The 144,179-nt window shown below is 31.1% G+C and overlaps 9 protein-coding genes and 1 non-coding gene across 12 annotated transcripts; 5 read left to right on the top strand and 5 right to left on the bottom strand.

Moving 5' to 3' along the window:
* Window positions 1-15,412: 15,412 nt before the first annotated feature.
* LOC129913387 (uncharacterized) lies at window positions 15,413-17,339 on the bottom strand. Its single transcript, XM_055992013.1, has 2 exons — window positions 17,017-17,339; window positions 15,413-16,867 (listed from the first exon to the last, which is right to left on the bottom strand). Exon 2 carries the CDS (start codon window positions 16,777-16,779, stop codon window positions 15,454-15,456), a length of 1,326 nt encoding a protein of 441 aa, XP_055847988.1. The 5' UTR covers window positions 16,780-16,867; window positions 17,017-17,339; the 3' UTR covers window positions 15,413-15,453.
* A 21,646-nt stretch (window positions 17,340-38,985) lies between these two features.
* Window positions 38,986-49,109, top strand: LOC129913385 (endochitinase). The gene is made up of 7 exons (XM_055992011.1): window positions 38,986-39,065; window positions 46,718-47,336; window positions 47,399-47,522; window positions 47,582-48,073; window positions 48,130-48,363; window positions 48,655-48,816; window positions 48,880-49,109. The coding sequence occupies exons 1-7, from the start codon at window positions 39,062-39,064 to the stop codon at window positions 49,036-49,038; spliced, it is 1,794 nt and encodes a 597-aa protein (XP_055847986.1). The 5' UTR covers window positions 38,986-39,061; the 3' UTR covers window positions 49,039-49,109.
* Window positions 49,110-51,058: 1,949 nt separating this feature from the next.
* LOC129913408 (endochitinase-like) lies at window positions 51,059-52,466 on the bottom strand. Its single transcript, XM_055992047.1, has 3 exons — window positions 52,448-52,466; window positions 51,275-51,405; window positions 51,059-51,216 (listed from the first exon to the last, which is right to left on the bottom strand). The coding sequence occupies exons 1-3, from the start codon at window positions 52,449-52,451 to the stop codon at window positions 51,094-51,096; spliced, it is 258 nt and encodes an 85-aa protein (XP_055848022.1). The 5' UTR covers window positions 52,452-52,466; the 3' UTR covers window positions 51,059-51,093.
* Window positions 52,467-60,487: 8,021 nt separating this feature from the next.
* LOC129916513 (endochitinase-like) lies at window positions 60,488-68,679 on the bottom strand. Its single transcript, XM_055996511.1, has 5 exons — window positions 68,545-68,679; window positions 61,678-62,296; window positions 61,010-61,610; window positions 60,794-60,943; window positions 60,488-60,736 (listed from the first exon to the last, which is right to left on the bottom strand). The coding sequence occupies exons 1-5, from the start codon at window positions 68,552-68,554 to the stop codon at window positions 60,614-60,616; spliced, it is 1,503 nt and encodes a 500-aa protein (XP_055852486.1). The 5' UTR covers window positions 68,555-68,679; the 3' UTR covers window positions 60,488-60,613.
* A 7,498-nt stretch (window positions 68,680-76,177) lies between these two features.
* On the top strand, window positions 76,178-93,786 carry LOC129914867 (histone acetyltransferase KAT6A). The gene is made up of 8 exons (XM_055994287.1): window positions 76,178-76,305; window positions 76,683-76,886; window positions 84,013-84,114; window positions 87,147-88,333; window positions 88,416-88,737; window positions 88,806-88,978; window positions 91,763-92,218; window positions 92,285-93,786. The coding sequence occupies exons 2-8, from the start codon at window positions 76,826-76,828 to the stop codon at window positions 92,666-92,668; spliced, it is 2,685 nt and encodes an 894-aa protein (XP_055850262.1). The 5' UTR covers window positions 76,178-76,305; window positions 76,683-76,825; the 3' UTR covers window positions 92,669-93,786.
* Window positions 93,787-101,002: 7,216 nt separating this feature from the next.
* On the bottom strand, window positions 101,003-102,208 carry LOC129914606 (protein BCCIP homolog). The gene is made up of 3 exons (XM_055993936.1): window positions 102,008-102,208; window positions 101,812-101,938; window positions 101,003-101,757 (listed from the first exon to the last, which is right to left on the bottom strand). The coding sequence occupies exons 1-3, from the start codon at window positions 102,119-102,121 to the stop codon at window positions 101,114-101,116; spliced, it is 885 nt and encodes a 294-aa protein (XP_055849911.1). The 5' UTR covers window positions 102,122-102,208; the 3' UTR covers window positions 101,003-101,113.
* A 3,398-nt stretch (window positions 102,209-105,606) lies between these two features.
* LOC129914205 (COX assembly mitochondrial protein 2 homolog) lies at window positions 105,607-106,000 on the top strand. Its single transcript, XM_055993339.1, has 2 exons — window positions 105,607-105,726; window positions 105,782-106,000. The coding sequence occupies exons 1-2, from the start codon at window positions 105,646-105,648 to the stop codon at window positions 105,947-105,949; spliced, it is 249 nt and encodes an 82-aa protein (XP_055849314.1). The 5' UTR covers window positions 105,607-105,645; the 3' UTR covers window positions 105,950-106,000.
* On the top strand, window positions 105,996-106,598 carry LOC129914204 (protein Abitram). The gene has a single exon (XM_055993338.1). It carries the CDS (start codon window positions 105,996-105,998, stop codon window positions 106,581-106,583), a length of 588 nt encoding a protein of 195 aa, XP_055849313.1. The 3' UTR covers window positions 106,584-106,598.
* Window positions 106,599-108,866: 2,268 nt separating this feature from the next.
* On the top strand, window positions 108,867-121,471 carry LOC129914316 (putative aminopeptidase W07G4.4). Of its 3 annotated transcripts, XM_055993504.1 has the most exons (9): window positions 108,867-109,137; window positions 109,205-109,400; window positions 117,721-117,865; window positions 117,927-118,055; window positions 118,115-118,213; window positions 118,274-118,415; window positions 118,479-118,819; window positions 120,480-120,962; window positions 121,106-121,471. In XM_055993504.1, the coding sequence occupies exons 2-9, from the start codon at window positions 109,384-109,386 to the stop codon at window positions 121,268-121,270; spliced, it is 1,521 nt and encodes a 506-aa protein (XP_055849479.1). In that variant the 5' UTR covers window positions 108,867-109,137; window positions 109,205-109,383; the 3' UTR covers window positions 121,271-121,471. The 3 variants fall into 3 exon arrangements, with proteins under 3 accessions (XP_055849479.1, XP_055849478.1, XP_055849480.1); XM_055993503.1 differs by having other exon boundaries at window positions 108,894-109,400; XM_055993505.1 differs by lacking the exons at window positions 108,867-109,137; window positions 109,205-109,400 and adding an exon at window positions 115,648-115,807.
* An 18,574-nt stretch (window positions 121,472-140,045) lies between these two features.
* Trnal-aag (transfer RNA leucine (anticodon AAG)) lies at window positions 140,046-140,127 on the bottom strand. Its single transcript has one exon. It is a non-coding gene; the product is annotated as a tRNA-Leu (tRNA).
* Window positions 140,128-144,179: the final 4,052 nt, after the last annotated feature.

Here is a 144,179-nt window from a genome sequence, read left to right as displayed (position 1 = left end):
TGGAAAAAAGAAAAGCTTCGAATTCAGCCCTATCCACGAGCAAAATTAAAGAAAAAACTGGGATAACGGAAAGAACATCAACTTTTTGGGAAATTATTTTGAGTGAAAAACATCCTTAATTAAAAGAGAACTTAAAAATAGTCTCCAAAAAACGTTGTTTGAAAAGAACAGCGGTTTGAAACGAAAACCAAATCGAATGTAGTATTAAATGGCTCCCAAAACCATTACACCTCCTTGTATTGATTGGTGGAGTGTCAAAAACTTTTCCTCCTTGTGAAAATCGTGAAAGTAGTTGTAATACCCATGAGAACAATTCAAATTAAACTTTTTTTCATTACAAAAAAACACATTTGGCCAATTTAGAAAACTTCAGAAGCTTGTTTCATACGTTATGTAAAGACGTGTGATCTCCAACCACTATTCTCTTCAAACAGCGTTTTTTTAGAGACTATTTTTAAGTTCTCTTTTAATTAAGGATGTTTGTCACTCAAAATAATTTCCCAAAAAGTTGATGTTCTTTCCGTTATCCCAGTTTTTTCTTTAATTTTGCTCGTGGATAGGGCTGAATTCGAAGCTTTTCTTATAAATTTTCTTTTTTCCAAAGTTGTTAAAGCTTCTATTGTTCCTCCCTTGATGTTTTTACCGTAGGATGCACTGTCTAAAAAATAATTCCTCTCGAAATGCTGACTTCATCCTATTTTTTTGGCAATGGTGCTCATGGAAACACCTTTGGAATCCAACGCGTCATTTTTCCCTTTTTCTTTCGCGCTCAGAACTTTTTTTTACAGATTTTGAATGAAAATCACTAAAACATTACTCCTTGATGCTCAATGTTCCAAAATTAATCAAATCAGCGCATTAGATCTCGCCAAACTAACTAATTTAAGGTGTGCGTCTAATCATGTGAACCAAAAAAAGTGCCCTTTTTTCTTACATCAGAGACAAGAAGTAGTAAAAAGTACCGTTAACTTCCACTCACCCACCATTTCTTTTTGTTTTTCTATTAAGAACTAAATAACCATTCTAATGAATACAATTTTTTTGGTTTTTCTTGTACACACCTTCAAAAAAATGAAATTTATGTAAATGAAAATTGGTGCGTCTAACCATGTGAATCGCACTGTATGTGTAAATGTGTACTGATTTGTTTTTTTTTTTTTTGCGCGCGTGGGATCTTTATGGTTTTGACTGAGATGAGAACAACTCTTTAATTGACAGCTTCAGCCTTATGTGGTGCTACACTGCAGTGTTGATGACGTCACGTGTATTATCAATCGAGTGTGAACACCGCCTTACAGAGGTATACTGGAATGTTTTATCTAAGCAACTAATACAACCACTGATATTTTTTATAAAACACTTAATAGTGGATGCATATAAAAATGTTGATTCCAATTCAAGAACTATTAGCCCTGTTCCATTGGAGGTGTTGGAGTTTACTCGTGAGTAGAAATCTAGTACAACAACTACACATCCCTATCTCCTCGAGTGGAAGATCGTGTGTTAATTGTAGTACTAGATCTACTCATGAGTAAACTACCACCTCCAATGGAACGGGACTATTAGAATATTGCATGCCCTTAAAGCAAACGAGTTCGACCTCGCTCCGAATACGCTCCGCCTCAGGCGGAGCTGATTCCGACTTCGGCTCAGAAACGGGTCCGAAGGAGGCTCAAATTAGTATGGAAATTATAATCACCGCGGAGCCGACTTTATATGTATTGGTTTTTTCAAAACGATTTCTCCTTCGACTTTGTGTTCATACACAAAAAGTTGCAAGTGTGTGAGTGCAACCCCGTTTTTCTCGGTCGGAGTGTCTTTTCTGAACTCCGTTTTCTTGCTTGAGCCTAGTACGCAGATCGCGCTAAAATTTATCTTTCATACAAATTTCCTCCAAAGATAAATTTTAGCGAGGATTTTTAGCCAGGTAGTACGCAGTTCACGCGCTAAATTCGAATTCTCATCTACTACTTTTGCAAAAAGTCTCCACTCAATTTAGCTCGCGAAATAATGCTCAGCGCATTTTTTCACAGATAAATTTTGACATTTTTGTGGTTGTTGTTGTTGCTGCAAGGAATAAGAGGCAAAAAAAAAACGTGTGTGTACACATGTACACGCGACTGAAGTTTTACTTCTCACTTTTTTTTTTTGCAAAACTACAAATTTTATTTCTAATAACATTCATTAATTTCTAATAACATAGGGTAGAGTTGCCTATTTTCTGCCGTCTCCAGTTTCCGGCCACCTTTCGAAAAATCGTTATAACTAGTGATTTCGAAGGCGTTTATTCCAAATTTTCCCTCGTATGCTGTTCTAACAAATAAGAAAACAGCATAAGAACAAAATTTTGGAATAAACCCTATGAAATCCCTAGCTATAACGATTTTCCAAAAGGTGGCCGGAAACTGGAGACGGCCGAAAATAGGCAACTCTACCCTACCTAATAAGTTCAGGACTAATGATATTGCAATAGAAAACAATACCATTCTGATTAAAGAAAGCCGACTAGGCTCTTCAAAAATTTCACATCTTATTTCACATAATTATGTAGATTAAAAAAGAATCGATTTTTTGTTCAGTACAACAGACTTCGCGAATTATTTACGACAAGTAAAACGCAATGAGATCGATTTTAATTCGATTTTAGAAGAAGTTTGTGTATGGCAATTCCATGGTAACTCACGTTACATTCACAAAAATTTCCAACACATAAATAATTTTTTTTTCAATTTTAATGTAAATTGATACGAAATTACTATCCATGAATGGAGCATAACTATTACTTTCATAATTCACTAAAAAAATTGTCTTTATTTTTAACATTTACTTGGGAAAAATAAAAGTTTGATGGTAACTCACGTTACAAAAATCGGACACGAATTTTAAGGGTCCGACAGTATGAAGTTTTTATGTGAAATTAAGTATCTTAATTTGTTTTCAATGAAGATTCCATACATACAAAATTACAAGCTTTTAATATGAGTGACAAAACCAAACATTTTTTCAATATTTCAAGGAAAAATTTTTAAATATTTAGGTAACTCACGTTACATTATTTTGGTAACTCATGTTACCTGTGATTTGTGGTTCCAAAAGTAAAAAAAAGATGCATTTTCACTCAAGTTTTGTTTTAATCGAATAGTGTGTAACGAAGCTTGCTTAAATGTTAACTTATTTTAGCACTCACCAGGGGATATTGTCATCGTCACTATTAGACTCATCATATTTTCAGTTTGCTTGTTTTTCCGTCATTTTCATGTGAAATTCTTCTGTTGCTGGCAAGCTTATGCTATAAAAATGCTTTAAGATTATTAAACTCCCCGAATTTTTATGTTGCTATTTATAAATAGTAATTTTCTAATAAAAAAAGTAAAAATGACTGCATAATTTGTTCAAAATTCGTGTCCACTTTTTCATGGAATTACCCGTATGGCTTTTCATTCTTGCAGGGAAGCTGCCTATGTAATCAATTTATATTGAAGGTTTGGAGTGAACAACAACAACTTGTGTGTACTTTCAAATAAACTACAAGAAACAAGAATCTTATGTCAAAATTCAAATAAAAAAAAACACTACTGGAAAAGTCAAAATGACATTTTCCTATAGCGTAGATAACTCAGCAGCTACATGTGCATTATTTTTGTGTGCATTATTGTGCCTGTTCACACGTGAAGAACGTCTAGGGTTATCATACGTGAAGAATTACTTCTGCGTATTTTGTTTTTCATTTTATGTTTAAAGAAAAATATAAAAAACGGGTACATAGTTGTATGAAAAAATTCCAAACCAGAAAGTCAAAGTTCAAGTGTGGAAAAGTTTCTCATGTAAACGTCGGTCGTCGCCGTTCCAGCTTGGAATTTTTCCACACGTGAACGTTGACGTAAATCACCGGTTTGGAATTTTTTTTCATACAATTTCCCGTGTGGAACTGTTCCGGCTTGGAATTTTTCCCTACCGTAGTGCCACCGTATTCACTTTTTCGATTTTGGTTTACAGCTGTGGTGAGTTAAAAAATTTATTTTTCCAAAAAAATCTTAAAAAATTGGGTAATTTGCCTACGGCCTCTAATGGCCCTATTCTGGCAAACCTCACAAGTTATGAGGACCTCACAAGGTGAGCTGATTTTGATTTTGTGAGGTTTTCGCGTCACAAAAACTTTCGAATTTGTGATCTGCTCTGAAGGAGGTCACAACTCACAAGTTGGATTTTTGCTAGTAAGAAGTTTGTGAGAAATAAATTCTTACAAAATCCAGTTATGATCACCTTGTGAGGTTTTTGTGACTTGTGAGGTTTGCCAGAATAGGGGGGTAAATCACTTGATTTACCATACAAATATAAAGGCTTGGCCACACCGGAGGGTACATGCGGTAGCGGTACGGGTATTTGTATGAACAAAATTCCAAACTGACACATCAACGTTCAGATGTGGAATTTCTTTCATACAAATACCCGTACCGCTACCGCATGTACCCTTCGGTGTGGCCAAGCCTTAAAGGCTTGGCCACACTGGAGGGTATGCGGTAGCGGTACGGGTAGCGGTGAGGGTACTTGTATGAAAAAATTTCCAAACTGACACATCAACGTTCAGGTGTGGAATTTTTTTAGTACAAATATCGTTACCGCTATACCGCATACCCTCCGGTGTGGCCAAGCCTTTAAATCTCCCCAAAACAAGATTTAGGCCGTTTTTGAATTGGGTTAAATACTTAACCTCTGTTAAATTTTTGACACTATTGTGGTGAATAAAAATGTTAAGTTGTTAAAAATTTAATGGGCTCTGGGACCAGGTTAAATTTTGTTGGCAGATGTTTTTTTTTTATTGAAAAGGAGTAGTATCATGGTAGAAAGAGGCAGAGAAAAATATTAAACAATAAGCTATACAACTGAAAATTTTTTTATTCACCTCAATAGTGTCAAAAATTTAACAGAGGTTAAATATTTAACCCAATTCACACACGGCCTTATAATCGAAATCGAAAATGAGGAAATCAAACATACCCAAACACACAGATTTTGATGTGCTGAACGCACTCATTTTCTTTTTTGACAACTTATGAAAAAAATGTCATAATAGGGGGGTTCACATTGACCAACTTACCGGACAGACTAGCTGCCATTTGGTCTGATCGGATAGTATTTTGATAATGGGAACACACATCCGACGGCCACCCAACTAACTATTTCGATGTTATAACGATGGTGAGAAGCTTCTCGTCATGACTAATTTCACACCTAAAAGACTCATATAACCCTGTTTATCATCAAAAAGGCCCCCTTTTTCACTCCTATTAAACTTATGAGAAGTGCAATGAAATACTCCTGTAAAGTTTCTCATCAGTAGCCGAAAGTGGTATTCGATCCTATAAGTGTGGGAAGAAGTACACTGTAAGACTACTGTAAAGTTTGTCATCAACAAACGCAAGTGGAGGAGAAATAAAAGGTGAGTGAGGATATAAAAGGAGTGGAAATAAAACGAGGAGAAATAAAAAGAAATTAAATTGTGTTGCATTTATGTTGATTTTTATTTAAGTATTAATTTATTTTTATAAAGTTTATCTGAGGAGCTAGGCCCAACTAGCACAACAGCTTCTATAAATTGAGATCTCTACTACTAATACTACTTTTTATACAGCTTGTATTGAGCTTGCTTCAGAATTTAATTTCTTATAGAAGTTCGAACTTGTTTAACAACTTCTAATAAGTTGTTTAAATACTGTTAAAGAAACTTAAACGAAAAAAAAAATTGTTGTCGGAAAAGCCTGCTTAATGAATTTATACAAGCTTTACAGAAATTACCAAGTTTAGTAATTGATTTTTGGTTTTGATATTGAATAATCTAGCTCGGACACTTTTTGGTTTTGACATTGAATAACTTAGCTCAGACATTTTTTTTTGACATTTCTGATATTTGAACTGATTAAGTTTTTGATTTCATTAATGAATATACTAGGATGGCCGAAAGTAAAAAAGAATTCTTTTTTGTTTTTGTAGTTGTTTTTTTTTTTTTTAATTTCGATAAGACATGTATTAAAGAGCTATACAAGTTCTTCCGAAGCTATCTGTCAAATCTCACAGCTTCGGTAAAGCTTCATTTAAACTTCTTAAAGAGTTTCAAACTTGTATAACGTTCTCCTTTTTCCATGCCCAACAACCTTACTAAAGTTTAAAAGAAGCTGAAATGTAGCTTTTGTAATATCTTAACCGAAGCTGAAATTTTAGTTGGGTATTGTGTAACAAAAAATAAAGTATCTTGGCACTACTGTTTTCATCGAGATAATAGTAAAATCTGGATAATGATCTGGATTTTTCAAATATTTATACAATTAAAGTTGTTGTTGTTGTTGTTGTTTTTAATGCGTAAATTGTCTTGATTTCAAATGTCTCGATTTCGTTTTTTTGAGCAAAACTCTATATAGAAAAACAAAAAAGCACACCAAATAGCACAAACTTAAACAAATTTTGAATTCATTTAAAAAATAAAGAAATATCTAATTGTTAAATATAATTGAGAAAATTGAACGAAATTATCATCTTTAAATTGTTTGCATTTCCGATTTACAATTGTAGAGATAAAATTTAGTAAAGCGCGATTTGTATACTGGACTTTTGGCCAGAAATTCACTTTCTACCGTGTGAACATTAATTATTATAATGTGCGCAATAATTATGCCCATGTAGCTGCTAAGTTATTTAAGATTGGTACTTGTAATAGAGCTAGGTGGCGCTACTTGCTAATCCTTTTGACAGTTCTTGTCAAAAAGTAAAATTTTCACAGTCCACCGCCGGAAAAGAAGTAAAACTTCAAAAACCTTGGAATATATAAAAGAAGAGGAATAAAACAAAATGAGAACGTAAAAAAGGTATTCTGCAGGTAAAAAAAAATATGTAATGTAATATTGAATGTAAGCTGGGATAAGTAAATGAAACTGTGATTCAGCCGTTATTTTTAAATTTAAATTTATCTTGGCTTTTAGCTAACACGTGTAGAGATAAAAATTGTCGAGATAAAATTTAGTTTAGCGCGATCTGCGTACTGGGCTTTGAAGGGTGAGTACTATTTCAGTACAACATCTTTTGTGATATTTGTCTGTGGCAATAAAAATCAGTGACTCTGTCTCACTTTTTTCAGTTTAAATAGAAAGAGATGGCCATAAACAAAAAATACCAAGACTGGAAACTCGGCGGTCAACTGACGTTTGCCTACAAGCTGCGAGGTGTGGTGAATGTCGTGAATCTATAAATGTGTGCGTGTTAACGTCATTTATCAACGTGGTGGCTTTCACATATATTCACAGACAACACTGTACACAAAAGGGTTTTGGGGGGAAAGACGTACGAAAGTTTCCAGTCTTGGTATTTTTTGTTTATGGAGATGGCCAGTTGTTAAAGTATCACGTCAAAAAATCAATCCAGAGGTGCGTTCTTTTTCTAACAATAGTTAACTATAATTGTTAACTATCGTTAACTTTTTTCGTTCCTAAACTACAAAATAGTTACGATTTTTAACTATTTGACAGATGAACATCGTTCCTACACTCGTTTTGAAGTGTCAAATAGTTACAAATCGTAACTATTTCCAACTCACCTCCATGATGTGAGTTGAACATAAGATTGTTTTTGTTTTGTAAATAAGAGGAAAACATGAAATTAAAAAGAGAGTTTTGTATTTATGTGATGCGAGAGAATTTATTTTGAATACAAAAAATGATTTTTTGTTATAATAATGGAAATAAAAGTATTCTCCAAAAAAATTTTGCTGATGGTTTGACAGTTTAACAATATTTAACAATAAATCGTTCCTAAATGATTTGTAAAAAACCCAACAATTTCTAACAATAACACATCAACAATATTTTTCGACATAACAACCATAGTTGACTTTTGTTATTGACACTTGGCATCACGGCACCTGGTGGATAGCGACGAAAACCCGAAAGTTATATATATATTTTCCGATTTGCCGCTCAATGTAATTTCCATAAGAAAAAAATAAAAAAGACCTCGAAAAACATTTATTTTACGAATTAATTTTATATGTACGATATGTATCAATGTTATGATTGTAAAATGATAATAATATGTGTTTATATCTAAATCAGGTTTAAAATATATCAAAAAGTATAATAATACCTGTGTAATTTGTATTTAAAAAGTGCAAGCGAATCGCCTGAAAACAACAAAAAATACTATAAAAAATATAGAAATAATTAAATTATTCTTTTATTTGTTTTGCTTTTTCACAAATAATATTAGTAGCCCAGGGAAATTAGTAAATTAAATCGCATTTTTCGCGGGACAAATTTTTTTTCATGGAATGTGTTCGGGTGGTTGTCCTTATCATAAAAGTCAATTTGTTGGGAGAATTGGAGGTTGGGAACAGCCGCCATCTTGGAAAAGAGATTGGTACCGTTTTTATTGAATAGCTCCATTGTTATTCATTTTAACAAAAAATGACAAAGGTAAGACTTATTAACAATAAAATTATCTAAAAAATGATATACAAAACAATTCCGTGAGTTGATTAAATAAAATTTTATAGTTGGTCAAAGTGCGGGTTAGTATCGCAAGGTTGGGGCAAAATGACATTTGTTCATATATCTGACGAACTTTTGATTTGTTTGGATAATTCTTCCAGAATGAACTATAGTACTTATAATTATCTATGAAATGAGCCCTTAATCGTTATTGTAACCATCGTATTGTAGAAGTTATCTAACTCCGAAACTCTCCATGTACTAGTAAAAAGTGAGAAAGAAGCTAGTTTTTTGCTAGTAGGCCGAGCTAATTTTGGGAGTAGAGGTATAATCAAAATATAAGTACGCAGTTTTGCAGCCATACGCGTCTTAATATCGATTTCAAAGGTTTGACAACTCTAATTTTGTGCTTTATACGGTTTTCGGGGGGTTAAATAACGTACGTTTTCCAGTTAATGTGAATGGGCTAAATTTATACTATTTGAAATTAAAAAAAAAACAAGATGATGCTCTATTATTTTTCCTAAATCTAGACGCCCCGAAAACCGTATAAAGCACAAAATTAGAGTTGTCAGACCTTTGAAATCGATATTAAGACGCGTATGGCTGCAAAACTGCGTACTTATATTTTGATTATACCTCTACTCCCAAAATTAGCTCGGCCTACTAGCAAAAAACTAGCTTCTTTCTCACTTTTTACTATTACATGGAGAGTTTCGGAGTTAGATTACTTCTACAATACGATGGTTACAATAACGATTGTGGGCTTATTTCATAGATAATTATAAGTACTATAGTTCATTCTCGAAGAATTATCCAAACAAATCAAAAGTTCGTCAGATATATGAACAAATGTCATTTTGCCCCAACCTTGCGATACTAACCCGCACTTTGACCAACTATAAAATTTTATTTATTCAACTCACGGAATTGTTTTGTATATCATTTTTTAGATAATTTTATTGTTAATAAGTCTTACCTTTGTCATTTTTTGTTAAAATGAATAACAATGGAGCTATTCAATAAAAACGGTACCAATCTCTTTTCCAAGATGGCGGCTGTTCCCAACCTCCAATTCTCCCAACAAATTGACTTTTATGATAAGGACAACCACCCGAACACATTCCATGAAAAAATTTTTGTCCCGCGAAAAATGCGATTTCATGCCTATATTTTGACTAATTTCCCTGAGCTATAGGTAAGCATTTTTTTTTATTTTCAACAATTTTGAAAGAAAATTAAACCAAAATAGTTTTTATATTTTTTGTAGTATTTGTTGTTGTTTTCCTGCGATTTGCTTCCCTTTTTGGAGACAAATTAAATATGAATTATTATTCTTTTTGATATATTTTAAACCTGATTTAGATATAAACACATATTATCAAGGGGCACGGTAGTGCCCAGCCAAGTTCTATAGCAACTTTGGCACTACACCCTTATTTACAGGAAACAACTCAGGCCATTTTCGACGCCCCTCTTACTTCCACACCAAAGATACTAGAAATTTCAAACTCGCTTCATTTGTTAAGCTGGTCAAAACAAAACTCCTCACAAAATTTCAGCTTGCTACGATGAGTAGTTTCTGAGATATAGGGCTTCGAAAATCTCAAAAACCGTAACTGACTGACTGACTGACTGACTGACTGACTGATTCACTCACTGACAGATCATCAAAATTATGGAGAACTTCCCGTTATCGTAGAAACTTGAAATTTTACACGCTGATAGGACTTGTGGTGTATACAAAGGAAAAAATCGAAAATTTGAGATTTTCAATTCAGGGGGCGTGGCATCCGCCCATTTCCGCTGAATTTTCATCAAATATTATATAGCACTTCTGATTATCTTAGAATCTTGAAATTTGGTAGAATGGTAGAGTTGGTAGTTTATACAAAGGAAAAAATTTAAAATTTGAGAATTTCAGTCAGGGGGCGTGGCAACCGCCCATTTCCGCTAAATTTTCATCAAATATTATATAGCACTTCTGATTATCTTAGAATTTTGAAATTTGGTAGAATGGTAGAGTTGGTAGTTTATACAAAGGAAAAAATTTAAAATTTGAGAATTTCAGCCAGGGGGCGTGGCAACCGCCCATTTTCACTGAATTTTCATCAAATATAGAGATTTTCAATTCTACAGCCTTACCTTGCAAAAAGTAGTGAAATCACAACAAAAACATTACTGTTAAAAAAAGAGCCAAGTTCTCCTATGTTGAAATTATGCTGGCACAAAAAGTACTGAGATGTAAAAGTGTACCAAGTTCTAAAGTTTAGGTTCAAATTCGTATCAATAAAATTTTGATTGTTTACTTGGCAATTTTTGAAATAACTTTAAAAATCGGAAATTAAAAGAAAAATTGTCAAGAGAACAATCAAAATTTTATTGATACGAATTTGAACCCAAACTTTAGAACTTGGTATACTTTTACATCTCAGTACTTTTTGTGCCAGCATAATTTCAACATAGGAGAACTTGGCTCTTTTTTTAACAGTAATGTTTTTGTTGTGATTATCATTTTACAATCATAAAATTGATACTCGTTCATATAAAATTAATTCGTAAAATAAATGTCTTTCGAGGTCTTTTTTGTTTTTTTCTTATGGAAACTACATTGAACTTCTAATCAAAAAAAAATCTATATCATTTTCGGGTTGTCGCTACAAGTGGTAGATGGCGTGGAAAGCTATTTCCCAAGTCACAATAGAGCATGGTATAAAAAGACAAGGTATGATCATTAGAGCCGCCATCTTACAAAATGGGGTAGTAAGGTTTTGACGTTTGGCATTTGGCAAAGTCAAAAGCAACAACAATTTCCAAGACAAATTTGTTTACAACAACAATTTCAATGGGCTGGGCTGTCAAAACCTTAAGTAGCCATAAGTTTTGACAGTTCTCGATACTGAGTTTTTTCTAATGATCATACCTTCTCTTTTTATACCATGACAATAGAGATCAGTAAATACAACACGTAACCATAAAGAAGCAACTACCAAGATCGTAAACATTCACATGTTAAATCCATAAACAAAAAATACCAAGACTGGAAACTTTCGTACGTCTTTCCCCATAAAACCCTTTTGTGTACAGCGTTGTCTGTGAATATATGTGAAAGCCACCACGTTGGTAAATGACGTTAACACGCACACATTTATAGATTGACGACATTCGCCACAAATCGGACACGAAAAAAAAAAAATAATTCATTCAATAAATTGCTTTTAAAAATCCTTTCCTAAAAGTATACAATGCTTTGGCAGTTCACAGTAGCCTCACAATTGACTGAGTTATTATGTGGTTTTGTATCCATTTAATCTATTGTGAACAGTCACAATTAATAAAAAGAATTGTATACTTTTAGGAATTTAAATTCGATAGTTTTTTTCAAGATCATATTCGTTTTTTTTTTTTTTGTTAATTCAAGTTGCAATTTAAAAAAAGAAAACCATAAATAGGAAGAGACATTTGATTAAGAATAATGGTTGAATGTACGTTAGTAGCTACGTTTTTGAAGTGCTAGACTATTTATGAGTAGATGATTAGTAGATCTATTACCTATAATCTACACATGATCTTCTGCTCGAAGATATAGGAATGTGTAGTTGGTACTAGATTTACCTTTTTGAGTTTTCTGCTACCTCCAAAAAGAATGGATCTAGTTTTATTCACTGGTTTTATGCACTAAAGTGACAATCCATCTATTTTATGACAGCTAAATGTAATGGATTATTATCGCTTTTTGATCCTTTTTTGACATAATCTCATAATAACTATAAATGGATGATCGAAACACTTTTTCTTTGAAAAGGACTTTATGCAGTGCTCCTGCTCACCGTTTAGTAGATTCGAATGAATAAGGCTGTAATTTTGTTGGTCTCATTAGTGCTATGTATTGTAGTTTGCTGTACACAAGTAAAAACAGGTACAAATAGAGATTTATAGTTGATCAAAAGAAAAAAAATATTTTATTTGGATTATTAATGATACCTATCTAACAGTTAAACAAATAGGGGAAAAGTTTACTGTAAAAGAAAGAGGTATCCAAGCTAAAGTAAAACGTATCGAATCGAGAGTGAACGAAGCTCCGAAAAAATGTTTAAAAAAAACTTGTAATAATACAAATTTGTTAACGATTTAATTGCCTAAGGGCCAGTTGTACAAATATTTAAATATTTAAACAGTAAACAACGAGTTTGGCTCTTGGAAACGGAGCTAAAGAACATTCCTAGAGTATAACTGAAAATAAGATTAGGAGATAGATTATAAGTTATTTAGTTGCCGGGGTGACTGAGCTTTACTCTGGGTCTTTACTCATGAGTAGATCAAGTACTAGAATTAACACATGGTCTTCTACTCGAGAAGATAGGAATGTGTAGTTGTTGTACTAGATTTCTACTCACGAGTAAACTACCACCTCCAATGGAACAGGGCTATTGATTCCATATTGATGTTCAATGAACATTGTTCATCTGTTCCATTATAGCTTCTTAACTACTTTTCATAATTTCAATGAGATATCGTTGGAAAGGCCTTGCTTGCCCAGTTGTAATAGGCTATATGTGCTATATGTACGGTGACCATATTTCTGGAAGCGAAACCCGGGACAGATAAAAAATTCGTTGGATCGTTTTAAAAATATTGATTTGTCAAAAAAAATTAAATTTTTTAAATGAGTTTTCATAATTTTTCCTTATTTTGATATCAAGATTTCCTAAACGATTTTATGGGAGCATTTTTGTTGAAATCATTTGAGTCATTTATGAAAACAGAAATCAAGAAAATGGTTTAATAATAATGTCTGTTAATAATTACTAAAGAAATATTTTTTTAATCGGGAGAGCTGTTTTTAACATTTTAATTTTATTTTAAATGATTTTGAAATTGTATGATCTTTAACACAACTTTTAACATGTCCTTAAAAGTTTTGAAAGTTTTCTAAGTTCTTTAGTCTTCCATATGTTGTTCTTTATTCGAAAAAATTTTACCTGGTGTAGCAACCTTACAAACAGAAGCTAGAACTACATATAATTGACGAATATTAAAAAAAAAAACTAAAGCCTATTCTAGAGGCGAAACGAAAATTTTTATACAAAACCAGCACAACATTTTGTTTTTCGTTGCACAATAGGCAGCTTATGTAACGAAATTCTTACCTGTGCTAGAATATATGGAGATTTTTCAATCGTTTGTCACTCCCTTTTATTTATCCAGGCAACTTTTCGTGCAGCTAAAGTTTTTTGACTTTGGAGACTTTTCATTTTGCTTCAGCAGCCTAGTACCTTAATGCTTTATCCGAAAAATTAGAAAAATTTTAATTTCCAGCCACTGTTTTCTTGTTTTCCGTACGAAGTAATTAAAATATTGAATTCAAAAATCAGAGAATGTCCAAATACGGGACAATCACGGGACAAATTACAAAATACGGGACACTTATACGTCCCGGGACAAGCTGTAGAAATACGGGACAGTTCCGGGTAAACCGGGACGGATGGTCACCGTAGCTATATGTGAAAGTAAAATAAGTCACTTTTTTTTTTTTTTTTTTTTTTTTTTTTTTTTTATTAAACTTCTTAAAATTATTAATACATAGTTAATACCTTACATACAATAATAATATTATATAGTAATTGTAACAAGATTAATAATTTTTAGAAGAAGGTATCATTCTGTAGCACTTGTGTGACTAGAGGCGAATGATCCGTCATTTTAAAATTTCATTTTTTTTTGTATTATGTGTTTATGGGGTAATATGTATTATGAAATTACAAAATTACAAAAAAAGAAATTAATTCAAATTGCAAAAGAAAGACAATTTTAAGTATGAAAGCTAGTTGAAAAATAATTTGTTTTGATATCAAACTCAGTTTAAAAATAATTTGACCATAGAACTATCCACAGTGAAAAGCCAATTCCTTACTTTATTTATGAACAAATTTGGTTGCTTTTCTATTCGTATTTCAAATGGTAGTTTATTAAAAAACCTAGGTGCCGCCGCAGTGTAAAATTTATAAAAGTGTGTCCTATTAGATAAAAGAATATTTACCATTACCATGTTATTCACTCTTAATCCATAAATGTTTGAACTTCTCAAGGTAGCACTATATTTGCATTGTTTGAAGTTAAAATGTACATAATAGTTTTCTTATAACGATTTCTTTTATGAAATCACTGAAGGAGCAATAAAGAAGATTATTTACTGCAATTTCGCTTTCAAATAAATTTTACCCCTTAAATAATAAATATTTTTAGGCTAGATTTGATCGTGCTTAAGTGCTTAAAAATAAATATTAGATAGTTTTTTGTTTGAATTATAGACATAAATAAATTATTTAAACTTATTTTTTTACTCCCGTAAATTTCGAAATAACTAAGTGAAATAATGAAGATATTGGATTTTTAAAAAATACTTAATTTATTATATTTAAAGGCAAGTCCATTGACATTATTAATATTTTAAAATTCACAATCTTAGGGTACAAGGGGTTAATTTGGCGCCCTGTAGAGGTGAAATTAATTAAAAAAATATTTGTTTAATGTACAATTACTCTGGAAATACTTTATCCCAAGAACAAGAAGTAAGAAACAAAATCGGTATAGGTAAACGATTTTGTGATTCGACGAGCTCCAAACGAGCTGTCTCAATGCTTCCATCCAGCAAGTCACACTATGGTAACCTAAAACCTACACATAAAAAAAAACTCACTATTTCTTTGATCCGATCTAGTTTATTTAGTGGAAAATCATCAAAAAAAAGGATATGCTAGATCTATTTAAAAAAAAAAAAAATTCACAAACTTTATTTCGTTCCAAAGAAAAAACTCTGAAACACATTCTCTTTTAGAATTCTATATTGTACTAAAAAAATAAAAACCAGAAAAACAAATCGCATCTAATCAAAATCAATGCAATGCATTTTTTCTAATTATTTTTTTATTTGCAAAAATTCATTAAAGAAATCAAAAATATTAAAAAAAAAATATTCTTAGGCTGCAAGAATTGCATCGAATGCAACATTGGCACTTTGTACAGCATAAGAATATCCAGAGAAACCAGCTGTGGCAATAGCATCGTATGCAGCTCTAAGACCAATATCTTTCAAATCAGTTCTAATTGCCATTGTTCCCAATATCGCAGCATTATCAATTCCATTAAGAAGATCAGTTCGAGCCTTTTCTAAAAGTATCATAGCGTTGATTAGGGGCATGACGGCCTTTTCTCCAGCAAGATGAGCAGCAGCTCCCAAATTTTGTTGACCAGTTGAAACTGCAACAAAACAAATCTTCCTGCTCTCTTCGCAACCATCTTTAATTGTCTTAGTGGCAGCATCCTTATCATCAATATTCCTTGCTTGAAGAGCTGCATTGTAGCCAGGTTGTCCAGCAGATGCAATAATTTTACATAATGTAATAAGTCCATTACGTGTATACAAGATAGCTTGACGTGCAGCTGGATTTATAACTGCTGCTAAAGCTTTGTCAGCTGCTTCTTCGATAGCCTTGATGGCATTTTGGCATTTGGGACTTCCTTCAGCGGCAGATTCTCTGTCGGCTAAAAGTTTAGCATCTTCTACAGCTGGTGCTGATTCGTTGGCAAGAGCTGCGTATGCGGTTTGCACAGCCTGAGCGATTAATTGGTAAGCTAATTTTTCAACCATTTGAATTGCTTTGACAGCTGCTACTAGAGCTTGTTCATCAGCATCTCCTTGAGCTTGTAATCCCTGCATTGCAAGACTCCTGGCACTACCATAACCAACAAATGATTGATCTCCGGCGTATTGAATATAGAGAGTAGCTAGATTCAAGCCTTTGGTAGCACCGGGTTTGGATTCAACTGTTGCTGCTCCAAGAACATTGAATGCCCTAGCTCCAGCACTAACAATCAATTCATTTGCTGCATCAAAAGCAGCTCCAAGTTTCTTTTCGATCTCATCTGGTGCCACTCTGTTGTTGCTCTCTTGTGCTTCTTTCAAGGCATCGTAGAGAGTGTCTACAGATGCTGCCACATCATCGATAACAGGAATGAATCCCTTGGCAATAATTACGTCAGCAGTGTTGCCATTTGACTTAGAAAATTCAGCCTCAAGATTTTCCTTGGCCTTAATTGTATTTCGGTGTTGTCTTCCTTCGGCAAGAGCTTCTTCAAATGATTGTACGAATGCAGATAGTCCAGTATCTACAATATTAACGGCAGCACTGCCAATAGTTGCGAGTGCTCCACCAACAGTGCTGAGAATACCAGCTTGCGATTGTCTAGCAAATACTACTAGAACAGCGGCAGCTACAAAGACAAAGTATTTGGAAAAATTCATTGTGCTTACTTTTTATCGGAACCAGTGCTGAGGCAGTGTCGAACTGTCGATCCAGATAAACTGATGATTTAGGTAATTTTTTCCGCACCTTTTATACGATTTTAATTGCGAGAAAAAGAAATAGCAAAAATTAAGTTTACGTAATTGTTATTCGAAAATTTCTGCAGTTTGTTTTTCTTTATTAAACAATGTTATATAAGAAAATTATTTAAAGAAAATGTTTGGAAATACCAGTACCGAGTATTGAAAGTAAATATAAAAAGTTTAGACAACTGTTTATCCAAAATGGTATAGATATTGAATTTTTGCTTTGAAAAATATATCGGATAATTTGAGTGGCAATATGGATTGACGTTAAGCAGAGTTTTTTTTTAAACTTAAATGCTAAAGCTGAAGATTGGAAATGTGTGGAAATGAGGTTAATCTAGGTATCCCAGTTTTTTGCAGGTTGGTCACTTTTCTAAGAAATTGATTCAGAATAAACAGCAATATCGAGGTATCCGTTCGGAGAAAATTTTTTTCCAATTTTTCGAAATCGGATCCGTACCGATTGGCATATCGGAGAATCTTCCGATGAAACATGGCGCCCATCAACGCATTGCGATGAAGTGTGTTCAGTGTGACAGTTGTAGATTAATAAGAAACAGCGACAAAGCCTCAGCAAGAGAGGTTGGTTGAAATTAAAGCAGAAACACAATCGAGCATTGCCGTCGATTTTGACAACTGCCAAAAATTCAACCATACGAAACCTGTGTAACCTCACACAATGACGCTTTTTCTACGTACGCTTTTTTGACAAACGTAAGAAAGCGAGCAAAATTTCAACCAGACTGAACTTTTGCTCGCTTTCTGACATTTATCAGACATAGTTACATTCACCCACATAATTATTGGGCCAAATGTGAATAAAAAAAATAAATTATTACAATACTAGGTGTATTTTTTGTTTCTCTATATACATAGAAATATATTTAAAATAACGAAGAAAAAAATAACAAAAATAATAAAAATTATTTAAATTATTTCTATTTTAAGTGGAGCGATTGAATATAATTCAATTTTAAAGTTCAAGTGACCTCAACTCCAAATTTATAAAGCGTTTCGCCCAGGCACGACAGTGGGCTCATCAGTTAGATCTGTCGTACCCTTACTAAGACGCAAAACATCGACCAAAATAAGGCACGACAGTGGGCTCATCAGTTAGATCTGTCGTACCCTTACTAAGACGCAAAACATCGACCAAAATAAGGCGTCTTAGTAAGGGTACGACAGATCTAACTGATGAGCCCACTGTCGTGCCTGGGCGAAACGCTTTATAAATTTGGAGTTGAGGTCACTTGAACTTTAAAATTGAATTATATTCAATCGCTCCACTTAAAATAGAAATAATTTAAATAATTTTTATTATTTTTGTTATTTTTTTCTTCGTTATTATATCAGCCTGACCACGGGCATACATTTTTCTAAGGTCTGAATTTAAACAAATTCCCTTTGAATATTAGAATTCACAGTATATTCATGCTGTGAGTTTTATATAGTGTCGGTAAACATCGACCAAAATAAGGCGTCTTAGTAAGGGTACGACAGATCTAACTGATGAGCCCACTGTCGTGCCTGGGCGAAACGCTTTATAAATTTGGAGTTGAGGTCACTTGAACTTTAAAATTGAATTATATTTAAAATATCTCGACATCGAGATATTTTAAATAAAAACAATTTACGTATTAAAAACAACAATAATTTAGTGATATTGTAGACTGAGTTTTATTGTTTGTTCTGTTTAAAAAACCATTTATTTTGATTGGTTTTGTTTTTATAACTATAGGATTAAAGAATAAAAAAATTTCTATGCATTTTTTAAACACATTAATATCCTTCATTTTTCCACATTTAAATTAAGGTAAAGACTTGGCCCAATAATTTTGTAAGTGCCTGTGTTTTATTTTATTTGACAGCAGATTTTATGTTTCAATCAGCTGCTCGAAGTTAAAGTGACAGAAGTGAGCTTTGAGGATTTCTCAACGTAACGCGATGACGCGTCTGGCAAAGCGTGATTGTGTTTCTGCTTTAAGAAGACTTGAGCATCACAAGGATTTTTATTTATTGAATAAATCACGCTGACACATGTGTCAAATGAATGCGATTGTATACTTTATTTTTTTGTTCAGAAGTGGATACCTTGAAAGAAATTTAAGTTCCGATCGGAACGGGCTATCGTTTTGGGAACTTTCTCCGAACTGATACCTTGATAGGGCTGAAAATAAAATGCATGACTGGATCGCACGAATTTGCATAGTTCAAAGTAGGTACATAAATATAAGCTTAGTGGATTTTTTTTTTTGGATTTGGTTGGTCAGCAAAACAAAAATAAATAAAATGCACGACTGGGGTTGCACGTACTTGCTCTTGCAGTTCAAAGCACTTTTATGTTAGTCTACTTGTAGATTATCAGAGCTGCCTCTATATACCTACATTTTTAAAGAATTTGGTTTATGTAAATGAAGGGCCGACATGGAAACTAATTTTTTGTTAAATAAAAAGTTTTGCAAGCAAATTCATCCACCCGTTTAGGCTATAGCCTAGCACAGTGCTGCCTTTGGTGAATTTTCGTGTCAAAAATAATTTACTCTACCATTTCTTGACCAAAAGTCTTGAAATTCGGTACACTGAAGGATATTACTATGAAGAATATGAACAAACAGTATCTATACTTTTATTCTTAATAAAAATGGCGGCTTTAAAATGCAGACATGATAAGCGTTTGATTAGAATTTTCTTATTCATTAAAGTATAAAGCTGGACTTTTTGGCTAAATTCATGTTAATATCTTTCAGTGTGCTTTTCATGACTTTTCATCAAAAAAAAAAAGCCGCGCAAATGACTTTTGACGTCAAAAAGCAACAAAGTCAACACTTTTTTAAATTTCTCCATAATCGTAGTGTTGGTTATGAAATGATTGAAATCTCAAATTTATTTTTGACACAAAACCAATACTTTGCCCTATAGATACTGTCCCGTATTTCTACAGCTTGTCCCGGGATCAAAGATCAGAAATAAATCTCAACCTTTTGAAAGGTTCCTTAATAACTCTTATTTGTCGCCATTTTCAATAAAGGTCATAAAATAACCTTTATTTTTAAAAAAAGAAAAATTTCGGTCAAGGTCTGACAGAAACCTTTATTTTGTATTTTTTATGTTTCGGTCAACCAGTGAGATTTATCGCTGAGAGAAAAAAATAAATCTCATCTGCAAATGTATCAATTCCTAGAGACATGGGAGTGGTGCCATATAAAAGTTTATACTCTCAGCTACCCGATAGTAATATAATCGGGTTTTGGATTTTTTTTTTTTTTCAAAATTCCGAGAAAATCGCGTTTAAAAGTTGGAGTAAAATTTTTTTCGAAAAATCCCCGAATCTTTTAACGCTCCTGGAAGCTAAACCGCTTGAGAGCAATTTTTGGGAGTGATGCCAAATAATAGCTTGTGTCATAGACGTACGCTTTGCACAGTGTCAGATTTAAAAAAAATCATCTTCCATGTTAAACTGCCACATCATGCCTATTTTTTCAGTTCTCCCGGTTTGAGAACGCGTGCACCTACAGGGATAGGAGTTGTACCCAAATGTAGGTTAGAGTCCCTGCTACCTTTTGGCATCACTTTTTTCATTTTTTTTTTTTTCAAAATTCCGAGATGTAGCCGTTTGAAGTTGGGCGGGCCAAAACGCTTTGACCTAGATATTAGAACATCGGTCTCCTGAAATATTCGAAATTGCATTGGTTGTGCTTGTCGTCCCAGCGACTCAAATCACAGTGGAAAACACATTTTCGTCTTTAGATTTTACTTTAAACGAAAAGAGATATAATCTTGGGTCTAAAGAACTTTGAGAGTCTATTTTAAGTTCATACATTCTTTAATACATAAACTTAGAAAAAACATCCTTTTCATATTTATTTTTGTATTATAAAAACATTCTTGACATATTCGACATTTTCCTTTGAATTGACCATTTTTGATTTATTTTCAACGAAAACGGTAAAAGGTTGACCTTTTCCATTTATTTTTTTGTAAAAATCTCAACCCTTGATAGATAATTAAAAAAAATAAAAAATAGATCTCAACCGATAACCTTTATTTTTGATTTTTAAAAATAAATCTCAAACCTTAACCGAAACTATTTAAAGCAATGTGGTAACTCTGAGAGAGAAACCGATTGAAAATAAAGGTTGACTGTTATTTCTGGTCTCTGCCCGGGATTTTATTTTAGAAACCCGGGACGTATAAGTGTCCCGTATTTTGTTATTTGTCCCTTGATTGTCCCGTGATTTTTTTTTATCAAAATAAAAAAAAAAATTGTACTGAAAACAAGAACAAGAAAAATATGGTTGGAAATTAACAGTTTTCTAATTTTTCGGATCAAAGCACTAAGCCAAGTACGCTGCTGAAGCAAAACGTAAATTTTTCCAAGTAATAAACTCTGTTGAAGCAAGAAAAATTACCTGGACAGCTAAATGTGAGTGACAAACTACAGAAAACTCCAAATATTCTAGCACTGGTAAGAATTTCGTTGTCATGAAAAAAGAATTAACGTCCTTTTTTTATTTGTTTTTTTTTTTTTTTCATTTTTCACTCAAACAAAATAATAAAAGGAAACCAGAAGCAACAATATACCTACCTAATCGTAATCATCAATCCAATTGTGTAAATACTTAAAAAAGTGAATTTCAAACAAAAATTGTTTTTGTTATTTTGAGTTTTCTTAAAAACATTTATGCATCTGGTTTTTTATGTTTGTCTTTAAATTTATAAATACCTAAAGCATTGAATGTTAGAAAAAAAAAATCGATATAAACGATTTTAAATAAAATGGATTTTAAAATAATTTGAGTTTGAAAATAATTTTTTTTCAAAAACTATAAACAAAAAAAGAGCTTGATTTAAAAAAATTCATAAAAGAAAAAAGATCTGTAACATGAAAAAAAATTCTTCCCCGAAGACTAAGCCATATATTCTTACACCTCCCCCCCCCCCCCCCCCCCCCAAAAAAAGTTTTTTTTCGTCAAAAAGTACTCATGTTCGAGTATGTTTTTCTTTTGATTTTCCTGAAACGAAAAAAGGAATTCCTTACAGATAAGCAGCAGAGTCAGAATCAAAAGTGTTATAAATAATTTGTAACGGAAATCCCGAATACATATCGAAACTTTTATTTCTTAAAAATTCAGAAGATAAATAAATTTATAACATTAAGCTGATAAACTTATAAAATATCGAATAGCTGCGAAACATTATAAAATTTGCTACCAATTTACATCAAAGCGGAAATTTATCTCACTATACAAACCTATTTATCCTTAGTTTTTGAATTTGAATTTCTTAAGACAGTTTTCAAACTGAGTCTTTGTCAAGTAAATACCTATAATGATGTCTCCAGCATAAACTACAATAAAAACTGCTTAAAATGTATTTATTGGTTGTCGTATTTGCTAGAAGTTTATTTTCTATATAGATATTTTTTTTAGAGGTCAAAAGCTTAGAGCTTTGAATAATAGATAACAGCCAGCATCAGAGGCGGATTTACCAGAAGGCTGAGTAGGCTGGAGCCTAGGGCGGCAGATTTTAGGGGCGGCAAATTTGGGGACCGATCTGTTCACCTCATAGAAGTCAAAAAAAATTTTCCATGACGACTTTCTGATGTCTTGCAGATAGAATTCTGTAAAAAAATTTTCCAATGACTTTTTTCTCCCATTAGTCATTGCGATTGCACATTCCATATTCTAGACTAAAATAGCAAGTTCGCCGCCCCTCAACTAGTAATCGGCGTCTGGGCCTTTTGCCCATACTTTGCATGAGAAAACCCCTCATATTACGTAAGTCGTTTGTATACTAAAATGACTTGCTCTGGGAGCTACAATTTGTGTTAAATAAGAAATTTATCTTGGCAGTTCCCTTCGCGCTTCACCCCTCTTTCCTATGCCACGATAATTGCTTTATGCATTCACACCTATTACGTAAGTCGTTCGTTATAAAACGACACAAAAAACGTCTCGCTCTGGACGCCAAAATTTAGGCTCAAAGAGCGAGTCGTTTTTTGTGTCGTTTTATAACAAATGACTTACGTAATAGGTATTGTATATATGTATTCCCCTTTTCTCACTAACAACCCATACATGCCAGTCCAACTATTGGTTGGAGGCTACGAACTGGCTAGTTTATACATATACATATAATTTTGTGATTTTGTTTGTGTAATTTTAAACCGTGAATTCAATTGTTTTTGTTTTTTTTTTATGAAAATCTAAAAAAAAAAATACGCTAAAAAAATTGAACAACTACATGTAACAAACCATATTTTAACCTTCGTGTGATTATAATGACGTTCCTTAGAAGTTTTCACGTGAGAATGAGAAGGACTAATGAAGCTATCATATGTGTACATATTTGAAAAAGTTGAGTCGATTTTACTTGAAAAAACATGGTTGTACAAAAAAACCAGCGATTTACCAAAGGTATCAGTGTTTTACTGATACCTTTGATACTGAAAACCGTGACTTTTAAAGAGGAATCTCGTGATTTTAAGGGGGCAACCAAATCATTAATTTAACCGAACTAACCCTACCATTGGTTTAAGTGGCCAACCCGTGCTTTAAACGACACGTTCCATGATTTATTTTTTTTTCTCGGCTACCGAAGATTTTGCCAAAGCAATACGTGATTAGAAGATGATTTTAGCAAAAAAAAAAAACACAATCGTACAGCAGCGACCTATTCTTTAAGTGTAGAGATTATGTAATTTTTCCAAAGTAATTCGGGATGTTTTTGGAGTGATCCGTTTATCGGGGAAACCCGTGATTTGACTGACGCGACATTGTGACATTCATGATGTTAAGAACAAACCTGTGGTTTAACCGAAGTGACTCCTGGTTTTCGGGCAACCCATCATTTTAATGCGGAACTCAAACACATTGAAATAAAATGCACTAAATAAGCACTTTTATATGTTAGTTTACTTGTAGATTTTAAGAGCTGGCTCTATAGAAATTTAAAAAAAATTTTGGTGTGAAGGAAGAGCCGACATTTAGGGTAAAATTTTATAAAATAAAAATTTTGTTTTTATTTGACTTTTTTGAGATTGCTTTGAGTCGTCTGCAAAGTTAAATCAGGGGTCGAATTACCGCACACGATTACGATCATACGTTAAAGTTTTGTTTATTTCTCTCTCTATTTAATTAGTAGAAGATGATAGGGACACATAGCAACCATACGTTACCGAACGTATGCCGTAGTTCGAGCCCAGAATAGTTAGAATTGTTTAGGAGTAATTTGCTATAACCTGAAAAATTTGTAATGAGAGGTACACTTTCTAAGCGAGATATAAATTTAAAAAAACATAAAATGCACGATTGGGATCGCATGTACTTGCTCTTATGCTAAAAGTAACTCTAATGGTAAAGCTTTTTATTCAAGAAAATTAGGAAATATTTCAAATTTGATATTTCCAAGAAATTTCATAAGTAGTGTAAAAAATCTGTTTTTATAATTAATTAAAACCGTTTTAAATGATTTTTTACAAAAAAAACCAAGTATACCATTTTATTGTATAAAAACGTATTTTTAGAAAAAAAAAATCGAAAATCGTTAGAGCGTTTTTTTTTTAAATAATTTTTTCTATATAAAAAATTTCTAATATTTTTCAAAAGAAAAGTTGGTATGCCATTTTCAAGAATCAATTAATTTACACAAAAAAACGAAATTTAAACATTTTTCACCAACAGGTTTTTAAAAACTTGATTTTTCAAAAAAAAAAATTGAAATATTTTTAAAAAATCCAAAAATGCGTTTTTGAAAATTTTCTAAAATTTTAATATTATTTTTATCTAAACGCTTTTGCATAGAAATTTTCGTTGAAATCGGGTTAATTTTGTACGAGATATTCAGAAACCCAAAAAACCGTTCTATGACAGGTACCGTTAATAACGGTACAAAAAATATTTTTATTATTTCAAAAGTTGGCTCTTATGTATAATACTATACAGAAAAAATTTAATCAAAATCGTTGGAGCCGTTTTTGAAAAAAAATTACGTTTCTATTTTCGTTGTACGGCAGGTACCGTTAGTTTTGGTCATACAAAAAATTGCAATTTCCTCTCTAGGGAATCACCAAAAACTGCTAACTACCAAGTTTGAAGAAAATCACGTCACTCGTTTAGGCTGTAGCTCGAGGTATATACAGACAGACAGACAGACAGAATTGCCATCACTTTTGGCATTCTCCATCATCGTAATGTCATGTAAAATTGTTATCTCGAGTTCGATTTTTTTTACGAATCCTAACCAAGGGCGGCTAAAACTGAAAACTGAAAATTTGTAAATCCGCCTCTGGCCAGCATTATTATAGTATGAATACAAAAAGAACCTGATACCTGATAAATAATCAGTTTTCTATTTTGGAAACTGTAGAAAAGTGAAAACCAGCTGTTATTATGTCTCCAATTTTTCAAAATCGATACACTTTCTAATAAAATATTTAAGTACACATGAAGTTAAATTGTATATTTCTCATTCTAGCAGCGTTTGAACAAACCATTTCTTTTACCGTTATGATTTGAACATTTAATTTAATATTTAACGGACTTTAAACCATCAAAATGTAAGAGTTTCGTGCTGGGTATCTTAATATTTAGCAAAAATGTAATGTGATAATCATTTTTATCAAAAAAAAAAACAAAACAAAACCGTGGATCAAAACTGGGTTTAATGGTTTTTTTATAGTTTTTATAGCCAGAATTGCAATACAAAAAGAATTATCAAAATTGGTTCACTACAAAGTTATGAGGTAACAAACATAAAAAAAACTGTACCTTTTTTATGTTTATAAAATTTCTTAACCGTTTTTACATAATTTGGCATGGCTGATTTCAAATCTGTCCTGAGTTTTTTTTTTTTTTCTATCAGCTCTTGTTTAGGTGATACAGGTACTTAAAATTTATAGAAAAAATCAATCAAAACATTTAAAAAAATATTGTTTTGTTTCTGAAAAAAAAAAAACAAAACACTGTAAGCTAGGGAAATGTTTACAACAATAGCCAAAAATCGATTATTGAGATTATTTTATTATTTTATAACGCTTATATTTCGATGATTGGAGCTGATAGAACAATTCTGATTTCAGATTAAAGTTCAACGCACCCAAAATGTTTTGAAAAAAAAAATCGCTTAAATGTTTTGAAAAACAAAATGCACGACTGGGTCGCACGATATTGCTCTTAGAGTTCAAGTTGCTTAAATTTTTAAGACTTTTTATGTAGAAATTTGGAAAATGTAGGTACCTACTATATTGTAAAAAAAAATAAAAAAAAAAATTCGTTTTTTAAAAAAATAAAATAAAATCTGAAATCAAATTGCCCTCCAAAACAAGTATGCAGTTTTGATTGATATATTAAGGTGCATTTTTAGAAAGAAAAAAAAATTCAAAATCAAAAATTTTCACTCAAAAAAACACCCTGTTAACCATGATATTTTTATAGACACTTAAGATTCTTGTTTCTTATCTTAAAAGTAACATAATTGCTAAATTTCAATATTATTACTCTAGTATTTCACACTTTTTCAAATAAACCCATATTTTCTTTACTTCTAAAAAAACACCCTTTCACATAAAAAAAATGTATAGACTTACATTATTCGTAGTTCCCATGGGAAAGAGAACATATTTAATGAATTTCGTAAGGGTACCATTTATACCATTGATTTTATCGGACTTATCGCGGATTTTTCCCTATTTCCCAAAAAAACACCCTTTAACCTAAAATATTTGTATAGACTTTTTGAGTTCTTGCTTTCTGTTATAAATGAAACATTTTTACCAATTTTCATTGGTGTAACAATTTTTTTCCAGTTTTTGTGGTAGGTACTAATTCCGAATTTCATCATTTCTTGAAAAAAAAAACACCCTTTCACTCAAAATAATTTTTTACTTTTTATAGATTCTTAATTCTTATACTTACCAAAACTATTTCACCAAGTTTTAAAAATTAATAAAAAATAAGTTAGCTGTTATGATACCTTTCTCACACACAACTTAACCTATCATCTTTATCTTTATCTTAAACCTTCATCCCAAATTTTGTCAGTGTAGCATGTTTTTCACATGGGTTTCGGTTATATTTTACCTGTTGAGGTCAAAAAAACAAGCACCCTGGTTTTTAATCGGAAATAACTTTTCTTAAAGCAATCGTATTGACTTTATTTTTATGTCATTAGATTCAGAATCAAAAAATACCTTGAAAACATGTGTCATATGATGACAAACAATTTTTTCAGTATATGTTTGACCTTCACCCCCTCCCTCTTGTCCGCGAAAAAACACCCTTCCAACCAACTTTTTTTTATGGACTTTTTTTGTAGGTACCTACTTGGTTCTTATCCCAAAAGCAAACTTTTTGCCAAGTTTCATGAGTGGAACAATTTTTATTTTTATTTCTTGATTTTATGTACTATTTTACTTTTACTATATCGCAAGTAAAAATCACTGTAAGCTAAGGAAATGCTTAAAAAAAGACGTAGCAAAAAATCGATTATTGAGTTTTTATAACGAGAATATCTCGGAAACACGATCTTATTAAGATATTCGAGTTTTGGATTCTAAAACCACTTGATACTTTGCGATGGGATTATACTGATAGAAATTTTTTTACTTCATATTCGAGTTTAGCACCCCAAAAACCTCAGGAGTTCATCAAACTTAATAAAACAAAACCCTTGCTGCCCAGTGTTATCAATCAAATAATATAACCATGAAAATAAGATTCAGCATGAACATTTGTATTATGCATTTATTTATTTGTTTTTTTTTTTCATTTAAAAGAGATTTTTTGAATGGAAAAAAGCTTTTTAGGGCCAAATTTAGGGTGCCAAATTCTGCAAATTGAAAAGTGCAAGCCACTTGAAATTTTTCAAGTAAATAAAACATATCTACTCGAAATTTAAATTGATTTGACTCGTGATTATAGAAAAATTTAATTTCCTAAGATTAAAATATTCTAAATGAAACAAACAATTTTATTTGAAATTTGTTTCACAAAATTGATTTTCTGTAGAAATTGAAATTGATAGCGTGATTTGAAATAAGGTATATGTGGTACAGAACCACAGACACACACTCTTTTTTTTTTTTTTAGACATTTTATCCTTCACAGTTCTTTCTACACACTTTAAGATTTAGGGATTTTCAATCAATTTCTACAAAGTTTTACCCACTTACTTTGAGTTTGTGGGCTTTTTTTTTTAAGAATATTAGGGTGTTGCTAAATGAAATAAAAACCTTTTTAGATAAAAGAGGTTGTCTGTAAAGTCGGTTTACGGACGATGATACCTGATAACGTAGTAAGAAAACAGGTTGTGTGCTTTTAAAATAAGCCAATTGAAGTGTTTATTTATTTCAAACAATCATAATTTACAAGAAAAAGCTAAAAAAAATACTTTTTTTCTTTTCTCATTATATTAATTTTTTTATTTTAAAAGCTTACAAAAAAAAAATTATACTATTAAAAAGCCAAATATTTCTTCTAAATAATAAAACCATTTTAAAATTTTTACAATGCGCAAAAAGTATTATATAAAATAATTTATTAAAAACAATTATTTCTTATGAAAAAAGTGAAAAAATCATTTCCATCACCCAAAAATTCATTTTTTTGATAGGTATAACAATCTATAATATATTTTATACCACCTGAAAGGTTATTGCTTCAGCTCAAAATATATACATAAAAATATATCGATCATGTCTATTAGGCATCTACAAAAAGAGCTAGAATTTTTTGAATTCCATCAATTTTCATCAAAAAAAGAAAAAAAAAACATATGATTTTATGTTCTCACGCTATTAAAACAATTTTTTTTTAGACAACCTAAAAAATAATTTATATCATGTGAAAGCTTATAATTTCACCTTTCATATGACGTTTCAATCTTAGTGCTGCGATGCCTAGAAAAAAAGTTAGAATTTTTTAAAGCCAACCATGTCGAAATTCCAAACTGAGATTACGGTACTACCCACACTGGTGGCTGTTCAATGTTCATGATCGTTTTTCAAATTGTCAAAAAAAAAAATTCCCCTACCTATAATCACTACTTTGTCAATGGTCTACCTCATGTTTTAGTTTTAGAAAACCATTAATAGCTTGGTTTTGAAATTTTTTAGAATTTTTTCAATACCATTGTCAGTCTTGAAATAAATGTATCTATTGATTAAAAAAAAATTCAACTCTTTACATTGTCGCGTTTAGAAAATAGCCAATCTTTTTAAATTTTGTTTTACCCCTATTTACCCTATTAAAAGATGGAATTTTTTAAAATCCTTAAAATGTATTTAACTTTAGGTTATTATCTTTCAAATAAGCTATAGAAAATTTTTGTATCTCTAATAGTTTATTTTTAATTTTTATTTGAAATTTTTGCCGCACTGCGAAAGTGCGAGAGTGGAACGGTAGAAAATGGCGTCACTTTTTTGTGGTGGCTGCCATGGTTCATCGATTTATAAGACGTTATCACGTCAAAAAATAATAAAATTTTCTTGAATATTTAGCAAAAAATAAAAAAAACTATTTTAAAAGCAAGCCACCCTGTGTCTTCCCTATAACGATTGCACTTTGACCGCAGGAACATACTTCTTCTAGAAAACTTTGATTCGTATTCTATCAAAGATACACCTTGCAACGCATCGATATCACCTATCTAAATGAGCTGCGGTTATCAGTCAGTCTCTATCGACACCACAAGGGTGTGGCATTTAGCAGGTTGGAAACTTGAATCAAGTTCAAGAAACTCCAGCCTCTTTTATTGTGGTGCTACTCATACAAGTGAAGATAAGATTTATTTTATGTTTTAAGTAAGATATTTGCGGTTGAGCTGGCCAACAAAATATGCATTTATTCTTCTTCTTCTTTATTGATAGATCCAGTTTTTTGTTAGCATTGATTCTTTTGGTGACAAGAAATTATGGAGGAAGACATAACTTTCATTGTTCTCAAATGGAACAAAAACAAAGTTTCTTTAATATTTTGGAAATGAGATTGGAGTTCAATGGTTTGTTTATCACATCTTTCGATGTTGACCCAATTTTTCAAGCTCCGACGTTTGACTTGTTCATGTGAATGATGCGATGGGGGTGCGTGTTTTTTTGTGCTTAAGTTTTGATTGTTGTTTATAAGACTGTAAACTAGCAGTGACGTAGTTGAGATTTTTTATTATAGGTGTATGAGAGCTCGAGAAAAATTAAAGTTCATTTCGACGGGACTGGTGGGACAGTTAAATTTTGGTAGAAAGAATATTACCAGTATTTTAATGCCTTCAAAAAATTTTGATAACATGCAATTAGACCGAACTTAAATTACAATTTGACAATCCTGGTGAAACTTCACTGTAATGTGCATCGGGATAAGAACAATTACACCAACGGGTTGGCCCAAGAAGAAGGAGATGACGCAAATAGGTGCGATAGCAGAATAATCATAAAGATAACCCATATGATAGGGGTTAGGACCTCAAAACATGATTAAAGATGTGGAAATTCGAGTAAGTCTGTAAATAAATCAAAACACTAAGGAACAACAACGGAGTATTTTCGCAGAACGGTCAAAAGCAGCGCCAATGACATCAAACAAATAAATGAAAATACTTATAATAAAAGCCTTAGTCAGCAAATGCTTCACCGAAGAGTGTAATAAAATGCAAGACTTGGTCAAAAAAAGTTTCTAAAGTTTTTAAACTTTTTATAAAAAAAGGAAAATTCAACTAAAAAAAAAAATTTCAAAATCGTTAATCATAAAAATATATTTTTATATACATATAGGGGAAGTGGGGGCAAGACCGTCCTTTTAGTGTTTGACTGTCTTAAAAATCAATAAAAAAACATCTATTAATAACAATAAAGTTTTTATTCCTTAAGTTTATTGTGTCTTGCAGAATCTCTCACTATTTAAAAAAAAAAATAAAAAATACTGAACAAATGATAATACGTTTTGAAAAAACATCATAAACATAAGAATGGCCTATCAAATTTTGCTGGTAGAAAGATCGTTTCTTTTGTTTTCAATGCAATCTATTTGCAATAATAATACATGTATGCTATATTTTCATTAGCTTTCACTCCAGCACAAGCTTTGTGGTACCATTTAGTACACATTTTGCACCTAATCCAACGATCTTTTGGATTCGATTCAGAAAACAGTTGAAGGCAGAAGATACAAATACTATATGCAAGGTCCTCTTCATCAGAATTATCACTTACAGTATTATTTGACGCCAGTCGCTTAGATTTTTGGCAACTTTTACGGTGACTTTCCCTTCTCACTTTTTTTTAGCTACCAAAGCTTTAATTTTGGCCCATGGGCGGTCTTGCCCCAGTCATATCATATCTGAGGTTCTGGAATATTTTTTTAAAAATTTATTTTCACGACTCCTTCTTTCGCAAAAAATACTTTTGAATATTCACTTTCTATTATAAAAAAGGAAACCTAAAATATTTTCAATTATTTCAGTGTTTAAAACACTACTGACTTTTCACATGACCGATAACAATTTGATGAAAAACCACAAAATTTACCGTAATTCTTTGGCGTCTCAACTGAACTTGCTAAAACTTACAGACGTGATCGATCTCACCAAAAGGCAACTATTTTATATTCCAAGTGTTGCCAATTTTACTTTTTTTCATACAACATAGTACAAAAACGATCTTGACCCCACTTCCCCTATACCTATTTTTTTGACGAAAAAAAAAAAATCAATAAAGTAGGTAAATATTCCATTTTGTAGCAACTAATTATAAGTAACAACAACAATTTAGACAAAAATCAATGTCCTTTTATCAAAAATTTGAGTTTTGAAGAAAAAAAAAAATTCAAATAAATTAGATAATCAGAAATAAAAAACAAAAAACGGTTCTATGGAAAAGAAGTGCCTTTAATATACAAAAACTAATTCTAAATTTGTCATCGTAACACCCGTTTTTGAAAAAAATTTTACTTTTCCCAAATTCGTATATGACAGGTACCTACCGTTTTTTCATACAAAAACTGAATAGGTCTGACGAACATGAGTAAGTTAATATGTACTGTACATAATTGAAGCATTTTAAAAACGTTCTGTTAAATGTATCAATTTGAACCAAATATTCAAGAGTTAAAAAGACCAGCACTTCACATATAAATTCGGACAATTTTTGTGATTGACTTCTTAACAGTGCCATTCAATTTGCATTTAAAAATAAATTTATTATTTTCATGGTTACATTACAATGTGCTACAAAATAAAAAAAAAAAAATACACCCGAGAAATAACATAGTGTAGGCTGTTCGTATGGTCGAATAATGCATACAAATATTTTTGTTATATTTTTGGAACCCTCCATTTTTTTTTTTTATTTACAAAAAACCATTTTTACAGACCTTACGATGTAATCTATCAATATTTCAGTCATTTTTCTAACAACTCTCAATATGTTATATGTTTTTTTTTTGGAAAGATGATTTCCAGACCTTTTGAATGATGTATAGAAGTCTATTGTTTAAACAAATTAAGTGTAGGTTTTTATCATACAAATCTTGAAAAAGTGATTTGTTTCCCAATTTTTTCAACTTTACCCAATTTTTTTTTGCAAAATAAAACAAACAAAAAAATAAAGTAAGGTTATATTCTGAAAGAATTTGATAAAAATTGCGGAATCTATGCTATTTTTTCGTAAATAGAAAATGTGAAATGAAAATGATGTGAATTGCAAGGTGCACAATAGGGTGTTCGTTATTTTCAAATAATAAGAATTTCTGTGCTCCTAGGATCTTATATGGTTGGAAATAGGTAAACTAAAAAAAATATTCCCCAAGTTTCAAGTCTCTAACTTAATTCTAACCCGTGCCGCCAAGCGATTGAAGTTTCTTATGGGAATAACATGGGGTTTCTTGGACCTTGTTCGATCAATTTTAAATTCCAGCCAAACCATTTGTTCAAAAAATTTAAAACTTTACAGACTCAAATTTAATAAGTGTATCTATCATGTGAAAATTTTTAATTGTTACAATTTTAAAGATTTAGCTTGGTAAAAAAAAGTCATTTTTTCAGACTTTTTCAAAAATCGCTTTTTACACGTTTAATGCCAAAAATTTGAAATAGATACATTTTTATTCATATTACATATTGAGAGTTGTTAGAAAAATGACTGAAATATTGATAGATTACATCGCAAGGTCTGTAAAAATGGTTTTTTGTAAATAAAAAAAAAATGGAGGGTTCCAAAAATATAACACAAATATTTTTATGCATTATTCGACCATACGAACAGCCTACACTATGTTATTTCTCGGGTGTATTTTCAGTGTCGCACCGTGTTATTGTTAACCAAAAAAAATAATTAGTAAAAAAAATGCTACACATACGCCACAGTGACCGTTTTAGTTTTAAATTTAAAAAATGAACGAATTTGTGTAATTTTTCAAAATAAGCTGTAATTTTTTCTTCTTAAATTCCCACTCTAAAATTAATTGATTTCTGGTTCTGCTTTGCTACGTCCCTGATAATAACCAAGCACCTACATATTTATGATTTTGATTTTTAGAAACTAATCTGACTTAGGGCCAATTTTTCAATAGTCAGATAAACCTCAGTTAGAGCTTATTCTTAGGAATAAAAGTTTTTTTTATATTGACATTTATTCTTCTGATAGTCTAACTGACGATTGAAAAATCAGGGCTTAAGCTCTTTAAATTTTTTTTGTTTTGTTTTTAATTAAACAAATTCAATAAATTTGTTTGATTTTTAATTTAATCTCATGACACTTTTTAGAGCAGAGAAATTGTAAGTTATTGTCAATCAATAAAATCGATTAGCTGCAGACTTATTAACATCATTATGTGGTAGCATCGCAGATTCTTAAACAAACTATATAAACTTTTACTTTTCACTCTCATTTATGATGTTTGCTAAAAAATAGAATACAACAACAAAACTAGAAAATTTCATCTAGATATCGAAAGTGGTTCGCCCAGTGTAATAAAATTTTAAAAAAAATCACAAAACAACAACATAGTTTTTTTTAATGATATTTATAAAAATTCAAATGACTCTTCTTTTTTTCCCCAAGTATAGTGGGTTGAGAGATAGTCCGTTGAGGTGTTTCTGAACTCTCTGAAGTCAGTCAGAGAAGAGTTGTGAATTTATTGTTTAATGTTAATCACTCCATAATGGATTGAGAGGGTGCTTTCGTTGTCGTTGGTGTGGTTGTTGTCGTTATTTTTGCCGTCGAAAGTGAACGTGCCTCACATAAAATCCCACAAGAATCGTATACGTTTATGTTTGATGGGCTTTGTAGATGTGTCATCTAGTTGATAGTTGTTGCATGCCTCGTTTTAGAGTTTAATATTTTTTAATTGTTTTTTTTTTTTTTGGCAGCACTGCAGAGACAAACACTGGCCAGGAATCTGCGGGATATGCACTTGGTTGATTAATATTCTTCGCACAAAACCACAATGTGGTTTGTATTGGAAGCTTTGTTGTTGTTGGTATTTTTTTATATCTAAGTATTTTGTTCTGTGAGTATATCGTAAAACCTTGATCATGAAAAATGTTTTGTTCCGACTATTAAAGCTGAATACAAATTTTACTTGAAGTTACTTTTGTTAGGTTTATTGTAACTTGGAGGCTTGTAATTATTTAGAACAATAAAATAAGTCATCTTGACAGGCAGGTGCAATTTTATTACTTCCATCGAATAGATGGAGTTTAATTAAATTTTTACAAATGATAAAGCAAAATATTTATGAAAAATATATTTTCTTATTTATTATCCTTCCGTTCTATATGCAATTGGATATCGTGGCTAGATTGTGAGCATCTACGGACCTGCATGCTTGAATATAGTTAAACTCAAAACAGTGTGGAATAAGGTATAGTGTGGCATTTGTAAACAATGAGTCTGGTGACTAGTTGTGATTTGTGGCATTTAAGTCAACCAAAGATGCAGTTCCAAAGTATTGGAACAATGTTATAGAAACAAATTGTGAATCCCTAAAGGATTTGCATATAGTTTTGGTTTATTTTGATTAAGAGCTAATAGATCTGATATGAGTGATAAGGTCGATAGATTTTGAATACAGATGCATAAATACTCCAGTTGGCAATATTCCTCAATATAGCCTTATGACACTTTTGCGAAGCGACAGAGAGCCATAGTATAATATAATGTCAATCATAACAAAAACATAACTGTTAAAAAAAGCCAATTTTTCCTTTGTTGAAATTATGCAGGCACAAAAAACACTGAAATATAAAAGTGTGCAAGGTCTAAAGTTAGGTTTAAAATTAGAATTAATTAAATTTTGAATGTTCTATTCGCAATTTTCTTTTATTTACCAATTTTAAAAGATATTTGAAAGCCAAGTGTATAACAAAAATTGAATTGATAAATACAAATTTAACCCCAAACTTTTGAACTTGGTTGACTTTTATATCTCAATTTTGATGATCTGTTAGTAAGTGAGTCAGTTACGTTTTTGCAAATTTTGAAGCCCTGTATCTCAGAAAATACTCATCCTAAGAAGCTGAAATTTTGAAACAGATAGCATCTTTGGTAAAGAAGTTTAAAGGGAATAGAAAATGGCCTGAGTTGTTTCCTGCAAATAAGGATGTAGTGACAAAGTTGCTAGAGAACTTGACTGGGCAGGTGGGCACTATACCATGCCCCTTCACATGGCTTAAAGCTCTTGTTTCATTGCTACATTGCCAACTTTCTTCCTTTTCCTTGCTGGATTAACTTTCAAAATAATCCGCACATCACTTCTGAAAAAAAAATAAATTCAGTTCTTGTGTAACCCTTTAAATTGGAAACATAAAACAGAAGTACACATGACAAAATCATTCATCATTAGTCCTGATAGATATCGAATTAAAAAGTAGCCAAAGAAAAAATACTTTGAAATAAAAGATCTCAAAATAAGAACTCCCGAAAAAAATCATTTGCGGTAAATTGTGACAACACGACAAAAATAAAAATAACAACTAAATAAAAAACCATTCAAATGAAAATAGTATTTAAATGAATATTTGATATTTATCAGCTATCGAATAATTCGATAGTTTTTATTCGATACTTCCCATCACTAGCAAACAGCTCGAATACATCGAATACATGATCAACCAAAATGGGCATTTTCAGGATTTTTTCTAAAGCACAATACCGCCTCAGGTTTTCTTATATTAATATTTTGATTGAGTTCTTATCTATAATAGTTCATATCTAAATGCTCGCTTATACGCGTATAACAAACGAACGAAAAGTCTAATCGATTTTATTCTTTTTGCATGCTCTTTGTATTTGTTAGGGGAAGGTTTTATGTTAAAAAATTCAAAAATATATAAGAAAAACGCTCTGCGAAGCTATTGTTTCTATAATTTTAAATAAAAACACTAAAAAAAAAATTTCCGTTTTCGAGTAATTTGTTATAATTTGAAAAAATTGTATTGGAGGTACACTTTCTAAGCGAGGTATAAAAAAAAAAAACAAAAAAAAAAACACTTTCAGAATTCTATAAAAATCATCTGTACCAAATTTGAATAAACTCCGTCGACCCGTTTAGACTGTTGAAATGTGTGCAGATGGACGCACAGACGGACGGACAGAATTGCGAAACCCACTTTTTCGGAGTTCTCTATCATCGTAATGTTGGTTTTGAATAAAACCTCAAATTATTTTTTGACACGAAACCAATACTTGCCCCATAGAAATATAGTAAAAAATGTGAACAAAAGTATTGATGTTTAGAATAAACAACCAACTTCAAAAAGGGAGGAGGTTGTTAATTCCTCTACACTTTTTTTTTCTATTTTTTTTAGCTCTTAATTTGAATTGGGTGTACCAGTTCGGACTTTAGAATAAATGAGAAAACCATAAATCCAAGTTTGGTTCCATAGAAGTCGGTTTTTTTTTTTTTTTTTTTGATAAAAATGACTAGGGTCAATGTAAACAGGGGTAAATGAGAACATGGCTCATAACAAGCTTCAGTTAAGTCTCTTTGACGCATACATAAGTACAAATCGCGGACGCATGCATCTTTTAACTTATACGTCAAACTCAATGCTGTCAAGGGAGAATTCATTCGACGAGCGTATTTTCCGTGAAAGATAATTTTTTAAAGTGCCAAACAAGTCGTTAGTCTTTCAGAAATATTAAATATTTTTGCAGATTCAATTAAGTCAGTAAAATTTGCAAATACTTTTTAGTTTTGAATTTTGATTTAGATTCTATGTGAAACAAACAAATTTTAAAATACAGGACATTTATGTCGATTTTCATGTGTTTACATTTACCCCAGAATATTTTTCATAATGGGTAAATGTAAACAATTTCATGTCTTTTTTTTCTTTTGACTTTAGATTTTAATATGTTTGGACGGAACAACTTCACAGGTATCTTCAAATGCAAATATGAAATGTGGCAATTCTTCTTTATAAATATAAACAAATATTTCCCAAATTGTTATTCAATACATCAAAAATTATTGATGAAAGACGAATTCTGATTGCAACAATCCTCCTCGAAAACCATAGAATAAATAAAATTTTTTGGTCGAGGAATTCTTATTGGAAAATCAGGACGGAACTTAAAAAACTACCTTTTTATATAATAGGGTAAAGAACCGACGGAAAGTATCATGTATGTCCTTATTTTATAGGTAATTTACTAACATGCCACTCACTTAATGGGTCTATTTTACCCATTGTTTATTAAAAAAAAAAACATAGAAGGAATAGCCTCAGAATAAATACATAGCTGAGGCTAAAAGTCTTGAAAATATTTTTGTTTGAACATTCTATTTAAAGTTTAAGTTATAAAAAAACTAATGCCCACAAGTCACAATTCACAAGGAACTTTTTAATGACAAATTAAAATGGACCAAAATCAAGGTGGACTTGTTATTAGCTATGTTTAATTTTCATCCTGATCCAAACATGCCAATGGAAATATAGTAAAACATAAATATAGATGATTTAGGGTTTTTTTTGTTGGCAATTTAGGTAGGTCTAGGTACCTGTGTTCATGTGAGGCATCACAGTTTTTATACTACTTATTGCAATTTGACAAATGAGGTATTGTAGGAAGCGTATTGCTTCTCCGCTGGTTAAAGACGATGTGATGTTGCATGATTTTAATTATGGCGCCTTGTAGAGGCTAAAATCGAGAACTATTTTTATAATTTTTTACAAATACTATGACAATTCTTTATCACGAAATTATACTTCCAAAATAATTTTAATACAAACATAAATTCAAAAATTTAACAAAATAATTATAAGAAAAAAAAGAAATGCCCCTTTTTCCTGTCCTCTGCGGGTATAATACCCAAAACTTGCTCCTTAATACATTTCGAAAATCGAGTCAAATCCACTAAACTTATGTGTTTTTTTTTCTAATGAGATTTTCTAAATTCTCTTTATTTACGAACAATCTTAAACAAAATGTTTTGAATGATTATTAAAATAGGAACTAAATGCTATGTGTCAACGTAAAATTGAAAGATTCTAGAAAAAATGCATTATCAAGTTTGTTTTTTGTTTGTTTCTATTGTCATACCGGTCTCAAGTGTAGCAAATCCAGAAACATGCATAGACGTTTAAAGGCACTTAATCAAATTCTATTGTTATTCAAAGTTCCATGAACCCCGTATAGTTCATCATCAGGTGTCCGGTGTGACTCTAAATCACACAAAGCTATTATGTTATTATGAGTACTTTGTATTCTATTCCAACTGATATGAGAAGTTCAGCGCCACTTATAGATATCATTAAATGCCTATTCCCCAAAGGCTACTCTCAGCTTATCACACTTCACAAGCCCCCTCAAGCCCCCAACAACAACTACCTTACTCGTATATTCAAATGAAATGCCCCAGCTCCATCTTTGAACAATGCTCTGTCAAGCGCATCTATCAAAAGTGTCGCAACAGGAACGTGTTTGCTGTCCATCATAATACCAAGAACATATAAAATGATTTTCCCAGTGATAACGCAAACGCATACTATAACCAAACCAGATTTATACACATTTCCAATAGAAACTACATGTTCGGACTTCAGAGCCAGACCCCCAGACTCAAGACTCAGACATTTGTATTTGTGTAGAACTCTCTCTATACTCTTGATAATAATAAAATTTCGTTCTTCCTTTTGGTGGTATAAAAAGCTCTTCAACCTTTGGAAGCACTGTCATTTGACTAAGTTAACTCACCTGTTCAAGATGGGTAAGTGTATTTTCTCTTCAAAATTTGTTTTTCTTATAATTTTGTATCTTTCGGGTCTTTTACTTACTTACTTGCAAATGCAGTGTGTTCGTGGTGCTGCAATGTTTTGATTTTTCCCGGTGTTTTTTTTTTTTTTTTTATGACCAATAAGTTCACTCAACTTGGCTCAAAAGAAATTCCTTGAAGAGTCTTCCCATTTGGGCTCCCTACAATTCCAAATGTGGTTTGGTTAATTAGAATTCAAAGTGCGATTGTTAGTCAATCTTTTGTTGTTGTTGTTTTTTTTTTTGTATTTTTAAATAAAATAATAAACAAATAATTTCACATATTCGTTCGTGGTAATAATAAGCAAGGCTTTTCCGCCATAATCGGCGTAGTGTGGTTTTTTTTTTATTATTTTATTTATTTTACAATGAAAAACAATTAAACAACACAATTTTAATCGTTACAACGTTTTTTTTTGTGATTGGTTATTGAGAAAGTTATAAACATAACTCATTCATAAAACAATATGTGATAGTTTTTTGTAATAAAGCAAAAATAAGTGTCAAAGTTGGTGAAAATAATTATTATTTGGCTCTGTTTCCACGTTAAACGTTTTACTCTAAAAAAAGAAGAAAAAAATATTTTAAAGATGAGCAGTAGTAATAAAATTAAAAACGAGTAGAACGACTTTAATCCTGTTTACCGTTTAAAATCAAACCACAGATTTTATTTTATTTTGTTTGGTTTTGGTGTGGAAGTGTCTTCAAACTCTATTATCATAAATGCATAGTTAAATCAATCTACAGGGTGTCTTTTAATCTAAACAACAAGCCTTTCGAAAACCAGTACATTTTTCAATATTGAAATTCAATAATATTTTTGTTGGAATCAAAAGAAAAAATAGAAGTTTACTCAAATATGATATTGTTTTAATTCATCCGTACCTATACAATTTTAACATAGTTTTAAAAAATTTAATTTTAGTATTTATACCTAACAATGATCATTGGTGGATTTTTTTTGTCAATGTTTGATAAATAGTGATGTGAATTAAATTTTTAAGATATTTTGCATAGTTTTATATTTTGCGAAATGTTAAAAGATTAATGTTCATAAATTACTTTTTCCAGTATAAATTGGGGTTACTTGACTTTTTTCTTATAATTGTTGGTTTCCTTATCTCGAGTTCATTCCCTGAATCTCTTAACCAAAATTATTAATATAGGTATTTGAATCTCAAATCAATTCATGGAAAAACAGAATTTTTCCAAACTCATCATTTCCAAACATATCATTGTTTAAAGGGTTTTACCTTCTCTGTTTCAAATTTGTGCTTGCTTAGGTACCACTTATTTTCTGAATTTTGCAGGAGTAGAGTCCTGTAGGGGCGATCGATTTTGCTGTCATTTATGTTGAAATTTCTCAACACAACGTGGGACTCGTTGACTTTAAATTGAAATTTTGACCATTTTATTGTGCATTTGGACTTAACCTTAGTAATCATAAATATCAAATTCTCAGGACTAGTTCGTTTCTGTATAACACCTTTTATAATAACAGTCACTGATTCAACCATGGGAAAACTTTTTTTTGCAGGATCAATTTATCCAAAGTTGCGAGTCAGGGTTAATTTTGTACCGAAAAACTTGGACTTAGATAAAAAAAAAAAACATTAGCTTTTCAAAAACTTGCAATTTCTAAGGTTTTTCCGTTTAAAATATCATGATTAGTTATGCATTTATAAATGTGTGTAAATACAGTTTTTAATGCTATCGATACATTTGTTTCTTTTATATTGAAAATTCAGAAAAAACACGTATCGTAACAAATGTAATCACTTTGTCAACGAAGAAACAAACCATGTGGTGTGTAGTTCTTCAGTACCGGCTTTAAAGTTGTTTACTCATAACTTTTGTTTGCTTTTTAAGACTGTTGATTTAGGTTAATTAAAACTGGTTTTGATTTTTATATTCAATTGAGTTCTAATTATGAATTTTATTGAGAGAATTATAATAACGAGTAATGCTCTCACTCAATTCAGTAGTACTGAGATGATGTAAAATCCTTATAACGATGGTGTAACAATTATAAATTTGCTTTTCCTTTTCTTTTGTTACTCATCAGGAAAATAAATTGTTTATAATTTCTTTACCGCAATACAAAGGGGTTAAGTCATAAATGATAGTTTGCCAGAAAATGTGATTGAAATTTAAGTGATGTATGAAAATCGATTAGTTTTTGAGCATTGATCAGTTTATTTTAGAAAGAGTTGATTTTTTTGATACCAAATAAAAGAGAATAAAGAGCTTATTTTTAGATGATCAAAACCCGAAAAGTGAAATTTTTTCTACCCGACGGCAAAATTTAACGTTCTATACAAAATCAATTATTTATATCTTCGTGATTTTTTTTAATTAATCTAAATTCTAAGCGGGTCTGAGATCGGTATTAAAATTTATTTTAAGTTTTTTGTCCGAACCTAAAAGTGCCCAGCCAAGTTCTATAGCAACTTTGGCACTGCACCCTTATTTACAGGAAACAACTCAGGCCATTTTCGACCCCCCTCTAACTTCCACACCAAAGATGCCAGAAGTTTGTTGAGCTGTTCAAAACCAAACACCTCACAAAATTTCAGCCTCCTACGATGAGTATTTTCTGAGATATAGGGCTTCAAAAATCGCAAAAACCGTAACTGACTCACTGACTCACTGATTCACTGATTCACTGACTCACTGACAGATCATCAAAATTATGGAGAACTTCCCGATATTGTAGAAACTTGAAATTTTACACGGTGATAGGACTTGTGGTGTATACAAAGGAGAAAATCGAAAAATTGAGATTTACAATTCAGGGGGCGTACTTACCGCCCATTTCCGCTGAATTTTCATAAAATATTATAGAGCACTTCTGATTATCGTAGAATCTTGAAATTAAGTAGAATGGTAGCGATGGTAGTTTATACAAAGAAAAAAATTTAAAATTTGAGAATTTCAGCCAGGGGGCGTGGCAACTGCCCATTTTCACTGAATTTTCATCAAATATAGAGATTTTCAATTCTACAGCCATACCTTGCAAAAAGTAGTGAAATCACAAAAAAAACATTACTGTTGAATGTAATTTGTGAAATAACTTTAAAAATCGGTAATTAAAAGAAAAATTGTCAAGAGAACAATCAAAATTTTATTGATACGAATTTGAACCCAAACTTTATAACTTGGTACACTTTTACATCTCAATACTTTTTGTGCCAGCATAATTTCAACATAGGAGAACTTGGCTCTATTTTCAACAGTAATGATTTTGTTGTGATTTCGCTACTTTTTGCAAGGTATGGCTATAGAATTGAAAATCTCTATATTTGATGAAAATTAAAAAGATCTCTTTAACCTCCAATGATAAAATCAGAGTTTTTGATAGAATTCAGGAATAAGAGTATTTTTTAATTTTTGAAGTAAAATAATAATCACTTGTTATAATCTTAATAAACCCAAAAATTAAGTATTAACAACTTGACAAATTCCTTTGGGAATTGCCTTTATATAAATACAATTCAAAAAATCTCTCAAAATGACATTACGATGGCATGTCTGGTTATGGTGGTCTGATTATTTTCTACCAATATCTTTTTTCTCAAAAAGTAAACATTTTCTTTGAGATCGTTTTTTTTTTTTGTCAATTTTTCTGTGTGGAGTGAGGTAAAATCAAAAAGCCAAAGCATACAAAATACAATGTCATGAAGTTTATTTTTAATTTAATTATCATAACTTCATTACTATTCAAAATATTTCGACTCACAATGACACAAATGTTTTGCGACCGAGACCCATAAATAAACCTAAGCTTAGTCATGCAAATAAATATCGATTTTAATAAAAATAAAAATTATGAAAAATTAAAATATACAGAAAGCAAAATAATAACGAAGACAGGAAATATAAAAATATCCTGTCACCTGTAAAAAGTTTGCAGAAAAACTAACTACTTTTAAAATATCAAGCGTCAAATGTGTTCTTTAAAGAAGTAGGTATATTACATTAAAAGTTGCTATAAAGTCAAATATCGAAACAAATGGTATTACAGTTAAACTGCAAAAAAAGGTATAACAGTTAAATTATAAACGAAACCCCTTTGTTGAAATAGTACCTAAAGTGGTTATGTTTGGCATCAAAATTTCATTCGGTCATGTAACGATATCATTAAGAAATTTAAACTATATGACTGTAGTTTGATCAAATAAAAACTATTTTTAAATGCCAAACAAAAACCAAAATAAAGAAAATAAATAAATACATTATTTAAGGCATGTAATGTCGTTTTCTTTCACTCCAATGAGAGTACCCTTTTAGTACTTATTTTTGCACTTTTGAAGGTTTTGTGTTCTTTGACGCCACAAAAGTGTAAAAAAAAAAATTACTCCGGAGTAATTTTAGTACTACGGAGTACCCCGGATTTACTCCACATTTTTAGTCAGATTTACACCGATTTGCACACACACTTATGAATTTGAAGTTTGACATTTTAAAATTTTGTTTGAAAAGTGAAAAATGCGAAAAGTTTTTCTTTCAAACTCTTTTGTTATTAACAAAAACAACCATTATGAATATATTTTCTATTGTATTATATTCCGCCAGATATATTTCTTCCATTTTGTTCGTTAATTCTTCACTTTTTCCAAAATGAAATTGAAACCCGAATAAAAAAATTGTTCAGCCAGTGTTCTTCATCAATAAAAAAAAATCCTGTCCCATATAAAAAAAATTCCATTTTTTTTTGCGTTGATGGGATATCAAGGGGCACGGTAGTGCCCAGCCAAGTTCTCTAGCAACTTTGGCACTACACCCTTATTTACAGGAAACAACTCAGGCCATTTTCGACACCCCTCTAACTTCCACACCAAAGATGCTAGAAATTTCAAACTCGCTCACAAAATTTCAGCCTCCTACGATGAGTAGTTTCTGAGATATAGGGCTTCAAAAATCGCAAAAACCGTAACTGACTGACTGACTCACTCACTCACTCACTCACTCACTGACAGATCATCAAAATTATGGAGAACTTCCCGATATTGTAGAAACTTGAAATTTTACACGGTGATAGGACTTGTGGTGTATACAAAGGAAAAAATCGAAAATTTGAGATTTTCAATTCAGGGGACGTGGCATCCGCCCATTTCCACTGAATTTTCATCAAATATTATGGAGCACTTCTGATTATCGTAGAATCTTGAAATTTAGTGGAATGGTAGAGCTAGTAGTTTATACAAAGGAAAAAATTTAAAGTTTGAGAATTTCAGCCAGGGGGCGTGGCAACCGCCCATATCCGCTGAATTTTCATAAAATATTATAGAGCAGATCTGATTATCGTAGAATGTTGAAATTTGGCGGAATGGTAGAACTGGTAGTTTATACAAAGAAAAAAATTTAAAATTTGAGAATTTCAGCATGGGGGCGTGGCAACCGCCCATTTCCGCTGAATTATCACTAAATATTATAGAGCACTTCTGATTATCGTAGAATCTTGAAATTTGGTAGAATGGTAGAGCTGGTAGTTTATACAAAGGAAAAAATTTAAAATTTGAGAATTTCAGCCAGGGGGCGTGGCAACCGCCCATTTTCACTGAATTCTCATCAAATATAGAGATTTTCAATTCTACAGCCATACCTTGCAAAAAGTAGTGAAATCACAACAAAAACATTACTGTTAAAAAAAGAGCCAAGTTCTCCTATGTTGAAATTATGCTGGCACAAAAAGTATTGAGATGTAAAAGTGTACCAAGTTCTAAAGTTTGGGTTCAAATTCGTATCAATAAAATTTTGATTGTTTACTTGGCAATTTTTGAAATAACTTTAAAATCGGTAATTAAAAGAAAAATTGTCAAGAGAACAATCAAAATTTTATTGATACGAATTTGAAAACAAACTTTAGAACTTGGTACACTTTTACATCTCAATACTTTTTGTGCCAGCATAATTTCAACATAGGAGAACTTGGCTCTTTTTTTAACAGTAATGTTTTTGTTGTGATTTTTATTTTACAATAATCAAACTATGGGTGTGTGTCAATTAGGCAGAAAAAAACCGATCAGAAGTGTAATGAAAAATATACCAAAATTAAAACTAAGTCCCCTTCTACACGAAGACGCAAAGCTCGAGACGCCCATCGCTGTCAAATTTGGGTCTTCAAAAAAATACTACGTGTAGAAGCGCGCGACGCACCGAAACGAAAATCAAAAGGAAATTCGAAGATAATTTCTGCGATCTGCGTCTTCGTGTAGAAGGAGACTTATCAACGAGCGCTTATTATGCTTCAGGGTAATTCCATGAAAAAGTGGACACGAATTTTGAACAAATTATGCAGTCTTTTTTACTTTTTTTAGTAGCAAATTACTATTTACAAACGGCAACTATGCAAGTTGCAATTATGCAAGTTGCAAGAAAAGATTCTTTGTTGTATTCCCTTATGGATAGACATAAAATTCAGGGAGTTTAATAATCTTAAAGCATTTTTATAGCATAAGCTTGCCAACAACAGAAGAATTTCACATGAAAATGACGGAAAAACAAGCAAACTGAAAATATGATGAGTCTAATAGTGACGATGACAATATCCCCTCGTAAGTGCTAAAATAAGTTAACATTTAAGCAAGCTTCGTTACACACTATTCGGTTAAAAAAAAACTTGAGTGAAAATGCATCTTTTCTTTACTTTTGGAACCACAAATCGCAGGTAACATGAGTTACCAAAATGATGTAACGTGAGTTACCTAAATATTTTAAAATTTTTCCTCGAAATATTGAAAAAATGTTTGGTTTTGTCACTCATATAAAAAGCTTGTAATTTTGTATGTATGGAATCTTCATTGAAAACAAATTGAGATTCTTAATTTCACATAAAAACTTCATACTGTCGGACTCTTAAAATTCGTGTCCGATTTTTGTAACGTGAGTTACCATCAAACTTTTATTTTTCCCAAGCAAATGTCAAAAATAAAGACAATTTTTTTAGTTAATTATGAAAGTAATAGTTATGCTCCATTCATGGATAGTAATTTCGTATCAATTTACATTAAAATTGAAAAAAAAAATATTATTTATGTGTTGGAAATTTTTGTGAATGTAACGTGAGTTACCATGGAATTGCCCTTCATATTTTATTAATATTAATTTTTTTTTTTCAATTCATAAAATTTTTTCCCTAGGCCTGTTATCACTATTTTTTTCAAGGAAATTATCCATTTTTGCCTTGTCACACACACAATTACAAAATTATGTTCTATCACTCCAGAAAAAGGAGTAAAAATTTAGAGTACTCCTTAATAGAGTGAAAGAAAACGACATAAGTCTGCAAATACGGCAACCCTACTCAAATGAAAAAAAATCAACAAAAACATTTATTTTTCAGCTAAATTGTATGAAGACTCTCTTCAATCTTAAAAATACCGAGTGCCATCTTTAAATACAAACTAGCACTCGGCAACCCTATTCAAATCCAAAAAAAAAAAAAAAAAAACACAAATAGCAAAACTGCTCTTTTATCATTAAATCATTTATATTTTTACTGATAACTCGTATAGTACCCTATGTCTTTTATAGCTCTTCTTTTTTACTGAAAATCTCTTTTAAAATTCATCTAAAAAAATAATTTAATAATTTTTGTCATTTCAGTTAAAACCACTCTAATTATCCCATTGCTGCTATTGGGCTTTGCAGCAGCAGCTTTAGCACAAGATCAACCCGCTCGTATTGTATGCTATTTTAGTAACTGGGCTGTCTATCGTCCCGGCATTGGACGTTATGGCATCGAAGATGTCCCAGTCGATTTATGTACCCACTTAATTTATTCATTCATCGGAGTCGATGACAAAAGTTGGCAAGTTATGGTTATCGATCCGGAATTGGATATCGATCAAAATGGCTTCCGAAACTTTACCAATCTCAAGAAATCACATCCCCATTTGAAACTTCAAGTTGCTGTTGGTGGATGGGCTGAAGGTGGCAAGAAATACTCACAAATGTGTGCTGTTAAAGAACGCCGGCAGACATTTATTCGAAGTGTTGTTGATTTTATGAAGAAATATGATTTCGATGGTTTCGATTTGGATTGGGAATATCCTGGAGCTTCAGATCGTGGTGGTAGTTTTAGCGATAAGAATTCGTTCTTGTTCTTCGTTGAGGAACTTCGAAGGGCTTTCAATCGTGAGGGTAGGGGCTGGGAGATTACAATGGCTGTGCCAGTGGCTAAATTTAGACTTCAAGAGGGTTATCATGTTCCAGAGTTGTGCGAGTAAGTTTCCAAAAGTTCTATCTTGAAAAGAAGAGATTTTGAAAGATAAATAAATATTTAAGGCTTTTGGATGCTATCCACGCTATGACCTATGATTTGAGAGGAAACTGGGCTGGCTTCGCCGATGTTCACAGCGCCTTATACAAACGTCCCCATGATCAATATGCCTATGAAAAACTCAATGTTGTAAGTAGAATGAATGCTTTTAGCTCTAAGAGTGTCCTGAAACCCTTTTCCCGTTTTAGAATGATGGTTTGGCTCTTTGGGAAGAGATGGGTTGTCCAGCAAACAAGCTTGTTGTAGGCATTCCCTTCTACGGTCGCACATTCACCTTGGGCAATTCAAACAAAGACTACAGCTTGGGAACTTATATCAACAAAGAAGCTGGCGGTGGAGCACCAGGACCTTACACCAATGCAAGTGGTTTCTTAGCTTACTATGAAATCTGTACTGAAGTGATGGATGAAACCAAAGGTTGGACTGTCAAATGGGATGATGCTGGAAAAGTACCCTACACTTTTAAGGGCAATCAATGGGTTGGCTATGAAGATCCCAAGTCCATTCAGATCAAAATGGACTATATCAAGCAAAAGGGTTATGCTGGCGCTATGACTTGGGCCATTGACATGGACGATTTCCATGGACTTTGTGGGGCTGAAAATGCCTTGTCAAAGATTTTGTATTATAATATGATTGACTACAAGGTTCCACCTCCAACTAGAGAAACTACTCCAAGGGTAAGATATTTCGTCAACTCGTCAATAAGTGACAATTAACATTCTTTTTTCTGTAGCCTGATTGGGCAAAACCACCATCGACTGAAGCATCCGCAGACGATGAAAATGTTGTTATTCAGCCAACAACAAGCCGACCAAGGCCAAAACCTAGACCAAAACCAACAACAACAACTACGACTACAGCTCCTAAGACTACAAGACGTCCTGTTCCTGCCGTTGTCGCCTCCTCAACCACAACCAGCTCACCACCATGTTCGACACAAAAACCAAAGCGAACAACAACAACTCAAGTAAGTTCAAAGGAATTTCTATTTTTAAAATATAAAAATCAATTGATGGGTTTCCCTTGATTGACGATAAGCGTCTTCGAGTCGTTTTGTTCTTTTCGTCGTTGCATTCTTGTTCGCATGTAAAATGCAATCGATCTCGATAAATTGATAGCGAGAATAAGGTGAAGATCAAGCGAAAACATTTGCCATTGGCATTGACAATGAACTTTGTGATGCGACAACAAATTGATCACAATTTATGTAGAGAGTTCGATGAGAAATTTATAAATTTTAATTATTTTCTTTTTGCAGAAACCAACAACCGCTGAGGATCAAGAGGTGATTGACACACCAGTTGTGTCAGACACTGAGATCGGTGGAACTCAGCCATCGGCTGAAGTTGAGGAAGAAGATGAACTGTCAAAGATTGATTGTTCCACAAGGGATTACGTTCCACATTCAGATTGTAGCAAGGTGGGTGTTTCTTTTGTGTTTGTTATTCATCATGATCAAATTGTTTTGTCCAATCTTTTATAGTATTACCGATGTGTACATGGAAAACCTGTTGAATTTACATGTAAGCCTGGAACTGCATTCCACACTCAGACGCATGTGTGTGATTGGATTGAGAATAATGATCGTTATTATTGCACACGTAGGAAGAAGACTGATTTGGAAAACGATATTACGAGTTAAGGTGGCTGGGAGATGCTTTTTATGGATTATTTTTTATACAAATTATATTTGGGAATGTCAAAACGATAATACAAAAAAAAAAAACAATATAAAAATCATTTTTGTTAAATGAAAACCTGGTTTTTTTAGTTTTGTAATTTTGATGTGTCCCGACCCAAGTAACAATTTAACTTGCATAAAGTTTAATAGCAACTATTTTTTGGCTTGAACAGGGGTCGAATAACGGCACAATATTACGGTCATACGTTATCGTTTTGACTATTGCTGTCTCTATTTTATCAATAGAAAAAGATAGTGACACATAGCGACCATACGTTAACGAAAGTATAAAACATTGCATACTTGCAAGATTAAAACATTGCATACTTATGAGAAAAGCATTGCATACTTGCAAGAAAAAATATTGCATACTTACAAGAATTTTTTGGGACAGGTCTTATAGAAAATACAAGGCTTCCTTAGAATGATTCAAACAGGTCTAAGGAAGGCCTTTTTTGACTGAAATTTACAAGGCTTCCTCAAAACAGTTCTAGGAAGTCAAAGAGAACTCCTTGTATGCCATTTTACCATGGCAAACTTGATCAGTAAAATTTGCTTTTGTTTTGAAAATTAAATGCTTTCAATCGCTTTCGAGAGAATTTATGCTTCTCCACCATACAATAGGTCGGGGATGAAGAGTGGTTTTATAAAGTATCTCCTTTTGGTTCTCCGTGATAGAAGTTTTTTCAGGAATTGCTTTCTCAACCCAAAGAAACAGCAATTAGCAAGAATTATCCTGCGAATTATGTCTGCGATGATGTCATTTTCGCCAAGTTTGAAAATAGTGTCCATATAGGCCAATTTTTCATTTTTAAAGTTGGCACCCCCAAACGTAAATTAAAAAAAAAAAACCTTCCCGGTTCGATTGCCCAAGGTAAGCCCAGAATAGCCCAAGATTTTTTATCGCTACCCCACTTTTAGTTCTAAAATTATAAAGGACTTTTTTTTTCACCTCAAAAATCACAAAAAACAATTTTTTTTTTTATTAAGTTAAAAATTGTTGCTTTTGCACTGTGGTGGTTCGTTTGCCCAGCGTGAGCCTAGGATAACCCAACTTTTTTTCCTTTATTCCATTTTAAAAAAACTTTTTTTCATATCAGAAAACGAAAAAATTATGATTTTTATTTCCTGTGAAAAAATCGTTAGTGCAAAACCGTGATTTATTTGCCCAAGGTTAGCCCAACTTTAATTTTCGCTATCCCACCCTTAGTTTGTATTCACCTAAAAAAAAAAGTACGCATACACCACACTGACCTTTGTAATTTAAAATTTAGAGTGTAGGCACTGCGCCTTAATTATTAAATAGTCATGTATAACTATTAAAATAGTTATATGTGACTATTTAAATTTTCAATAATGACTATTTGAAATAGTTATCCCAATTTTAAATATTTAAAAAGTTTTTTTCCTCTTTTTTCTCTGAGTGTAGTTTTAATCCTAATTGGTTGTAGTCCTTTAAAGGGCTCATCGTTATAGAATTTAAACTTTGAGAACTGATAGTTTTTTTTTAATTTCAGCTTTATATATATAGTTAAAGTAATTCTTAAATAATTCTTTAATTAAACCAAAACTCATAAATTGTTATTTGATATTTTTTAAGAACTAATTTAATTTTTTAAATTTAAGAAATTTGTATAAATTGATTTTTGTGTTAGTTTAAATTTATTAAAATCATATTTTCTCTCGAAAACGTTTGTTAAATAAACAAACAACGTTTATTTATATATGAGTATAAGAAAATATTCTTTATCTTTTATTTATTTAACATTCAGTCAGTTAGTCAAAAACTAGTTAAGAAAAAAGACAAGTTTGCAATGGATTTGGATCAATTTGGAAGTTTTAAATTGAGTTTATTGCTTTGAACAGTCAATATACATAAATAAAATAAAACTTCTCAAAATCAATGAATTACAATTTTATTCTATGAAATATAAAAAAAAAAAATACATTAAAAAATAAATACATATATAATATTTAAGAAAAGAAATTGTTAACATTACTTTAACATTTAAATATTTATTGTCGGCATTCTGGACGAGGATTATTTGCTGGCCAGTCGCAAAGATTTAATTTAGCGTTAAAATAGAGTTCAAGTGGGCAGTTTAACTCGGTTGCTCTGCCCATATTGCATTGGTAGAACTAAAAACAAATTACAAAAATCAATAAAAATTTTTTTTTAATCAACAAAAACACTCACCTTTCGGCAATTTTCGTGGGGCAGAAATTTAATATTGGGTCCACAAACAGGATTTGTTGCAAATACTCCAGGAACAATATAACTAGCCATCATGCTCAAAAGCAAGATCGGTAGGATAAGACGAATTAAAGCTGAAATGTAATAAAAGAGAAAAATTATTCCATTAAATTTCGATTTTATTGTGTACGAGAAAATTATAATTTTTCTGTGACATTTGCTCAAAATGATCAGCAGAAATTGAATAGCAGATACTGATAAAATTTGTTATAGCAACGAAAGTAATTGAAATGGTAAATTAGAAAATCAACCAAAAATTCTGTCCTGATCTTAAAAAGGCTTTAACAGAAATTTACAAACCAAAAACAAATCCATTCAAAATACATATAGGAAGTTATCACGGTGCTACAAAGGAGGAACTCTCGAAGTAAATAAATTTGCCGAAAGAATAGATTACACTGTGCTACAAAATAAAAGAAATTAAATACACCCGACAAGTAACATAATGTAGGCTGTTTATATGGTCGAATAATGCATACAAATATTTTTTTTACATTATTGGAACCCTCCAATTTTTTTTTTTTACAAGAAACCATTTTTACAGACTTTACGCGGTAATCTTTATATATCTTAGTCATTTTTCAAACAATTCTCAATATGTTATATGTTTTTGGAAAGAGCGTTCTCAAACCTTTTGAATGGTGTACATAATTCTATTGTTTAAACAAATAACGTGTAGGTTTTTATCCCATAAATCTTGAAAAAGTAATTTTTTTCTCAATTTTTTCAACTTTACCCATTTTTTATTGCACAATAAAACAAACAAAAAATAAAATTAGATAATATTCTATTTAGGTACAAATTGGTGTATTGTTTTATTGAATTTGACCAAAACTGCGGAATCTATGCTACTTTTTCGTAACTAGAAAATAAAATCAATAATTATTGATATCTCAATGAAATGAGATACAAATATCTGAACTACGGCGAATCAAATCGAAACTATTCCAGGCAAAAAAAATTTCAAATTTGTACAAATTAAAAATATGCATTTTAAGACATAATTTCTAAATTCAATATAAAACATCCAAAACACTTTTTTGACTTATCACAAATAATATCATTAAATTAATTTATTACCGATGAAAAAGTTTAAATTCAAAAGGGATCACTTACCCATTTTAATCTAGAAAGTCGACTTGAAGAAATGATTCTTTTGTCAATGAATTAATGGGGTTTTTATATCAAATTGATTTCTTTCAAGAATAGAGAAAAATTATATTTTTTAAATTTTTTGTAGGTATACCTACATACATACATATGTACATACATAGATTTGTTTTCGTCGTAAGTAAATAGTGTGTTCTTTTTGCGCAAAACACAAGTTGTTTAAATTTGTTTAAACATTAAGTTATGTACATAGTAGTGGAGTAACTAAAGCTCAAAAATTGGCAATATTAGGGAACCCGGCCGAACAGCTTAGATTTTGATGATCTTTTTTTTCAAACGTCGGTAATTAAAAATACTTTAAAGTCTATAGATTAAAAATAACCGGTGTTGCCGTGTTGATTTTTTAAATTTAATTGAAGATTTTTGTGAACAAAAACAAATTTTTTTCAAAAATTTTTCTTAAATTTCATAAATTAAATGATGCCAAAAGATTGTCTAGGAAATTCAAGGAAAAAAAATATATGGGAGTTAGGGACAATCTTCCATAGTTCAAGCGATAGATGCAATTTTCTTATTAATTGACTTCAAACACAAAAAAAAATATTTGAACACAACGGCAACACCTACAATATTCAAATATACATTTTTTAAAAGCTAGAAGCTTAGTTATATAATAAATTGTCACAACTCTAAAAACGTGAATTTCCAAGGTTTAAGATAGTTAAAATGATGGTGGTTGTCTAAAATTGGTTAAAAGTGTGTTTCCTATTCTAAAAATTAAGTAAATAATAAATATACTCGTTCTATTCTCCTTAAATTGGTTTATCGTCTCTATTGAAAAATGAAGATTTTTGAGTTGTGACACTTTTGTAGTACATGTGCGATATGTAAAATTAAAATTAAGTTAATTGAATGAACGGCTTTTGAAAGAATGGTAATTGAACTCCGATTTTTGAAAAAAAAAATTATTGAAAAACTTTTAACATGTCGTTTTTTAAACTTGCATTTATTTTCAAATTTTTTTGGCCGCATTTATTATGATTTCAAATTATAAAAGGAAATGTCAATATGTATTACGGTTTATGAAAAAAATTAAAAAGTATTTCATTTTCGAAGAACTTTTTTTAATAAAAGTTTTGAAAAAAAGTGTAACTTATTTTTTTTTTTAAGTTCAACATCTAAACATAAAACTATTTTTTATTCATTTAATAACCCTTACTGTTGAAAGTTAAATAGCAAAAATTTAAAGTTCCTATTTACCACAGTCTTTGAGAAAATTAATTATTTCAATGCAAAAATTCAGTTTTAATAAAAAAATACCATTGAAATTGAAGTAATTTTTCATTTTTTTTTTCAAAAGTGTGGTATATTTTACCTTTTTTGCTTCGAAATTCAACTGATAATATTTATGGATACAAATTTTTTTAAATAAATTCATATTTTATTAGAAAAAATTTGGAAAAAAGTCATTTTAAATTTTTCTAATAACATTTTTTTTTAAATTCTGAGTTTGAGGACCATTTTTTCAAAAAGTCTTGATTAAATTTAGTGGATTTAAATTTAAGAGATAAGAATGAGCTTCTGGCTTTTTAAAAATGTATTTTAAAATATTGTAGGTGTTGCCGTTGTTTTCAAAATATATTTTTTGTGTTTGAGGTCAGAATGTTAGAAAATTGCATTTATCGCTTAAACGATGGAAGATTGTCCCTTACTGCCTTTTATATATTTTCCTTAAATTACCTATAGAGAATCTTTTGCTATCATTTGTTTTATGAAATTTAAGCAAACAAAATGGTTTTGTTAAAAAAAAAATTAAATTTTAATTTTAAAAAACAATACGGCAACACCGGCAATTTTTAATCTATAGACTTTAAAGTATTTTTAATTACCTACGTTTGAAAAAAAAAATCGTCAAAATCAGAGCTGTTCGGCCGGGTTCCCTAATAATTTGCTTTAGTTACTCTACTAATAGGTAAAAACAAAGAAATAAGAAAGTTTCAGACAGTTTAAAACCTAACCATTTTCATATTATTTTTTTTTTTAACTTTCCTCTCAACCATAAGCTATTTGGCGGGATGTAAGGGATCCAGCGTTTCTGTTGAATATGTTTGAAAGGTCGCTAAAATAGTAGCTTTTAGGATAAAAAAAAAGTCGCAAATTATAAAAATGGAAAGTCGAAAAAGTCGCTACATATTTGGAAAAAAAAGTCGCTCAATCGTTAAAATCGTTTTTACAGAGAAAAAGTGGTTGTCTGTAAAGTCGGTTTACGGACGATATCTAATTTTACGTGATAACGTCATAAGAAAACAGGTTGTGTGCTTTTGTTAAAAAAAAAAATGATCAAGCCATTCTTAAATTTTTACAATGCGTAAAAATTATAAACAAAATTTATTAAAAACAATAATTTTTCATGAAAAAAGCAAAAACAAAAATTATATATTTTTTCTTCTACACCAATGAATCATTTTTTTTTTTTATCAACAACCTATAAAAAATTTTGTATCATCTGAAAGCTTATTATTTCAGCTCAAAATATTTATATCGACCATGTGTGTGCGACATATACAAAAAGAGCTAGGATTTTTTAAACCCAATCAGTTTTCATCATAAAAAACCAAAAATATCAATCTTTTTTATCTTCTCATGTCATTAAATCAATTTTTTCCTCTGAGAACCTATATTAAATTTTATATCATAAAAAAGCTTATTATTTCACCCTTTATATGACGCTTCAATCATATTTTTTCGATGCCTACAAAAAAAGTTAGAATTTTTTAAAGCCAACCATGTCGAAATTTCAAACTGAGAATACGGTACCTACTTCCTACACTGTTGACTGGTCATGGGCAACAGATCTCCACAGGTGTTTTGAGGTATTTCTGAAGTTTTTTAATTTAACATTGTGTAGCTTGTATTAAATGTAACGTTATGTTCCGTTGTGCTCAGTAAAGTTAAATTAATTTTATCTGCTCTAGATCAAAAGAAAGAACGTGGTGAAAAATAAGACTTTATTTTACCGTTATCTCAAAATTGTAACTACAAAATTGATTAAAATTTTGCACAAATAAAGTGCTGTCTATTATATATCTACGGTATAAATTTCATACATTTATCTGTTGAAGAAAAAAAGATACAAATAAAAAACGATTAAAAACGGTCAAAAAACTTGGGACAAAAAAACTTGTTTTTCCCGTTATGCGGTCAAAAATCATTTTAAAATACCAAGTTTTTGCGCATGCATGCGCACGGTTATAGACTACATATTTTATAAGTTTGACCCAAAATAAGTAGATGTTTTTCAAAAATTCATATTTCGAAACGGAGAAACTTAGAAAAAATCCGTATTTGACCCCTAAATTTTTTTTAATCTTTTGAATGACGTTTTTCAAATTGTCAAAAAAAATTCCTCTACCTATAATCACTACTTTGTCAAAGGTCTTGTTATGTTATGTTTTAGTTTTAAAAAACCATTTGTAACTTCATTTTGAAATGTTTTAGTTTTTTTCAAAAAATTCAACTCTTTACAAAGTTGCGTTTAGAAAATAGCCAATTTTTTTCCAATTTAGTTTTACCCCTATTTACCCTATTAAATGACGGAATTTTTAAAATTACTTCAGTTATATTCAACTTTAGGTTAATAATAAGTAAGCTATAGAGAATATCTAGAGGATTTTGGTATCTCTAATACTTTATTTTTAATTTTTAATTGAAATTTTTGCCGCACTGAGAAAAATTTTAAGTAGAACGCGAGAAAATGGCTTCACTTTTTTGTGGTGTTTTTGTTATCAGTTTAAGCATATTTTTTAGTTTTAAATTTATATACACTCTTCTTAAATCAGACAAATAATCTTATAAGCACTTAAGCAGTATTAAAATTAATTGGAAATATTAGATTTTGAAAAAAAAAAAAAATTAATAACGATTAAAAAGGTTTTGATTTCTTTGTTCTTATTTCTGATAGATATTTTTATGAGGACTTTTTTTGTCAAAGCAATTACAAAAAATTTATTATAAATGTGTGTTTACTAGAGCAATTTTCTAATTCTCAAAAACTCATTTATATCCAATAGCTGTAAAAAATCATTTTTTTTTAAATGCATTTGTTTTCCATTACAAATTTAAAAAAAAAAAATATTTATTGCAAATAATAAAAAATTGCATTAAAAAAAATTATTACAAATAAGAAAAATGTTCTGCATTGAAAAAAAAAATCAATGCAAAATGTGTGCATTAAATATTTTTTTTTATATTCGTCGAATTTCTTACAATTTTGACCATACATCAGCTATGTCAACTATTAAATTGAACCTAATGTATGGTCAAATAGTCAGTTGCAATTAATACTTTTTTGTTGCAAAAGCATTTATATAATTTAATTATAAGCCAAAAATACAATTTCGAATAAAATAAATCTTGGTTAAAAAAAAAAAAATAATAATTTTTTTTTAATCGAATTTACAAAAATGAGACATTGAATTTTTTTGGCAACTTTGTCTTTAGGTGTTGATAAATAATTGCTACAAAATGGCGTACCAATAGATATTATTTAAAAAAAAAAAATTTTTATAAAAAATAATTTTTCTTAAAAACAGATCTTGAAAATATTATTTTTTTTAAAATGCATCTCAGTAAAAAAAAAAATTAAATTTAAGGTATATTTGTTTTGCAACTCAATTTGATAAAAGATGATGTTTTTACCCTTGAAACATGAATTTTATGATTTTTTTATTTATAATTTTTTTTTTGTTTCATATTAATTACCAAATTTGTATATAAAAAGTCTTAAATATTTGAGGAACATAAACTCTAAGAGCAAGTTCGTGGCATATATCGCCCTCATCAGCGAGACCAACGTGACACGGAAAAATAATATTGACATCGTTGGATTTAACACCTTCCGACAGGACAAAGCCGAGAACCGCAGAGGGACTGCAATTTTTGTAAAGAAAAATATAAGCACCATTGAAACCATCATCAAAGGACTCTCGACTAGTGAAGCTACTGCCGTAATCTTAAACCTAGGAAGAGATGAGACACTCACCATAATAAGAGTGTACTTCAAATGCAATTCCACGGCCAAAAACATCCAGAGCGACTTACAGACCCTCAACGGCACACTCTCGAGAAGCACTTATGGACTCATCGGCGGTGATTTCAATGCTAGACATCACCTTTGGATGGATACAACAATCAACACTGAAGGGAAGGCAATATCCGACTGGTTGGATTTCAACAGTGCCCAACACTCGTTAGTTGTAATTTCTCAACCGAAACCAACCTACCTAAGAACACCTTCAACATTGGACTTCTTCTTAGTAACATCAAATTTTGTGCATATTCATCCTGATTTCTGCAACTTTATCTGTTCAACAGTATCCAGCGACTCGGACCATGAAGCAGTTCAGCTCAGTATTAAGCTTCATCAGCCCATCAACTTAGTGACACAACCAGCGGAAAACTTCATCAACTATAGGAGATTGGATATAGACAGGCTGCAGAGAGAGGTTGAACAATCCATCACTTTCCCACCACACAACAGAAATCTCCAGAATGTTGAAATTGATGCTGCTATTGATTCTCTGGAAACGGCAATCACAAGTGCACTGGACAATCAAAAACAGCCGAAGACATCAAAGGACCGCTACCAACATCTTCCAGTACACGTGCAAAATTTATACGCACACAGACAGCGGTTAAGAAAACGCCTCCAAAGGATCCACAAGCGGGACTTAAACACATCAAATGCCAACTACCGGACAGTGTGGAGTGAGCTGCAGTGCACCAACATCATGCTCCGTAACGCCATTCAACACTTCAACAACACACAGTTCCAAAAGAGACTGCAGTCAATAAAGCCCGGACCTGATGCCTTCAAGAATATCAACCGAATTGTTGGACAGAAGTCACCAATGCCGGAAGTTATTAACACCAACAGTGGAGAAGCAACAACATCTCAGGAAAAAGCAGAAGCATTTGCAGCCCACTTCGAAGGTAACTTCACACCGAACCCTTCCGCAGACCCAGTCTTCTTACAGGAAATGGAAGCATCCATCCGAAGGACCTTAGTACCTAACATCGATGTAGCAACATTCAGCAACACCAATCCCGCAAGTGATCCAGTTGACAGCCCAAACCTGAGCACCCCAGAAGAGATTGCCGAAATAATTAGCCTATCCAAACCTAAGAAATCAGCCGGACCGGATGGCATTTCCAACTTCGTCATTAAGAGGCTCCCGCAGACAATATTAATCTTCTTAACCATTATCCTCAACAACTGCATCAACAACAGCTACTTCCCGCAGAAATGGAAAACTGCAAGAATCGTGGCAATTCCTAAGAAAGGTGCGAGGGACATTATATCTAATTACAGGCCAATTTCTCTTCTCAACAACCTAAGTAAGCTCTTGGAAGAGCTGACACTGAGGAAGCTCAAGAAGTTTTGCAGCGATTTCAACATTATCCCAGACATGCAGTTCGGCTTTCGGGAGAAGCACTCCACACTGCATCCGCTCATGAAGTTCCACCAAGACATCACCTCAGCTTTGAACAACCATCAAGTTACCGTCGCATGCTTTCTGGATGTCGAGAAAGCATTTGACAGCGTATGGATAGAAGCCCTTATCCATAAACTTCATTTACTAGGCTTCCCTGTAGCACTAATAAAAATCATTTTTTCTTTTCTTTCTTCTAGGAACTTCTTCGTACAAGTGGAGAATAGAAAATCATCAATGAAGTGCATTAGAGCTAGAGTTGCCCAAGGCTCAAAACTTGGTCCCTTCCTCTATAGTATCCTGACGTCAGACCAGCCGCTTGCAAGTGAGTGTGAGAACCTGCTTTACGCTGACGATTCGCTCACATACTACAAGTCCGTCTCGCCAACGATAGCTGCCAGGAAAGTTGAAGCTCACATTCGAAAACTGTATGAGTTCTACAGTAAATGGGGTATCCGGATCAACTCATCAAAATCGGAATTACTGTGCTTTAGATGAACAGGAGGACGAAGCATTCGGTCAGCTGCAAACTGTAGGAGCATCACACTTACACTACCTGATGGTACTAAATTGGCAGCCAAAAGCAACGCGAAGTATTTAGGGATCAACTTTAACTAGCTCCTGAGGTTCAAACTTCACTCTAGGTCTGTCCTGAAAAAAACCAACTACGCCTTCCATCGCCTTCACCCCCTGATGAAGAGAAGAAACGGATTAAGCCAACCAACGAAACTCCTGATCTACAAGCAGCTTCTACGACCTGTCATCGCCTATAGCTTTCCGGTATGGTATACCATTTCCAAGACAGCCATGAAGGAACTTCAAATTTTTGAGAGGAAAATCCTGAGGATCTGCACCGGACTTTACTTCGATCGACAGCGACAAAAATACTACAGCAACGAGCGACTTTACGAGGAAGCAAACATCATGACGTTGGAAAAGTATCTGCTGCAATCTGCAAAGAAACTTGTCGGAAGCATCGCCAACCACCCCAATCAGCTGATGAGAAGCATGAGAAAACAACAACGACATCCCGAACCCAGATACCTTAGTGCTTTGGATATTCTGGATGAGCACATAATCCCAACCGACAACGAGGAAGTAGTTTACTTTTACGCCGATACGCAATCGGCCTACTACCGCGGCTAAATGCCATACCACCCAACCCACCATTATCAATACCACAACTGGACAACCGGGACGGAACACCCCGAGGATAACCTAGTCAGCAGACTTGTAAAATTAAGCCTATTCATGTACTATATTTATATATATTTTATCTTTTATCCATTGTATAAGGTTAGGCCCCATATGTGCCAACAAATTTTAATATCAATCAATGTATCTTATTAGAAATAAGTTAAGCTTAAGTCAATTGTATATAGTATGTTCAATAAAACAAAATTGAAAAATTGAATTGAAGTTCGTGGCATATATGTAGTCAGTCTTAACATTCAGTGAACAAAAAACTAGCATTAAAAAAGACAAAAGCTTTGGGTTTAATTAGGTTGTTTAGCACAGACTTTTATTAAAATGAACTTTCAATATAAACAAAATGTATCAAAACAAAATTAATTAAAAGTGCTATCAAATTAAAAAAAAATTACATAAAAAATAAATTAAATTTTAGACAAAAAAAAAATGTATTAATTTAATTATTTACATTACTCTAACATTCGAATATTTATTGTCGGCATTCTGGGCGAGGATTATTTGCTGGCCAATCGCAAATATTCACTTGAGCGTTAAAACTAAGTCCAGGTTGACAATTCATCTCGACTGCTCTTCCGTAAACGCATTGGTAGAACTAAAAAAAAATTACAAAATTAATAAAATTTTTTCCAAATCAACAAAAAAACCGCACCTTTCCGCAATTTTTATGGGGAGCAAAGGAACTTGATGAACAATCAGGCAATGGCATATTAGAAGTTGGTTGTGGTTTTGTAGGTGCCACGGGAGCAGGTTTCGTTGGGCTTACTTGAGGAACATTAGGAAGTGGTGAAGAAATTGGATTCTAAGAAAAAAATTTATCAATTTATAAAAGCTTTATGATAATAAAAAACACCCTGTTTACACTTACTCTTGATGGAGTTGTTGCAGATACTCCAGGAACAGTGTAGCTAGCCATATTCTTAGCCATAACTGACACCAAAGGATTCTTAGGCCCACAAGTACCTTGGAAATCGTCCAAATCAATAGCCCATACCATTCCTCCTCTATAACCCTTTTGCTTGATGAAATCCATTTTTGCTTGAACGGACTTTTCATCTTCGTATCCTACCCATTGGTTACCCTTGTAAGCATATGGTACTTTTCCATCATTATCCCAATTCCTAGTCCATCCCTGGTCTTTGCCGCAAATTTCATAATAAGCCAAAAGACCTCCCTCGCCTGTAAACGCTCCAGCAGATCCACTTCCAACTGTTGGAATAGTTGCACCTAAAATTTTGTTTTGGCTTGCGCTAGCAAGTGTAAAAGATCGACCATAGAATGGAATTCCAACAACAAGTTTATTAGCTGGACAGCCCAGCTTCTCCCAGTTGGCCAAGACATCATGGACATTAAGTGCTAAGTAATCAGCTGTTTCATATGGTTTTTTAAATAATGGACTGTGTACGTCAGCAAATCCGGTCCAGCTTCCGCGCAAGTCATAGGTCATGATATTAAAGAAATCTATAGACCTGAAGAAAATAATTGACAAGGTTAAAAAAAGTACTTAGTGACATATTATATTACTTTGAAACCTACTTGGATAATGCTGGAATATCGTAACCATCTTGAAGCCTATTAGGTGCTGCTCCGGTAGCCATGGTAAGTTCCCATCCTCTTCCTTCACGATCGAATGCAGCTCTAAGTTCTTCCACCAATTTGACAAAGTTCGCCTTATCAGCTGGAGCACCACCACGATCTCCTGCTCCAGGATATTCCCAATCAAGATCAAGACCATCGAAATTGTATTGTTTTAAGAAGGCAACAATGCTTTGAACAAATGCAGCTCTTTTGTTTTTGTCAGCACTCATGTCAGAGTATTTCTTAGCACCTTCATTCCAACCTCCAATAGCAACCAGTGTTTTAAGGTTAGGATATTGGTTCTTCATGTTTGCAAAATTAAGGAATCCTTTTCTGTTAACATCAAGTTCTTGGTCGAGAATTTGAACTTGACTGTTGGCTGCATTTAAACCAATGAATGAATATATCCCATGGGTACACGTTTCAGCGGGGAAGTCTTTGATTCCGTAGCTTCCTTTTCCTGGGCGATAAACAGCCCAGTTGCTGAAGTAACAGACAACAACACCTTTGTTTGCATTTTGTGCTAGAGCTGCTGAGATGCTCAAAAGCAAGATCGGAAGGATAAGATGAATGAAAGCTGAAATTTAATGTTAAAATAAAAATTTATTGCATTATTTCGATTTTTTTGTGTATAAGAAAAATTTAATTTGTTTGTTTTAAAATTGCTTAATTTATTATTTCATACATTCCTGTATCCAATGACTCTTTTGGTAAAAAGAATTCGAATGTATGTACTGCTAAAAGATTTTTTTTGAGTACATGGACGGGAATATAAAAACTAGCATTTAAATTAAATTAAATTTTTTAATTTAATTCGTAAAAAAAAATCGAACTCGAAATAACAATTTTACATTGCGATAATGGAGAATGCCAAAAAAGTGGGTCCGGCAATTCTGTCTGTTTGTCCGTCTGTAAGTACCTCCTAAGCTACTGGTGCGATTTTCATCCAACCTTGATAGTTAACAGTTTTGGGTTATTCCCTAGTGGACAAATTGAATTTTGTTTAGGACCAAAAATAACGGTATACCTGTCATATAACGGAAATAGAAAAGTTAATTTATTTCAAAGCGGCTTTGACGATTTTAATTAAAATTTTTCTGTTTAGTGTTACACATAAGAGCCTTTTTTTGAATTAAAAAAATAGAACGTTTTTTTTTTTATTCCTATGAATTTCTCGCAAACGACAAAGCAGATTTCAACTAAAATTATAATACAGAAACGTTAAAATAATCGTTTTTATTATAAAAAATATTTCAAATTATTTTTTTGAAAAATCAATTTTTTTTTAAATAGTTGATAAATTTTATTGAAACTTCGTTTTTATGTGTTGAAAAATATTTTCTTAAAAATGGCATAACTTTAAAAAAAAAACCAGCACTTGCTCACAAATCAAGTTGAAAATTATAAAAAAAAACAAGTTGGATTTAAAAAAATAAGTCTACTGTCTATAAAAGTTAAACTTTTGGAATAAAACAAATAATTTTTAAATAAATTTATTTACTATACCTGCATTTAATGTTGTCTTGATAACTGACTTTTTCATAAATCAATTTCAATGAACATTAACGATTAAATTTTAGAAAATTTTCAAAAATCATTTTTAGATTTGTGAAAAAAAGCTTACCTAAATATATTTTTTAATAATCTTATAATCATTTTTACCAAAAAAAAAAAACAAAAACGAATTCCTTTTGATAAACTTACTTTTAATCACTTTTTATGAGCTAAATAAAATTCTTTTGATTTTATTTCAACATTTTATTAATAAATACCATTTAATTTTTAGATAAATCAAAGAAAAAATAAAAGTTTTAAAATTTTGAAAAAAAAAATTCATTACCGTTTTTCTATATTTTTCTTTTTTTTTTTTAATTTTTGATTTTTCTTTGATTTATCTGAAGGCCTATTTTGATAGTTTTTCCAAATTGATCTCAAATGTAAGAAAACATTTTTTTAACAAAGCAAACTTAATTTATTTGTATAGAGTATTAAATGAAATTTTTAAATGTATCCTTGAATTTTCTGTAGATAAAGTGATCCGTTGTGGAGATACTGATAGTCAAAGTCAAAAGTGTGTTTTTGGTCTGATGACTGATATTGCAGTTTAAAAAAAAATAAAAAATAAAAATAAATAGCTTTTCTAAAAATAATAATCATTTTATCAGAACAAATTTTACCACTTTTTTTTAAGAGAAAAACAAAAAAATTGGAGAATTTTGTTTTTTTGAACAGTTCAAATTTCCGTTCAAAATTTAATATTTGGTCTTTCTCATGCTGTTTTGTCATGATGCGATCATTTTTTGCTGAGATACAGCCTATCGAAAATCACTAAAAAAAATCACGAATTTTTTGTGTTCCTTTTAAATTCTTGGGCTAGGTTACTATTGAGATATATTTGAGGCATTTCCGATGCGTCTTATTTCACAAAAAAAAAAAAATCAAAAATATGTAAAATAAAAGACTAAGTTCCTTTTCTTTTTTTTTATGAATTTAACAAAACACATTGCACGAATTTGAAAAAAAAAAAAAAAAACACAAAAACACTTTTTGTCACTAACCAAAAAAAAAACAACCTTCACTAAATTATCAATATTACTTTTAAAATAGTTAAATCTTCAAAGGATCACTTACCCATCTTAGTCTAGTAAGTTGGCTTTGCGAAATGATTCTTTTATCTAAGAACTAATGGGGTTTTTATATCAATTGATTTCTTTGATGGAAATATTCTTTTAATAGGTAGGCTAGGTATACATAAATTTGTTATTGTCGTATGTAAACAGTGTGTTATATTTTTTTGTGAAGAACAAGTTGTTCAAATTTGTTTTAACATTTAGTTATGTATCAACAAAGACGTAGGTATATTATTTAAAGCGAAAAATGTTGATATTATATTTTTAAAATTTAGTGTTTTAATTTACCTATGTATGTACCTGTACCTGTACCTGTACCTGTACCTGTACCTGTATTGTTGCTGGCTGCTGTTATTACTTATTTCAATAATTTATACACTACTCACAATTACTACTACATCGATAATTTGATTTTTGGCCCTCAACTATTCCAGTGTTTCATAAGTAAGTTGACGGAATAGTGGGGTCTTTACCGTTTTCTGTTGAAACCAAACTTTTATCATGTTATCCATTTTCTCATGATAAAGTGGATACTAATGTTAATTCCTCGCAGGATGCAAGAGAAGAGTGTACAACACAACGCATGTGTTTCGATTCACTGAATCCGAACTTAAGGTCTCGTTTGACCTCATCAGGTCCTGGTTTTAAATATAACTATTGCAAAATACCCCTTTTTTTTAGGTTCACTAAAAACCTGTACTTTTACCAGACCAACAGACCTCGGATTCGGATTCAGCGCCAGGGTTGAGGGCTGCCATAATTGCGAAAGAACTAACCGCTAAAATTTTTTGATATTTTAGTATGATATATATAATTAAAATGTGTCTTTTATATACATGTTATTGGACATCTGCAATTCGTTTAGTTTTCAAAATATTTAAATTTTTGTCCAAAATGAGTTTGCCGTATACGCCATGAAAATCAGAAGTTTCTTTTATTCATATACACGTACTTCAAAAAAAAAAAACATAACGTACGTCAAAACAATTCTCAAAATTTTCTTGCATTGCATGAAAAATTTGACGTAAATGCCAAAATTTCTTGTTTTTGTCAAAACAATAGTGAATATCTCGGCAACGAAAAAAGATAGAAAAAAACGGATAGCATATTTGAAAAGAGCAACTTCGACTGTTCAAAAAATACGACTAGTTCAAAAAATGCAATTTGGCGTATACGGCACACGGTTGTCCAAAATGACTTATCTCGTTGCAAAATTCATAATTTTTTAACGGATTGAGTTAGCGGTACAATTTTTGTTTTTATTTGAAGGACATTTCTAGGGCTGTTATACCAATGAATTTCAATAAAATTATTTCACAGGGTGTTTCGGAATCATCGGCCAAAAACAGATTTTCTTTAAAAAAAAAAAGTTTAAATTAAAATTGGTATGCCATTTTGTAGAAATCACTAATCCACATTTCAAAATTTTTTTAAAAATCCAAAATTATTTTTTTTTTTAAATTTTATTTTTGGCTTATATTTGAGTTATATAAGTGCTTCTTCACAAAAAGTTTCGTTGAAATCGAATAAGCCGTTTCGGAGAATATCGGATTTAAAAAAAAACCGTTCTATGGTAGGTACCGTTAATAATGATTTTCCAAAAAAATTTTTTTCATTAAAAGATAGACCTTGTTTTCAAACTTACATTTGAATTTTTAAACAAAATCGTTGGAGCAGTTTCTGAGCAATTACAGCTTTACTGAAATTGGTGTATGACAAGTACCGTTATTTTTGGCCCAAAAAAATTAATTCCAAAAACCCCTCTGGAGGGTCTCCAAAAAATGCTACATACCAAATTTGAAGTCAATCGGTCCATCCGTTTAGGCTGTAGATCCTTATACAGACAGACAGACAGACGGACTTCCGGGACCAACTTTTTTGGCATTCTCTATAATCGTAATATCATGGAAAAGTGTAATCTGTATCGTATCAAATTAAGGGTATGTTATTGCATGAACATTTATAGACATAGGGTTACAAAATTGAACACGTCATAGAGTTACCGTTGGCTTCTTCAGATTGATAAACCAATACCTAATCTTTTTTATCAAAAAAAACAAAACCGAATTCTATGGCTCGAAATTTGGATTTTTGGTTTATTCACGGATGGTATACATTAAAAACTGGGACCACACTGCAGGCACCAGCTTTCGAATACAAAAAGAATTTTCAAAATTGGTTCACCCAGCCCTAAGTTCATCCTTTTTGAAAGAAGGAAATAATTAAGGCCGTGTGCGAATTGCGTTAAAATGTTGGTTAAAATTTGACGTTTGGTTAATATTTGACACTAGCGTCGTGAATAAAATGGGTTAAAATTTGGTTAAAGGGAAAATTTGTCGTTTCTTAAGATAGAAAGATCAAGATAGATTTGAAATTAATTTTTGTTATAATGCGTTGATATTTTAAGAAATTTAAAAGTAATTATACAAAGTACTTCCTCAAATTATTTTTATTCATCTTGACAAATTGAAAATAATCGTGGTAGAAATTTAAACTAACATTTTAACGCAATTCGCACACTGCCTAAGAAGTAAATCAGCACAAACCAATTAGTACGAAAAGAATGTATTTCGGAGTGGAAGAAATTTCTGAACAGGTAGCTAATGCAAAACGCAAGACAAACTTTTCAGGAAATGTGAGTGACTAACAAAAACTAGGGTGTGCAGCTATTTCCACGAAATTTTCCAAAGGTGAAGACAGAGTTGTAAATTTTACATTGTAAATGAGCTGTTTATAAGGATATACTCTCTGACAGCTTAACCTAATTTCAATGAAGTACATAACAAGAAGAAGTGAGTGTGTTAGTAGGTAAAAACTCTAAGAAAGAAAAAGTTATATTTGTAGACGCAATACCCTTTGAGCTCTGGAAAAAAAAAATGTTGGCCATCAAGTCCATATGACTCATTCTTCTCACATCTAAGTTTATTGGCGGTGACCAAGCGGCGTTTTCAGTGGAGAGAATCTTCAATAGGTTAAATTGTCATTCAACTTGTATGCATCAATGATACTATCATTTTATATTGTTCTAAAACTTTCTCGAAAGGAAGACTCATCACTTATGTATAGGTACTTTCGGATATGCAGATTTCAGTTCCTTAGAAAAAAATGCAAATGTCATTTTCCTGTGGTTCCAAAAACAAGCTTGAATCACTAAATGTCAGACTTTTACAATGAAGACATAAAATTGTTACTTCTGATAAAACGTGATACAGAATAAGATGATGATGAATGGTTATAAATTAAAATAAATTGTTGATTTTGTAACTCTATTTTTGGTTGTTCTAAATTAATGAATTCTATTTTCAAGTTAGAATAAAAGATTGAATATTTAATCACGCATAATTTGATAGTTTTGGATACATCTTATCAATAGACAAAATACGTAATTAAGTGATTCATAAAATGAAAATGATCTACTGATAGCCTTTCGGGAGTAAAACCGCAGTTGACGCAGTGAACTGTATAAATCCGTATTTTTATATTTTCAGGATTGACTACGTCAGGTGAATCTGAGTACTGGGTGACTTCATTTCATGTAAACAAATTTTTAGCGGGCGTAAATCATTAAACTGTAAATTTATTTGCATCTTAATGTTGGTGGTTGACGTATTGGCCAGAATCAAAACACTACAGTCTATCAATTTAAATGAAAAACTACAAAAACTACAAAATCTTAATCAAATTCAAGAATAATTTAACATTATTATAATCGAAGTTCAATACTTTCTATGTTTTAAAATCTAATTTTATAATATTGCTCGATCATTGTATTAGCCAATTGATCATTGGTTAACTTTTGTTCAAGTCAAACCACATGGTTTGTGATTTTATTGCGAATATAATAGTATTTGATGTCAAGATGCCTCATTTGTTCGCTTACTTTTGAGTCTTTAGCAGTTTTAATGAGACGTGAAATGAAAAAAAAAAATGTTTCTTAAAATTCTTTGGTAAAATCTGTGGTATCTATTTTTTTTTTTTTTTTGTAAATATTTCAAAATTCAAAAATTGAAGCCTTGAAAAAGACGTTTCAATTAATCACACCCGAAACGTCGACGAAATATTATTAAAAAACAAGATAGACACTTAGGATCATAATTTTGATTAAAAAAAAGGTCACGGAAATAGGATAAATTAGAAAAAAACATTTTTGTTTGTGTAAATTATTTAGTTTTTAAAAACAGTTTTATTTTTTTACCTTGCAACATGCTTTCTCAGTAGCTCTGTAAAATTCGATAATGCTCAATATTTTTGAATGAAGTGGTCGATAGCTCGATTTTTCCTAAAAAAATATACAATATTTACACTACTTTGTTTAGGGCTAATAGTTGAATGAATAGGAAAAGTTTCAAGATCAAGAACTAGAGAGTAGTATCACTATGCCTCATTTTGATAAATCTTGTCACAATATCAATTTGTATTGTGTGTACCCAAGTAATTGTGTATTTCCCGTATTTCAAATTATTTTACAATATTTGATAACGAGAGTAGCATGCAACTTAACTTAGATAAATCTTATCAAAGTAGTTAACCTAGCACCTTTACTTTATTTATGATTGGAGAATATAATTAATATTGTGTTTTTCTTGTTAAGATTTTTGAAGTTATACTTCTTTTCCTGCTTTTATATCAAACATGTACCTATTCTAACCTGCAAAATTTTTAAAAGTCAAGTTCATATGATTACGAAAAAATTTTGATAAAAGGGAATTTTTGGGAATGAGAAGTAGGTATAACTTCAATCGGGTGTATATATTGTGTACACACATTCTTGTTGTTTTGACTAGTTTTATACTCTATCCACTGGCGGATCCAGAACTGGTTTATACTTAAAGCAAATCAAATTATAAGAGTTGTTAAAATATATGAATAATAACAGAAAGAACTTGGGTGAAACTCTTGTCTATTTCTGGCTGAAAATGCGAATTTTATTGTTTTTTGTATCCTTTCCCCATGAAAAGCTCCACCTCACAAATAAATAAACGACTATTTGTTGATGGGTAAACACGAATGTTTTTTCGATTTAAAAAAAAGTGAATTTTCTAAGTGTTTTTTTTTTAACTTCAAAGTGATTTTGGTGAAAGATTTTGATATGGACATCAACAATCAAGGTATGAATGGTATTCTAAAAAAAGAATTAAATATATATGTAACTCTATTTTTTCATACGGAGGGATTGAAGTTCACAATTAAAAAATTTGCACCTTTTTCGTTGTTTTTTTTTAACATTAGTGTTTTTAAAATAGCGCAACACTCCACAACATTGCCTTTATATTATTGAACTGCTGGATATGTAGAACAAACTTGCATTTCAGAAGTTTGCCCAAAATTGCACCCCGAAAATAAAGACCCCTTGAGAAAAACTCCTCAAAAGCGACCCTTACATATAGATTTTTATAAACATTATGCTATTGAGAAAATTTCTCCAGGGATTCCTTTAAAAATATGTAAAAAAAATAGTGTTCCAAATTTCAAAAGAATCGGTGCATTAGTTTTGAAGTTATGAGGGGCACCGGCTTTGAAAACATTAGTTGTGGGGAGAACGATTTAAAGTTATGAACTCTGGACTAAAACGTTCGTAAGCGAAGTATTTAAATACCCATAACTTGGTAAATTTGGCTCTAATAGACCTACAATTTGAACACAATATTCTTGAGATATAAAAAAATTTTAATGCAAATAAAAAAAAAAACAAAACTGGGTTTCCCGGGGAAAAAGTATGTTTCTGTTTTTTTTTATTTTTCTTTTAGAACTTTAATATTTATTAGAATGAAGATTTGAGTATTTGACTAAAAACTACTAGTTCATTAAATAATGGTATAAATATGTCCATGATATTGCAAAATTTTATACAAAATCAATTAAAAAACGTAAACATTTTTTTTTTCTAAATTTTATCTTTAAAACTCAATTTCTCAAAAACTATTTAATGAAACAACTTAAGTCAAAAAATAAAATAAGGAATAGATTAGATTTAATATAGCACAGGATTGTACATGCATTTTATGATTTTTTATATTTTTTTTTCAGGAGATAAGTAGGTAAGCAATTAAGTGGCTTTTACTGTAACAAGAAAATGAAAATTTTTCCTTCCGAATAACTTTTTTGTCATACTGACTATGCGTCATTAGAATACGCTGCTTGTCAGTCAGTCGTCATTTTATTTCTACACAGAGAAAAATAGACCACATAAAATAGAACAAAAACAATAAGATTTCTCTATGGTTTTCATCCAAGAAGGAAACCTTATTAAAACAATCGGGTTTTCCTTATTGTTTTAAAATCTGCAAAAAAAATAAAAAAAAACGATGACCAGGCTGGGAATCGAACTGGAGACTTCAAATCATTAGTCGCACACCTTACCACCTGAACCAACCTGCCATGAAAATATTGATCGCGATTTTTGTTCTAGTGCTAACTTGCAAAAAAAATCAACTTTTCAGTCAAATTTTAATAAGATTTTCTCTATAAAAATAATAAGAAATCTCCTTAAAAAAACCTTATTAATCGTTGATTTTAATAAGATTTCCTTATGAAATTTATGGACGGTAAAACAATATGGCAATCTGTTAGTTTTTAGCGGGTCATATTTTTCTCTGTGTAACTGTTATTGCTGATTTTTTTTTACCAATCCATCCCTTGTGCCCCCCCCCCCCCCAGAAAAAAATCCTGGATCCGCCCCTGACTCTATCCACATGTTACAATTCAAATAACATTGTTAATTTTTTCTCAAAATACAACTCGTACTCGTTTGAACATAATTTTTAGATTTAAAACTCTTCTGGCTCCTGTAGATGAATAAGCAATTCGACAAAACCAGATGTAAATAATAAATTTTTATTTTTAATTTCAATTAATTGGATCAATTTGTCATGGAAAATTTGGTAAATTGATGAAATGTTAACAAAATAGGCGAGTTTTTATATGTTTGTTGAAAAAAAAGCTGAACAAACCAAACGCTTTGACTTAAATCAACCAATAAAACAAACACTAAAAAAAACTTGGCATGTTTTTGTTATCAGTTAAAGCATATTTTTTTTTTAGTTTTAAATTTAGAAACACGCTTCAATATTCAGCCAAATTGTCCAATAGGAAAGCAATAGTGAAGAATTTTTACAGGATCAGTTTTCAAAGAACTTATAATGGCCATAATTTCTTTGTTTTTATTTTCCATTGGGGCCCAATTTTTCATTGGGACTCAATTCCGAAATCCAATTAAAGAATTTAAATTGCTTCCACTGTTCCACTCCTCAAATCTGAAATTTCGTATTGGTGAATAAATAATCAAATAAAAATTAATTTTTTTTGTACCTGCAAATTTTGTTCAATGTTATAATTTTGAGTGAATTCTGACTTGTAACCGAGAAGAGAGTTTCTCTTCTGAGAAGCGTTCTAGCTGTTGTTTTCGTCTCAATGAAACACTTTTAGAAGACTTCTGAATGCTTCTGGACGCTTAAGAACGTCCAATCGAAAACAACATTTGTACCTACCTTTTTTTTATTTTAAATTTTTGTTAATTTTAAGTAAAAACAATTGGTTAATAGCAATTCATTTTCTTTTAAGTTAAAATTTGTCGTCAATAAAAAAAAATGTTACGTATACACCACAGTGGCAACATATTTAATTCGTAACTGTGTGTAATATGTGTGTAGATCTTTTTTTAATTATTCTTTAACCTTTAAATCAATATGTCTCAATGTGCTAAACTAAAATATAAAACCCTACCTACGATGACACCAAAAAATTATTGAAAATTGATTAATTTTTCCCATACTTGAAGTTAGGCTGATATAATTCCTCAGTTCCATTTCCTTATTTTTAACAACAGCAACCTTCAAGTTGTTGGTGTCCAGTTAACTGACACATTAACTGGCAACAAAACTAAAACATTTGAACTAATGTTGTGCAACCTAAAATTTTATTGAAAGGGCTTCAGTTTTGGTTCAGGTGAAAAGTAAATAGTTATACAAAAGTTTACTGGCACATTCTAAAATAATTTTAAATTAAATTTTGCACCAATCAATTTAATTTTTTTTAAAAACTTAAGAGAAAATTGTTTTCCGTAGAAAAATAGAAGCACATATGCCACAGTGATCAAATATGTAGATCAATATTTTAAAAAATTAGTTAGCAATTATTTTCTATCTGTTACAAAGTAATAAAAGGTAATCATTTTTCGCAATATGTTCTATCATTATGATAATAATGTTGTTTGTGATGCGAAATTTTACATAATATGAGTTACCAAGGCTTTCGAGAAAATACCAACGAAAAAATAAGTAAAAAAACAAATATTTTAAGAGTGAAAAAAAGTTTTTTTTTTAAATAAAAGTTTTGGTGACCTTTGAACCTCCACAACGAGGCTGGCGGACGGAGGAAAGCGCAGGACCACCCCTGAATACTTATCAAGAATCAGCTTCTTACAAAGCTCCTTGAAAAAATCAATTTCTACGGGGCTAGAAAATATTTTCTCTCGAAACAATCTAAGGAGTTTTCATTCTCAGACCTCTGAACCATAAACCAAGACTGAGATGATAAGAAAGAAACACTTAAGATGCTTGAGAGTCAGGCTTTTTGTTTCGTTATTTATTTTTAGCTCTGAAGATGACGCTTTTACACCTCGAATTATATTGCCAACATTTTTAAAAAATAAAAGGCGTTTTAAATTAACTTTCATAATGAAAGCAACACAAAAAATAGTGTATGTATACATCTGAAATGACTTAATCTGAGTGGTCTCTAGAACCAGATCTGATCCCCTATTTTGAGTCGTTAATGGGAAAAACGAAATCGGGAAGGCTCCGAAAAATTCACATTTTCGCAAAAATTCAGATTTTTTAAATTGTATCAAATCCCACCCAGAACAAATTTCTTTAACAACTTGTTTGTATTTGCTATATTTCTTAGAACCTATTTGAACCTTAAAAGCTATGGAGTACTCAAACTTAAAATTTCTTTAATTATGACGTCGTTTATGGGGGATTTAAGAAAATGCTACTTTGACATCCCCTGACCCATTTCAATAGAATTTTAAATTCTAATACTATGTACAATTAAAAACTTCGTTGATAATTTAATTTTTATATAAAACACTAACCTTTAATTTAATTTATGTCGATATCTTATTTCAATCCTTAGATATTTGACATTTAGGTGTTTCCATAATTCTTGCCCATACTAAATTCTTGCCCATGCAAAATTTTTATTTCGAAGTCAAAATGGCGTAATAATTATACCGTTTAACGATTTATTTTTATGAATTTAACATTTATAAAAACAAAAGTTTGTGGAAAACAAAAGATTGTATGGTATTTAAGAAAACTGTCTGCAGGTAAAGTTAAAAAAAAAAAAAAAAATTATGGAAACACCTAAATGTCAAATATCTAAGGATTGAAATAAATAATTAAATGCAGTTACAAAGGTTAGTGTTTTATATAAAAATTAAATTATCAACGAAGTTTTTAAGTGTAGTATTAGAATTTAAAATTCTATTGAAATGGGTCAGGGGATGTCAAAGTAGCATTTTCTTAAATCCCCCATAAACGACGTCATTATTACCAGTGGCGTAGCTACCGCTGTATCAGCTGTATCCATGTAACAGGGCCCCCGAGATATAGGGGCCCCCAAAATATTGAGTATTAAACATTTTCTGATAACGATAACCATTTTTTGTACATAAGCCTTTGGGATAGTTTTTTTTCCTTTGTATCTAGAACAACGAAACGAATGTAAAAATGTTAGTATCGATTTTTGTGTTTGAAAATATAGATCTTGTTTCCAAAGTCCTTCAACAAAATGACGTAAACAGTTGTACAAATACCTACTTAATCCGTAGTTCAGCATTTTTTATCTTCTGAAATCGGTGGTAAAGTTGCTGTTTAGCACTTTTCAAGGCTTTCAAAAATAAAAGCTGGAAAATAACGAAACGCTTTTTTGATGAGTTGGCAGAAGTAATTAAGTAAGAATTTCAAATCCGGAGTCGTGCTTTGAACTCAACGTTTACAAATGCCGCCTGGGATATTTCGATGGGTTGAATTCAACAAGGATTTTAGAGCCTTCATGCTTCATGGTCTGAATAGTATCAAATCATGTAATGAAACAAGAATAAACAAAACTGGTAGAAAAGTAGAATAAATACTCTCCAGTTGTTTCTACGAGGAACTAGTTGCTTTAAAAATGTGCTTAAAATTATTCCATTAAAGAACTTGCTAAATTATTACGTCCCTTAATTTGGTGGATCCTTTGTGGCGGAATCAACGAAAAACTAATCTCGGATATTGAAGCTAGTTAATTGCTAATTTCTTGTGCAAAAATCAATCTGTAGATCCTATGGTTAGTTTCATATTTCAATTTTAAGTTTAAAAAGTGCACTTCCAGTTTGCTCGGCCAGTGGAAAATTTTTTTTAAATAGGTACCTGCTGTTTTTATTTTTTTTTTTTTTTTGTTAATTATAGCTTTTACGGTGCAAATCCACATTTTGTAAGTAGATCAACTCTTTTTGAAATATTTAAGGTTTTATAAATAAGTGAAAATAATCAAGCTACAAAATCGAGGTTTAAGCATTCCATTTGGGTCTGGGTAACTTTAAATTTCTGCTAAACAGCCCGGAAAACTATACAAAAATAGGTTTGAAAATTTTCCCTTTTTGTTAAGGCTTAAGGCTGTGTCCAAGTCTAGGAGATGGAGGGGGCCCCCAAAAAAATTTGGATACAGGGCCCCCAAAGGGCTTGCTACGCCACTGATTATTACAGAAATTTTCAGTTTGAGTACTCCATAGCTTATAAGGTTCAAATAGGTTCTAAGAAATATAGCAAATATACCAACTCAGTTGGTAGTGAAATGAAAAAGATTTAGTCATTTCAGATGGGTTCTAACGCCTCATAAAATAGCGATTTTCGTGAAATACGAGCAATCTTCAGAGGCTTCCCGATTTTTATTTTTTCATTGTCGAATAAAAAAAAAGTATCAGAATATGTTCAGAAGAGCACAAGGCATAAACCATGAGTTGCACGCAGTGATCTGAAAGAAAAGTCCAAAAACGCTCCACTCTAATGTATATTCCAGAGTCCGAATCCTGTTGAATTTGTAACTTTTTAAAAGTTTTTCTCTATAAGATTTTTTATAAATAAATAATAATTTTTTTTATCTTAGGTCCAATTGTTTACCTGTCTTAGGAAGATACCTACTTTCATTCAGAAAAAAAAAAAAAAAAACAAATATTATTTCAACCTTCACCTACCTAAAACTAACCTCAAACGCAATTTTCCTAATAAAATGAAACACCAAAAAAAACCTAATTGAGGCCAAAGTTTACCATCCGACTTAAATTGTACTTCTCTCAACTAGAACATTATGACATACCAATCTGACACTTTTTTGGCCAAATAACTCATGTTCATACTAAATAAAAAAATAAAAAAAAATAAATTAAATATAGATCCCTACGTACGATGAGAGTATTTGCTTCTTCAATTTTGTTTTGTCTCAACAAAATAAATTCGAATGTCGTCTGCTGGCAAATTTCTCAACAGCAGCTGAGTGTGCCAGTACCACAAAAAAAAAATAAAAAAAAATTTAAAATAAAAAGAAAACTAACAAAGTAGTACGAGTTTCTCACTGATCATCCACTAGCAACAACAACAACAAAAAAACCGCTTAGACCTACGCTTTCTATACAAAAATCTTTCTATTATTATCTCAAATCTTCAAAAAAAAAATTACTAAAGTCCCCACAACTAATAGAAAAAACATCACCACCAACAGCGCGACAACAGCACAACATAAAGATCATCATCATCATGTGAGAGAAAAGAGCGCACTATCTCTCATGACAATTTGAAAAAATAAATTTGAAAAATAAAAAAAAAAAATAATTTTTGAAAAACTTTTTGAGAAAAAGTCGCATCTCGTTGAGTACGCGTACGCCAGTCGATGTTTTAGGATATTTCGCGGTCACAAGGTAATTTTCGTTAGCTACCCCTGTTACGAATTGAGTTTAGACCGGGCGAGTTCGAGTGTAGTATATTTTTAAAAATATACTACAAAAAAAAATAATTATTTATGTATATTAATTTTTTTTAATAAGGAAAAAAAGGAAATAATCGTGTTTCATCTTCATAAAAAAATAAATAAATCGACTAAAAGGACTTACCGTTAACGATATAAAAAAATATAAAAAAAAGAAATCCTTTCGGTAGTGAAAAATAATTTTAATCTTAAAATAAAGTTAAATATTAAATTTAAATTTATTTTACTTTAAAAATAATTTGGTTTAGTGATTTAATTTTTTATTTTTTAATTTAATTTTTTTAATTAAAAAAAAAATTAATATTCTAGTGAAACCGATACGAAAAAAAATCCATTCATGCAGCAATCGAGAGAGGAAATTGTGACCTTTTCCAAGTGAAGTGATACGAATTTTCTTGGTGTTAAATTTCAAAGAAAATTCTTTAAAGAAAGAAAAGAAAAATTAAAACAGGATGGGACGGTTGTCGATTTGGGTCCTTCTAGGACTTATGCTTTTTGCCGTATCATCTAATGGTAAGTTTTTCTTTCTACTTCCTCTTTTTTTTTCCAAAGTTTAAATATCTTTGTGCTTATATTGCCATTAAAATTAAGTGACTCAAACCTTTTAAGGAGCTTTTATTATATAATGAACGTTTTCAATTTCAATCTGCTGCCGCCTTCAACGATGTTTTATAGGCTAAAAATTATTATGCAATTTTTTTTGCTCTCTCTTGAGAACAAAAAAAAAAGGAAAAAAATATATATCTGATAGATAGATGAGTTCCTTTGCAAACCAAAAAAAAAAAAAAAAAAAGTCAAGTTAGAGAAGAAAAATTTAATATTTTTTTCTTTTTGTTCTACGGACACACAACGACACCCAGAACCAAAAGTGTAGTAGGTAGTATGTCCGAAATGCAAAAGAGGTGTTTGTAATAATTTAAAATTAGAATTTTTGTGAAATTATATGGCAGAAGAACGAAAATGAAATAAAATAAATGTGAAAATATACTTTTTAAATAATTTTCTCATATGAGATAAATTAAAAATTTAAAATACAACAAAAAATAGATAGAAAAAAAAAACCTAAAAGCCATGGTGATAGATATTTTTTGTTTAAGAATTTTTTTTTGGTATTTATTGTTCTTAAAACGTTCTTATGAGAAAATTAAGATACAAAAAAAAACACAAGTCAATGGAGACTAAAATTAATATCTCAACGGAATTTGGAGGACACTTTTTTTTTTGCAAATGGAGAAGTAGTTTTTGGTAGATGGTTTTGACGTTTGAAATATTTTTTTTTTTTTATTTTTCTTTTGTATTTGTGTCAATGACAAAGTAACCGGCAAAAAGATAGGGAGAGAGGGTAGAAAACCGGACATTTACACAACAGAAGATTGTGCGTCAGAATCATTATCTTTACCAAATATTTAAGCCAATCATGTTTTCATTTCAATTTTTGTTAATTTTCCAATCCAATAACTTTAGCTAAGACCTTTCTCCATGTCACTGATAAAACTGAATAGTTTAATACAAAACTTTATCAAACGGAAATATCGGCGGAGAGTGTTTCAATAATCATGTGATCAAAATTAAAATGTCAATATTGTACTAGAGAAGACGATAGGAAAACACAGAACAAAAGATTCGAAAAGCCGTGATTCGGAACAGAAACAAGAACTACCTCGAAGATTGAAAATGTTTTCAAAACTTTGAAGCAGTAAAATTGTCAACTTAAAAGTATTTTAAGAGTAGAAAAAGTTAAAACTTTGCTGTCAAGTTGTAGACTATAAAAAGTGGTTGAATTTCACTCTGATAGGCTCAGCCGTCCCAAGCAATTGCGTACTGTAAGTTAGAATGGAATGATTTATTTTTGTTGTAAGGAGCTTTTTATGCTTCTGATATTAGATATTTAATTTATTCTTCAGTACATTTCTGGAAACTATCAATTTGTTATCGATAACAAGCTTAAAACGATCGATTTTTTAATTCTTATCGGTTCTTTTAAAAAATGGTTTGAATTTTAAATTCGCGTCAAAGTTTTATTTTGCCTCGTTTACAAATGAAACTCCAGTAGTTTTAATATATACATATACAGATATTTAACCCTCTGTCGGCACACGGGTGCGAATTTTGCAAGACAAAAATAAAAAAATAAGGATTTTTCAAAAAAAGTGATTGCAAAAAAGTCTCTTTACAAAATGGTGAAAATATATTTTTTTTTGGAGTTTTGAATACAATATTTGAATTCTTCGAAAAATTCTACATCAATTTCATATATAATTCTCCATAAAATATTGAGACTGAAAAAAGTTCTAGCGACATGAAATAAATACAAACCAAATTCGCACCCATGTGCCTACCACGTCACAAAAAAGTCGTGTGCCTACAAAGGGTTAAGTTATTTTTTTTATACGTTTCGTCCACGTAGACCAATTTATAATTCATTCATTTTTTTGACATTGTTTTGAACATGCTGCAAATTGATGTTAGATTGAATTATGTAAGCAAATGTAGCTTAATTTTTGTCTTTTGTTGTAGGTATATAGTGACTGAGTAAAAGGTCCTCAATTGGACCTAGAACACTACCTTGTGGCACTCCAGCCTCTTTTCTTTAAACTCTAATTATTGTCTTAAATTAAATTTGAGGCTTTCATGCCATAATTTTTCATAGGCTTGAGACACACCCAAAAAGCTTTCTCAATAGAGGCCTTGATTACTTCCCTTGATTACTTCCATGAGTGCTTTTCTCTTATTTTATTTACTAAGGCCTGGTAAGCAACTCGCGCTAAATTTTAGCTCCCATACAAATTATCGAAAAATTGTATCTGGACTAAAATGGATCCAATACAAATTATCGATAACTTGTATGGGAATTTTATCTCGGCTAAAATTTAGTGCGAATAGCGTACCAGGCTTAAGGGTACAGAAATTCTAAAACAAATTTTAGACTCTCTCATATCGATAATTTCATACAATGGTCTGCTCTGGATCAAGATGAAAATTAAATACGGCTAATTTATGTCAATTATATAGATAGGTTTTATGATGAATCTTCAGTGTATATTCAAGTGCATAAAAAAAACACAGCATGAAATAACAAGTAAATGCATTTGTAGTGTATACCCACTTCCCCTATTTCAAAAAAATGTGCAAGCTAATTAAATTTTTTTTTTTTGTTTCAAAGTGTTGGCATTGAAAATTGTCTGTTTACTTAATTGTATAGAAATAGAATTAAGTGAATACATTGAACTAATGCAAGTGAGCTTTTGACCTTTCATTCATTTTGGCAAAGCCAAAAACAAAAAGCATGCAGGTGATTCTTGCACACATACAAACATACATGTAATATGACTAAATTCTTCATTCACACGAGACTTTAACTTGTTTGTTTTGATTTGGTTTTCTTTTTTTTTTTTAATTTTTCAAAACTTTTGTTTATTTTCAATTTAACAAAATATGCGATTTTGGGTGCTGGTATACAAGCAGTAAAGCTTCTAAAATGAAACAACAACACTTGAAATGTTCAACAACTTTTTAAATGAGGACTATTCTACTTTCCAACTAGCTACTTTTTGTAGTGAATAGTTTTTCGAATAAAACGGACCACCATTAAACAAGTTCACTTCTTTCTAATTGAATTTCTTTCTACAGAATTTTTTAAATGTTCATTTATAGGATATTTCAATTAGTGACGGATAACCTTAAAATTTTTTCTGTTCATTTTATTAGTTTAAAATTTTTGAAAATATAAAACTGAAGACGGTTTCCAAATACATTCAATTCAATTTTACATCTTTCTCTCACTCTGGTAAAGTATTCTATTTGGAAAGTTTTTTTTTTTTATTATTCCAACTGAATATATTCGTAGTTTAGTCAAATGTAGATTTAACATCGGAATAAGAAATGAATGCTTATAACTTGCAGAAATTGCGATGGGATGCGAACATATTGTTGTTAAAGAAAAAGAAGACAATCTGACAAAAATTACGAAATTTATGGAGTTTTTTTTAAGTATTGTGCTATCACTTATAAGTAAAACAGATAAAATATTAAAAAAATATGTACCTAATAAAAATGTTCATGCATGTTCCATTGGTCATGGGAAAAAAAAACATTAAACACTGTTAAAAATATGGAAAATAATATCATGAACATGATATCAGATATCCGTTAAATACGTGGTCCAAGCTCAAAATTTTAAATGTTGATAAATATAAATGCATTTTTTAGATCTTTAAAAACAGATAATGTTTTACCCTTAGTAGTAACCTATCGTCTGCTCCAAGAACTTAAATTATGTACTCGTAATGGTATGGTAGATAAGATAAGAGTTCAGCAGACCGAAAACCCTTGAAAGAGTATAGTTTAGTCTCGGCACCAAAAACTTTGTATGCTTGTGTTATCTAATCTGGAACTAAGAGCACTGAGTTCCTAAGTTCCCACTTAATATTGACACAACAATAAAAGCTCCCATTAGAGGTTTTTCGGGTACCAACTCTTTTTCAACTTATATACACGAAGAATAAGACTTTTGTTGCACATACGCCCTAGTGCACCTACCTTCCTACCACTGTACAAAAACGAAAACTATTTTTTGAATCACATTTTTTGAATCATTGGCCATTGCATGGACCTACAAGTTGAATTTAATTTGTACAGTAAATATTTTTTTTAAATACTTCTTTGTAAGAAAAACACCTTTTTTTTCGTTTTTTTGATTTCTAATTTTTATTTTTCATTTTTAAAAAATATTTTAGGTTCATGCAATTCGTATTAATATCATCTAACAGAAAAAAATTTCCCTTTTGATATAAGATGGTTTCCTGGACCTGTGCGTTGCACGGCGCAAACTAGAGGCGCCAACTTTGAAGGGCTCTAGAGCCGCCATCTTGTTATTTTTTGATTTGAAAAAAATTGTATCAATACTTAATAATGTCAGTAAGATCTTGTTCTTTTAAAATTTTTAATAAGTGCTTTCAGTTTTTCATAAAAAATTATTGAAAAAGCTGTCGTCCAGAGGGTTTTCCCCCCCTTAAATACAATGTTGAAGGCTCACAAAAAGTCATATGGGTCTATTTTGTAGGGATGTTCTTATTTCTCGCTTTGAAGCCGTTTTAAAATGATTTCGATTTCTGTTGGTATACAGGGTGTCCCTTAACTCAACGTCGAAATGAAAACGGTAGAAAAGGTAGGTGGTAACTGTTATCAGAAAAATAATTTTAAAAAATCGCAGCCATATATTTTGGGAGTTATGGGCATTAGAAAAAAAAATCGAAAAAATGGTCACCCAGTGACGGTCTTTCATGTGCCGTGACGACAAATCATAAGTTTTCTCACTTTTTTCTTTTGCTACGGAACCTTGAATAACAATGCTAACAAGTGTTTTCAAAAACTCAGCTGCATCAGTTTTAAAGAAAATATCAAATAGTCAAAAATTGTACAGACCTTATTTCAATGAACCGTAGTGTAAAAAAAATGCACTACCATATTTTGGCAAGTTCTTTTAAAAGTTGCTGTGTTGAATTCTCTTTTTAAAATGGTATAACATTGTTGAGAAAATTTCATAAATAACCGCGATAAAAATTTTTTTCTTAAGAAATCCGACTTTTTTTATTAGGTAATTTTTCCATATTATTTAATTTTTGTACCCTTTCAGAACTGAATTTGTATTTTTAGAAGTAGTAAAGTGCTGATTTTTAAAACATAAACAAGCTGAAATAATACTCTAAAGGTAATAGTTGGTAGACTACGTTTAAGCATAGGTTTATGAATGAAAATAGAAGAAAAACTTATCCTTTTGGTCCTTTGACCGGAAATGGCGACCGTAAAACACTGCGTACCCAAAGCATGTTCGAAATAAACCATTGTTTCTGATAATAGTTACCACCTACCCTTTCTACCGTTTTCATTTTGACGTTGAATTTTGGGGCACCCTGTATAGTAAGCAATAAATGTTAAGCTAAAAGTTTTAAACATTTAAGATTAATTTAAGTATTTCGAAAATTAAATAAATTCCAAAATTGAGTTGTAAAAACTTTGAAAACACGCTTTTGAGTTATTTCAATCTTAAAATAATAATACTTAATACAATAAAGACTTTTTTTTTAGCACAGGGAAGTAGATCTATGGGACTTAAGTTCACCGTAAGCTTATATCCAACTGAATGTAACTTAATAGAATAGAGTCAGAATTGTCTTTATACAACTTTCTAGGATTTTTATGAACTTGTCCAACGAACCTTAGGAACATTTCGATAATAGAGAATGATAAAAGCTTTTGCATCGTAATCCGATTTAATCCAGCGGTAGTAGATAAGACAAGTTTCTTAAAATTGGTAGCTATAAGGACGAGTATTTCAAGTGATTTAGAAGGGGAGAGGAAATAGAGTTTGCAAATGAAAAATTATTTTTTCTCAAAAGCCAACAAAATATTTTTGGTAGTAAATTTTTAGGTTATAAAAAACAAGTTCTCACTTTTTTATTAAATAAAATTGAATCTATTTTATTGTTTCTCTCATAAACAATGGAGAACGAATTTCATCTTATTAAACTATGCATTTAATATAAAAAAATCTAAGCATAAAAGCAGAAACGTGCGACATAGTTTATTTAAGTAAGAAATAATCAATAATAAGTATTTTTAAACGTTGACTCACTATTAAACACAAAATTTGTCTATTAACTTAACTTTAGATTCCTATTATTTTTATAAATTTAATTTAACAACTCATAAAATTATTATTAATGAACCGAAAAATTAAATACAAACATCAAAATCTTATGTAAGAACCGTTTTCACTTATTAAAAAGAACAAACTGAAATTACTTTTTCTTCTTTGATCATATTCACGAAAGAGTTAAACAATAAGTTGTCATCTACAAATTAAAAATGTTTTTTGTTTAAAATTATTAATCATAGAAACAAAAATCCATGGACGATTATTAAAAACTATGTTTCATTAATGACCTTAGATTGAAAAAAAAATATATATATAAAATGAGGCAAAATGCCAGAAAAAAAAAATAAATATTTGTCCACATTTATAAAAATTTTGCAAACAAACAGTTCTAAATAGTTCAAAATAACTATAAATAACGTGTCATCAACTGCTTCATGAGTGTAGGGATGCTGCATTATTGTCTCTATAATGCCATCCTCATCGGTTATATGAAACAATTTTGCTGTTAATTTCTATTCTTTAAATTGAAAATGATTTTAAAAAAAAATTTGTAAGACAAAATAGTTGGGAGAGAAAGTTGCAAATTAAAACTTCTGTTTGAAACTACTGATACTGAATATTTGAACATTTCAAGGATGTGTAATAAAGTAAATTAGGTTAAAACTTATAAAAATGTTGTTTTTGAAACTGATTTGAAGTTGGTAGTTGGGACCAATTATGGGTTTTAGATTTCTAGTCTTTGATTCTCGATTTTAGTTTGCTGCAAAATTTCAATTACAACATTTTTTCATGAACTATACAATTTTTGAAAAGAGAGAATGATAACTTACAAATAATAATAGCTAGTTGTTATCTATTTAATTTAAAATAAAATATCTGTCTGTACATTTATGTAAATTGCAAGACAGCACAAAAAAAGCATAGGTACATTTTGATAAATAACTGTACAAATTTTTGTAAATTAATTTTCTACATTTTCAGATATCTTTGCCAGCGCGGATGTCGGTCCTAGTGAGTCCGAATGTCGTCCATACATCGAGAAGGCTATAAACGAACTGAAGACAGGTGATCCAAATGAAAAAGGTACACGTGCTTCTGTTTAATAGAAATAATGTTTTTCGTAATTTTCTTTTCTATTATTATTTAATATAAAGTATTGCAGTGAAATAAAAATAAAAATTATTATGAAGTAATGTAGGTATTCGCATAATATAATTCATGTAAAAGTTTAATTTTTCATTTAATGTTGACTTATTGTATAATAGAGCTTTTAATTACAGCTTCATCTTTTCTTAAGCTCTGAAAATACGATACAATCGCCTGTGTTAAGGAAGAATCCAATTTGATTTACAAAAAAAAAAAAAACATTATTAAAATATGACTTTGTTCATCTTTTTGTTGTTATTTTTTATTTTTTAATCTTGTTTTATTTTTACTCTCAAGTGATAAATGCTTAAAAAAAAAACTTTTATATTAGGTACATATTTGAACATGGGTCACTATGGTGTATGTGTAACATTTATATTTATTAAAACATAAAAATGGTGAATCCAACATTTTCTGTCTGTTGTTGATCAATCAACTTCTTTTGAGACGATCGTCCAATAAATAGCAAAACAGGGAACGAAATCTTGTGGTATTTTGATGCAATTGTGCCAAGCTTGGTTGAAATTATGTAAATGCATGTGCTTGCTTAATGAAAACAGCAACTTAAAATTTGTTTTCGAAATTCTAAAAAGAAAACACTTTTAAAGGGTTTTTAATTCAAAACGAATCATGCAATTTAATTTCTCCTATCAAAAAGAAATTTTCTTTTTTTTTTTTGAAAAATAATTCTTTTTTTTTTCTTAAAAAAAATTGACCCAAAATTTTTAGAATAATTTTTGTTTTCATAAATTATCTACAAATTTTCATATAAAACTGAATATTAAAAAAAAATACAGCTTAAAACAAAATTTAAACTTATTATCTCAAGAAATATCAACAGAAGCGATTCACTTCTGAAAACTTTTTTTTTTAGGAAATTGAACTCTCAACATTTTTTACAATTTTGTTTGAACTTGCCATTTCAGAAATAACAATGAAATAAGTCAGAAATCTTGAAAAAATGGCTTTCGTAACCTGTCCTTTCTCATTTGCTGGAAGTTACAGTAATTTCACCTAAGGCACTTTTATAGATCGTTTTATTTTGAATAATAAACTTTTTAATTCGCTAAAATAACATAAGACTCAAATTTAAAAAAATACACTCATACTCACAAATTTTTTGAAAATACACCCATACTCACGTGTATTTTGTATGAGAAATCTGCGGAGGGCAAGTGCTTAATCCTAATTTTAAAGGCTCCAATTTTTAGGGAATTTTTTTTTTGGATATTTCCGACAAAATTTTGAAATGGGAGTAATAGGAAAAAAAACAATTCTGTCCACATACTTTTGGTAAAAAACATTATGTGAAGTGTTATTAACGGTACCTGCCATAGAACCGTTTTCTTAATTTCTGACGTTTTTGTAAATGACTTAACCGATTTCAACGAAAAATTTTTATTTTTTTATTTTCTGTTTTATTAGGTATATGGATTAATAATTTTTTCAGAATAGCATACCATTTTTTTTTTTTAATGTTTGAACTTTTCAAGAATGCTAATGGCATATTTTATTTGGACGTTTAATAAACCCATTTAAAAAGGTTATTTCGTAACGTTAAAAATTATTTTGAATATTTTTTTTTACATTTAAAATTAATGATAAAATTATTATTTTAAAACTAAACGTATACAAATGCCTCAAAGGAAGTACTTGCGACCCATTGTGGATTTTATTACGTTACATATTTGAATTGAAAAAAATACGTTAATCGACATATATTCTTCTTGCTTTTCCACATTCATTTAAAAATTGTGAAAAAATAATCTCTCGAAGAAACGATATGGCCAAAACCTTTACTGAGGGAAAAAAACAACTTAAATTCAAATAAAACCACTTTGATTTAACTATTTTTCGGAATGATTTTGGGTTGAAGACTATAATTTAAAAATCAAAGTAGAACGACGTTAGTTCAAAAACATCCTTAAATCAAAATTTTTCAATTTTGAAAATATCGGGCGCCACTGCAGATCGATCCTTCAAATCTTGGGTATGTTTTGCATTCTTTAAAAACATACTACATAGTATCTTACAATTTTTTGTAAATTTTTTTTACAAAAAAGCATTCGATTAGAAACAATTTATTATTAAATGACAGCGAAAACATTAAATGGAATGTAAAAATTTCGGTAGAATACACTACTGAAACTCCAAGTTTTAAATTTGAAAGTCATTCTCCATTCATTTGTAGAAACAATTTCCAGAGTCGATTTGCCATTGGTAAAAGCGAATCTTCTTCACTACTCAACTAAATCATATATCAATGTTAAATGAACTATTTTATTGATCACAGTTGTCTACAAAAGAACCATTTTCTTTAATTGAATGCACAAACTAATTTAGCCAAGTCAGCAAATCTATAAAATCTATAAATTTTCAAATCGTTTAGCCATATCAAAAAGTAATACCAATCTATTATAGTGATGATAATTTTGTATCTCATTTTCCTTTCCAAAAATAAATTCTCATTTTTTTTTTTTTCTTTTTATTAATATAAAAATGCTTGTGTGTTTTTGAGGAATGAGTAAAATTGAAGAAAAACAATCAAAATTTTGTCATTGGATTGATTCCAAAAACTCAAAAAAAAAAAAACTCACTTCTACGTCAGAAACGTTATTGGTTTCCAAATTGAAAAAAAAAATTGCTTGCGCTTTCGTTGCTGGCATTTTTGACATTTGCTCTTGGCGGCATATTTTATTTAAAAATAAATCTAAAACATAAAAAAAATAAATAAAGGCAAATATTTTAAATAAATATCTGAAGCACTCGAAAAATTAAAAAAAAAAAATCATTTTAAATTACATTTTATGTAGGTTTTATATTTTTTTAAATTATGTAATTTAAGTTTAATGTTAAATTAAATAAAAAAAAAAAATTAAATTTTTTATTTCACTGCATTACTATAATTTATAATTTAAATTTAAAAGAAACCTTAACAATGAACTTATTTGTTTTTACCGAAAGTATAGATACCGACAAAGATAGTGTTGCTAGTCCGGAAGCAACTTCCGGCGAGGACACAACGAGTAAAGAACCCGAACTTGATGACAACGACGATTCAGGTGAGCAGCCTCAGGCAGATGATGCAGCCGCTGCACAATCTGAATCAGAACAGGATGATAACGACAATGAAGGTGAAGACGATGGCAAGGAAGATACTGAAGATGGAAAAGATGATGACAGTAATGAAGAATCACCAAAAGATCAACTAGAAACTGTTGAAATATCCGATGGTGAGTCTGAAGAAGCTGCAAAGTCTGCTGAAGATACCATTAAAGAAACAAGTGATGATAAAGAAGATGAAGATGATAAGAATTCTGAAGAAGCTGTAGGCGAAGATACAAAGTCTGAGGAGGAGCAAGCTGAAGAAGGTGAAGATAAGCAGTCTGAAGAAGAAAAGGAAGAAGCTTCTTCAAAGGAGGGCTCTACTGATGATGCTGCAAAGTCTGAAGAAGCATCTTCTAAGGAAGGTGAAGACGCTGAAGGTAGCCAAGAACAACAAACTGAAGAAGATAAGGCTGATTCTGGTGAAGCAGCTGAAGAAAGCAAAGAAGAAAGTGAAAAGCCAGAAGTTAGCGTAGAAGAAACCGAGGAAGAAGTCATTTCAAGATCGAAACGTAGTGTGGAAGAAGCTTCTCCAGAAGACAGTACTCCTGAAGATGATGGACAAGAATCTAAGGAAGCTGCTGCAGCTGATGGTGATGAAGATACCACAGACTCCAAGGAAGATGCTGCTGCTGATGATGGCCAAGACTCCAAGGAAGGCACTGATGAAGACGGTCAAGACAGCAAGGAAGAATCAGCTCCAGAAAGTAAGGAAGAAGAAGAGAAAGCTGATGATGGTGTAGATAGTACCGAAGACGATGCTAGCAAAGCCGATGACAGCAAAGCTGAAGATGAACCAAGTAAGGAAGAAACCGAAACTGAAAGCAAAGAAGATGAAGATAAGCCAGATGCTGATGACGGACAAGATAGCAAAGAAGACAGCAAACCTGAAGAAGATGATGGTGATAGCAAGGAAGCAGCACCTGCTGATGAACCAAAAGAAAGTGAAGAAGCCGACAGTACACCTGAAGGAAGTGCAGAAGGTGATGAGACTGAAGAAGCTAAAGAATCTGAAGAGGATGATACCAAACCTGAGGATGAACTACTTTGGGTAAGAAAAAAATAGAAACTTTTTTGTTTAATGATGCTTGCTTTTTGTTTTATTAATTTCTTTTGTTTCTTTCATTTTCAAGGAAGGAGAAATCCCTGAGAATCTACGCAGCCGAAATCACATCACCGAACTCCTTCAACTGGATGAAGACTTTGAAGCTAAAAGCAAAGCTGTTGATCGTGTTGCTGAAATTATCCTTCGTGACATCAAACGTATCTATGAAAATGCAATCAAGCCATTGGAAAGTCTTTACAAATACCGCGATCTCAGCAATCGCCATTTTGGCGATCCAGAAATCTTCTCCAAGCCAATGGTTCTCTTTATGGGACCATGGAGCGGTGGTAAATCATCGATCATCAATTATCTCACTGGCAACGAATACACGCCAAATTCTTTGAGAACTGGTAATATTGAAGATCATTATTATATACAGAAATTTATTAATAAAAAAAAAATTATAACATAATTTTAGGCGCTGAACCATCTCCAGCTTACTTTAACATTCTCACTTGGGGCAATGAGACTGAAGTCCTTGACGGAACACAATTAGCTGCTGATTACACATTCTCTGGTCTACAAAAATTCGGTGAAGGTCTCGAAGAACGTCTGCGTGGATTAAAATTGCCAAGCAAACTACTCGAAAAGGTATGTTTTTTGGTGTGACAAAGAGCAAAAAAACATGATTTTAGGCGCACACATACATTGCGTCATATAAATAAATTAATTGTATCTTATATTTTTGGCAAAGTCCTAAAATAGAACAACATGTTGCGGGAAAATTGTGTCTGTTTCAAGTTTCCGTGCAAATTCAACTCAACTCAAAAACTATTTGTGTAAGTTTTTATATGGTTTTTGAGATGTAGAAAAAAAAAGTCAAGGGTAGCTATAGCTATTCATATTCGGAAATGAATTTTTTTTTTTTTCTTGTGGTTGTTGCTTAAAAGTGCAACATTTGGCTGGGTTAATTGGCGCTTGTTGTAATGTTGTGCTTCGTTACCATTTATCATTACAATTAAGCTTACATTTTGTGTGCTTTTTTTAAAAGAGTTTATTTATAGATTTTTTTATAATGAAGTAGCCAGGTCTGGGTTAAAAAATCAAATGGGATTATATTGAATGATTAATCGAATATTCCTTAGAATCGAGCCAAAATGACTTGTTATTTTTTCAAGGGGCGCCGGCTTTTATAAATCGTTTGAAATTAATCTAGAATTATTTTATTGGCAATGGGTATTTTTAAAACAATGAAATAATTAGGGCAAGAGAAGGTAATAGGTAGTTTAAGTTTAAAAAAAAAAATAATTTTTTTCGTGAAATTTTTTTGTGTGTCATGTCTTGGGATAAGCCAATATAAGAAAATATTAGCACATGTTTGATCCTTTATATTTGCATGCAAATTTTTTTTGGCAAAATTACATTTAAATTATATTTTTCTTATGCCGAAATTTTGTTTTGTATGAATTCGTCGTTCAAATAAAATTCTTAAAGTTTTCATAAAAATATTCGTTCTTGTTGATTCTCATGAATTGGTATGACCCAGCTAGAACCAAACGGATATATGAATTTGGTGGAAATCAGGTATAGATAATTTTTCCCACGGTTCGTTTTTTTTTTTAATATCTCGCTACAAAATTTTCTAGTTATTGCATATTTCTCAAAAATGGATCAAACGATTTTGACTAAATTTGATACACGCAATGCTATAGATACGTTATTCTACCAAAACAGATTTTTTTGTTTTTCTCAAAAATGCGGATAGTTTAAAACTCATATACAATATTATATGAGTTTTCTGGAATAAAAAATGTCTCCGATGTCGGTTCTTATGTATATCTTGGAAAAAGTAAAAATAAGAAAATTTTAAAATATTTAAAAATTTTGTTTGTCTATAAATAAATCAATAATACTATTTGCCAAAATAAAGATAGTTATTGCATTTTCAATTAAATTCGCATCAAAATTAGATTGTAGCTGGGCTAAAAACATGTTTAATTTTCATACAAAAAAAAAAATACCTGCTCCATTTAATTGCAATTTTCATAATTTACTGTAATATTGCCAACAACACCATCTAGTAGAACTAAATAATTTGAATGTTATAGAAAAAGATTAAATTAACGCGTGTTTTTGATCTTAAACTTTATGTAGATGTTGCCAACAACTTACAATTAAGACAAAATTGATAAAACTAAAAAACGATATTCCTTGCTTTGTTCAATCAAAACAGTGATTACTGGTGGGTTCCCAAAGCCCAATAATAAGGCATGTTTGCTTTAAACGGGCTTAAAGTTTTTTAAATTAAGATCTCCACTAAATGTCAGAATCCTTCAAATGTTACTCAGAAAAGTTTTTAAAAATCGTTTAGGAAAATCGAGCTAAATTGTAGCTTCAAATTATGGTACAAAAAGCCGATCTTTCGATAATTTGTATGAGAGCCTGTGTATACTAGGCTTAATTTTTTAAATTAAAAAAATAGTTTAGGCCTTTTTCATATAATTTTTTTTTTTTTGAGGTTGTAAGTTTAAGACTTATTAAATATTTGAAGCTTGCAAGTTCAAAAATCGTTTTAAAGAGAAAGTTGTTCAACTTTTCAGTGAGCAAATTTTTGAAGCTCATTTTCCTTTTCCACTTTCTTTATCTTTTAGAAAAACATAGCTATCTTAAAGAAATAAAATTGTAAGTTCACTGAGGCAAAAAACACAACGTAAAATGAACTATGCTCAGCTTTGATTTAACGTTGAAAAAACTTACATGTAACATTTTTAAAGTAGGTAAAATTGAAACAATGTAAAAACAATTTAAAATTTTTGGTAGACCTCAGTTTTAGTTGCAGTTTGTCAATTTAATTTTCAACAGTAAGATAGCTTGAATTAAAAGCATAAGCTTAGCTTAGTGACCCTCATCTTTTTTTCATGATTTTAGATTCTCAGGTTTCTTCTTTGTACAAGAAATTACTAACTCAATCGATTGTACTTGTATTTAGTAAATGAAAGTAGTTTTGAACGTGAAAACTTCGTATTATACATTTAATTTTTAATAATTGTATAGTTTATACTTGAAGACTCCTGCCAAACGAAGACTTGCCCAAAACTGTTTTTATTACTAATGGAACTAATCGAATTAGCAAAATAAAATCTTTTCTGCTTATACTGCAGCCAATATCAAGAAATCTGAATTATGTGTTAACATTGGTTAATTTTTCGCTGAAGGATTTGAAATTGATAAATATATGGCAAGGCTTACTTTAGAGGCAAGAACTTTCTAAAATTAGCGCTAAGGCAAAGTAAAAGAAACTATATGATCAACCCCGTTTTATAGTAAAGTATTGTTAAACTTTCTGAAACAAGCCTTTGAAATGAAATAAATAAATAACGATAGCATTAATAAAATTAAAATAAATAAGACTTCCCAAACCACTAACTTTTTCAGGTTAACATTGTTGAAATTCCCGGAATTCTCGAGGTCCGCAAACAAGTATCTCGCTTGTTCCCCTTCAACGATGCCTGCCAATGGTTTATCGATCGTGCTGATATTATTTTCTTAGTTTACGATCCAGCAAAACTTGATGTTGGTCCAGAAACCGAAGCGATCCTTGATCAACTCAAAGGTCGCGAATATCAAACACGTATTGTTTTGAACAAGGCCGATACTGTTAAGCCCGAAGAATTGTTGCGTGTACAAAGTGCTCTCATTTGGAATATTTCTCCATTGATGTCATCTGCACAACCACCATTAATGTATACAACATCATTGTGGTCACATCCCTATGAAGATGGATCTCCAGCCCGTCTGCTCCAAGCTCAGGAACGAGCATTTTTACGTGACATGCGCACTGCCATTGACAAAAGGATCGAACATAAGATTTCAAGCGCTCGTCGTTTTGCTGTAAGTTTCGAACTACTTAAAAAAATGTATAACCTTTTTTAAAACCTGTTTCTCTTTTGTTTAAAGGTTCGTGTTCGAAATCACGCTAAAATGGTTGATTGCTATCTGACAACATACTTCAACCATAAAACTCTATTTGGCAACAAGAAGCGCATCGCTGACGACATTATTGACCACCCACAAAACTATCACATCTACGAAGGCTTGTCTACTTTGACAAACATCTCACGCTACGATCTGCCCGATCCAGAGGTATATCGTGACTTCTTCCGCCTCAATCCATTGTACGAATTCAAAAAGCTCTCGGAAACGTGCACATATTTCCGTGGCTGTCCGATCAGTAAATTGGATGTGGCCATTGCTTACGATTTACCCGAACTTGCTGGTAAATACAAGAAAATGGCCGAAGCAGCTTTGACAAGTCTGGAAAACCAAAAGAGTAAAAGTTGAGCGATAGTGCCCCGGGGTAACTGTCAGAACTGTCACAAAACTACGTAAAACCAACAAAAAAACAAATTAACTTAATTTTTATTTCATTTTTTTCTGATGCTTAAAAAGAGTTTTCTTCTGTTGAAACTTTTTCGAAAACAAAATTTTAAAAAACAAAACCAAAAATGGTGGAGTGGAATTTCAAAAACCGGGAAACCATGAATTCGACAAAAAGAGAGAGCGAGAGAGAGAACAATATTTAAACTGCATCGATGAGATGATAATAAACATAAAAATTTTGCCAAAAATGACATTTGCCTAAAGTGTGAGCGACATGACAATAGTTTTCTTTTTTTTCTGAATTAGTTTTTCCTGCAAAAGCTTAAAAATTAAACTCAATTAATTTTCTCTTTCAAATTCTCCACACTTTTACATATAAAATGAAAATTCTCTTAATTGCTTTTATATAATAATTTGCTGATGAAATTTTCACAAAAAAAAAATTATCCGAACAAAATAAAAATAAACCACACTCACGATTAAATAATATTAATTTTTTATTTATTTTTTTAATTAAATTTATATTTATTATCATTCAACGCATTTAATTTTAATTAATTTTTACCTTGTATCATGCAATTGTCTTGCACTGTGTTCTGTTAATTAAAAATTACAAAATAAATAGATGAACCCCCAAATAGTTTGTAAGTTTATGGTGAAAATACAAAACAATTGTTAAAAATACTTTGTAGTTTTTATGTTTCCTTTGTTGTTGTAATTTTTTTTTTTTTAATTATTGAAAAATAACTGTTTCAAATATTAAAACAAAATAAACTTGTATATAAAACATAACGAGGATTAATAAAAATATATATATTCTCCAAAAGTAAGATATAAACTTTTTAAATGTAACTTATTTTTATTTAAACAAAAAAAAAATAAATAAAAGTTAAACAGTAAGTAACATGATTAGAGCTCTACTTGCAGAATACCGTTATAAAGTGAAATGTATTATTTGTTTAACCGGATGTGCCCATTTTTGAAATAAAAAAAAATCAGCTTTGTTGTTTATCGTTGTTAAAATGAATTAGAGAGAGATATATAGAAAAATGAGAGATGAAACATAATAAAACACAGTAATAAAATGATTGCATTTTTAATCTATAACAAATCCTTATGGTCCTTTCCATTCAAAAATACAGAAGGAGAAAGGAATGATAAAAACTAGTGTTCCCAAAAGAAACGCTAAATAAACAATGAACAGTTTTAATCTATCGGACTTTATAATACCAAAGAAGATTTATTATTGAATAAAGATCCATAAGATATCAAAAGAAAGCTTTGGTTCATTCAAATCCAAGATACAATATCTATAATGCAAATGTGGGTCACTGAGGTGTATGCGTACTTTTTTTCTATTTTTTTCGATTGGTCATTATGTAATTTTAAACTGAAATCATGTATTAAAATTAAAATATTCTTTCTAAAGGTTCATTGGCATAAAAAGGGGAAAAGTACAAAAGTGAAAATTTTCAAAAGAACCTATATTTGAATAATTTTTCCTGCTGAAAACTAAAAATAAATAAAAAATTTGTATATCCTCCAACTGCGATTGTGTGAAAAAATGTTTTTATTTGTATACTTTTGCAAAAACTGTAATAGCCTGTTTTCACTAGAGCCAAATGAGATGATTTCGCAAATTATCTCATTTTGAATGTCAAATCGTATAAAAAAAAATCTAATTTGAACTGACCCAATTTGCGAAATTGTCTGTAGTGAAAACATGGCTATAAAATTAATTTTTGTACTTATATGTACAATCATTAATTTATTGTTTTTTTGTTAAAGCAATCCATTTTGTTGCTCTTTGATGGTTTATAGAAAAGTGTCTAGGAATTATCATAATGGTGTTTTAGAAAAACACTTCAAAAAAAAGTTCAATTTAAGTTTTGAATGCTGATAAAGAGCTAATATTAATAATAATTTTTTTTTTTAATAATTTTAACTAAAGGGGTTATTATTATTACTCAATACAAAAACTAATTTCAAGGTTTTTGTGATTTTTTTTTACTATGAATTATGTGGAAATGAAAAAAAAAAACATTAAAAATTTTCATTTTTGATTATGTTATATTTTATACCGCAAGAATAGATTTTTCATCACGACCGAGTTTTTTAATTTTTGGCTACCAATTTTCCTGACGATATAAAAATTAAAAGTGGTTTTTACATTTATATTTTTTTAAGGGCGAGGGCTTTGTTTGCGTTAGTGCAAGTATTTTTTTTAAACCCTTTCGAACCCAAACTATGAAAATCCAGTATTAAAAAAATTGTTTTCATTATTATCGTGTCAAAAACATTACAACTAAGAAATATGAATAGCAAAACATTATTTTCCAAAATAATAAATAGCAAAACTAATTGTTACTCACAGATTGCATGTAAGTAACATGCACTGACTATGACACCAAAAAAAGCCGGAAGACTAAGAAAATATTTGTTTTATATAATATTAATGTATACCTACTACTTTTTCTAAGCCAAAAACAAAACATTTTCTGGATTTACATTTTGTATATCTTTTTTTTTCAAAATTATGACCATATAAAAAAAAATTTAGCAAAAATAAAAAGGGGAATTCCAGTCCCTTCTTCGATACAAAAAAATTAAAAGTATGATATTTGACTAACTTTTTGTACTAATCCAGTAACTAGACATTATTATCTTTCAATTAAGCCATCGAAAACTAAAAAAATATTTAGTGGAATATGCAAAAATGCTCATATGCAAAAAGATTGAGCTTAAACTCAATCACTTTTCAGTACATTTTCTTGAGATCTGTCTCAAGAAAATGAGAAAGATCTCAAGAAAATGTACCTACTAAAAAGTTGCATATGAGCTATTGTCCTGTAAGTATCAAATTTTCGATATTCGACTTGTTTTAAACTTCCCTGATTTGTATAGTCTAAATTGGAAGATTTTACAGTTATAGGACCTTGTCTTAGACAATTTCTAAATAAATAACTGTAACCCGAACAGATGAATACGTATATGTATAAGGTTCTTTTTACTTTACCTTAAAAAAGGGGACCCTTCACAACCTGTCTTCTGCATAAAACATAATAAACAGGATGAGTTCTTTTTCACAGTAAGAAAAAGTGGGATACTTTAAATTTTGTGTGAAACTTGTACGGAAATGACTAGTTCTTTAAATACAATAAAATTCACTACTGCAATGCACATACTTTCTCTTGTTTCAAATTTAATATGTACAAAGGTTATCAGAGAAAAACAAAAAACAAAAAAAAACCAGGAAAAACTGTTTTTTTTTTTTTTTTAATTTTGGATTTGTAAATTTTAATGCTATTACTTACCTTTTTGGTACTTACCAAATTGGTCAGTCTATAAATACTAGTAAATTATCTTCTTTTATTCTGTATAGCCTGGTACGCTGCTCGCGCTAAATTTTAGCCAAGAAAAAATTCCCATACAAGTTATCGATAAATTGTATGGGATCCATTTTAGCTCAGATAAAATGTTTCGATAATTTGTATGGGAGCTAAAATTTAGCGCGAGCAGCGTACCAGGCTTATGCAAAAAAATTACATATTTATTTTTCCAATAGTGCATCCAAATTTTACATAAGTAACAACTTTTTCAGTTCCACCCTATTTGACTCCTAATCGACTGAACTATTCCGGGTTTAATCAATTTTTTTTTAAATCAAGGGGCACGGTAGTGCCCAGCCAAGTTCTCTAGCAACTTTGGCACAGGAAACAACTCAGGCCATTTTCGACCCCCCTCTAACTTCCACACCAAAGATGCTAGAAATTTCATTTGTTGAGCGGGTCAAAACCAAACACCTCACAACATTTCAGACTCTTACGATGAGTAGTTTCTAAGATATAGGGCTTCAAAAATCGCAAAAACCGTAACTGACTCACTGACAGATCATCAAAATTATGGAGAACTTCCCGATATCGTAGAAACTTAAAATTTTACACGGTGATAGGACTTGTGATGTATACAAATGAAAAAATCGAAATTTGATATTTTCAATTCAGGGGGCGTGGCATCCGCCCATTTCCGCTGAATTTTCATCAAATATTATACAGCACTTCTGATTATCGTAGAATCTTGAAATTTAGTAGAATGGTAGTTTATGCAAAGGAAAAAATTTGAGAATTTGAGAATTTCAGCCAGGGGGCCTGGCAACCGCCCATTTTCACTGAATTTTCATCAAATATAGAGATTTTCAATTCTACAGCCATACCTTGCAAAAAGTAGTGAAATCACAACGAAAACATTACTATTAAAAGAAGAGCCAAGTTCTCCTATGTTGAAATTATGCTGGCACAAAAAGGGTTCTTTCATAATTGCATGGTTGCTTTGTTTACATGCGGTCATTTGCGATCAGACTAATGTCAGAAAAACTATTTGCGCATGTATTTTACTTTGAATTTATGAACACTTTTTCTGATTTGGATCTTTTGTCAAAAGTTTGAAGTTTCAATTCAGCCTCCTCTTTAAAAAACCAACTCCATCCTTTAAGAAAAAAATCTTTTTTTTTAAACATTTCTCCAAATGTAGTGGAGTAACTAAAGCTCAAAAATTGTCAATATTAGGGAACCCGGCCGAACAGCTTAGATTTTGATGATCTTTTTTTTCAAACGTCGGTAATTAAAAATATTAGCTGCGTTCCTTTGGAAATATTTATCTACTTTTTAGTACTTAAAACTACTTTGAACTACTTTGCTATACTGAAAAAGTAGTTCAAAGCAGCTTTAAGTACTAAAAAGTAGATAAATATTTCCAAAGAAACGCAGCTATTTTAAAGTCTATAGATTAAAAATTGCCGGTGTTGCCGTTTTGATTTTTTAAAATTAATTGAAGATTTTTGTGAACAAAAACAAATTTTTTTCAAAAATTTTTCTTAAATTTCATAAATTAATTGATGCCAAAATATTGTCTAGGAAATTCAAGGAAACAAAATATATGGGAGTGAGGGACAATCTTCCATAGTTCAAGCGATAGATGCAATTTTCTTATTAATTGACTTCAAACACAAAAAAAAATATTTGAACACAACGGCAACACCTACAATATTCAAATATACATTTTTTAAAAGCTAGAAGCTTAGTCATACATGTAAAATTAAAATTAAGTTAATTGAATGAATGGCTTTTGAAAGAATGGTAATTGTACTCAGATTTTTGAAAAAAAAAATATTGAAAAAATTTTAACATGTAGTTTTTTAAACTTGGTCGTAATATAAAATGGGCAATTCCATGGTAACTCACGTTACATTCACAAAAATTTCCAACACATAAATAATTTTTTTTTTCTTCAATTTTAATGTAAATTGATACGAAATTACTATCCATGAATGGAGCATAACTATTACTTTCATAATTAACTAAAAAAATTGTCTTTATTTTTAACATTTGCTTGGGAAAAATAAAAGTTTGATGGTAACTCACGTTACAAAAATCGGACACGAATTTTAAGAGTCCGACAGTATGAAGTTTTTATGTGAAATTAAGAATCTTAATTTGTTTTCAATGAAGATTCCATACATACAAAATTACAAGCTTTTAATATGAGTGACAAAACCAAACATTTTTTCAATATTTCGAGGAAAAATTTTAAAATATTTAGGTAACTCACGTTACATTATTTTGGTAACTCATGTTACCTGCGATTTGTGGTTCCAAAAGTAAAGAAAAGATGCATTTTCACTCAAGTTTTTTTTTAATCGAATAGTGTGTAACGAAGCTTGCTTTAATGTTAACATATTTTAGCACTCACGAGGGGATATTGTCATCGTCACTATAAGACTCATCATATTTTCAGTTTGCTTGTTTATCCGTCATTTTCATGTGAAATTCTTCTGTTGTTGGCAAGCTTATGCTATAAAAATGCTTTAAGATTATTAAACTCCCTAAATTTTATGTCTATCCATAAGGGAATACATCAAAGAATCTTTTCTTGCAACTTGCATAAAGAGTTGCAGTTTGTAAATAGTAATTTGCTAATAAAAAAAGTAAAAAAGACTGCATAATTTGTTCAAAATTCGTGTCCACTTTTTCATGGAATTACCCAAATGCATTTATTTTCAAATTTTTTTGGCCGCATTTATTATGGTTTCAAATTATAAAAGGAAATGTCAATATGTATTAGGGTTTATGAAAAAAATTAAAAAGTATTTCATTTTCGAAGAACTTTTTTTAATAAAAGTTTTGAAAAAAAATGTAACTTATTTTTTTTTTAAAGTTCAACATCTAAACATAAAATTATTTTTTATTCATTTAATAACCCTTACTGTTGAAAGTTAAATAGCAAAAATTTAAAGTTCCTATTTACCACAGTCTTTGAGAAAATTAATTATTTCAACGCAAAAATTCAGTTTTAATAAAAATAAAATTCACGACTGGGTCGCACGTACTTGCTCTTGTAGTTCAAAGTATTGTTATCTTAAATAGCTATTGGAAATTTAAGATTTTGTTTAGTGTCGAGAAAAAATACAAAAAAAAAAAAAAATGAAAGTTAAAAAAATTACATTTAAATTTATTTTTTTCAAAAACCTTTTAAAAAATTTTTTTTAAAAACTTCTTTTTAATTTTTTTTTACATTCGCCAGTTCAAAATTATGTCTATAAATTTTGAATAAAATTGACTTATGTTTTGATGAAATTTATGAACTTTAAAAATATGTCAATTTTTGAAAAACGGCAACGCCATATTTCCGTTCTCCGCATTTTTTGAGAAAAACTAAAAACGCAGTTTTGTTAGAATCAGTAAGAGTATTACGTACACTAAATTTAATCAAAATCGTTAGAGCCGTTTTCGAGAAATTTGCAATACCTCGAAAACGTTATATGGGAGATATGCGTTAAAATGGAGATATTAAAAAAATTAAAAAAACGGTCCTAGGGAATTACGTAAAAGTCATCTGTACCAAGTTTCAAGCAAATCCATCCATCCGTTTAGGCCCTAGCTCGATGTACAGATGGACGTACAGACGCACAGACGCACAGACCGACGGACGGCATGACGAAAACCACTTTTTTGATCTTCTCCATTATCGTAATGTTGGTTTTGATTAAAACCTCAATTTTTTTTTCTACACGAAACCAATACTTGCCCTATAGAGCAAGTAAAAAACCAATGAAATTGAAGTAATTTTTCATTTTTTTTTTTTTTCAAAAGTGTGATATATTTTACCTTTTTTGTTTCGAAATTGAACTGATAATATTTATGGCCAAACATTTTTTTTAAATAAATTCATATTTTATTAGAAAAAGTTTCGAAAAAAGTCATTTTAAATTTTTCTAAGAACATTTTTTTTTTAGTTCTGAGTTTGAGGACCATTTTTTCAAAAAGTCTTGATGAAATTTAGTGGATTTAAATTTAAGAGATAAGAATGAGCTTCTGGCTTTTTAAAAATGTATTTTAAAATATTGTAGGTGTTGCCGTTGTTTTCAAAATATTTTTTTTGTGTTTGAGGTCAGAATGTTAGAAAATTGCATTTATCGCTTAAACGATGGAAGATTGTCCCTTACTGCCTTTTATATATTTTCCTTAAATTACCTAGACAATCTTTTGCTATCATTTGTTTTATGAAATTTAAGCAAAAAAAAAATGGTTTTGTTAAAAAAAATTAATTTTAATTTTAAAAAACAATACGGCAACACCGGCAATTTTTATTCTATAGACTTTAAAGTATTTTTAATTACCTACGTTTGAAAAAAAAAAATCGTCAAAATCAGAGCTGTTCGGCCGGGTTCCCTAATAATTTGCTTTAGTTACTCTACTAATGTTTACAAAGTTATTATATGCAAGAAATTCGCGGCTATTTTTGTTATTTTGACTTGAATTTTGAATTTCCATTCAAAATTTTGATAGAATTGAGAAATAAAGGAAAGCTGTATCATTTTTTACGTCATGTTCCTTGTTCTTCAAGTTGAAATTCATTGCGCATGGGAATTTTTTTATTTGCACATTTGCGCTGCAAATATTTGCGTTTTACATTAATTTATGAACACCTGACATTTGTCATTTGCATTAATGAAAACTCTGCATTCGTCAGACTTGCGCAACCATGCATTTATGAAAGCACCCAAAGTATTGAGATGTAAAAGTGTACCAAGTTCTAAAGTTTCAACGTAGGAGAACTTGGCTCTTTGTTTAACAGTAATGTTTTTGTTGTGATTCTTATTAACCGATTTGATAGAACAGATCCGAGATCGGATAGCTTCCGACAATTGCTTTGTACTTTTAAACAACAACATTAACGATTACCATCTCCATAATCGGCTATAATGATACGAAAATAAAAAAAAAAAACCTTTTAACATACTTGTAAATAAGTAAAAATATACACTTTTTATTTGTATAACTAACAATGTTTATATTAAAAAAAAAAAAATATGCATAAATCATTTCCACAAAAATCAGATCGGTCCTTTTATTCATTATTAATAAAAGTCTGTATCGCATCGATTAAATGTGGCAACTTGCTAGCATCAAATAAAACAACTTTTCTATAAGGAGTCAATGCATCATCGTCCTCCAACCAATCACCCGACAATCCACTATCACACTCTCCAGCCACAGAATATTCAAAACTCTGTACTGCATTTTTAGCAATAACTTCCTCTTCAGCATTGACATAAACATCCTCGGCGGGTTTATTCTTTTTCGCCTCACGCCGATGGAATTTAATAATCATCAAAAAGTAAACAAACTCAAAAGGCATCTTCCTTTGATTAGCTTGTTTGATTTCTTTGTGCAAATTTTCCAACAATGGCACAGAGATTTGTGGAGGAATATTTATAAATCGCTCGTTGATAAGGAATCCAACGGGTCTAGCTTCGTTACTGAGAACATCTCGGAGATGAACGAGAGTTGCATCTGTCGCGTGCTTCTCAGCTTTGGAAATGACATAAGAACGCAACTGTTCGATGCATTGTTTGTCTTTTTTCGCTGTCATATTGATGGCTGTTGTGATGCCAAAAATCATATTCGAATCGTACATGTCCTCGTCTTCGGTGTCCTCATCTTCGCCATCAATTTCGCTTTGGAATATTACACTGCCAACATAGTTTTGTGCTGAAATCAATGAGGTATTAGAAATTCACAATATCAAAGCCAATTCCAGAATACCAATGACAATTTCGGCCAATTCATTCACATTGAGATGTGCCTTGAGGAATAATTGATGAAATAATTGAGTGAGTCCATGAAAATCGGTGTCTGTTGGACTGCGACCTTCGAAATCAACTTGGATTTCCTTTTATGATGAAATGTTAATAGTGTTTTTTTATTTGTATTTAAAAAAATTGATGAAATTTGTTTTTACCTCATTTCCTGTGTATGCATCTGGATGTGGTCCTTCGTTCTCAGACTCAGTTTCAGAATCATCACTGGAATCTTGGTCCATTGGTTCGATATTTTTTTTCTTGTTGGATGACATGGTTTATAATTATTGAATTGATGATATTTAATAAATTATTAAAAAAATTTATTTCGAAATGCAAGCAAAATGTGGTCGTCAACGATTCCACGCGTTATTTGTTTTTTTATTTTTTAGAAATGTCAAAATTTGACGTTTTGAAAGATGTCAGATTTGTAAACAACGCCCCATGAAAGTGCAGGGATGTACAAAGGCAAAAGGAATTTTTAGCCGTTTTCGTGTTAGATCAACCCGAAACAAAAATGTGATTTCTAAAGCCTAAAGGCTTGGCCACACCGGAGGGTACATGCGGTAGCGGTACGGGTAATTGTATGAAAAAAATTCCACATCTGAACGTTGATGTGTCAGTTTGGAATTTTTTTCATACAATTACCCGTACCGCTACCGCATGTACCCTCCGGTGTGGCCAAGCCTTAATTCGCAGCTGAAGAGAAATGAAATTTTCCATGCAAAAATAGCACAGCGAAATCTTAAACGAAATTTAATATTTGTTTGTTTTTGTTTTAATACTTATTTTCTGATGTTTTTTTTTTGAATTTTTTGATTTATATTTTATTATATTAACTTTGACATAATACTACGTTACCACCTACCCTAAACCAAAATTTAGCTTTTTGTATCATTTAAGTTTCCCAGCCCAAAAAAATTTCAAAAAATAAGTTTAAAAATTTTCACTTTTGTACTTTTACGGCCATAGGGTAGAGTTGCCTAATTCCGGCCGTCTCCAGTAGCTGGCCACCTTTAAGAAAAATCAGCATGCGGAGCTAATATATTGCGCACGTTGTAAAAGTTTGTATGTCAATTTTTTTTAAATCAGAGAGACCTTTTGTCAATTTTGTACTTATAAATTACCGACAAAAATGCACAAACATTAGATAAACCAGGCATACAATTATTTTTTTTAACAATTCTGTTATTAGATGCAAATGATCTTTTATCGTTGCAAAAGTGTAACATTTTCTTAAAGGTTTAACTACAACGGCCACTTTTTGCAGAAAGTCAAAAAGTGAAAATTTTCAAACTCATTTTGTGACAGTTTTTCCGACCGCAAAATTTAAAATAGTGATGCAGAAAGCTTAGTTTTTGGTATAAAGAACAATTTTTGTAGTTTTTTCCCACAGTACACATAATAAGGTAATATATTCCGAACGTTGTCAAAATTTGTTTGTCAAAAATGGGCACCAATCTGTCAGGTCGGCCTTTAATTTTTATATTTCAATCGCAGTAAACAGGAAATTTGTTTTTGTTTTAATTTATAAAATCGTCGCCTCAATAAAATAATGTCGTATGTTACATTCGTCTACGTCAAAGTTCAGAATTTTTTTTCTCGAAAACTGTACGGTGAATTTTTTCAAAAATATCATGGTATATACAGAAAACATTTGCCTATTGAATTGCGTTAGAATTATTTCAATATTCCAATCCAGAAACAAATAATAGTCAATTTTGTCCAATATGCCGTTGTCGTATGTAACGTTTTCACAGAAAAAATTTGTTAGTCAAACACATACGACAAATTCATGACACATACGACAAAAAATAAACAAAGTTTAATCCTACACTTGTTTACGACATACGACATTTTCGATGCGAAAAAAAAGCACATAGAACAAGGTTTTTTCTTTTTAAACGGTTTACGTTAATTTATTATTTTAAAGTAGAGCAACTTAACTCTTAATTCTTAAAATATATTTTTTTTTGTTTAAACAAAAGAAAAAAACTTAAAATAAAATTCAATTCACAGAAAAAGTATTATTTTTATGTTATTTTTCAACAATTTTTAGAATTCATGAGATGAACTTTTAATTCTCGGCCATTCCTTTCGCATTTTTAGGACATTTTCACGCTTATTATCCAGTCTATCTCGTTGAAGAAGCAATCTTTTTTCTTGAAACTTGGTAGGTCTTAAGGGCACAGTATAAAGTTGAAGTTCTAGAAGTTTCAAGAAAAACGAATTCAAAATAGCTTAATTATAAACAGACAAAGACGGTAACGGAGAAGATTTGTACGCGTCTTCTCCGTTACCGCTTTATCTGTGAATAATTTGGCTACGTTAAATTAGTTTTTCGTGAAACTTCTAGAACATCAACTTTATCATGAGAGTTTCAAGAAAAAAGGTTGCTTCTTCAACGAGATAGACTGAAAACAAAGTCAATGTTTGTGTCTTCTCCGTGTGGAATGGCCGTTCTTAAAATACCTTTACTTTTTTTTGTCCAAACAGAAAAAACTTAAATCACATTTAATTCATAGAAAAAATTAAACATTTTTATGTTATATTTGAACAATTTTTAGAATTAGAATGGTAGATTCCGATCGTTGGGTTGATTATTTTTAGATGTGGATGGAGTATAGACATAAGAATATCATGTGCAGCTTCATAAAAATTTCGGAGGGCCGAGTTTTCATTTTGATTTTCTAACTGGTACGTGATGGGATCGCCGTTATCTTCATCGTCTGCTGAAAAGTCCTTTTCACTGGATTCAGAACACTCATTAGGCGAACCTAATGGATCGACATCGAGGAATTCATCATCCAATATTTCGTTGCTCATGCTAAATAAAATAAAATCATAAAACCACTTTTTAAGCATTTAGTATGCATTATCATATTACGCATAAAGCACCTCCGATAAACTTGGCGCAGGTGACTCGTCAGCCCTGCTCGACATCTTGATTGCGACTGAAATTAAACTCGTCTGTGTATTTCCTTATGGGACATACGACAAACGTTTACCGAAATTCCAGTAAAATATTGTCGTATGTGTAGCAAAAATAGCACATACTACAATTATTTACCGAACGAAGAGAACACAGATTTTGTATGAAAAAATTGTAGTATGTGATAATTTTTGTCGTATGTGCACGTTTTTAGTGCACTTACGACAAATAGATACTGAAAATGTTTGTAAACCTACACATACGACAAAATGCATACTGATTATCTCGGAAACGAAGACAGATATCGAAAAACGGATTTCACAGAATGAAAGAGAAAAAATCAATTAGCAAAACTGCATTCAAATCTCAAAACCTCAATTTTGCACATACGACAATATTTTATTGAGGCGACGAAATGTCATTTAAAAATATTATAAATTGAAAAATAACAAATTTTCTTCGTGTTTCATCGCGGAAAATGGTAAATTATTGTTTAAAAATTAGTGGTGTGCGTGGTTTATCAGTTTTTGTGTGTGTTTTCGTCGGTATTTTAAACAATTAAGAATTCAGTAGCTGACATTGGTCGCCAAAGTGTCATGTTTTGACAATCTGGCGACCAATGTCAGTTCGGAATATATTACCTTTTTATGTGTACTGTGTGCTGGGCATGCTATTAGAAAATCACTTTAAAATGAACACGTCTACAATCTGATTTCAAAATCAGAAATGAACTGCTCATTTTCATTGCCCCCGCATGTTTTTTGTTGTGGGGCATTGTTCTACCTGTCATTTTGATATTTTTGTGTGTTACGTCGGGATCTAAACTATTTTTCCAAAATTTCCTAAATTTTTCTTCTTTTTTGGAAAATGCACACAGATTTATCAGCCCATTTGCATACTCCCGAATGTAATAAAATTATTAACGATTTAAAAGACTGCCACGCACAAGTTAGTATTCCCTCCATCATATCCTACTTTTCTAATACATAAAATCCATCTGTAGAACACCTTTGGTAAGTTTATCGGAATTTGCAACGATCTGGACAATCTATTAGTCAAGTGCCTCAAACAGGAACGTATAAATAGATCAGCAGCAAATCGTGCCAAGGCTCGTGAACAGCAAAAAGTCATTCGAGAGAAAATGCAACAACCTGGAAATCCTTATATATAAATTACTTTTTTTTATTTTTTACTTTAAAACCAACAACATTTTTATAATGAATCCCTTAGCCGAGTTCTATTTTACCCAAGAAAAAGAAGAAATCTGTGGTCTTCCAGTTTCTTCAATTACCGAAGAATACATTGAAGACAATCCATCGATTGTAGACAGATACTACACTCGTTATTATTATATTAAGCCTGGTCAAAGAGAAGAACCATATTTGGTCCTTTTTCACTCAAATCGGGTTTGTTTGATTTGCTTAGCTCCAGAGCATTCAGTTTTTAAGAATGGTATTGAAGGAATTTCCTTTAATATCGGAAATATGGACCGAAGTCAGAATCAAGTGAGTGGAAAAGGGAAGAAGGGTGGCATGGCTTTGCAACAAGATTCCACTTTGGCTCTTGTTAGTGGAAAAGATGGACAAACTTATAAAGTACCGAGTTGTATCAAAGGGAAATTGATTGAAGTCAATCCTAGAATTCTTAAGAAACCGGAACTAATGGGAGATATTGGAGATGGATATTTGGCTATTGTTCTACCCAAACCAGAACATTGCAATGAAATTCGTGCAAGTTTACTCACAGATGAGCAGTATAGAGTACATTTAAATGAGAAGATTTCCAAGGATCCAATAACTGAGTGATTGTTGTTGTACAAAATAAAGGGTTAAATAGTTTAAGAATGACAAAATAAAACAAAGCATTTGTTTTTTAAAAGAAAATTTGTTTTATTGGGGTTCTACAGAGTGATCCAAAATGGTTCATTCAATTGAAATAGCATAGCACTGGAAATCGGAGAATTTTTCGACTACTAAATAGGTGGAAAATAGTTTATTCTTTCTATGCAATCATGATTTCCGCATATTTTGGATAGTGGCCTGATTTATAGAAGTCGATCGTTTTAAGATTCGCCTTTTGACTCGCGTAGCATTGCGCAATTATGGAATACGGAGCGAATACTTCCAATATTCCAGCCAAATGATAGCTAGATTCATTAGATTTTTATTTTGTAATCAGCCTTATCACGAATTCCATTCGTATCGGAAATGTAACGATTCCCGAAATCACGGAATCCATTCGTAATGGAAAATTTCATACAAATCGGCACTACGATCGGATTTTGTGATTGTTTTTTCGGGAATCGTAGCAAATTTCCGACACGAATTTAATTCGTGATAAGGCCGAATGTTTGTGGAAATACATTCTTCTTTTCTTTAGCTCCGAAATAATGTACATAATTTCATTGTAATTTGCTAATGCAGAAAAAATTGGTTACTAGTTGTCTTTCCATCAAGAAAAAACTCCCTTGCTCGCGTTTTACTCTTTACCAAATTTCTGCAATGTTTCCTGTTCTTGTCTGTGAAACGCGCATCCATCTTCGCAGTACAGTGGAAAGCTAATTATATCGTTAAGCCAGGTATGCAGATCAACATTTTTTATCTCTTTTTTTTTTTACTTTTTATCTGTGCGCTAAAATAAGTTTAGTTCTGCCGAGTCGACTTTTGCCGTGCGGCGTAAGTCAACTCGTGTGAACGTAAGTCGCAGGTGACTAAAGTGACAATCCCGCCCATAGAAATCTAGTCGCTTTTAGCCGTGCGGCATATTGTGCGGCTAAAATTGACACGTGAAAAGTCCGCAGTTCGGCTTAAATTTGAAGAGAATTTTGTATGGAAGCTTAAATTTAGCTCGATCTGCGCACTTCTAGCCTTTGCCGTTAAATCTCTAATGGAATTTGTATAGGTACTTATTTTGGGAAGATCCTCAGATCACAATGTCTTGTATGCGAAGGGAAGAAAGAATAACATTTTCTATAAGATCGATCTCAAGAAACTGTTCCGAAAACTGAGAAAAGAGCTTACCCAGGCTCATTTAATCCTGGTACGCAGATCAAGCTAAATTTAAGCGCATCTAATGCTCCCATACAAGTTATCGATAATTTGTTTGGGATAGATTTTAGCTCGGCAAATTTTTTTTCGATAATTTGTATGGGAGCTAAAATTTAGCCCGATCTTCATACTAGACTTATAACGACATTGGCTCAAAAAGTGAAAAGGCAAGTAAAAGGCAAAAAGTAAAAATTTTCCAACATATTTTTTTTATTATTTTCCCAAGAGGAAAACCTAAAAAATGATACAGAAAGCTAGTTTTTTTGTCTTAAAAACAACTTATACATATAGGTACTCTTATTCACTAACCAATTAAAAATAAAAAAATATATTTCTACTTTAATTTGTTAGGCTTGGCCACACCGGAGGGTATGCGGTATAGCGGTAACGATATTTGTACTAAAAAAATTCCACACCTGAACGTTGATGTGTCAGTTTGGAATTTTTTCATACAAGTACCCTCACCGCTACCCGTACCGCTACCGCATACCCTCCAGTGTGGCCAAGTCTTGAAAAAAATTCCAAACTGACACATCAACGTTCAGATGTGGAATTTTTTTCATACAATTAACGAAAATCAAAAGGAAATTCGAACATAATTTCTGCGCCTTGCATCTTCGTGTAGAAGCAGACTTATCAACGAACGCTTATTATGCTTCATATGTTGTCAATATTAATTTTTTTTTTCAATTTATAAAATTTGTCCCTAGGCCTGTTATCACTATTATTTTCAAGGAAATTATCCATTTTTGCCTTGTCGCACACACAATTACAAATAAAAAAATTACTCTCATTATGTTCTTTCACTCCAGAAAAAGGAGTAAAAATTTAGAGTACTCTTTAATATAGTGAAAGAAAACCTCGAATTCGACCTCAGTAGTAAAATTTTTCGTACCGTACTTTACTACCATACTGTTTTCTAAAAAGATGAATTCATTTTTCCAACAACTAGCTACTTCCAAAGTTCACCCTGTATCTGGATGCCGGTGAATCAGCTGATTCTGGAAATGTCATACGTCATCTTGGTTTGCATCCCATCAGAACAAAAAAAAAGCTGACAAATCATAACCTTTAAAAAGTTTATAGATAAAATTTCACTCTACTGCACATTGTTTGTAATAAAATAGCAGCAGAATTTCTTTAAAGTGATAATTAATTGTTTTGCACGCAATTATTCACTCCAATTTGTTGTGAATAATAAAACAATCGCAGTAGCGCAAAACAAAAGCATCACACTGCGACTTCGTGACGATTGTTCCATAGAACAATCATCCAAACTGAATCACTGAACTTCTGCCTCAGTGCATTTTAGGTATATCTTATCTCTTGTTCATACACAAAGCTATTGCTGGAGTATACTAACAACTAGCACTTTGTAGCTTATTTTGCTATTCGTTTGGTTTTGGAAGTTCAGTTTGCGATTGACCGGCTAGCCAACTCTGGTTATTGACTTGTCTCGTCAATCAAGTGTGCCTGTATTCGCGTCAGTTCTCATCTAGAGTGTAAAATTGTGTTCTATCATATCACACGGATTTCTTAAAATTGAGTTGGAAGCAAAATGGGAGGAATAGACAGGTAAGTTTGCTTGGGTTTTAGGGTTAAACAACTTTTTCTAATACAAAAAAAAAACTAGCTTTCTGGGATGTTAGATAACCACGACTGTGAATAATAAGGTATTTTTTTAATGGCTCACAGAAAGCAGTGAATTATTGATATTTGATTTAAGAGATTTAAAATTAAGATAATTTTCCTCAAACCTAATTATACAAATTTAACTTGTCTTCTATTGGATTTTTGTTTTAACTGTTGTTTGATCACGTTATTATCTATATTAAAAGTATTTTCAATATGCATTGCATTCTTGGCATAAAGATTAGGTACCTATTACTTGGTGCAGTGTCCAATAGAATCATGTTTGAGAAGTTAGATTTCAAATAGAACTTCTGTACAATAGGATATAGAATTAATTCTTCACAAAGTTTTCTTAATAACTGAATAGTAGGTAGGTAGTTAAAATAAGGTAATACAGTAAAATGTGGTCGATGGACTTAATATCAAAGCAAACCTCATCCAAGTGTTTTCTTTTTATTGTTAAGAAAGTTTCGATTTGTTCTTGTTGATTTCAGTGCAGACGGAAAGCCCCCGGTTTTGTATTGTTTCATTTCTGAGGCCAACTATAATTGCTGGTGTTTTTAATTTGCTTTAAAGCCTACCTTTCTTATTAGTTCGCAGTCGTTCGCAACTTTATTTATTCCCACGTAATTTTCCACTGGAAACTAAACCTCACTTTTCCCCTGAAATAAACAGCTGTCGTAATTAATTTATTCTGAATTTGGATTTGAAGAACAATTCTATTCAACTTATTTTTGTAATTTATTTCAAACAATGAAGGATTTCTAAAGCTTCATGACATCTTCATATCCCCCCAAAATTTATTCACTCAAGCTCAATTCCTCCGCCCCAGGGCTACCTTCGCGCTTTTTCAAAATTGTCAAAACGACTCAATTAAAAAAAAAAAATATATGTACGTTACTGTTGTTTAGCGCTGATTTGATTTTTATGAGGTTAGATATTTTTGATAAATTTTGAGTTGTTCCTTGAAGAAATTATGCACAAGTAATGTTTGTGTACGAGGATTATTTTTATTATAATCAAACAATTTTAATTTTAAGAAAAATTGTGTTAAAAGGTTTATGTTGCGGTTCGGGAAAAGCGCAAATGAGGTATTTCGTGTAACTGTCATACTTTACTTATTCTATTTTCACATTTTTTACTTGCGATATAGGTACTATACATTATGTATATCAAGTTATGCATTCGTAAAAATAAAAAGTTGAGATAACATTTTTCCATGACATTACGACGGTAGAGAATGCCAAAATGGGATACCAATTTTATTTTAAAACTTTTTTCCAAAAAATTATTTATAGTCGAGTCAAATTAGACATAAAATTTGTAAAATCTCGGAATCCAGGGAAAGTCGATGCATCTGAAAAACGAGTATAGGGCTGCATTATAAAAGGGTCAAATAAGAAAGTTAAAAAAAAAAATTTCACCGCTCTCGATTACAACAGTTTTTATGGACCGTTAACTGTCATTCCGTATGCAAGAGTCAATCGGAATTGCTGTCTCATTTTAGATTTTGATCAAACTTTGTAGGGATATTCTCTAGGACTGTAAGGAAGCAAATCCATGATGATTTTATTTTAAGTTGCGTGGTTTCCCCGCTACCCGCATTCGAACTTTTTTAGAAGGTCATTTTTATGTTATTATAGCTTTGCGTCTACTAAAGATATCTTTTTGTTTGAAACGCCATGTTAAAGCTTAAGAGTAGTAATTTTTGAATATATATTAAAAAATTACGTAATAATTATCCCTGAATTAAAAATAATTTTTGAAAAACTGGTAATTTTGCTGATTTTTCATGGTTTTTGACTGGCTCCAGAACCTTGGCTATTATATGTAGGAAGTTTATACTTACCAAATATTAAATATAGATATTTTTCAACAAAATAAATCTAAAATGAACTCGATGGCTGTACTCCTTATGCAAAAATTTTAAGTTCAAAGTTTTGAGTTTTTTGAACAAATATTTTTTTATACTATGATTTCTTACGATTTGACTAAAGATAGAAACATGAAACTAACAGTGTGTTTAGTTGAAACTTTTAACTTTAAGTCCTCTAAATAAAATTGTGTTATTTTCATTTCTTAGTGTACCGCTTGTTTGAAAATTCGCAAAAATGCTAAAAAGCCAAAAAAACCCTACTTAAGGCTATGATTGCACTATGTTTGACATAAGATAGAAGCATGAAATTAATAGTATATTTAGTTCGTACTCTTAGCTTAACACACTGTAAGTTTCACATTTCTTCGTTTAGTCAAATCGTAGAAAATGACAGTATAAAAATTAGCCTTTTTAAAATACTCTATACTTTGAACTTAAAATTTTTACATAAGGAGTACAGCCATCGAGTTCATTTTAGATTTATTTTGTTGAAAAATATCTATATTTAATATTTGGTAAGTATAAGCTTCCTACATATAATAGCCAAGGTTCTGGAGCCAGTCAAAAACCATAAAAAATCAGCAAAATTACCAGTTTTTCAAAAATTATTTTTAATTCAGGGATAATTATTACGTAATTTTTTAATATATATTCAAAAATTACTACTCTTAAGCTTTAACATGGCGTTTCAAACAAAAAGATATCTTTAGTAGACGCAAAGCTATAATAACATAAAAATGACCTTCTGAAAAAGTTCGAATGCGGGTAGCGGCGAAACCACGCAACTTAAAATTAAATCATCATGGATTTGCTTCCTTACAGTCCTAGAGAACATCCCTACAAAGTTTGATCAAAATCTAAAATGAGACAGCAATTCCGATTGACTCTTGCATACGGAATGACAGTTAACGGTCCATAAAAACTGTTGTAATCGAGAGCGGTGAAATTTTTTTTTTTAACTTTCTTATTTGACCCTATTATAATGCAGCCCTATACTCGTTTTTCAGATGCATCGACTTTCCCTGGATTCCGAGGTATAAAGCTAATTTGACTCCACTATTATAAAAAATTAGTTTTTTAAAAAACGGCTCTAACGATTTTGAAATTTTTTTTTTTTAAATGCATCTTAATATATCAATCAAAACTGCATACTTGTTTTGGAGGGCAATTTGATTTCAGATTTTATTTTATTTTTTTAAAAAACAAATTTTATTTTTTTTCCAAATTTCTATATAAAAAGTCTTAAAAATTTAAGCAACTTTTAGAATAAGAGCAAGTTCGTGCGACCCAGTCTTGCATTTTATTGGGGCCCATTTTTTTTTATCAAAATCTTCTTTTTTTGTCTCTTTTTGAAAATCTACGAAAGTAGCCCTGCTCCGCCCTTTTTTACTTGCTCTAGAGGGCAAAGTATTGGTTTCACGTAAAGCAAACATTTTGAGGTTTTGAAAGAAATCCATTCGTCTGTGCCTCCATTTGTACACATTTCCACAGCCTAAATGGGTGGACGAATTGGTACAGATGATTTTTATGGAATTCTGAAAGTTGATTTTTTTTTCTTGCTTAGAACTTAAATATATTATGTACTTTACCTGCCATACAAAATTTTCAAATTAGCAAATTACTTGAAACGGCTATAATGATTTTGATTAAACTTCGCTTATGTAATATTCAAAGCAATTGCAATAATAAACAAAATAACAAAAAAAAAAAAAAAAAAAAACAAAAATGTGTCTTCAATGTCGGCTCTTCGCCTACATAAACCAATTTAAAAAAAAAAGTTTATATAGAAACAGCTCTAATAATCTGCAAGTTAACTAACACAAAAGTGTTTTGAACTGCAAGAGCAAGAACGTGCGACCTAGTCGTGCATTTTTTCAAATGCGGCGTTATTCTTTTTCTTGATTAGCTTGATACAAAAAAAAAAGACCAAACTGCGGAATTATTACAAGTTAATACTTAAATCCAATTATATTTATCACAAAAAAAAACATAATTGTTAAAGAGCATTGAGATATAAAAGTGACCAAGTTCTAAAATTTGGTTTTAAATTTGTATCAATTAAATTTTGATTGTTCTTTTGGCAATTTTTAAAGTTATTTCAATATATGCCATGTAAATGAAATAAAAAATATTTTGATGAATTATATTAGCATTTTTCGTCTGAGCCATTAGTTTTGTTACACCCTGTACATTTCGCACTATTAGAATATCTAAATTTTTTAAATATTTCTTTTGCACAAGATTCTTCCAAGTTTCAAAGTTCTACGACAATCAGTAGTGTTCTATAATATTTGATGACTATTGGGCGGAAATGGGCTGATAACCCGCCCCCTGGCTAAAATTCTCAAATTTAAACTTTTTTTTCCAATGTATTAACTACAAGCTCAAGATTCTACGGTAATCATTATGTGCTCTATAATAAACTCCTGCTCAAAATTAACGCACACATTTTTCGTCTGAAGTTATACCCCTGAATCTTATTCTAAAAGGCTTTAAAATTCTTTGGTGCATTTTTTTGTGTTTTGTTATTGTTTAGCAAGTCGAAAAAATGCTAAACTGCAACAGTATTATCAACCAAAAAAAAGATAAACCAAATTTAACAATTCAAGGTCTGAAAACTGATTATAAAATAATTTTTATTTTTAAGAAGAAAAATTTTAAAAAAATGGAAGCGGGTGACGGTTCTTTCCCATAATTGTATGCAATACTTGGTATAGTCTCCTCTAGCGCATATGACAACCTGGAGTCGTTTGTCCATTCCACTAATTAACTTTTGAAGGTTTTGTTTTAACACTTCTTTCACTGAAGTTTTCAGTTGATCAAGACTGCTTGGAGGTGGATTTCGGTCGCGAATGCATCTTTTCAATATTTCCTACACATGTTCTATTGAATTCAAATCCAGATTTCTGTGTGGTTAATCCGAAGCTGGAATATTAAAATCTTAAAGATATTCTCAAACTACTCTAGCATCTGGTTCCAATCTGGAACCAGATGCTGTTCGAGGGCATCAGTCAAGTATTTTTGGGTACTTAACTTAGGTCTAGAAAGGCTCGATAACTCCGTAGGTGTTGTAAAGCAGATTTAACTCCATGAAATTTTATGACTCTTCTTTAAAAGGCTCGCGGGTTAACAGACAGACTTCAGCAAATCTCTCCCCAAATCTTTAATTTAAGATCACTATTGTCTCATTTGAGAAAATAACCATGATGCTGTGGCATAAAGTAATAGCAGGACTTTACTTTAAAATAAATAGGATGTGCGTTAAATTTGAGCAGGAGTGTATTTGATGAAAATTCAGAGCAAATGGGAGGTTATTACGCCCCTTCAATTGAAAATCTCACATTTTCGATTTTTTCCGTGCCAAATAACAACTTTCTACGATAAAGGGAAATTCTCCATAATTTTGATGATCTGTCAGTGAGTCAGTCAGTCAGTAGCTGAAGTTTTGACCAACTCAACAAATGAAGCGAGTTTGAAATTTCTGGCATCTTGCAAATAATTTCTTAAGGGATCAGTACTTTTTATAATTAATATAAATTCATTTTTTTAGTTTGCCACTTAGTCGGAAAATAGTTGCTCTCGCTGACGATATTTATCTTGCCTTTAATGTCATTAAAAAAATAAAGCAACAAATGAGTAAGGATCTTAGGTCATTGAACTTCTATGTAGTTTAAATATCACAATATGGTTCTTAGTACAAAATCCATATTAATGCCGTTTCGAAAGTTCTTAATCTGGAAGAAATCACGTATCACGTTACAAATTATGATCGTTTAATTTTTAGCACCGATTGCATAAGCCTCGATGCTGTAAGAGAATTTAAACATCTTGGAGTTACTGAATCTTACAGCCCTATTCTGCTATTCGATTCACGTGAATCGAAAGATTCCCTTTCTTAATCATGTCAAATTGGCTTTGAAAAACTTCTAACTTTCGATAGCAAAGTGTTGTTCCCGTCTGTTTTAGAAATTCAAAAGAAAAATAAATTGTCTAAATTTATTTTTAACCACCTTTTAAACGCTTCTTATTTTAGACTTTCACGTGAATCGAATAGCAGAATAGGGCTGTTAATCTGAATGAATAAAATCTAAATACAAATTTTCTATCATATTTCAGTATCATTCTTTATACTCATTTGTGTGTTTAGACTGAAAATATTTTGTTCTTGTGATTGAGCAATATAAAAAATATATTTAAACTTGAACAGCACTGTAGGAATTTAAAATCAGTTACTGATAATGGCTTATCTATTTGTGTGAATTTTCATATCATACGAGTACCAGCATATTCCAAAATTATAGATATTTGAGTTCTCTTTCAGTTTGCGATCCAACGGCTAACTTAATCGACTTTCGTAAATTGTAGTACCTAGTCAGTATAATTTATTTTGTTGATTAGTGATATTTAGTATTGCCTTTCAATTAACACGCAAGTCTTGTTATTGAATTTTTAGCTAGATGGCAGAAGCTCACAAGTAAGTTTGCTAAAAAAACGTTGAATCTCGTAAAAAAAAACAAGTTTAACGTAAAAAAATGGATTTGCCAACAATTGAATGAAATAGAATTTCTATACTACAAAAATATTTAAAAAGAGAATGATATTTCGTTTTTTTGCGAAAATTGACATACAGTTTAATGATTTTTGTATTTTGATTTAATTCTTAATTGTTATAAGTGTTCCGTTAATGCCATAGTCGGTTTTATTTAAAATTTTACATCATTATTTTTTTGTTAATTTGTCTTAAATGCAGAATACCAATAATTTCTTATCTTTTATTTAAAGATTTATTGAAAATCTTATCCTGACAACAGTTGAAAGTACATACATAAAACCATTTATTTCTTCAATAAATTCAAAAGCCTCTTTATCCGGCCAATCTACTTATATTTATTGCGATTATGACGTTTTTGATAACAAAGATAAAAGTTTTAAATCAAACGACATTTCACATGTTGACATATTTTGATACATGTCTATATTTGTTGTTATCTCGATTTTCTTATAAAGAAATGTATCTGCATTTTATGAGATATTTATAGACGTTTATTATGTATTATCAAAATGGGTGTGTTGCCATATGAATAATTTTTAATAAATAATTTTTGTATACCAGCTGTTGTTGATCGGAAATACGAGTACATATGTAAATGTAAAAATTAAATTATCATATTCATTTGCAATGAAAGCAAAAGCAATTTGTTTTCAAGCCTAAGTGCCGGGTTATCAAATGAAGAGAATAATAAACACATGCATTGATAATTACTTTGCAAGTGCAACAAAGTATAAATTTATGAGTTATACAATACAAACAACCAACACTGATAAAGGAATATTTATTAGTTAATCAGAAAGGGTTTCCCTCCTACGCAAATGTTTTTTATTTATAAGCTTTCAAACTTTGCAATAAATATTAAGCTTTAAGCAATAAACTTGCTTATGTTGATAACAAAACAAAGTGATTTCATGTTTTTATTAATTTCCAATGAATATTTTTAGTACATGATTCCTCTTTACCTCGAGCTTCCCTTTTCGAGTCCAAAGTAAACATTTGTGGTGTGTAACCAAAAATCGTCCGAAGAATTTTTTCCCCGAAAAAATCCAGATTTTTGAACGCCTTCTTCAAAGACCATAACTCTGTACAGCAGAGCTGGCATTTCAAAGTCCTTGTAAAGAGACACTTTAGTTGTTCGAGAGAGGGCTTTACTGGTCAATTGACTTCTTAAACCAAAGTACTTAGTGCAAAGTACAATGTAGATACTTTGCTAGTTATCGATATTCATGTTTTGACCAAGGATATGATCGGGATGGACTCCACTTGATAGTAGCATACACTTCATAATTTTGAGTTTAGTATATGAGACCTATTGAACCATTGAGACTGGCCTTAAACGACAAAGGCCTCTCACAACTTCTACTTGTCATAATTATTAGTTTCTAGCAATGAATATCAACTCTGAACAAATCTTCCCCAGTTGGGTAATGCAATCAATTTAGTCATCGAATTAGTATTCACTTCAGGCATTCTTTGAAAAAAAAAATCTCTAATAAAATAGTTCCTCCTATCGATGCTTTTGTTTGTTTATCTTTCCATTTTGTTTGTTATTCTCCACTTTAGTAATGAACTTGAAAGTCTCAAATGACTATTAATCAAAGTGCATTTGCCGGTAATTTGATGAATTTTTGAATGAATTTACTACTCTCTCACAACAAGGGGCGTTCGCTTACATTACATTGCACACTGATAAGATCTAAAAAAAAATATGGAACGATCTCGTTGAATGAATTTGACCGACAAACCGGCATGACATCAATTATATTATTGAACAATAAAAAAGTACCGGCTCTATTATAAATTAAAATTAATATGTTTCTCTTCCTACTTTATAGACTTGTGCCATGCACAGTAAAATTGGCGAAATTCATCAAAAAATCTGGTTGTGATGTTTTGTGTGTGATTGACAAACAAATCCCTTCAGAGTTGGTTGATCAATTCAATGAATTCCGAGCATTTGATAAGGCTTTTGATAGTGTGGTAAGATTATATTTTGTTTATAGAAATATTCCCATTTAAAACCTTTTGCTTTTTGTTTTAGGTTTCATGCTTTAAATCCCAGAATTTAGATCTTCCAGTGGTGTATTCTCCCATTGCTGAACTTAATGATTATCATGATGTACGCGCTTACCAACAAGCTGCTGCAAAATCGCTAAGTCGAGCAATTAAGGTTTTAAAAAGCCTTGGTTTTTTAATGGTTCTTTTAATTAACATTTTGTGGTTTTCTAGGCTGGATTTCAATCACCATTGCTCTTGGTTCCTCAAAGCAAAATCTTTTCCAATGCTGAACTGTGTACAGTTTTGGGAGCTCTCGAAGAGCTTTATGTTGTAAGAATCTGAACACAAAATTCAACATCAAACATCTTTCTTATTATCTCTCTCTTCTAGCCAATTCAATTGCGTGAAGATGTTCCCGAAAAGAAACAACGCATTACTAATCTCTCTTTGATGATATCCAATCCTAAAGCTGAACAAATCTATAAAGAAGCATTGCTTTTAGAATCAGGAAGATTTGTTGCTCGTGATATTGGTAAATTTGAAATTAATTTCAATTTGAAAGTTGTCTTACTTTGTTCTTCCTTACATTTTCTAGGTGTTGGTGATCCAGAAAGAATGTGTCCAACAAATGTTGAGCAATATATTAAAACTATCTTCCCTTCACTTAAAATGGATATAATAAGCGATATTGATGTTCTGACAAAGGAATATCCATTGTTTGCTGCTGTGAATAGAGCAGCCAGCACTGTGAAACGTCATCAAGGACGAATTATATTTTTGGAATACAAACCACCACAGCCAGCTAAGAAAACATTGATGTTGGTTGGTAAGGGAGTATGCTACGATACTGGTGGCGCTGATATTAAAGCTGGTGGAATCATGGCTGGTATGTCAAGGGATAAGTGTGGAGCTGCCGCTGTAGCTGGATTTATGCAGGTATTTTAAACACAGAATTCAAAAGTTACTCAAAACCTTAAACATGTAAAAAAACGCAAAAGATTTTCTTTATTTGCATCGCATAGATGTTAAGGTTTGAAGGTTATTTAAAGGACTGCATACTTAGCTTCCTATGACTGTCAACTGCTATTAAAGATGCTTCGCTGCCCCATGTAGCTTTTTGAAATTTAACAAAGCCAGCTCTGTCCAAAGCAAGTTGTTTCCTGTGGAGCACATCAAGTTGGTTGAGTTTAATATCCACTTGAGCACGCCACTTAAAATGAGATCTTACTCTGCCACATTGGTCACTCAGGGTGGAAACGAATATTTGTCGGACACTGAATGTTTATTAGCTCCAATTGTTGATGCTATTTTAGCCGCTGTGTTTACAGTCTTCTGACCAGTTCCATGTCGATAGAAAGCTCGCACAAACGTAAGAAGAACTAGGGAGACATTACACAGTTTTCACGAATTTGTTCATAGTTATTCTTACTCAAAAGCAAGTGAAAAAAATCCTAAACTATTCCAAACGGGTTCATAAAACTCCAATGAATGCTGTTGCCGTTTAACAGTTTGGTAAAGCATTCTTTTCATATCCCCACCATCGACTATATTCTCTGGCTGGTTTCCTTGTGTAGATAGTTTCAACCTCTGGTAGAATTTGCAAATTCTTTTTCGTCTGTTGGGTTGTGGGACCATGAAAACAGCATGACTTCTTGCTTAACTCATCTTTTTATTCCAAACTAACACCCGAATAGTTGCTGGTTTTTTGCCATTACTCCTACTTCGGGCAGATATCCCATGTTTTTTAAATATGTACTCCAAGAACAAGAAGCTGGTTTAATAGTCGTGGAACTAATGACGCTGCGCTATCGGTTTTGTCATGAATAAGTCTTCCCACTACAGTATTTTTCCGACCTTGTAAGCTTGTAACTGCCCATGCAGTTTTTTTATTATAAAATTACTGAGTTCATCGGTCTTATTAGGGTTGTTGCGAAAATTATCATGTGTAACCGACTTGATGCAGAGTAGTGGTACTTTTTATTAAGTCTATACACCTATTTTCAATTTATCTTTTTAAATACAAAGAATAAAAAAGTTATTAATAACTGTATCATTATTTTAATTCATTTATATTCATTTTATATAAGATCTTAAACATCCGCATCCGTATCTGCAGATCTGAACTTTCAAAAACCAAAATCCCTAGTTGTTATACTTAAATTTCAAATCTTATTCACATTTCGTGCCCCTGGAATGTTATTACAAACGGTACCAATTCGATCCAAAAGAGAAGCCCATTACTGTGCAACACTAATTACTAATTACTAATTACAACACGTCATGCTCTAATTTGGCTTCCCGTATTCTGTCGCTCTTTTGGTAGGCGAAATAGAATAACAACGTAATATGGGCTTAGAGGATTTCTCTTTAAACAACTCAACTATCGTACTCAATTTAAAAAAACGATAAATTTTTCTTCTCATGAATCCTTTCTCAAATATAAGGGAATTATAAGAATAGACATTTGCATTGAAGAGAAATGTCTATCCATTGCAGAAACCAATATTACCTATGTTTCTATTTTCCCCATATTCAAGATTGTATTGCATTTTCTCTAAAAATTTTAAATAATATTTATTTTTTTTTTTTTTTGTAGATTGTTCAAGAACAAAAGCCAGCCGATGTGAATGTCATTGCTGCCCTATGTTTGGTCCGTAACTCAGTTGGTGAAGAATCCTATGTAGCAGATGAAGTTATCACCTCTAGAGCTGGAGTTCGTGTTCGTGTTGGTAACACAGATGCCGAAGGTCGAATGTGTATGGCCGATGCTCTTTGCCGCATGAAGGAAATCGCCAATGAACGCAACTTGCCAGATCCCCATTTGTTCACAATTGCCACTTTAACAGGACACGCATGCCTCGCTGTTGGAGAAGGCTATTCGATTGTAATTGACAATAGCGTAGCCCAGCAGGCTGGTCATGCTTTAAAATTACAAGAAATCGGTACTTCATTTGGAGAACCATTTGAAATTTCCAAATTGCGACACGATGATTTTGATTTTAATTGTGGAAAAGTCATTGGAGAAGATATTGTCCAATGTAATAATGCTGCCTCGTCAAGAACTCCCCGTGGTCATCAGGTAATAATTACTTAAAATATTTAAATTTTTTTCAATTGATGTTAGCAGGTTCAATGTTAATCTGCGAACTTGAAGGCACTAAGTGAAAATTAGTAACCTAAGTCTTAACTTGAAATAAATTTAATATAATTAATTTAAAACAGGTCCCAGCTGCATTTATGATTGTTACAACTGGTTTAGAAAAACACGGTCTCCAATCGGAAAAACCACTTAAGTATACCCACTTGGACATTGCCGCCAGTGCTGGAGAATATCCAAAAATGCCAACTGGTATCCCAGTCATTGCCCTAGCTAAAACTCATCTTTGAGAATTTAATTAAATACAAATAACATTGGTATTGTGCTTAAAAAAAATTTAAAATTTTCAGGTTTGATTACAAGCTTTTTTAGAGTTAATTATTTTGTATACTGCTAAGTACTTATTGAAAGCCACTGCAATAGAATCACATTTTTTTTTTGTTTTTCATTTATAAAATTAATAATAATAAATATAAATTGTGAATTTTTGATTGAATGAGTTTTCATTAAATTAAAAAAAAATAACTTCATCTTCAATCTGGAAGTTGAAGTTCATTTGCGTTTTCAGTTTTCGGTATTGAATTGTAATCTGAGTTCATTAATGTATTTTAATAATAGTAGGAAAAATAATGAAAATTATGAGAAAATATGTTTCATGAGAAAAATTGGATTTATCAGCAGCCTGTCTTTTGGTATAATCCAAATAATAGGAAACATAAACAAAAACTAATTGATTTCACTTTTTAGTACAGTAGCAAATTTTAAAACATTTAAAAAAAATTTAAATCATTTATTTTTGTTTGTTTTAGAAAAAATTTTCTTTCATTAAACAAATATTGAGATCCAGGCCACCTTTTCTTAAAACTGTTATGGCCGATTTTTTGAACATTTAACAGACTTAAACATTAAAATGACGTTTTTTTTAAAGGTACTACTTAATGACCACACCAGAAAATTTTGCGGCAGTGGTACGGGTAATTGTATGAAAAAAGTTCCACACCTGACTGTTCCGGTTTGGAATTTTGTTTTCATATAATAACTCGTACCGCAACTCCATACTTTTCCGGGGTTGTCATTCCTTTACACAATCATAACACTGGTTGACAAAATTGAACTTTTTTTTTGTTGCCGAAACAAAAATATACTTTTCTGAAGGTTTTCGGTGTGCTGAACTCGAATCCGAAGTCAAAAAAAATTAATCAGCTCCCGTTTTTTGATATACATATTACCGTTAGAAAATGCAGTACTTCGGACCTTATTCTTTTATATAAGGAAAATTGTTTGAGCATATTTAGTAAAGGTTTTTAAAACCTTTTTAAATCTGTTTAAATCTTTCCGATATCTTTTTTACTGCCCGAGATATGTTCACTTGTTTGGTATTTTTATAAATTTTATAACGTCATTATTTCCTTTATGATGTTTTAAGCCAAACCCACTTACTTCATTTTAAGATATCTCGGGCAATACAAAAGATATTAAAAAGATTTAAACAGTTATCGAAAGATGGAAAACATTTCTTATAGAAACCGTTACTAAATATGCTCAAACGATTTTCCTTATACAAAAATTAAGTTCCGAAGAAATCAGAAAAACATTTGTTTGCATTTTCTAACGGTAATATCTCAAAAACGGGAGCTGATTAGTTGTTTCTGACTTCGGATTCGAGTTCAGCACACTGAAAACCTTTAGAAAAGTATATTTTTGTTTCGACAACAAAACCCTTGTAAACCAGTGTAATTTAACGAATACGCGGTCTTACAATCGATAAATTAATCGTTTAATGCAATAGGGGCCCTGTTTTTGCAGTTTAAAAAAAAGTATAGGTACAAGATTTCAAAACTAAATAGAACGAAAAATATTGAAAAAATATGCAAAAATAGAGACGTTTGTCAAAATAAATAAACAAACAACAAAACATCTGTTATTCGAGTAAATGTGTTTTTTGTTTGCTATGTAAAACATGTTTTGTTGAATTCATATTGCAAGAATTAAAAAAAAAAAAAAAAAAAAAATCAATTAGGCATAGTAGGGCTGTGCAAATCGATCATTTGTATATATATCGAATCGATCAAGTATCGGTTGAATTAATGATTCGATCTTTTGAATCGATCGATCATTCGATCATTTTAAAACCTTTTTGTTCTAGTTCTGGCGTTTGTTGGTATCGATTCCGATCATTTTCATTTCAATTGTTCGGATTCCTATCTAAATTGAACGGAATCTAAATGAAAAATCATATATTAGTATTATTATGTGTTGTACGCTAATTTTATTTTCATGTAATCGCAGCTTTTATGTTAAAAACGAGTGAGAATAGGATAGACAGACTGGTATTGAATTGGAATTATTGAAACTATTTAATGCGATAAGAAGAGAATGAGAAACAACAGAAAAAATATTGAATCTAAATAACCGGTATAGAGTTAAAGAAGTTTAGAGATACTATCGAAATGATTGAAATTGGGATCGATTGATTCGTAATTTTTTGATCGATACTTTTCGATGATCGAATCAAAAAGATCTAATCGTTCGTGGAAAGAAAATACTAGTTTCAAGGAAGGCTTTTAGAAATTCCACAAGAACTGCAAAACCGTAAGGATTTGGGACGAACAAGTCCCTAATTTTGAAAGCCCTTAAGTTTGTCTTTTAAAGAAGTTAGTTTGGAGCATTATTTTTATGACAACCTGTAGGTATATCTTGGTTGTTGTATCTGCTTGTATTTGATACATCAGTTCTTAAGGTCAAAACAGATTGTTTCAATAAATATTGTAAAAGTAAATCACTGTAGTGTATGTGTAACATTTTTGTTTTCAACAGAAAAACTTTAACAATCGACAAAATTCTTATCAATGTAAAATTAACCAAGCCAATTGCTATTCTGTAATCATTTTGGAGCTGAGAGGAGACTGTACAGTGTACACTTTCTTGTATCGAGTGTTGCAAAATCTGACTTGCTTAAAATGTCAATTTTTTGCAGTTATTTTGTCTAGAGATTAGCCACCCTAAGCTTAATTTACTGTTAAGTGTGCAAATAATTTTTTTTAGAAAATTATTTTTTTACTGTCTATATTATTTTCTATTATATTCCTCGATGATGTTTTTCACTTATTACAGTTAATTATTGTATTGGCTATTCGTTGGAATCAATAAACAAAGGACTAAAAATGTAATTGAAATTTTAAAAAATTGAAATAAGTGATTTTAAATTTGATTTTAATTTTTCTTAAAATTGCCTTACTTTTCAAATTTGGTTGAAAACTTGCCAAATTAAACAATAAAGATGAAGTGATAAAGGTTAAAAAATAAGGCGAGCTTAGAATTTCTATTTTCTTTGGTTATTATAAGTGCTAGAAATAGGTCTTAAATGGTCGATTTGGCTTAGTATAAAAGTAACTAGTGAAATTGGCTGGACACTACAGTGAAAAACTAGTTTTTTTGATTTATAACAGTGTTCATGTAAATGAGCGATATGTATGTATACATTAAGGTGGTCCTAAAACCCTATATAAAATTTAAAAATTAACTTTAAAAATCTAAGGAAATGACATTTTACATGACGTTGAGAGGAAGGAACTTAAATAAGAATCTAAAAAAATGGCGGCTATCCAACCGCATGTCCGGAACTAAAACTACCCTAATTTACATTACATAAATAATTTAATTGTAAGTCTCAACATTCACATTGTCACCATTGAAACTAACATCACAATTAGAAGAGAAAAATAACACTCATACGCCACAGTGAACCATTAATCGCAGAACAAATACAAAAGAAAAACATAATTAAAAAGTAAACTTCTAGAAAACTCCTTTGCTAATCTAACCAGACAAATAGCCTAGGAAATTGTAATAGAAGAAAGAGCAATAAACTTTGAAAAAAAAGAAAAAATAACAAAACACAACACAAAGTTCACCTCTACTACGAGTTCCTTGCTCCACTTCTACCTTCACTGCATTAATACCAAAACAAATTCAACCAACATCTTAGCCAGAGTCACCTATTTGAAAGATGCTGCAGCAAATGTGTGGGTAGATAGAGTTTACATTTTACCACCACACACTCCAAAACTGCATACAAACTCTGAGGTATACAAAAACTTAAACACAAAGAGAAGCCACTAATGCATTTGCTGGCCATCACCTTCAATGTGAATTCCTTAAGGCTAACTCAATTCCAACCATCAATTCCATTCACGAGAGGCATAATACACTCCAAGGAATCATATAAACCTAAGACAGCAGCGAGTGGCTGCTTCACCTCCTCGCTACCACTATCCTCGAAATGTAACCCGTTTTATATATCGTCTTGACTTGCTGTGCACGATTGAATTCCGTCGAGTGTGTTAAGCCCCCGAAGTCTCCATGGTCCCTGATGGTAAAGTCATCCTTATCGTCAGCAGCGGTGTCGTTGTCTTAGTTTTATTTTCAGTGGGAGAGAGGCCCATGCAAACAGCCAGCACAGCGCACCTAGCCAATTCATGTACAATCTACGATATATTTGCAAGGAGGTAGGGACCGGACCATCCAGGCATAGGCACACCAAACCAACATCTAGCAGAAACTAGAAACTCTCTGGCCATTTGCCATTGACTGTTTTTATGTTTATTCGTTGTTCTTCTTCCACCCGTGTGCACGTCCATTTCCCAGCTGCTGCTGCTGCTGCTGCCCTAGACCATTTGCCAAGAGGTGCTTCAACTAACATTAAGCCACTGCCGCAGTTAGCGAAGAATCGACCGCCACGATCGTCGTCGTTTGCCGAATGTAGGCCAACAGTGGCATGTTATGTAATGATCCGTTCTACTACGGTGTCGTGAGCTAGTACATTCCTAACGGTGCATCGTGTTATTGTGTGCTATGCGCTTTTGTTATCCCTTTTCTTCCGCGCTGCGCACTATCAATTGAATTTTCTTCTCTTCCAGGTTTGGATTTGGACTTTAGAGGTAGGTAGATATAGGAGCTCTTGGAGTGGGGGAGTTGTTTTCAAGTTGGTATAATTGTGGAGGTGGAAGAATTCAAGATGTGTGCGTGAGTGGGCACAAATCGATTTCTGACACTGGTGCTTCCATGGAGGAGTGAGTAATGGGGGTGCTTCTTTACCTACCTAAGATGTGTTTTGCATGAACAAATGCATTTTATTTCCATGTTTGAAGTTTGACCGTTGTTCATGGCCAATAATGGTTACATGCGAATAACAACAACAACAACAACAACAAAACAATATTGCCTTTTAAGGTTTGCAAAAGAAAAAATTTACAGTTAAAGACCATAAATAGAGGAGAGAGAGAAAAAAAAACATCATATGGGAAGTTGTATTGTATATGTTGCTGGGGTCTTTTGTTCCCATCGTCCAATGGGATCTTACGAGCTTCACTTGAATAAATGGTTTTGTGTGTTGAGATTTAATGTAGGTATTTATATGAACTTCTTCAATAGCCAAATGCATCTTGGCAACATGAAGTTTATCAAACGTTTTTCTGCGTGGTAAGGGTTTCCTGAAGCGGAATTTATACAATCATTGTTGTACCACTTATTTTTGTTTTTTGGCCGTTCGTTTGGCAAGCGAAACTGTACATTGTTTTTTTTTTCACAATAAAATAAATATTCCTTCCTTCTAAAAACAAGCGGATTCCGTAATAAATTAAGCGGATTTCTACATGGTTTGTTGCCAGGATGACTTCCGTCATAAATTAAGCAAAACTTCTTAATTTCTTGAATGCGCAAATTCAATAGAAATCCACTTAATTTATGCGGAAAATCATTCGTGGACACATTTTAATACAAAAATAAATTGTAGAGCCACTGGGTATCGAACCAACAACACTGTTGAGTCACTAGGCGAGTACTTTACCATCTCACTGTCGGAAATAAATATGATAAACTGCAACTAAAGCTGAAGTCTAATGACAATTTTTAAGTTTTTATTTGTTGCCAGTTTTCAAAAATGAAAATTCATATTAAAATGAAATGAAGTTTACAGAATTTAAGCGGATTCCACACATTTTAAGCGGAAATCGTATTGTTATAAGCGAGTGGGATTTAAGGTGAACATATCGTCATATTTTAAGGTGGCCTTATTTTCTCCGTGTAGAATTTTCTGACTTCAAGTTTAATGGTTAAGATTCAAAGAAAACAACATCAAAATATTAAAGGCTGTCCAATTTACGGATATACAACATATGAGAGCAATGGGGTCATTCAAAAACGTATAATTTAGGTACGCGTCTTCTCCGTTACCGATTTTATTTTACTCCTTTAACGTCATAATTCTGCTTGTCAAAATTCTGTACGACAAAATTCTGAGAGGTCAAAATACTGTAAAATTGCAACCAGAATTTTGCTATACAGAATTTTGTTCGTACAGCATTTTGCACATACAGAATTTTGACATACAGTATTTTGGCATACAGTATTTTGAATACAGAATTTTGCAACATACAGAATTTCGACCCCAACCCCAGAATTTCGACCCCAACCCTATTTGGACACCAAACCCTGATGAACTCTTAAGTCTAACAAAGTTTTAAGAAAATAGATTGATTCTCCAACGAGATAGACTAGAAACAAACATTAATATGTTCTCTCCGTTACTTTCGAACAATAATTTTTTAAGGTTTGAAATGTTAAAAGCATGATATTGCAGGTGTAAAATTACTCCTCCTAGCTAAACCCGAAACGGGGGCAAATAGACCCCCCTTCAATACGATTTTTTTCTTGTTTCAACTCAACCTACGCGATCTAGGTTTTTGGTACTTTCTTTCTGAATCACCTTGTATAATTACACTGGTCAACAAAATTGAACTTTTTTTTTGCCACAAGAACCAAGATATACTTTTCTAGAGGTTTTTGATGTGCTGAACTCGAATCTGAAGTCAGAAAAATTCATTGACCTTCGTTTTTGAAATATTACCGTTATAAAATGCTAAAAAAACGGCATTTTGGGGTATGTGGGGTAATTCTTCAGATATTCAGATATTCTTCTTTCAAAAACTGTTTAAATTTTCCCGATATCTTTTTTATTGCTCGAGATATCTTAAGTTTAAGTTAATAAGCCAAAGAGAAAGTAAACTTAATATTAAGGGTTTTTCATAAACGTCATAAATCTGCGTTAGTACAACCGTCTTTCTGCTTTGCTGCATTAATGAACACACCAATTCTGCAGAATGTTTGCAGGCCTGCATTGGTACAATTTTAAGCAGTCACTGAGTGCTCATAAACGTCAGAAAAAAAAAAATATAAAAAATACCACAGAATGAGTTTTGTTTAATAAGCAAAAAAATATTTACTTTTCAGTTCCCGAAAATATTGTTTTTAATAGGTAATAGGTGGCTCAAAAAAAATATATACTTTCTTCTAAAAAATAATAATAAAAACAACGAGTGGTTCACATTTGAAACAAATTATGGGTGGAAAAAAATATTTTTAATTAGGGTGTTCAAGAAATTTTTTTTTGCCTTTGAAAAAAAAAAAAAATGATATTTAGTGCACAGAAAGTTTGTTAAGTGCGTTTCTTGATGTAGAAATATAAATTCATGTCAAAATGTAAAATATACCATTTTTCTGAGCCCCCTAATTCAAAAATACCTACCCCAATTTTAAATTATATTTCGTAAACCATGTTTTAAAACTTTCTCTGAAGTGAAAATTCCACCCTAGTGCAAATTTTTTTTTCTTCGATAATTTGGTCAAAACAATATCTACGTTGATTTTTTTAGAATTCTTCAAGCAACTGTAGAAGATAACGTTTCTTAGAGCCACCCTAACACGAAAAAAATCAATATAAAATCACCATCTCAAAAAAACATGATTTAGAAATTTTCTGTGTCATTAAAATCTAAATTTTTCGAAAAATTAAAAAAAACATTTTTTGCACCACCCTAATGTTTGCTTTTCATTTTTTTAACAATATTTACATTTATTAACAATAAAAAAAACGAATCAAGAGCCAAATATGTAAATATCTTCGTCAATTCCGCAGCAATAAAATTTTGGCTTCGCAATCTGCCCGATGTTGACGACATTATGACGTTTATGAACAGCAGAACTGCAGTTGGACTAAGTTAGTCCGATCGCAGATCTGACTTTATGAACACTACTAACGCAGGCCTAAGTTAGGCAGACGTTTATGAAAACACCCTAAGTTTAAGTCACTGGCCACAGAATTTTTGCCACAAGAACCAAAATATATTTTTCTTAAGGTTTTTGGGTTGCTGAACTCGAATCCACAATCAGAAAAATTCTATTAGCCACCGTTCTTGAAATATAACCCTTTAAAAAAAAAAAACAAAGGCTAATAGAATTTTTCTGATTGCGGATTCGAGTTTAGAAACCCAAAAACCACTAGAAAAGTATATTTTGGTTCTTTTGGCCAAAATATTGTTGACCAGTGTTATCAATTACCTACAGTTCTGTATGTTCACTCTTCTTTCGCAGATCCGTTTATATAAATAACTATTGTTGTCTATACTTCTTCTATTTTGTATGTACGTCACTCCTTTAATAAAACAGTTTCTTGCCTAACGGTACTTTTTTAACTTTAACTTACAGAACGTTCTTATTTTTAAATTGTTTCCATTTTTGTTTCAAGACCTAAGATAGAAGTTAATTCTCAGGAAGCTTGTAGATGTCCCATTGATGCGTAACCTAGCACCTATCTTATTTTCTCTATCTTTTTGGTGACAGAAAGAAAGGATAAAAAAAATCTCTAGTCACTTGGAAATAGCCATATTCCGTATGGGACATAATCAACACCGCCGCCACCACCGCCACAATAATAACTGAACGCATATAGATAGTAGCAACAAATACACTCACTAACCAAGTACAATTTTGGATCTGATGGGATTCATTTTCCAGATCTGATATAATTTTTCCAAATGGAGTTTATTCTCTTTACTATATGATTCTTCGACAAGAAACTTCTTTCCTCACTTCCTTAAAAGTTCAACAATTGCGGTGTATGATATTGTGAACGAAGAATCAGACAAAAATCACATTTGACGAATGCGGAAATAGTCTGAGCCATTAATATGGTGTGGTGATGGTGACGGTTTATCTTATAGGTGCTCATGGTACTATACGTTCTTTTAGGTACATACGTATAGTATGTTCATCAAAAACAAGGAGCTTCAATGCAATTAATAGCCAACTATGGAATAACAAATCAATTTACAAACTTGGTTTGTGAACATTTTTTCTACATAACAGTTAAATCTTGTAATCGTGGTGAAATAGTTTTAAGATTTGAATATAAAGTGTATTATAAAAGTTTTCACCGGCTTAAGAGGCACATCCAATTCTCTTTGGCTCTGGTCTATATCACTCTTCTGACAAGCAAATCGAGCAAAAACAAAACCATAGATTGAGTGTTGAACCTTTCTATCAGAGTGAAAATTTGGTTTTTGCCAAATTCAAAATGACATATCTCTCCTTTTTAAACAACTAACCCAGCTATTCCAACAAATAACACTGTGTAACACTCAAAATATACGCGAGCGGAGACCTATCACGTTTTGTAGGTCTTGTTGTACTGATTACGAAACGGTATTTAAAAAGTCCTTAACACCCCCAAAATCTGGAGTTAGGGACAAAAAACGGTTTTTTTTACCTTCACCCATTGAAAAATTCTAGCTTCGTCCAATTTTTACTCATTTTTGATTTTTTTATAGTTTCTGATAGAAGATAATTATACCTTTTCAACAATGTATAAAACATGTGATTCAGTTATAATACCTAGAATTTATAAGCTGTCAAAGTTCAAAAAAAATGTTCGAACAGTGAAAACTATACATGAGCAGCGCTGCCACCCCAAAGATAATTGAGCGCAGTATATTTCAAGAAAAAGCGCAGTAGATTGCAATATACCGCAGTAGATTTTTAAATATACAAACAACATTCAAATCACAGAAATATATTTTACTACAACACAAATTAAAAAAAAAATCATGTGTGCAATTCACACGTGGTTGAAGTGAAACCTTAAAAATCATTTTTCTTGCAAAAAAAATGGAAAAAATTTAACTTTTTCTTATTCCATAATTTTTTTTATATGACAACCTACAATAAATTTTATACCATCTGAAAGCTTATAGACCAGTGCCGATGCCTTCAAAAACATTAAAAAGTACAAAAAAATCATAGTAGGATGAAACCCATTGGAAAAGGAGGTGATTATGATAAAAATTAAAGGAAAAATAAATTACGGGCGAGCCGAGTTCGGGAAGTGGGTGGGTTGAGTTTTTAATGGTAAAAAATGGTATATCTCGATTTCCGGCAAAACTACAAATCCTATAGAAAAAAGTTGTATGGCAAAGTTGTAGGTAATAAAAAGATCTACAACTTTTGTATCAACAATTTTTTCACATAACCTCAAAATTTATGTGAAAAATTCAAAAAACCGAGTTTTTGGTATTTTATTTTTATCTTTTTCAAAAACAAAAATTTTTGTACGAAATTTGGTGAAAACTTACCTTATCATGTCCCAAATACACTGTAATTTATTTGATTAAAAATATTAATTTGTTTACCTTATTTTGACTTAATACCAAAAAAACACCCTAATTTTCAATCGAAAATTCACGTGTCAAAATATCAGCTTTTTTCAAAAAGTCGATGGGTATTTCGTTCGTTAAAATGTCTATTTTCTGATGGTGTAAAAAAAAATTTACATTAGTATACTATAGAACATGTTCTCGTAAAATTAAAAAAATGAAAAAAGCTTGAATTCGAAAATTTTTTTTTATCATTGTTTACAATTTTGGCCTATTTATTAAAATTTACACTTTAATTACTCAAAAAACGTAAGATTTATCAATGTTACATGAAATCTTACGTTTTTTGAGTAATTAAAGTGTAAATTTTAATAAATAGGCCAAAATTGTAAACAATGATAAAAAAAAATTTTCGAATTCAAGCTTTTTTCATTTTTTTTAATTTTACGAGAACATGTTCTTTAGTATACTAATGTAAAATTTTTTTTACACCATCAGAAAATAGACATTTTAACGAACGAAATACCTACCGACTTTTTGAAAAAAGCTGATATTTTGACACGTGAATTTTCGATTGAAAATTAGGGTGTTTTTTTGGTATTAAGTCAAAATAAGGTGAACAAATTAATATTTCTAATCAAATAAATTACAGTGTATTTGGGACATAATAAGGTAAGTTTTCATTAAATTTCGTAGAAAAATTTTTGTTTTTGAAAAAGATAAAAATAAAAAACCAAAAACTCGGTTTTTTGAATTTTTCACATAAATTTTGAGGTTATGTGAAAAAATTGTTGATACAAAAGTTGTAGATCTTTTTATTACCTACAACTTTGCCATACAACTTTTTTCTATAGGATTTGTAGTTTTGCCGGAAATCGAGATATACCATTTTTTACCATTAAAAACTCAACCCACCCACTTCCCGAACTCGGCTTGCCCGTAATTTAATTTTCCTTTCATTTCCATCATATTCACCTCCTTTTCCAATGGGTTTCATTCTACTATGATTTTTTTTGGTTTCAAAAATTATCGACCCTGGTCTATTATTGTTTCAGCTCAAAATATTTATATCGACCATGACTATACATCATCTACAAAAAGAGCTAGAATTTTTTAACCCAATTAGTTTTGTCTTTTCTTTAAATCCATTTTTTAAATGACAACCTATAATAAATTTTATATCCATTGACCTACTATATATGGACTGCTAATCGTTTGACTTTTCCATACAAAAATTAAAAAAAAATGATTCCACGTCTTTCTAGCTCTACTAGCGGTATAACCTTAGACGGCGAAAAGAGGAAACTTTTAGTGAATGACATCTGTCGTTAAAAGGTAGTGCTTTCTCTGTTTTTCTATATTTGTTCCTTTCGCACTTAGTCAAAAATGTTGCACTTATTCTCCACTTTTTTTTAGGGCGCTAGTATCGCGAAGAAACAAGTGGAACCAACCTGAATATGCTTCTAGCAGTCCATATATATTAAGTCAATGTTTATATCATTATTATTTCACCTTTTATCATATTTCAATCATATTTCTACCATGCCTACAAAAAAAGTAAGAATTTTTTAAAGCCAACCATGTCGAAATTTCAAACTGAGATAACGGTACTTCCTACACTGGTGGTTGGTCATCAGCAACAGATCTTCACATGTGTTTTGAGGTATTTTTCAAGTTCTTCAATTAAAGATGTATAACTTGTAGAGCACGTACCATTATGTGCGATATATCAAATGAAAGGTAATATTATCAGCATGCGTATTAAAGCACATTTGTTATGTGCTCTAGATCGAAAGATGTAACGTGTTTAGAAAAAGAACATCTTTTCACCGTTATCTCAGAATTTTTAATATGAAATTAATTGAAATTTTGCACAATAATAATTTATTCAATTACCTATCTACTGTATAAAATTCATTCATCTATCTATTAAAACAAAAAAGTTATGATCAATTGATTTTTCGTGTCGCTTTTTCGTTTCATCTTGTTTCAAATCACTACGTTACTAAAGAAGTTTTTTCAAAAATTAGCTCAACAGTAAAACAAAAAGCAAAACAGCTCTATCTTCGGTTCCACGTCATTTCACATCAATTTGTTCGCCCGAAATCTTAACAGGTATTGCGAGTTTCACTTTTCACCAGTAGCCAAAATAAAACTGAGCAAAAAGATGTCGGTAACTTCTCAAATAACCTGAAAAAGAGTTAAAAATACGGCTAGTTTTCCGAACATGAACAACTTTTCGCCCGGAACTCACAAGTAACAAGTGAGATTCAATTTTTCGTTTGGAATTTTGCTCACGTAAAACTCACGATAGGGCTGCATTTGAATTTTTCAGTGAATACATTTAGAGTGAGTGAACGTGGCTCAGTATTTAAAATGGACAAGAATCAAACTTTGGTTAGGTACTATTAAAATTTTTAAAAGAGGAGTAGATTCGTTTTGCTGCGTAGTAGATTTTCATTTAGGCTAAAACGCAGTAGATCTACTGCTAAAGGAGTAAGGTGGCAGCCCTGTACATGAGTCAATTTTTTATTAAAATTCAAAGTCTGAACAAAAATAGTAATTACCTAATTAGTTTAAAAAAAAAATATTTCGCCTATTTTTAACTTTGAAATCGATTATTTCAAAAACAATTGGTTGAAATATATTGATTTAAAAATTAAAACTAAATATACAATCATTCTGCCTTTCGGAAATGGTATCACTTATAGCTGTAAGTGTTGCCGTTGTTTTTTTATAATTTTTTTTATTTTAATATTTTTTTTTAGAAAATTGCCCCTCCTTCCTAAAGGGGGGGGGGGGGGGGGGGGGGCGAGATAGATAGTAAAAAATGATTGTATTGAACTCCTCTACAAAAAACCGTTATCAAATCGTTGTGCCCAAGTTATCGTTCTACGTGCCAAAATAACATTTTTGTTTGGTGCCCAAACGTTCGAATTTCTGTGTCTGGGTTAATATCGTAAAATTTTTTTTCTAAGCCAATTTTGAACTGATTTTCATAAAAAATACCTCGTTTCATTTGGAAATGAAAATTATTTAAGAATATATTTTAAAATAGCATGTTGTTTTGAAAACATATACTTTAAATTGATGTCGAAGTTGGGCAAATGACGAAAAAAATTGAAATTTTGAACTTTGTCAGCTAATAAATTCTAGGTAATTAATTGAATCACATGTTTTTTACATTGTTGAAAAGTTATAATTATCTTCTATCAGAAACTATAAAAAAAATCAAAAATGGGTAAAAATTTGACAAAGCTAGAATTTTTTCCATGGGTGAAGGCCCAAAAAATCGTTTTGTGTTAGGGACTTTTTAAATACCGTTTCGTAATCAGTGTGCTTAGCTCTACAAAACGTGATAGGTCTCCGCCCGCGTATATTTTGAAACCTGATTTTTTAACAAAGTGTGATTATATCACTATCACCCTCACCACACTGTTTGTCTTCAATGGAAAATTTTTGAAAAATTCCCAAATATGTGGAGTTGTTGGAGCAAGCTCAAGAGCATATGGATGTGGACACATAATTTCCTCTGAACAAATTGAGTTTGCCAAAAAGAACGGAGAGTATAAACTGCTTTTAATATGTATGTTTATAAGAAAAAGGCTACGTTTAAACCGATTTGGTCGCTAGCTGGAGACTTAAGGCGAGATTGGTATTTGATTTAACTCTAATAGTAAAAAGGTTTAGATTTTTCAAACTTTGAACATTCATGTTTAATGTTTACCTTTTTGTAAAGCCGAAAATTACGTCTCTTATCTTGTTTTAAATAAAGTTGTTTTATATGAAATAGTCTTCGAAAAATTAATTTTAATAATCATTTTTATTAAAAAACAAAACCGACTTCCATGGCTTAAACTGGGTTTTATGGTATAGGAATTATGAAAATTGGTTCACTCATTCCAAAGTTATGAGGTAACAAACACACAAAAAAAAAAAAAATACAGTCGAATTGAATACCTACTCCTTTTTGGAAGTCGGGAAAAATCAATATTAGATATGAAAAAAAAAAAAATCCTTTCGTACTAATTTGTCTCAAAATTTCATGCAGTAAAGTGCTTATTTTGTTTTCAAAATGCTCTTATTTTTTTTTTTTTTTTAACGGATGCAAAAATATCTTGTCGTTTTTGAAAAATTAAAAAATATTAAAATTAATTTCGTCTATCCTTTATTTTTAAACATTCAGATTTTTGGTTCTCTTTTAGTCTAAGAGCCCACAGCAAATTTTGGGAGTGGAGGTATAACCAAAATGTTAGTATGCAGTTTTATAGCCTTGCGTTCTTATAACGAATTAAAAAAAAAACGAATGAATGTGAGTTTTCCAATTCATATAAGTAAGCTAAATTCACAAAATTTCATATTCTTTAATAGAGGCAACTGATGCTCTGTCTTTTTACCTTAGCCTGAAGACATCAATCTTGACAATGCGATTAATAGAACTCAAGATATAAGCTTTTTAAGCGGCTTTGTTTTTGACACTTTTCTATTTAATTTTTTGTTTGTTATTTTGAACTCAAAACTCTCCCAGAAGAGAGTTGATATGGTTAGTTAGAAAAGCTTATATCTTGATTTCTATATATCGTTTCACCGAAATTAGGGTATTGAGGCTTAGGGGAAATGACAGAGCATCATTCCTTATATTCAGAATGTGAATTTTTGCTTCCTTAGCCTTCTTACACTAATTGGAAAACTCGCGTTGTTTAACCCCCCGAAAACTGTCAGACTTTCGAATACGTTATCAGAAGGCATAAGGCCATTAAACTGCATACTCATACATTTTGGTTATATCTCCACTCCCAAAATTTGCTGTGGGCTCTCGGTCTATTTCCACCCTTGTCATTTGTTGGAGATCCATGATTTTGTGAGAGAGTTAGAATACGACACGTCCGCGTAAGCTAGAATCCAGCTTTTTTAAGGATCAAAATTGGAGATAAAAATAATAATAACTATCTACGTATGTTAAAGTGATCTGCATTCAGCTGACCTTAGCGACATAGAAGCTTACGACTTAAAGTATAGCAGTAAAATCAGAGAACTGTGATCACATTCGAAATAATGGAAATCGTCGCAAAGAAGAAGAAGCACATTGGATATAGGGTGGGTCAAAAAAATCGAAATTCGTTTTTTCGATTTTGTACTCCGAAAAATCGATTGCTAGACACCTCTAGAATATTACACACCAAATATGAGATCTTCGTAATTTTCCATTTTGACATCAAGCTTCTACTAAAAAAAAATATTTTTTTTATTAATTGAATTTTTAGCAAATTTCTTTACATATTCTTGTAGGAAATTGAACGCTTTACAAAAAAGGCCTTATACACTTTTTTCAATTATAACCGTTTAGTAGATATTTGAGGGCCAAAAATCGAGAAAATCTTTGAAAATTCGTTTTTTGTTCTTAATTTTGTAACAAATTGAAAAATTATAATAATCAAACGCGCATGACATATTCTTGTAGAAAACAGATTGCTTCACAAAAAAGGTCTTAATAACTTTTTTCATTTCTAACAACTCTAAAGATATTCGAGGCCAAAGTTAAAAAAAATTATAAAAACAATTTCTACTTTTAAAAATTTTCCAATTCACTGAAACTTCATTGTTTTCAAATTAACAAGATGTATTCTTGTAGGGGCTTAAACGTTCTACAAATAATTCCTTGGCATTAAATTGATTGCTTTAACCGTCTTGTTTTCTACAAGAATATGTCATGCGCGTTTGATTATTATAATTTTTCAATTTGTTACAAAATTAAGAACAAATAATCTTTTTTATCAAAAAACAAAACCGACTTCCATGGATCAAAACTGGGTTTTATGGTTTTTCTAATAGTTTCTATGGTTATAACTGAACGAAATTGATATGGGACCACATTGCTGCCACCAGCTTTTCAATACAAAAAGAATTATCAAAATTGGTTTACGCAGTCCAAAGTTATGAGGTAACAAACATACAAAACAAAAAAAAAAACAAAAAAAAAAAAAAAATACAGGCGAATTGAATACCTCCTCCTTTTTGGAAGTCGGTAAAAACGAATTTTTAAAGATTTTCTCGATTTTTGCACCTCAAATATCTACATAACGGTTAGATAATTGAAAAAAGTGTATAGGGCCTTTTTTGTAGAACGTTCAATTTCCTACAAGAATATGTAAAGAAATTTGCTTAAAAGTCAATTAATAAAAAAATGATTTTTTTTTAGTAGAAGCGTGATGTAAAAATGGAAAATTGCGAAGCGGAGGACCTTCCCATTAATATAAAGAGCTAATATTTGGTGTGTATATTCTAGATTTGTCTAGCAATCGATTTTTTGGAGTACAAAATAGAAAAAAAACGAATTTAGATTTTTTGGACCCACCCAAATATTGGTCCTTTATGATAGAATACCATTTCTTTTTACCGACTTCCAAAAAGGAGGAGGTATTCAATTCGTCTGTATTTTTTTTTTTTATGTTTGTTACATCATAACTTTGGACTGAGTGAACCAATTTTGATAATTCTTTTTGTATTCTAAAGCTGGTGGCTGCAGTGTGGTCTCATTTCAATTTCGTTAAGTTTTGTCAATATAAACTATTAGAAAAACCATAAAACCCAGTTTCGATCCTTTGAAGTCGGTGTTGTTTTTTGATAAAAATGATAATTTTGTAATGATTTTGTCCTCCTATTTCTATTGCATGTTTATTTTCCTTTATTCCACGAAGAAAAAAAAAGAATATAAATCAGTTTTCACCACTTCATTGTTTTCTCGGAAAATCGTTTTCCGGGATTGTCAATGAATCTTCATATACACTGGACCGCTTTCCTTTTTTTTTTATTATTATTCTATTCCAGCTACAAGTAGAGCTTAGATGTCATTTTATAAAAGCGGCAAATGCAGTTTCTAGTGCACCATAAACGCTATATAAATTATAATAACATAATATATATGTAACTAAATTATTTTCCAGTTTGAGTAAAATAAAAACGGTTTTTCCTGAATGGCAAATGAAGAAAAACAAACTTTAAGGCATATTATGGTGCAGGAAAAAATAATTGAAAAAAAACTTTAATTATAACCAAACCAAGAGATAACCACTGAGAAATCTTTAAGGAAACACACAATTTTTCCACACCATCATCATCATCATCATCATCATCGCTTTAGCTAGCCAGTCAATGGTGAGAGAAGAAGTTGCGACAACAACCCCACTATACTCTCGTACAGCGTCGTATCCGTGGAAAACCACTACAGCGGTAAATAATTTTCCACATAGTCGAAGGAAAACCCCATAGTAAAGAACTGCAGTTTGTAGTAGCCTAGCCAGTCAGAGTCAGCACAAACACCGGCAAAATACTCTTAAAATGAATGCGGAAGTTTTTCTTACATTACGTAACTAGCTCCCCAAGTTAGTATTAGAAGATCTAACAAGTATCTAAGTATCTAACCGAGATGATGAAGGTGCTCTCTCCTCCGTTTGCGGAGGTTATAGCTGCATTTTGTGATGCTGCACAGTATAACTGCTGCAGCTCTAGACACTTCTGCTGTTTCTGCTATACCATACTCTAACTCTATACTATACCGTCCGCGTCCAGCAGCAGCGGCATATAGTAGCGCGCGGTTTGGTATGGAGCTCTGAGGTTTGTGCTTCTTTTGAAATTAAATCTAACTGGCATGTGTATTATATATAGAGGAGTTAGATTTATGTTTACTTATACATTACATATATACAAAAACTTATCTAACAGGAATGCTTAAAACACATACACACACACACGGTAAACACTCTCCGACACTATTCGATGAAATTTGATTTTTCCGATTCGCATGTTACGGTAAGCACACTATAAGCCAGGCAGTTTTCATTCCTCTCCATTTTCAATAGCATAAATCAATTGACACGCAAAATAGTGTGGTTGCGGTAATAATTGCGTTAATTACCACGATTGGTTGGAGTGCCTACAATGTTTATCATCTGCTGACAGGAAAACTTTTTGATGAATTATTTTTATTCCGTCATCATTAAGTATTGAACAAATGCGAGTTATTAGTGGAAAAAATTTAATTTAATGGAAACTTTAAGGAAAGAGCCATGCTTTCCAGAACTTCTGTTAGTTACCAAAATTATTTTGAAAATTAAGGGAAAGATGAAATACATTTCACAAGAATTGTCCCAAAAAATAATTGGCAAAAATGTAAGATTTGTCATGAAAATAAAGATCCATAAAGTTCCATAAAATTTTATAAGATGCAAGGGTGCTCTTTCAGGGGATATGAGATTAAAACCCTATCACGTTTATCGTACTCCAACATATATGTTGGAATGTTTATGTTTACGCCTTTCATCATCTTTAACAAGATAGTTTACTTAGGTGATCAATAACGATCAATTTTTTGTGTTTGTTTTTTCATTAAAAAAAAGTTCCACATACGCCATAGTGACCCATTAAATTATCACTAATTTACAAAGAAATATGGCGGAAATTGGCGGTATTTTGTATTTATTAACGAAAAGCATTAAATTTGAAAATTAAAAAAGTTTACTCAATAAAAAACAATTGAAAGGAAAAATAAAAACAAAACAGGAAAAAAAAAAAAACTCAATGGCAGCGGTGGGATTCGAACCCACGCCTCCGAGGAGACTGGTGCCTTAAACCAGCGCCTTAGACCGCTCGGCCACGCTACCTTATAAAAATAATTCAATAGTAAAAAAATAATTATTATAAATTCAATTGTTAATCAGTATTTATAATTTTTAGATAGTAATGGTTTTAACATTTTTATTTTAAGAAATTAATCAATATCATAGAAATCAATTACAAAATACACACGATTTCGTCCCAAATAAAATAACACAGTCACTCTAGGAGATTAATAAATGATTGGTTTGATTTTTCTTCCACATGGTACCTTATAACAATATAATAATTTAGCCGGTACAATGTTAGTTTTTCCTGAATAAGGTGATAAGAAAAATTTGAACTTATTGTGTATCGTATTGTGTTTTTACTTGAATCGGTGATTGTTAAAACAACATAAGTGAAATTTTAATTTTTTCTTACGAGGTTCAAAAGCCCCTGTATTTTCCATGAGGAGGTCAAATTTACAATGCTTTGGCAATTTTAATACCTTAATTGACATTCCTAGATTTAATATTGATTATAATATACAAATCCGCAGCCTATTTAAAATTATAGCGGTTTTAGTCTCATGTTCGAAAAAAATAAAAAAATCACTTACATATGTTGTTTCAACAATCATCGATTCACTTGCGATATAAATGTACTATACTCGTAGGGCAAATTTATGATTCGTAAAAAAATAAAATGCACGACTGGGGTCGCAAGTACTCGCTCTTATGCTAAAAGTAACTCTTATGTTAAAACCTTTTATTCATGAAAATTTGGATAATTTTAAAATTTGATATTTTCAAGAAATTTCATAAGTAGTATAAAAAAATAAAATCTGTTTTTATAATTAATTAAAAACCATTTCAAATGATATTTTATAAAAAACCAAGTATGTCATTTTATTACTTGTACAAAACAAATTTCGAAAATCGTTAGAGCAGTTTTTTAAAAAAATAATTTTTTATATATACAAAATTTGGTATGCCATTTGGAAGAAATAATTAATTTACACACAAAAACGAAATTTCAAAATTTTTCACTAACCCGTTTTCAAAAAATTGATTTTTCAAAATAAAATTTTGAAATATTTTTTTAAAAATCCAAAAATTATTTTTTTGAAAATTTTCTAAAAATTTAATATTACCTTTATCTAAACGCTTTTGTATACAAATTTTCGTTGAAATCGGGTTAATCTTGTACGACTTATTCAGAATCCAAAAAAAAACCGTTCTATGGCAGGTATCGTTAATAACGGTACAGATAATATTTTTTTTATTTCAAAAGTTGGCTCTTATGTAAAATACTACACACAAAAATTTTAATCAAAATCGTTAGAGCCGTTTTTGAACAAAATTAACTTTTCTATTTCCGTTATACCTATGGCAGGTACCATTAGTTTTGGTCATAAAAAAAAATTTCAATTTCTCCTCTAGGGAATCACCAAAAACTGCTAACTACCAAGTTTGAAGAAAATCACTTTATTCGTTTAGGCTGTAGCTCGAGGTATATACAGACAGACAGACAGAATTGTCAGACCCACTTTTTTCCCACATTACGATGATAGAGAATGGGAAAAAAGTTGGTCTAGCAATTCTGTCTGTCTGTCTCTATCTGTAGCTGCAGCATTAATTACTAAAGCGATTTTTTTCAAAATCGTATACTTAAAGGTTTTTGGTGATTCCCTAGAAGTAAAATTGTAATTAACTGTACTAGCCATGGAAAATATTGTTGTTTTTTTTCGGCTTTTTGAACGGCTCTAACGATTAATAAATACAAAAAGTTACCCAGGCCAAATAAAGTTCAACTTTTGAAATAAATAAAAATAATTTTTGAAACGTTATTAAAAAATATAGGAATAGGCACTCCCGACTAAAAAATTTGCTTTTATAAAGCTTTACAGGTGGTAATGTAGCTCCTGTAAAGCTTTATAGAAGGGATAATGTTTGTTGGGCTGTTCATAGAACCGTTTTCTTGGTATCTGAGATTACCAATTTCAACTTCAAAATACTTCAAGCTCTATGGGTTTAAAATTGCCGCTGTTTCCGTATTTTTGTTTTTGTTTTTGTTTTTTTTTTTTTTTTTTTAATTAAAATTGCGATTTTAAAAAAGGCAAGTTAAAAAAAAAATTAAAAAGCATTTAAATTTCATAGAACTAGTGGGTCAAAGTTTTTGAGAAAATCAAATATTTTTATATACAAAAATTTTGCTCTCGTCAAGAGAATTTAATGAAAATGAATATTTTAACACATAGGATATTTAACAAACAATAAACAACGATTTTCAAACAAAACTTCTAAAAATTCTTTGTTATAATTGTATGTCGTTGATTTGATTTTTTTTATTTTTCTAATTTTAATAACAAATTTTTAATATTGTTTTAAAAATTTTTAATTAATTTCTTATAAATTTAATTGCTTATGAATTTAAACAAAAACTTGTCATGCATTTTTTCTTGAAAATCGAGACAAGAAATTAAATAGGAAAATTAGCTTGGAGCTCAAATACCTAACTTTTAGAGGTTATTTATTTCGCATGTTAAGAGTTTTATGTTTAAAAATTTTTTAAACAATAATTGTGTAAACTTAGGCTAATCAGTTATTAAAATAAGTCTTTTGAGGTCTCTTTTTTCTTGAAAACCTGCTAAACGCCTCTATCTCAAAATCGTTTAAAAAGTTTGTTTTCGTTTTTAAATTTTTATGATTTTTTATCAAAAACATTTTGTAAACTTTGAAAGTTGGTAAACAAACCCCTGGTCCTTGTGCTTCGGAAAAACTATGCGTAGCCCAGAAGCTTTTTGAGAGTTAATTTTGTTCAGGAGGCTTGATTGCGTTCGTTTATTTTATTCTCTGAAATTTATTAATTGGAGAATTTGACATGTCCACATAAGTGGAGAGTTTAGGAGAAGTTTTAACAACGAGTTCTACGGGCTTGGGCCTTAGGACTTAATATTGACATTCATCTAGATAAAAAGTGATAATACATGTATATTTACGCACCATCTTAATGAGTCTGGAGGGTTGACGATCTAGCAAGCTTTTTCTTTAATAAAATAAGTATCTATGTTGATAATGGCCTGCCGATGTACCAAAATTTCCCATCATTAATGCCCTCCAATTCCAAAAACAAACGCCTAACTGAAGATCAACTGCAGCATGATTGTGTATAAAGTTCATAGAACTTTGACTGAATAAAACATCAATTGTCTTCCTTCTAATCCAGAAACTATGGCTAATCCGAAAAAAAAAAAAATAAAAATAAAAAAGATAATTCAGTTGGTTTTTTTTTTGATTTTGTTCAACTCGCTGAAACCATCAAACCAAGCCGAATGTTCCACGCGAATGTGATTTCTATCAGCTTAAGCACGACACATCTGCGATGTCGGTCGATTAAATGACATCTTTATGTCAAGTCGTCAAGCTATCAACGCTCTTCCTACCCACACTCTCTTTCCCAGTTTTTTTTTTTTCAAACATATCTATCTTTCTTCATATACATATATATTTTGTAGGTAGATAGGCTTGCATCTATAAAGACAGAGAGACAGAGTCTTAGACTCCATCATCATACGACATCCCGGAAGCGAATATCTTTTACTCCAAATAAGTATCTCCAAGATGCAGTCAACTGTGTGTACCGTGTGTCTGCTGACAGTTGCTCTGGCTTCGCTTTGCTTCGCCTATGCCTCACTAACTTCTCTGGGCTCTTTTGTGGAGACCCTTCTTCTGTGTGTACCCACGCTCATGTTTATGTCCAACATATGTGCGCTGCTACCATTATTTGCTGCGTTTGGCGTCGCACTGCCCGCTACCACCATCGTATATTGGTAGCTCAATATGAGCAGCGAGGATGTTGATACGGATTAGTTATGTTACCATGTGTGACACTCTTTCGATAGACAACAACGAAAGATTCAATTTCAGAATGGACGGACTGACGACGACGACGATGATCAGAAAGAAGACAACAAAAAAGCTCCAACTTCAACTCCATCCACAAAGTCACACTGTCTGTGTCTGTCCAGCATCTCATTGACTGTGACATACTGTTACTGTGGGAACACATCACGCTTCCGCAATGATACCTGATACTGATTACAATTTTCTCCCAA

This window comes from Episyrphus balteatus, chromosome 3 (assembly GCF_945859705.1).
Source record: "Episyrphus balteatus chromosome 3, idEpiBalt1.1, whole genome shotgun sequence".
Taxonomy (NCBI): Eukaryota; Metazoa; Arthropoda; class Insecta; order Diptera; family Syrphidae; genus Episyrphus; species Episyrphus balteatus.
The sequence above is the reverse complement of the archived record's forward strand: the minus strand, read 5'-3'. Positions and strand labels throughout refer to the sequence as shown.

Excerpts from the sequence above, each read along its gene's own strand:
- LOC129914204 (XM_055993338.1), top strand. The coding sequence starts at position 105,996 with ATGAATCCCTTAGCCGAGTTCTATTTTACCCAAGAAAAAGAAGAAATC.
- LOC129914316 (XM_055993504.1), top strand. Across the intron at positions 117,866-117,926 it reads ATAAGGCTTTTGATAGTGTG|GTTTCATGCTTTAAATCCCA; the intron begins GTAAGATTATAT and ends TTTTTGTTTTAG. Across the intron at positions 118,416-118,478 it reads ATTTGTTGCTCGTGATATTG|GTGTTGGTGATCCAGAAAGA; the intron begins GTAAATTTGAAA and ends TACATTTTCTAG.
- LOC129914205 (XM_055993339.1), top strand. The coding sequence starts at position 105,646 with ATGCACACAGATTTATCAGCCCATTTGCATACTCCCGAATGTAATAAA. Across the intron at positions 105,727-105,781 it reads TAAAAGACTGCCACGCACAA|AACACCTTTGGTAAGTTTAT; the intron begins GTTAGTATTCCC and ends ATCCATCTGTAG.
- LOC129913408 (XM_055992047.1), bottom strand. Across the intron at positions 51,217-51,274 it reads CCCACGAAAATTGCCGAAAG|TTCTACCAATGCAATATGGG; the intron begins GTGAGTGTTTTT and ends ATTTGTTTTTAG.
- LOC129914606 (XM_055993936.1), bottom strand. The coding sequence starts at position 102,121 with ATGTCATCCAACAAGAAAAAAAATATCGAACCAATGGACCAAGATTCC. Across the intron at positions 101,939-102,007 it reads ATGCATACACAGGAAATGAG|GAAATCCAAGTTGATTTCGA; the intron begins GTAAAAACAAAT and ends TCATCATAAAAG. Across the intron at positions 101,758-101,811 it reads ATTGGCCGAAATTGTCATTG|CACAAAACTATGTTGGCAGT; the intron begins GTATTCTGGAAT and ends CATTGATTTCAG.
- LOC129913387 (XM_055992013.1), bottom strand. The coding sequence starts at position 16,779 with ATGAATTTTTCCAAATACTTTGTCTTTGTAGCTGCCGCTGTTCTAGTA.
- LOC129913385 (XM_055992011.1), top strand. Across the intron at positions 47,337-47,398 it reads CATGTTCCAGAGTTGTGCGA|GCTTTTGGATGCTATCCACG; the intron begins GTAAGTTTCCAA and ends TAAATATTTAAG. Across the intron at positions 48,364-48,654 it reads AGCGAACAACAACAACTCAA|AAACCAACAACCGCTGAGGA; the intron begins GTAAGTTCAAAG and ends TTCTTTTTGCAG.
- LOC129914867 (XM_055994287.1), top strand. The coding sequence starts at position 76,826 with ATGGGACGGTTGTCGATTTGGGTCCTTCTAGGACTTATGCTTTTTGCC. Across the intron at positions 84,115-87,146 it reads AGGTGATCCAAATGAAAAAG|ATACCGACAAAGATAGTGTT; the intron begins GTACACGTGCTT and ends CCGAAAGTATAG. Across the intron at positions 88,334-88,415 it reads CTGAGGATGAACTACTTTGG|GAAGGAGAAATCCCTGAGAA; the intron begins GTAAGAAAAAAA and ends TTCATTTTCAAG.
- LOC129916513 (XM_055996511.1), bottom strand. Across the intron at positions 60,944-61,009 it reads CTGCAACAACTCCATCAAGA|AATCCAATTTCTTCACCACT; the intron begins GTAAGTGTAAAC and ends TTTTTTTCTTAG. Across the intron at positions 60,737-60,793 it reads CCCATAAAAATTGCGGAAAG|TTCTACCAATGCGTTTACGG; the intron begins GTGCGGTTTTTT and ends ATTTTTTTTTAG.